The following is a 143,571-nucleotide window of genomic DNA, read 5'->3' as shown; positions in this document are numbered from 1 at the left end:
GTGACCATGTTGGCATGCTGACATTAGCATTACCTCAGAGAACCATTGTATAAATAGAGTAGGTTACATCCTCACAGCGCTGCTAGCATGGATGTCTCCTGATCCAGTTTCTATATCTGTTTTTTTCCCCCCTTTTTAAAGCTATCGGGTTGTCATTAAAACCAGAACACTGCCTGCCCAAGATTATCGTAGGAGCCATGTATTTTATTTGTGTGATATTCCTCCGAGCAGTAGGGGGGTGTATGTGTATGCTTAAGCCCGAGGCTGTCCACCGCAAAATTTAAGCCACAAGGCAGTAAACACAGGTGCTGCTGGTTGTAAAGAAGAAAACAGTTTTGACTGTTCTCTGAGAACTTCATGGCTGTTTTTTTTTTTTGTTTAACTTTGTATACAAAGCTAATAAGACATTATGGACATTGCAGAAAATAAACGCATCTTGATACAAAGCATTGGTAAGGACTGGATATCATTATTGTGACAATTAGAGTTTTAGTGAGCAGCCGGCAGCAGGTACAGTCTAGGACTTAGTCACTACTGTTATTCGTTGGTTGCAATAGCTAATCTATCCATTTTTCAGTTGTCATTTGCTTACTTGTTGCTCTTGTGTGAAATCCTCTGTGGCAGCAGAAAGAACATGCTGGCCACATTTCATTTCTCTTTGCTCTGAACTTGAAGTACTTAGATTCAATTTCACTTCTTACTCCATCATTATTCTTTTCCTTTTAATCTAACCGCCGATTCCCACCTCTTCTCCCCTCATTTGATATCTTCTGGTTTCTCTTTCTTTTACTATCTCTTCCTTGCCCGCCTCTCTCTCCAGTGGCAGCTCCAGATCTTCCCCACAGGTTAGTTTGGAACTCTTCTCTGTCTTCATAGACATAAGAACAAGTTGGCTATATAATAAGGTGCAGCCATGCTCATCAGTTTCGCTAGGTAGTGTGTGTTACAATCTCATTACTTTTCCAATCATTAAGTTATTGGGGTGTCGAGATTTATTACTTTTCGGGCATGTGAGCTACAAAAGATCCAGACAGCGAGTTGAGTTCAGCAAATTGCCGTCTCCCCTTCGGCACATAAGGAAGGGCGGCAGTTCATGACTGCTGATGAGCTGTATAGCATGGAAATAACCTCCCAGCTTATCCTGTAGATAAGCAAGCAAGAGGGGGGCAGTCATTTGCCAGTTAGTTAAGCTTTATAGCTGCACACAGTCAGCATCGGGGAGGCAAAGGAGGGAGAGGGGGAGGAGAAGAGGGGTGAAAAGAGGAGGAAGTAAGAATAAAGGCAAAGGAAGGAGGGAGGAGAAGAGAGCATAGATGTATTTTCAGCCTGAGAGTGCTGCATCCTTAAGTAAGGATATTATTATAGCATGAGAGCCACAGACATACTCCAGCTTATGCTCTCTGGAGTACAGCAGCAGCTTACGGCATGAAGGCACGTTTCATCTTCACTCGATGGTTGCCGTCTGAGCGAGTGGGGTTTTCAATTAAATAACAATTTTTCTTGGTTTCGCTCTCAGCAATGGTAGAAATGCAACGGTGTCACTGTGCCACTAATTGTGTATTTTTACGTGTGCGTGGTCATGTCGATCAGCATCAGCCACTGAGTAATCCTTTCGGTTCCATCAGCAGTTTGCAATTTCACTTTCACTCTGAAGTTCCAGTGTTAACTGACCCCTTCATGACCTCACTTGCTTTGTGGGTACAGTTTCCGGTCGTGTGGCATTGCGGGTCTTTCTTAAAATGCTGCACTGAGGCAAATTCCCCTAACGGTATCAAACTTTAAAGTTATGCAGAGGCAAAGTGAAGGAAGTGGCTGCAAAACTGAATGGCGTGCGAAACGTCAGCAAAACTGAAGGAAGTGAAGGTCTACCTAAGTTCATGGCTGTGATGTGTCAACAAGGCAAATTCCTTGTATGTGAAAAACCCACTCGCCAATAAATCTGAGTCTGATTCCGACTTTAAGCATTTTCCTTTGAGCATTTTGTAATTAAAACCACTGCAAGAGTTACTTCACGTGTGTAATACGAACGGACACTTACATGCGTGTCCAGTCACGAGCTATATATTACCTCAGTTGGAGAAAATGCAGCATCTCCCTCCGTATCTAAACCAAAACTGAAAAGTCGTTTAAACTGAAGGGCGATAGCATTTGTGCCAGGGTGGGTCGTTTGGCCTGTGTCCTCCACTCGTTTCTCCTGTCAGTAGCTGTTTCTCTGCATAATGATATGTCTGTAAGGCTATCTGTAGCACTCATTAAAAAGAAATGGGAGGCTATTGTCCTTATAATCCCTGTGGGGCCGGGGTGTGAGTCAGCGAATGGCAGTGCCAACCCCTTTTGGCATGTTGAACACAAACCCCAATGTCATTCTGGCCAACTGCCCATCCTCTCTGCCTATCCCTCTCTTTCTCCATCTCTCTCGCGGAATCATTGCTGCTGATAATCCATCTTTTTTCCAATGACTCTCTGAAAAAACATCACTGTATATAACTCATGCAGACACTTATTGGGGTGCACTGTGAGGGTGTTGCTCCGTCCTGGGTTTATAAAGACTATATTTTTCTTTATGGGACAAAATCTCCCAAGAGTCTAATATATTACTTTTTAGAGGATTTCAGTTTTGATGTAACAGCATCTTGAAATGTAGCGCCGTTATAAACTTGCTTTAAAGGTGTCACTCTTTTTTTTTATAGACATATTAAGCCTTGAGACTTTTCTGCTTGCCACTGCCTTTTATAATATCTAATTTGGGATTATTTATTTACACCTCGCATTTCATTTTTTAAAATTCTACTGTTTAATCAGTTTTAATCGACTCCATGTTATTTTTATCTCCTATTTTGTTTTACTCTTTTAAATCCTATTTAAATCAGTCTTTTTGTATTCCCTTGTGTTTTTTGTCTTTATGCCTTGTATGTCTTATGTAAAGCACTTTGAATTTGCATTTCTGGATTGGTTTCCTAACCCCCGGGCAACCAGTGGTTTATATCCATTTCACTACAATATGAAAATTTACTTACTTACTTAAAACGTACTTGACACAGATTCATAATCTATGAATATTTTGTCTCTTTTTTTATTGTTAATGTTGTTGTGTGTCATTGCAGTTAACAGTGTCTGTGTCCAAGTGCTAAACCAAAATTAAGTGCAAAATCAGCTCAAAGCAAGATGCTGCTCAGAAGGTGGATTCAATCGAAAAACTTTGGAAAGGGTTCAGTAATGTGAAAGATATGCAGTTTTTTTTGTAATGGGCTAAAACATACAAACATTAGTATGGAGCTATAAGTAATGACTGGCATTGACCTGACATTATCCTGAAATTGAGAGTGTTCCACATCCACTCATAAACACTTCTCTTCTCTCAAAAATCATAAATCTACCACTTGTACGAACAAATTCATGTGAAGTAGCTGTAGACATTTATAAGAGCAAAATCTCTTCAACGTGTGGTTTGCTATTGTATCGTCCAAAATGAGAGGGAGAGTGATTGTAATTGTTAATGTGGTGAATGTTCACTTATATACAGCCTTGTTTAGTATGAAGAGATGCCATTTTGCTATTGTGAACGAATGAATGCATTCAAGAGAGAAAACTCTCTTGAATGCATTCATTCCATAACCTTGATCCTAAACCTGTAAAGCAGCGAGGACCAAACCAAGAGGGTTGAATTTTTCTCACAACAAGAGAAAAACAGCAATATGTGTATTTGTAGGCACGTAAAACTCTCTCATAGCATTCACCAAAACTATGACAAACAGCCATATGTTCAGGCACACACACACACACACACACACACCGTCAGACACCGACAGTCTGTGAACAGACAACACTTGGTGCAGCAGATCCGCCTCTGGAGCTAAATATAGCTGTCACATTTGTTAGGCAAATTGTTTTGACTGTGGCTCTGCGACTGAATCTGGTTTTTTGTCCCATTTGTGTCAAAAATCTGCAAGAACTTTACGTGCATTAGTAAAAACTATATCTCCCTCTGAAGTGGAGCGGAACAACACAAAATGGAAACAAATGGAACAAAGCACAAATGCTCCAAACTGTACTGAAGTGAAATGGGTTAAAAAATAAATAAATACTGTACTTTCCACTTGTCTGTGAACACTGGCATTTTGTGTGACTTTATTCCTCCAGCACCACCATGAATTACCATTGAAATTACCATGAAACTGAGACTGTATACTTGAAACCAGCAAGTCAAAGGTGTCCAGTACTACATTCATTTACGACCAAATAAACAAAAAAACTAAACAAATAACATTCCCGTAAATTGAATTTTTACTTTGTGTTCAGTGCCAGTTAGCAAATGGTGAAAATGATGAGCACACCAGCATGTTAGTATGCTCACATTAGCATTTAGTTCAAAGCACCATTGCGCCTGAGCCTCACAGAGCTGCTAGCATGGATGTAGACTCTTATTCTTGCTAAGTCTCAGTGTGAGTGTTTTGTTGTAAACAAGGCTAAACCCAAGGCACAGTTTCTCTTGTCACAGTAACCCAAATTGAGGGAGGGAAAAAAGAAAAAATCTACATTATGATACAGTCTAGTGTAACTCCCACTGCAAAGCTGACGTAAAAGCAAAACAACAAACCCTCCACCCAAAGAAACACTTTCTTGATGAATTTTTAACATATATAGTGTGTGTGAATTATAAACACTCCACCACATATAAAGGAAGTGCATTTTAATTCCAGGGTTATTATACAGTAGCCATGTGTCCGCTTGGTTAACTACTGTGTGTTTATCTGTCTTGGACTGCCCTCTGAGCATGTAATGATGTTATGCAGTGCGTGAGGCAGCATGAATTATTTCCATATAATCAAGTTGAGGTCAGACAATTTGATTTCTTGGTGTTATTGAGTTAAAATCGTTTTATTTTGTTCTAATCAGGTTAAAGTCTGGGCTCGTTTGCTCCACCTGTCTCTGTGTCTCACTCTTTACTTCATCATAACACAATTGGCATTAAGGCTCAATCTTTGATTTATCTGATCTGAGTTTTGTTGTTTATTTTTTTTTACAGTTAATTCCTCAAGACAAAAATCTCTATCTTTCTTTTTCTACTCCCTTGGTTCTGTCTCCATGCTTTTTATTTTTCTGACACCCTGAATGCCTCGCTCGCGCAGTTCTTTCTGTGATAGCTCGCACCTTTATAAATTTCATAATTCACAGCTAACCTGTTGGAAAGGTTCTAACATCAGCTGTACAATGGGGACTCGGTTTTCACGTTGTCATTGGATTCTGACAAACTGCAAATTTTTTTTCTTTCTTGTCATGAGAAAAAGAGAAACACACATGAACATCTGAATAATAATGATAATAAAAAAAGAACATAGATCCACCTCACACACACACACACACACACACACACACACACACAACAAATCCATGCAGACAAAAAGTGGGCCATGTATTCCACACGGAGTGGGCTTATGGTGAAAAACTCTTCAAAGTGATAAATAAAAAACAAGGCTGTTTCGCACATGAGCAAACGTTTGCTTGTTACATCATGAAAGAGATTTGTCTCCTATCAGGAATTAGTAGGTTAACGTTTGACCCAGATACAGCAGGGATCTGTGGATGTTCATTACATCAAAGAGTTTAAATTAAGCTTTCTCATTTAAATAGAAAAGGATCTTTAGAATAACATGCTTTTTTCACCTAGTGGGCTTACAGCTTCAAGTCAGGCAGAGTGACTTCAAGCTTTTTTTTTTCCCTCATGAGACAACAAAAATATGTAGCTCGTCTTCTATTTTCTCGTCCCTGGGTATTCAGATTTTTACTAATCTTTAAACACGTGTTGCACCTGGCAACTTACCACAATGTCAGCGTTGTTATTTCCATCACTTAACAGAGGAACGTTACACCAGCATGTCAGCTTTTCCTTTTTATGGACTTTGAGTCAAGTCAAATTTATTTATAGAGCACAAACAGTTTTAAAATAGTGTTGACCAAACTGCTTCACAGAGACGGGTTAGAACACAAGTTAATATTTTTGGGGACTCAAAAGCAACTAGGGTTAGTTGGGTTTTGATTATGGCAGCAGATGGAGAAGATCTGATACTGAGTGGCAATGGAAAAGGCTCTATCACCTCTAGATTTGGACCGTGAATGTGGAACAGAGAGGAGCAACTGATCAGAGGATCTGAGGTGTAGAAAGCAGGATGAGGGATTTAAAAACAAATAAAAGAATATTAAAATGAATTCTATATTTAACTGGTAATCAGTGAGGAGAGGTCTGTACAGTCTCTCTTCCTGCAGTGAGGAGTCTCACTGCTGCATTTTGAACTAGCTGCAGGTGAGCTAGGGATGACTGCCTGACTGATTACTGACAACTGACTCCAAATTTAATGGCATGCGTACAGACATTTGAAGACAGTGGGCCAAGGGAGTTGGCTAAACCATCAGGGAATTTCTCAGGACCAATTATAAGGACCTCTGTCTTACTCTCATTTAGCTGAAAATGAAAAACAGTGTTTTTCACTGTGGTTCATCCTGAAACTTGATTGGTAAATGTATTTTTTCTGAGAAAGGGACAAGCTGTGAGATGACAACTTGTTCCATGACCTTGTATAGGAATGATCATTTTGAGATAAGCCCAAAGCTGTTGATTACAGTCAGATCTAAGTTGGTTTTTTTGTTGAATTTCAGCTCGTAAACACGTTTATGATGGATAAAATACTGGCTCAAATTGGATCAAATGTCTTGCAGTGTAGCTAACATGCTCAAATCTGTAGTGTATTATATGCAAGATCTAATATTGACAACTTTTTTACTACTACATGCTCCAGACACCAGACATTTAATGATATGACATAATCATGTTTTGTTCACATTTCTACCATAAACCAGCTAAATCTACAGGATTGTGTACAGATTTGTCTGGATTCAAGTCACAAAGTTCAAATCCTGACAGCTCTGACTGCTCCGAGGCTCAATTTTGGAGGCAGGAGATTTGCATCTTAAACCCTTCTGCACACAACAAGATAAACTGCGGCGACTGTCCTCCGGGACCTGCCTGATTTCATACAAACTAATGCACACTCTCCAAGATCATGAAAGTCAGATGTCATGGCCAACTCAGGATTATAATCACAATTCGAGTTATGCAGTTTGTTTTGGACTTGAGTACTGAAAGTGTCTGACACACGGACAACAGTCCTCTTCCTTTTTCAAAATCTTGTGCCTACAGTAGCCAAAGTGCAACTTGTCTGCCGACAGTTTGGACAGAGATTCAGTTGTGCTATGCTAGTAGCAGCTAATGTAGGCTCGAGCTGCTACACTAAGCAGAGATGAGGATCAACACATTTGAGGAGCCTCTGGAGCCTGTATTGTACATATTGTACTGTACTGTATTTTTTCATATACAGTATGAGCAGTAGTACTTTTCCAAGACCTCTAAAGAGACTTTTTATGTGTAAAATTGATGGAATTCTCCTTTAACTACACACCCAACTACTTTCTAGACATTCACAGAAAACTACAAAAACTCATCTGTTTGGGCAAGTCAGTCATTTTTCCACCACGTGTTAAACAAGGATACAATCTATGTAAGGTCAACATTTTACCCTTATAACCTCATTCTATTCAGAATGCATTTGTTTGAATGTTTAATTGATTGTTTTATATTGCATTTATATTAGATTTCTATGTTTAGTAAGACCCATGGAAGCACCTAAATACCAAGATTGTGGGTGCATTAAATGAGGATGATCGTCTAATTTAATTTGTTACAATCATCCATGGTTTGTTGCTTGTGTTCTGAATTGTATTATTTTCGTGGCTTGTATTTTTCCTTTTGTCTGTGTCCTGTTTTAATGTGCACTCCACACAATAATTTTCTGTGAGCCAAGCCGCCACCATTTAAGTAGTAGCCTCCTGCTGGTAAAAATGACTTAATAGCCTATATTAAGTTTATGAAGTGCCATTCCTTCTTCACTTTATTTCAAATTTACCACTACATCACATTTATGTCTTTTTTTTACCATTAAGATATTTTCCTTTTGAGGCCGATAGCATATGTGAATTGCCAAGGTCAGCTGCTGACTGATGCATTTATGACAACTTGATGTTACCCGAGTGAATTCTGTGGTTTAATTTTGTTTCATAAAATCTGTTGGACCCACGCAGGGAAGATCCCTGAGCCTTGGGTGGGATGTGCATATACGAACTTTACTTTCCTGCACTTTCTTTTAAAGTTGAGGACAAGATGATGGAGAGATAATATTTGCATTGGCAAGGTCACACCCTGGTATTGTATCATAATTATGGCCTTTCAGTGAAGTGAGAAAAAAAAACCCCAGAAACCTTAACGTTCTGTTTTAAAAGATACTCTTTTATAATTATGATAATATTGAGACATATCTGTACATGCATCATATACAAGATAATGGCAGATAGATTGACCTTTTGCAATCAAGCATCATTTTATATGCAGTTACAAAATTGATCTCACTTCCTTAGACAGCCGCTGTAACCAATTCTTCCACTGTTATCACTTTTGAGAAGGATCCGTATTGTACTGTAACCAAACAGCACCACATGGGAACCTGTCGGACTCCAGATGAACCACAACACAAGCAGAACCAAACTAAAGCATCCCAAAGTAAAAACAAAACTCTCTGGCCACCCTGCGCTGAGAAAAAGCTGACGTCAGCTGCCTCACTGGACTGCATGCTGCGTCGTGGCTCCTTTTCCACTGGAATTAGATGGGAAACAAAGTTGGCATAGAGGACAGGCGATAACGAGCAAACAAGAGGGACAGTGCAGAGTGATGGATTTAGAAATGAGAGAGGAGAAGAAGGGAGGATAGATAGAGGGGAGGCACAGAGAGAATAGGGTTATGCTAATTTGAGCGGATGGGAAGATTAAATAGAGTCATATCAGGTCATGTGCCTTCCAGAGATGGGACCCTAATCCTCTGCTCTTGCGCCTGGCAGCTCCACTTTACACGCACACAGTACAAACACACACACACTCACACAAATGCAGGTTCCTATAATTTAGATGGTGTGCAATGACTGGTGCAATGTATATTTTAGGTGACAGATGTGCAAATGCAGTAAGACACGAGCTGCAGGGCAAAAACTAAGACTGGAGGTGTAAGATAGGTAAAGTAAAGATTTCGATTTTTGAAAACACACGATCCACTCTTTTGTGGCCAAAGTGACAATGTTTGTCTCTTGAAAAATGTTTATTTCCTCCATAATTACTGATCCTATAAGTACGTCTAACACAATTAGATGTCAAAGGTACACTGTGTCTGTGTTTGAGTATGTTTGCGTAAAAGAGGCAGAGAAAGAGAAAGAGAGGGGAGTGAGTGGATGGAGGGTGGTGTATTGTAAGTAGAGCGAAAAAAGTTCCCCCGAGCAGTTAATAAAAGATGATGCTGCAAAATGGATACCAGCTAGTGCTCCAACATGACATTAGAGAAAAGGATATCACAGTTTTTTTTCCCTTTTTTTGTCTTCCATGTGCTTTGTTGTGAAAGATTGATAACGTTTTGTGATGTTTGTCAATGGCTAATAGTTATGAAATTTATACAATACAGAAATGGCCATGAGGACATTCGGTTCAATAAAAACATACAATTCAAAATGCTTATGTGGTTTTTACAATGACGAATGCAAAATGAACACAAATCAGATCTGTTACATGGAAACTAAAACTGTACCACTTTAGAGCATAAGAAAATAACTGTGCAATGAGAGCTGTGTGGATTTAGAGATTATATAGGCAGAAAGATACCTGGAGTAAGATCACACACTCACTTCACTTAGGTAAATTTTAAAGCAGATAGTAGCTCTGTCTCTGCTTCACGCACACAGTTACACTGAGAAGCCCTCTAGAAGTCCTTACCAGCTTTTTCATGCATTTATGATAAAAAATAATATGGTCTTTAATTTGCATAATTACCTGCTGCACCACAAAACAATATTGTTTCAGTGATGAAGAGTGGCAGGGGCTCTCAGTAAACTGTCAAGCTGCTCAAGGCCAAAACACTGGGAACACAGTGTAAAGACCTACTCTGTGTCTGAGAGAATGTCTCTCTCGACAGTTAAAGAAGGATGTACTCTTAGTTTACTTGTGACATCTCCAGAATGTTTTTTTAAAGAGTGTAGAGATAGAATCGTCCTGTTAACTTCACATATCTGCTTGGGTGAGAAGCAGCAATCATTAGTAGTCAGTGTCATTCCTTTGTTCTATACTTAGCTCAGTGTGGTGGAAGACACTTCACACAGGCTGTTAATGCAACAAGCAAAAATAAGCTACTTGATAAGAGGAATTCTATCATTAAAAATAAACATCATTTGGTGTGTGTAAAAATGTGCAATTTTACATGCAGGGAAGGCTGATAATTAGTGACACACACACACACACACACAAAGGCAGGCAGACAGAGAGGAGCTGTCCTTGGTGCTGAATCAGCCACCCCTGCTTTGCTGTTGGTGCTCTTTGTGGACTGTTGCATCTTTATAATCACCTATGGCCCTCAGATATTGTGCAGTGTACTTTTAATCTTTAAATTATTGAACTAATTTCATCAGCATCGGTATGTACACTAAAAGGAGGGCTATTCATTATTTGTTTTGGGCATTTGATTTATTCTAGATATGTGCATTATGTTTACAAGCTTAGGTAGGACTATTACCTCAGGTTAGTATAGATATAGGACCTGTTTTTTTTTCTACCAGACCAAAAGAGGGAAACATGATTTCTTTGTTTTATTGTTTGCTTGATTTCCAAGGACAAATAAACCAGTAGAAAACTAGAAAAAGACTTAATTTTTGATATGTGAAGTTTGATTTGAATTATCGACGAATAGCCACCATACTAGATCAGATTCGGCTTTATTGTCATTTCATATAGTAAATACAAACTGCAGCTCAGCATCTAACCAAAGTACATATATGTATGTATAAAAAGATCATTACGGATAGGAGGCCTTATTTCTCTTCCCACCCCTCTACTCGACTCCTTCAATTATTGAAATCTTGCTCATAGGGAGTACAGACGTTTCTCAATGAGTAAAGCAAGGGTTCAAGAGCTATAGATGGTGCACAAAATCAGGAAAAACCTGAATAAATAATGGGAGAAACAAAATGACTGCAGATGTTTCCAGTTGTGGGAAAAGTCTTGTTTTATTTATCATATAAAAGTAGCAATATAACAGTGTAAAAATACCCCATACAAGTAAAAGTCCTGTTTTTTTAATTACAAAATGTTAAACGTATAGCCTACTGCTGAATAAGATAAAATCTTACTCCCGTAACAAGTAACAAGTAATTATATCTATAAAATAAGTGTAGTGGAGTATGAAGTCAATATTTTCCTCTAAAATGGAGTAAAATAGAAACATAAGACATGCTACCCTAAAAAGGAAGGACTCAATTAAAGTAAATGGAGTAAATGTACTAAATGTGCTGAGTTACATTCTAAGAAACCAAACGAGAGTTCATAGTAGAGTGAGTTGCTAAGATGAAATACAAAAGCCTATTTGCTTATTATGGTGTGTCCTATTTATTACAGGTGTAAACAACAACGTTTTCACAGCTGCATTGCTGAAGTTTATAGACCTCATCTGCTCTTCTTTGATACACCTGCAACTTGTGCCAACCCGTGCGTACCTGCGTCATCGTGTCTCAGCCAATCCCGACGCGCTCCACCGCATCCTGTTTGGCGTAGTTTAAGACGTGCGGACCAATCAGGACGAGCCGTGCACTTTGTCACGGCGAAATCAAAGTTGTTGTAGAAGCGCGCGTGTGTGTGCGCGAGGGGAGGCAAAAGCTGGTGGCCGGTGCATGAGAGAGGAACGAGACAGCGGAGGGAAGTGGGCAAGCCGACTGACTGCTGCTACTGGATATTTACCTCCGCGAAATACACGTTTAATTAGCCTGTTCTGTGTCAATTTAGAGTCTGAAACCCAAAAACAATAAGCACCATTTCGACGGAATATCTTATTATACTTAGAAACGAATCCCCAGATGGATGCCTCCGACGAAAGATGACTTGACAGTCGAAACTAGCTCTATTCCGTTGGATTAGAGACTGTAGCGATGTCTAAACATCTGTGAGCTTAGTTTCCTCATTCCTCTGTTGAAGTGGACTCATCAAAGTTTTGCAGCTGAAGGAGCATTTTCTCTTAATCCAAGATGACGGAAATCAGTGAGAAGGAGAATGAACCACAAAACAGGGACCTTCACCGACCCCAGGCGACCGTGCCCAGCCAACCTGAATCAAAGGTAACAACACACCTGTGCAAATAGAGGAGTATCTCACGGTAAAACATAGAAAAAAGAGGCTGTGAAGCATTTGTGGAGAATTTTGACCAAGTTTAATATTTATTTATGTCTCGGACTCGTTTTACCCCCTGCTCTGTGTGTAAATGAAAGTATCTCTTAATGGGAACGTCGACTTGCCCACACAACTAAGTTGTTTTCTCTCTTAAGAGGCTAATTCTGTAGTGTATGCATGTCTTGCATAACAAGTCTAAGCCGCTTTACTTCTTGTAACTACGCTGACCTTAGAGTTAGAGGGCAAAGATTACATGAAGGTGCATGTGTGTTCTCTGTGGCATGTGTAGAGAATAAACAATATGTTTGAGAAGCCAATTCAAGAGTGGGTTTTGGAGTTTTCATTAACTACAATGATGAATTTAACATCACTAACTACTATTATCCCTTACTGACTTTCTCCTTGAATCAGTCACCTAGTCTATAGAGAAAGATCTTCAGACAGAGGTGCACAATGGAGATAGTGTGAAAGAGGCTGCAGTATAATTTAGTTTTTATATATAGGCTACTGCACAGTACATGTCACAGCATCCCATAGCAAAGGAGTTATGAGCCTGGTGGACTTGCATATCCTCTCTGAGAAAACCACTGGGACCATTACAGAGCACAGGATGCCAAACATGGTAGAGGCATGACCGGATTAACCTGCTGTGGGACCCCTGGGCAAAAAATTAGCAGCTGGTTCCCTCTAATCTCCCCCCATGCTCTGTTAAATACAGTTTGTTTGTTTGTTTTTTACAGTTTTTTTCTGATTGAATACTACTTAGCATCAGAGTTGTTGCAGGAGTAATTTGATCAACCATATTATTTTTGGAAATATGCAACATATAATCATCATCCCAGATCACAAGACGTACACTACACATCTACTGTCCCATGATGATTAAAGAAAGCATTTACGTTTTCTGCTCCAGCCACTTGGAATAGTCTGCAAAAGGAATTTAAATTGTTGAATCTGATATCTCAGATCACAGAATACAGGACTAGATTCTAGCTAACTTAATTTTCGCCTTAGTTTGGTGTTGTTACCCGTTTTTAGTGTAGTTTCATCCATTGTCGGATTTTGCATTGTTTTGTTTGCAAGTGTTTCTGCAGCTATCTTGGCCAGGTCCCCTTCGGGTTTCCAACCTCAGTGGGACTTGACTTGTTTAGGCTAAATAAAATGTATAGAAATTAGACACAAAATGAAAATAATAATAATGGTTTTAAAACTACATTTTGACTTGCTTCAATATGGCACCTCAAGATTAGAAAGTAAAGCAGGACCCACATTACAGCCTTTAGTGGTGCATATTCACAGACAAATTTTCAATGAACTTAGCGCAAAACACTGTATTCTTGAAGCTCCCTGTAGTTCTTGTGTCCCAGGGCGGTTGCCTGCTTTGCTGGCAAACCACAGGTAATAACCTCAGTTCAATTATGAACTATTTAAAAAAAAAAAAAAAAAAAAAAATAGATGGGCTTTTTGTTGCTGAGTGATCTTTCTTGATTAAAAAAAATCGAGCTGAACTTCAAACTGAGGCTGCTCTTTCTAAATTCTCATTTACTGACTTGACCTAAATCTCCTGCATCACAATTTTTTTTTTTTTTTTACATTTTCAAATGAGCTTCAAGAACAGCCTTAATTGCAGCAGCAATCACAGCAAGAAATCACATTATGGCAATCCTTTTCCAGTCATCACCACAGGGACCTGGAACAAGCCCGACAGAGCAGGCCTCTTGTTTCTATTTGACAACAGACAACACAATGGATGGTGGGCGTTAGGGGGCTGCGTGAATTTATGAGCCAATCAGCTAGCAGATGTTTGCTGTGTCTAGCTAGGGGCTGGGTCATAATTCACACAAATGGCTGTCCAGACAATACAGAACTGGGAGGAAACAATCTTCCGAGCTGCGTCACCCATGTTGCTCTGTGTTTGCCAAGCCCCTGCTGGCAGCCATGACGGATTCACATCCCACAGAAGAAAAAAAAGGGGAGGGAAAGATCAAATGTGTGTTATAACTGGGGTCTCTTTTATAGTAGTCTGCTTGGGGTGTCTCTAGAGTTTCACTGGTTTCTCTCTGTCACTTTCAGTCTTCTCACTGCATATCGCTCTATTTATTTCATAACAATTTCTACCTCTTCTTCCCTCTTCTACCTCCATGTCTTTCTCTTCCTGAGTTCCACTTACTGCCTCTTTCTCATCTCTTCATCAACTCTCCTTCATCGCTCACTTTCCTCTCCCTCCTTGTCTCTCCGCCGTCCCTCGGCTCTCAGAGTATTTATTACAGTGCTAAGTGAGCCCACCAGCTTTCTAGAGTGCTTCTAATAGAGACTGTGACAGAGAACGGATAGTTATTCCACCTCCTCCACCTACAGGCAAGGTGATAGCTCCAAAAATATTATCATTCCTCTCTAATCACTTGGAGCACATGCCGTTCAGGTGTCTTGCATTTAGTGAGGTGCAGAAAATCTGATGATGACGAGGAATATTTGTGTGTAAAGTGGAAGTGTGGAAAGACAAAGTAATGGTTAGAGGAATAGTTATCATTTTGGGAAATGTGCTTATTCACTTTCTTGTTGAAAGTTTGGATTAGGAGATTGACACCACTCTCATATCTGTATGCTTAACATGAAGCTGCAGCCAGTTAGCTTAGCTTATTTGTAAATTTGGTGTGCAGTAAAGAGTTATCAATCTTACATATACACCTTTAACAGCACAGACAACACCAGGTGCACAAGGTAAATAAAAATAAATAAATAAATTATATGAGTGATGGCTGCTGGACTATGCAGTTTTGGACTATGAACCTTTGTCCAGAAGGAAGAAGCTGAACTTCACTGTTCAAAGGGTGGGGGGAGTCATTTAAAATTGAGCCAGCTATCTGCTGTAAATGCCTGGTGTATAGGGACGCTAGATTTAAACTGTGACTCACCAGTCACCTTACCGGACCATTTAACAATTTGATTCAGAGAGTTCCTGCTCTTTAAAGATAGGTTTCCAAACCAGACAGCAGAGAAAAAGATAAAATCAACTCAACAAAAGCACAGTACAATAAGGTCATCATGCTCTTGTCAATGTGGAAATGGAACAGTTTCCCCAGACACAACCATCACTGTTCCCTCTTCTTGCACAAAGCTTCATAATTTGTCTCAAAGTTTTGTGTCAATAATTGTCGCAAGGTATTTGTAAGATTGAACACAATCCACTGTCATCTTTAATGTGACTTCATATATGTTGGCAAGTCTTCCAAAATGATATCAACTATAAATTATCATATCTTTTGTCTTAGATATGTGTAGTTGAAGGTAGGACTCGTCACACCACTTGACAAAGTCATCTCGGGCCGTGGTTGGTCTCATTGTCCCGGAGCCGGCTAACAATAACAGAGTCATCTGCATACTTTAGGATGGTCCTGTTTTCATACCTTCTCTGACACATTTATTTGTAGAGGATAAATAAATGCGGTGTAAGCTCACATCCTTGTGGGGAACTCCATTTACCCTCACTCAGGAGATAGTAGGTGGCTTTTGATCCTTGGACAGAGCCAGGCTTGCTGTCTCTCCCTCTTTTCAGTCTTTATGCTAAGCTAGGTTAAGCAGCTGCTGGCTATAAATTTCATATTTACCTTCTACACATAAGAGTGATATCTCAGCAAAAAGTGATTAAGCATATTTCCCGAAATGTCAAACAGTCCCTTTAAGCTACACGATGCCAGAATCTGCTGCTACATAAAGTTTAATATTCACAAAAGACAGTGAGTTTAAATGCTGATAATGCAAGGTGGTGCTGTGGCCCGGTCCGCAGGGTCTTCACACGGCCCATCACGTTCTCGGCCAACACAAAGACATTTTTATGAGGTGAAATGATGGTAACGGTTTCTCTCCGACTTTGCCCTTCACACTAACTTCCCAGAGCTCTCTTTTCTCACTAACCTTCCTATCAGCATCCTTTCTCCCCTTCCTATCTAATTAATTTCTTGCTCCACTCTTAGAGTATGTATTCCCTATCTCTTTTTCATTAAATGAAAACCAAAACCTTTTTCCACCTGCACTTCCCCCTCTCCTCATCTTTCTGTCTTCATGTCGTCCCCCCCCCCCCCCCCCCCCCCCCCCCCCCCCCACCACGCAGCGCTGAATGACTGGCTGAGTGTTTGAAAGTGTAAAGATGATTTAAGAATAGGATGAGAATTGTGCAAGACCAGGGTTGCCAGATCAGTCGGTTTAACCAAACAACAGTTTGCATTCTTTATTAATTAAGACTCAATTTCAAATTCCAATTTGTTATTTTTACAGTTCACTAAACAAATCATTTTACTCAAATGTTTAGCTGTAAAACCGGAAAATGATGCTGTTATATTCTGTTATATAAGTTCTCGATTCCTGTGTCAGTAAGTAACTAAACTTTTTTAATACAACTGCTGATGTGTACCAGCATGTGTGTGTACCACTGATGATGATGATGATACTGTGTGTAGATGACATTTCTGAACAAAGTGTGTTCATCCTCCTTGTGCTTGTTTCTTCCATATCACTGTTAGCAGGGTGGATACATCAGTCACTCAACTGACTTCTGACAGACCATGATATGTTTGTATCTCGCATGCCAGAATGATTGACTTGTACTGCTGACCTTTGAAACAAACTTTAGTCTGACTCTGAGAACAGATGAATGATTAGAGGGAGACAGGCAAAATGAGAACGATGGAGAGAGATGGAAATTTACAGTGACAAATGAAGTGAAAATACACAAAGAACAGGACATGAACGCTGCATCATCCGTGAAAGAACGCAAACTGATAAACCAACTTAATGTTCTATACAGCGTCACCATCCTGCTCATGAGTCCAGTGTTGGCCCAGCAGTGTATGATTAATAGTGAAGTCATTGAATTACTGTCCTTGATTGAGATCTAAAATGCTGCTGATCCAGCAGAGTCCCTTGTGCAGTGTCAGGGTAAGAGTGGAGTCTGTTTGGAATAAGTATGCACTTTGTTTAGTCCTCTGTTTACTACTGACCTTTGGTTGCTGCTTTAGTGACAGTTATATTATTTTCTCTCTAAAAGGCAAAGCTGTTGATTTAGTGCAGTTGAGGAAATAAAGTATTATAATGGATAGTTCTGATCTTCAGTCTGAATGACAGATTCACCTTGAAAAAACCTGAACAACTTTGACTACATTAACAAATAATGTTCATTCATAAAGACCTTCTGTTGCCTAGCAACTATGATGTAACTTTATTGTCAACTCTTCAAGAGGGTACTGCTAGCAAGTCACTGGCATTGAAATAACATTTCATTATTAATATTTTTTCTTAAATGACTTTCTCTCCAAGTGTAAGACTGTTTTATCAACTGAATAATTCAACCTGCGTAGAAAATGTTCTCCTTTTACATTTCTCCCTCATTTATGTGAGAGAGAGATTCCTGAACAAACCCAAGGATCCAATTTATACTTTGAATACAGATATAATAATCTTGCCCTGCACCTTGCACCTCTCGATGTTTCTCTGTACTCTTGTACTTTAATTGATTCCCAAGGACTTTGAGTTTGGTGTGGGACTGTTAAACAAAAACCTACAGTGAATTAAACAAGTTAACTGACTGACAATAGTGACTCATTTAGATGTACCACAGAAAACAGGAAAATATACAAGTCACTTATCTCACTGTATAACAGTCGGTATAGGGCTGCGTTTCAAATTAAAAACGGGACAGAGAATCACTATTTTATGTCTCTGTGTTTGTTGAATGTAAGACAGTACAGCTTTAGTGGGTGTAAATGATCATCCATTAATCAAATGTAAACAACTTGTGAGTCCCCCAATGAGTGTTGTTCTGTCACCATTGTGTGAACATCAAAGAGATGTTGTGACAGTCACCTAATGCTAACTGCAAAAGCTCCTTGTGCAGTTAAGCCCTTTAAAGGGCTGGATTTGGAAATGCAAGCTCCTTTTGCTGCACACTCAGGCAGACAGCCTGTGAGCTGGTGGAGTCTTTGCTACCAAGAGGCTCATGCATCACTAAGAAACAGCCCTTCAAACAATAGTCTGATATTTGGTAGCCACACACAGAGCTGTGAAAGTGACAAGACAGAAGCACTGGAGAACATTTTACCTTGATTCACGCCTTGTCTTTCACCTAATGTATTAATATGCAGTGTAAAGAGGTTAGAGGGACACCTCAGCTTCTCTTCCTCATCTGCAAAGTCTTATTTTAGCTTCTCCGCCAATCTGAGTTTGTAAATTTCTTAATCTATTGTTGATAGAGTCTATAATATGCTTAGTCATGACATTGATTTGGTAAATAATAGGCTACAGGAGAAGTCAAGTACGTCTGTAAAAGAGCACACGAACCTCTGAAGTAACTTAAATCTATTACACATCAAAGTGTCATTACATCTGAATGTAATTATTAATACTATTTTTTCAATAACCATACTAAAAATTCACTTCACATACACAGTGCTTTTTGGGTAGTTTGAGAAGACTGTAAATGTCTCAGCTACTTAAAATCCCCCCAAATCCCTCTAATAGGTCTACATAGAAATGGAGAGAGAAAATGTTATATTTACTGTACAGAAAAACTGTAGTTAAACTGTCGTTTTCACTCTGTTCAAGTGAGTTGTCAATTTGCTTCAAGCCCTATCGCCAGCAGTGCAGCTTGTGCAGTGAGGCCTTACTGCTCTCTGTTGGCACAAAAGGTCGTTTCAGTGGGTGAACTTTTACCCAACAATGTCCTGCTGGAGCCGCGCCTAATAGGGTCACCTTTAATTCAAGGCTCAGGTCACTGCGAGAAGAATACCAAACTTAATCAGGTTCCAGTGTGTTCAGTAATACTTTGAATATCGTCAGAAGCTAGAGATGTCCTGAGAAAAACTCTGCAGTGGGCATGTCGTGTGCAATAGCTGGCAGACACTGGGGAGTGTGGGGAGTCGCTCAACTGTGTCCCAACTGCAGATAAAGCTTCTGCAGAGAGGCAAGAGACCATCCTGGTCCATCCTTGACCAGATGTAGGAATAATAGGTAAACACTGAAAGATTATATATGCCACCTTTCCCACAGAAACTGATGTTCATTTATTATTTCATGAGTGAATTCTAACTAAATAAATAATCTTTGACACCGTTTTTAGGGGAGGTTCCAGAGAAGAAACAAATTGTGTTCTCTTTTAGAAAGTTAAATTGTCTTTACTGAGTATGAACAAGGCTAAACTGAAGTTGACTATTAAACTTAAAGATGTGTTGAAATCTATAACTGTTACTGGAGAGATTTGATTTTCTTTCATGATGCTGTTCCTCAAAAGACACTGTAGAAAAACAAGGGGAGTTGCCTTTGCATCGTAGTGGCAGCAGGATGACTTTTCGCCTTTCACAGGCATCTTGTGTGAACACGCACCCACCCCACTTCTTAATCATTAATTTATCCAGGCACTCCTCACAACAGCCTATTTATAGAAGCCTTCACCAAACATCTCTCCGCTCTGTGCTCGTTTTCAAACAGCTGAAGAACAAGGCCGAGACATCGGCTCTGTCTCTCCACTGTACCGCTCGTACCGTGTCTGTCAGAGCGGCGATCAAGAATGGCCCCGGTGCATTATTGGGCTTTCAAAGACAAGGGTGTTGATAGTGGCGGTGTGGTATTTTCAGTCTAACTCATCTTTTATTATATTTTTCTTTCCATTTCTTCTTTCTGTTTTACCTATCTTCTTCCTTTAACTGCCCCCATACTTTCCTTGTCTTTTATTCTTTGCTTCATCGTCTTCCTCGAACCACAGTCTGTTCTAGTGCACTACACTACTTGCACTGTGATGAGCTAATTGCTGTCAGTAGTTCAGCGTGTGATGGGTCTCCAGTTCTATGATCCATAAATAGACTTTTCTGAACCTTTCGTAGAGACACAAGAGAACGGAGAAATATAGAGATTTGCATTCATTAAAGCTTTGCTTTTGACTTATGTTCTGCTTTCAGGGAAGGACGTTGTGGGATATAAGAGAAAAGCTATACTAACACACACTATAACACAAAGCCATGCATATATAATAAGAGTAATCACAAAGGCTAGGAGATAATTAAAATAGTGGTTGTGTGCAGCTCTAAAATTTCAGAGGCTTGGGCAGCTTTAATTATATTTTTTGTTATATTTGTAATTCTACTTTGCACTTACATTGAATTAAATATGAATGACTGGATAAATTTAGTTTTTCTCTCAAGAAACTTGCCTAAATGTGTTAAAGACCACAGGTTAAACCCTGTTTTTATGATCACATCCCCTTAACAGGCTTAATAGGCTCTGTAGGCTTCACCACAGTGGAATCAGAAGCCCTCTGGTAGTTATTATAGAGGATACTATATTACTATATGGCTTGGATGTACTAAATTCAAATTACAGTGTACAGTTACAGAGCTTGTTAGAGGGCAGAACATTTGTGAAACTGTCAGTCAAATACACTAATGTTAGGGCATTCGTTATAACACCATGGGATTTTATCTGCCTCCACTCTTCTGGGAAAGCTTTCCACAAGATTTCTCAACCTGGCTGCAGAGATTTCTTTCAATCAGCCCCATGAGTGTCCCTGAGGTCGGGCTCTGTTGTTGGCTGAGAAGGCCTGGATTGTATCCGGCGTTCCAGTTCATTCCAAAGGTGTTGAATGGAGTTGAGGTCAGGGCTCTGTCCATGGAACAACGGTCAAGTTTTTCTACACCAAACTGGTAAAACTCTTTATTTATGGACCTCATGTCCAAGTTGGGTAAACGCCATTTTCTAGCAACAAGTTTATGTTATTTGGAATTTTGAGGTAGGGAAAGTAGTTTCTTTCCTGTAAAATATAAGGTTAAATTGCTTTGAGTTTCTGTTGTAATCTTGAGCAGCTGCTTCGCACACCTGTAAAAAAGACAGAGAAGAAGAGTGTTGTTGTGCTGAGGTAAAGTGATGGAGCAAGTTGTTTGTAAGGCAGTCTCCTGTTCATTCTTCAGATGAACACAGAACAGTATGAAGTACAGATGGCAACGACAGAATGTGAGGGGCCAAACTAAAACCTTTTTATTAAAAAAAAAAAAAAAAAAAAGTCCCATAAAAAGTGACACAATTTGACGAGCATTCACATTCTCTCAGCCGTATTCTGCATTTTATCTTGGGCTAATGCTGAACTATGAAAGTGTCCAGAACAGTTGCCAAGCTGCAAAAATTATACTGCATCTTTGTACATGTGGAGAGCAACACTTTTGCTGGTCTATTTCTTTGACAGCACTTAAGCATAAACTTTATAGGATCGGTTAAATGGGATCATGTAGATACAGAAGCTGTTGAATAATAGGCCCACTGATGAACTGTATAAATACACCCACTTACATCTTATTCATGTAACTTTTATATATTACTTTCATTCTTGCAGACCATATAGATTATGATGGAAATATTGTGCACTGCCTCCTGTCAATATAATGTAGTAGTGCCCAATTATATCTAAAGCTACAAATTACAAAATACATTAAGCATTAAACTATTATATTTTAATTTTCACATCTGCCTAGGTTAAATCCCCATTTATGTCTTTGTTCCTTTAATCTTTGTAAAAGCTCAGGGAGGTATATTAGCCTATTGATTATCAGTCATGTGTGGCCTAGATTGTAGCTGAGGAAATTGTTCCTTTTTCCCTTGGAACTGAAGCAAAGCTAGGCCTTCAGTATAGGAAGATTAACAAAGCCAGACAAGTTTAAAAAAAAATCTAATAGAGAAGAACATCCATTACTGAATGGGCCACCAGTCGAGCCAAGAAGAGGCCATTAAGGAAAGCATGGACTCAGCTCCCTGTAGAAAACATTTATGAGAAGCACTCACTAATGGGTCAACAGAGAGGACTCTTTTCATCACTCAAACTAATTGGCATCTGTGAATCTGTAGCTTAAAGAAGAAAAAGAGGAAGCTGCTCAATGCTATTGATCAAATTTTGTGCGAGGGAGTGCAGATGGGCGATGTGGTGGCTTTCAAGGCTCAGAGGTGCAATAGACATGATGAGGATGCTACCTTCATCCATATAACACACATAAAACTGACAGAAGGATATACAGTTAGCTTTTCTTGCAGAGGAAACATCAGTTTTTTCCTACATTGCTACAAACAGAAACATATTAATGCCAGAAAAGTAAAAGAAGGTATGAGGCAGGACTCTGATTATCATAACAATGTCCTTAACCCAGTCACAAACATAGGCAGTTAATGAGCTCTGTGTAAATCGAGGTGGTACTCTACCGTCTGAGGGACCTATTACATCCATGCCCTCATTCTCCAGGCCATTCTTAAGAGTAGGAGCAGTTATTATTTCCATATATTGGGTCCCATCGCTCCTAAGTCTCTGTAATTGTTTGTCATTATCAGTTTCCCTTTATTGGTGCCAAGAGCACTGGATGGCAAGCATGTGGGAAATGGAGGCACGCACAGTCAAAGATAAACACGATGTTTGCCATGCATCACTGACAGCATCAAATGCGAGGGTGCAGGCCGCTCAATAAAACTAATCAAATGTGAATTTTAAGGGGTATTGACTCCGGTGGATCTAAAGAACAAGGGGTGGGAAGAAGAAGATGGAAGATCAGAAGCCAGCCTGGCAGGGCAAGGGCAGTCAGAGGGTAGAGCAAACAGACTGATTTTTAACAGACTGATTTCTCAAACACTGCACAGCCCCTTGAGTCAGGCACTTTTTTTAAACTTTTTTACAGCCACTTCTATAGTGCAGAATGTCATAAATAAAAGAAAGGGTTGGACTGTCTCATGTTGTAATGAATCAAGTCACTTTTGTCACCCCAAAAAAAATTGAAGGCTGATGCTGTTGCTGCATGTGGATGTGGAAATAGGCAGCTGCTTGCTAACACGTTTGCAGTATCAAGTTAGAAGGTGATAATTTGTCAATGTTGTGTTCATGGCTTGTTTCTGCTGCACCTCACTGGCCTAAAACAGCACAAAACAACATCCTTAATTAGTATTTAGCACTCAAAAACTTCACCACCTGTGTGTGTGTGTGTGTGTCCGTGTTTTGTTTAGTGTGTGTGTGTGTGTGTGTGTGTGTGTGTGTGTGTGTGCACATGTCTGTTCATCAGATTAAATTGACAGTGTCAGCAAGCAACCTCAAAATCTTCGGAGTAGAAATCTGACTGAGAAAATGGTTTGTAAGGCCTTTGTGTGTATTGTCATTAAATATGACATTGCCCAATTATTATCTTCCTGTTTTCTTTCAGTTGCAGCGGCTGAAGCGTTCCCTGTCCTTCAAGTCAGTCATGCGCAGCAAGAGTGTGGACAACTTTTTCCAGCGCAGCAATGGCGAAACCCGCCCACCCTCAGGCCTCATCACTACACCGCCACCTCCACCATCTCCTCCCCCCTTCTCTGAGTCCCCCCTGGCCTATGAGCGCTCTCCCTCCCTGTCCCCGACAGTCAGTCCCAACCCTTCATTGTCCTCACATTCACCATCTATCAGTCCCTCACTGTCCGTCACCTCCAAAACCCAGCCAAAGACTCAGGCCCTGCCGGTGCAGCCGGTCAAGACCCACTGTTTCCAGGAGCATGTCTTCCGTAGGCCTGCCAGCTGCCAGCGATGCAAACACATGATCCAAGGTAGGTTAATTAATCCAGTTTACGACTGGCCCAGATTCTTTGAAAAATTAATATTTCATTCATGGAAAGGATGCAGATGTTGGCAAGGTGTGTTGAATCACTCACACGATGAAAGTGAATGTGTTCCAGGAGGAATTTCCTGCAAAATGCGGAACTAAGCCAATCATCAGATACTGTTTAATGTTAGTAGTTATGTTGGTGAGGTAAACATAGTGAATATCAAAGTGCTTCTCTGGCTTGGATTAACATTTGCTTTAAAGTATCATTTTAAAACCAGAAAACACAATACAGTATATGCAGACATTTCTGCTCCTGGAACTTCTGCCACTTTACCCAAAACAATGACACAAATTTTATTTGTGGTTCTCAAAGGACTGTGGACATTCTGTTTCTTCAGCACAAAATCATCTCAATGAAAATTCTTGACAGCAAGCTCTGTGGTCCAGTCTTTACACGCCTACACTGGGAGTTGTATTGTCTTTTCCAACAACTGATATATGGACATTTCTCAGCTGTGCTGTTCGTAAAACAAAATCAATTGGACAGTTCATTTGTCTTACTAGCATCCATTAAAATGGGATGGCTAGTTGCCTCTCAAAGAAAAGAATTTGTTATTCTTTATGTCTTGGCAGGACATGTTCCTTGAATCTAAGAGTTTATTACTCAGTTTTAACCCAAAAACAAACTTGGAAAGACATGTCAACTCACATTTTAATGTGTCTCAAGTCCATGCTGTGCTTTTATAATCCTCTTTTGCTTTGGCAAATTGACACCAGAGAAACTGCTCCTGATTTATAATCCACTGTAGAAAGAAGCAAGCGTGTGGCTGGGTATAGAGTAATCAGCTGGTTTCAGTCGTCAGATCAGTTCAGGATTGTTATTATGTACGAGGGACACACTTCTGAACTGTAAAGCTTGAGAAAAAGTTTTCGGCTTCCTGACCAGTCTTTAAGGCACATTGATCCGTCACAATTCAAGGCCAAGTCTTTGTGTGCTTTCAGTATTGTGGCTCTTATGCTCTAGATGAGACTTTATTTAAACAGTTTCAGTTTATACAGACAGATCATTTCTTAATTTGTTTATTGTGTGTGAAATACGTATCAGTTGCTTTATTAATTAGTAAAACATTTTGTGATATTTGCTCTAGGAAGGAACATTTAACATACTGTACCTTGTGACATACAGTCAGTCCACAGAAAACATATTACACACAGACCGTGAAGCATGCAAGTGTCAGAACCGATATTTAGACAGTTTACTTGCAGTGCAGGTTCCACATGTGAAACACACATCTGGTGCATTTACAGAAACATTGACAGCCATCAGTCTTCAGTGGACAAATAGGGCTGCGTGTTAAAGTGAATGTTGGTGTCTTTGCAGGGAACTCAAAGCAGGGGCTGCGCTGTAAAGCCTGCAAGATGGCGGCCCATCTCTGGTGCTCATCAGAGCTCTCCCAGCAGCCCTGTATTGGCAAGGTAAGAACTCTTCAGACTGACTTACAGTATCGTCAGGTTTCACTGCCTGGAACTTTCCATCTTTATGAATCTAACAGCTTCACCCTTCTGCCCACATATAATAAATGGTATCACAGACTTCTGACACCTAGCTTTCTGGAGATGTTCAGTCATGTAGTGTTAACATGGGTGTGAAACTGTCTTGGATTCTCCTCAAAGTCTCACGAAAGTAGCTGGTTTTGCAGCCGTACCAGTGACATACATTTAATTTATTAATATTGTTTTATTATCATCTTTTACATCTGTATTTTCTCATTCCATGAAATCAGTCACTGTCTTGGGGAAGGGAACAATGTCACCTTTGAGAAGACAACTGTCATTAGGATAAAATGCTTAATCACCGGTCAGCTTGGCTTTTTTATTAATTAATAATATTAAATTCAATGCACTTCACTCTGAGCTTATCGGCTTACTATGGTCAAAAATGTGTCTTACAAAGTTTTTTTTCATATTTTGTGCATTTGTTTTTAAAATGCACTGGAAACGCACAAGTTCTGTAGCGCAGAGACTAAGCCAGAATGCATTGTGTCAGCAGAATTAAATAGCAACTGGATGCTGTAATTGTCTCTCTCAGTCAGTTGGCATAGCTTTTAGTCCTGGTAATATGCTTAGCCTCAAAGCCCCCATCTTGTTAAAGGAGGATAAATCCCTTTTCAAACCAGCAGACACACAAAGGTAGGGGTTATAAATGGAATGTGGATTGACCAGAGCTTTGAAAAGTCGACCAAGACACAGAAAATGTGTGAAAGGGTAGCAATGGGATAAAATGATCTACCAACTATAAATGCCACAAGAGGAACAAAAAGCTGAAGAGGATGACACTGATAAAGTTTCAGTGGCCAGGTCCCAACATTTTTTCACTCAGCCTTTTTGTCCTTCCTGCCGCATGTGCTGCTCTTCTCAAATAACACCGTCCTCTCTTCCTCTGTCTTGTCTGGGCGCTACATTTCCTCCCCCGGCCCCCCCTCAACTCTGTTGGAAAATCAATATCTCCCTGTACCAGCTGGTCTGGCTAATTCAGTGTGAAATTCAGTGTGTTTGAGGCGCTCACAATCCCTCGAGGATATGACACGGCAGGCTCTCGCCAAGCCTTCAGCAGTGTCCTTTTCGATCACTGCACACTCATCAAAGCAAGGATTAGGCATTTTACAGAAACCGGATGGAGTTCGAGGCTACTTCTTGTAAATCTACCTAACTTAATGTCTGGGGTTCACTGACACCAAAGTGCGTCATCCAATGTGTTTGGTTTGTGTGCAAATAGTTTACTTGTGAAATTTTACTTAGATTGCATTTTAAGTGCCACTATTATTCAGGTGCAATTTTGAGATTGTGGAATACTGATCATACAGATTTGAAAATCAAGAAGAAATGTAGAAAAAATGGACTGTAGAGCTGTCTTAAGGCATCAAATGTCCCTGTAGTTGCAGAAATACTTGGGCATCATGATGATATTATACTTTAATCCATGTGATTGGTGGGGAAAACTAGCAGAGTCGAAATGCCAGTCACACTCTTGGGATGACTGGAGGCAAGACAGAGCAGCGATGTAGTTGCTGCAGGGAGGAGAGAGGAGAGTGTCAACCAGCAGCAGAGTCCAGTGAAGACCAGGAGGAGCAGTTCATCTTAGTGTGACTAACTATGAATATATCAGTGCACATATGATGTAAGTCATTCACAGTGCTGTACCTCAGTACACTTTTCAGATACCTGTACTTTACTCAAGTATTTTTATGTTATGCTACTTTACACATCTATGTAGGGAGGCAAATATTGAACTTTGTCCTCCACTACGTTTATATGAGAGCTATAGTTACTGGTTAGTTTGTAGAGTGTAACATTTTACTTACTGTACAAACTGCAAAAATCTCCTTATTCTGTTGTCTTTCAAGATTCCCACACTTATTTCTAGAAAATTCTTGATACAGGTTGATTTCTATAGGAAACAGGTAGAAATGGCCTAATGTTTTGACAGAAAAAAGATTCACAACTCAGTAACTAAAAACTAATCATCGTATAAAGTAGTTCAAATGAGCTCCAGTTTGGCCAGCTACAACACTGAAATGCTGCCTAAAGGTGAATGCATAGATGATTATAAGCCTATAAAATGTCATAGAACAGTTAAAAAAAAGAAAGAGACAGTTCTTCATAATGAGGACTTCTACTTAAGTAACATTTTAATAGATGACTTTTCCATGTAACAGGTATTGGCACAGCGTGGTAAAAGATCTGAGTACTTCCTCCACCTCTGGTCATTCATAACAAACAATAAAAAGACAAATTTGAGCAGGCTCAACTTCCACAAGCCTGTGTTTATGTAAAGTAGAGAAATTAAAAATGAAAGGGGAATATGGATGACGACAGGTCATCTGGCTTGCACTCAGCTTGTTTGCTTTGTTCGCTCATATATGACCAATTGTTTTAAAATGTCCTTAGAATCGAGCGGCTTTAAATGACTTTGGAATCATGACAACCTTTTGCTAATCGATGTTAATCAAACTTAAAGATGTATTACAGTTTGATTGAAGAAATAAGCCTGCTGAGCTCCGCACAAAATAATTACTCCTGCAGAAAAGCAACACACACACAAGCAAAGTGTGAAATTGTCTCTTGCCTCATGTCTTAAAGACTTACACTCACCATTACTAATATGCTGAGATACAAACGTAAGGGTAGCGTTTGGCTATTTGGTGTGAAAGGGAAGGTTTCTGATGAGGAGGAAATGATTTATCTACCGGTTCTGAGCACATTAGTTTGTTTCAGTTTGGAGATGAGGCCAATCGTCACTCATTAAATTAGCATAATTGGAAGTGAGTGAAGCATCTGCCCAGTTTGTTTACACAGAGCTCTTTTATTTTGTTTGTGTCCTGTGTTTCCTGTGAAGCACTTTGTGACAAATAGATTAAAACAATGATAATGAACAATATTCATATAAAAAGCATCACAAACTTGGCCAGAGCTCTATGTCTCTGCTGAGCTGCAACAATTAATCGATAGGGCCATCGACAGTAAATTTTGTTCTATTTTATCCATCCATCCATCCATATCTTTCATTTGTCCGAGACAAGCATCAGATAAGCAACTATTTTAATGGTTTATTAATTGTTGTCAAATGCTGGATATCATTACAAATGTTGCTAATTTTGAGTTTGTCATAGTTTCATGTCGTCATTCAAGTGTAGAGGTTAAGTTTCTGCTCTGTGATCGAGATGAAGACAAGATTCTAGGCAAATGCTTTTCTGTCAGTCTGACAGCAGCCACCGCACTCCCTCAGTACCTCAAAGCAATGTTTCACTTTTGAATGACTTCTGTACTTAAAGTCTACACTCACAATATCTGTCATATCATCATGGCGGTCATTTTGATTCATGTCCTTGACATTAATATATTCCTTTACTCTGATTATCAGACACTGCTGATGTCATTGACAGTCTATAGATAAATTATTTATAAATGATTTCTCACTTGTTACATTATGTAGCCTGTGCAGAATATGTATTTTACTTTTATTTGCAGGGAAAAAAGCAACAGGTTTTACATGAGGGATGTTGTCAGCAAAATAATACATGTCCCCGTAAATGCTGTTTTATTTTGATTTTATTTTGATTTTATTTTGAAACTAGTTCAACCACTGAACGTGTCACAGGATGGCAGGAAGATAATTCAAAGATTGAATACGTTTGTCTTATGTCATTTTCAACATGTATCACTTCCTGTAAAACAGATGAAAAGAGATAAATAAAGCTGAGATACTATCTTTATAAACGGTTTCTATTTGCAGAACACAAAATAGATTTATCACAGCCCCTCTGTCAAAAACAGGACTTTGTAATGTTATCTCTTAGTCTGATGAGTCATGTACTGTAGCTAAACATATTTCTCCTGCTAAATAAAGAAACACGATCAGATATCAAAGCTTGTACAGTACCAGATCTGCTCTCCTCTACAGTGTGACAGAGACACACCTTTGTGGTGCTTCAGTACGCACAACCATGCGGATAAATTTGCTTGAAGGCAGACAAGAAAAAAAGTTGTCATACTCCATTAGGCATACAGCAGTGTTGGGGGACATTTCTTCAGGAATTCAGTGTTAAAACTAATGGTCAATGTATTATTGCCACCATCAGTGGGCAATGATAGAGCCAGTGCAATAATGCAGTGATAAATCATATCATGTGATCTAACCTACATGTGTCAAGATGGAAAAGTGTGTCAAAGGGATTCATTTTGATTCTCTTTAGCACTGAAACAGTTTGCATCAGTATATCAGGTGATTAGAGGTTGAGTCGTCACTGTCTGGTTATGGTCTCTGTGAAATTATGACTTCTTTTCTTTCTCCTACAGTCCATAAACTGAGGGGTTCGGATGAGAAACGACCACAACACAGCTTGATGTAAAAATGAGCAAAATGTTCTTAGAAGTAACCCACAAGAGAGGCGGTGCAGCAGCCCTGCTGCCTCCTACAAACTACTTTCATATGCAGCTTTTCTGCATTAGTGATTTCCTTTCAGTGCCAGAAAGAAGTGTGAAATTCAGTCATGTAAAAGTAAAAAGTAAAGGGTATGGAGGTCAAGATGGAGAAGGGGCATTAGTGTTTTCCTTTGACAGTTGTCTTAGTTTCACACCCTGTTCCATACTAATAAACAGCATTGCCTTTTTCATTATTTAACCATGACCTCAGTGTTCCCCTTACTGTAAAAAAGTGGATTTACAAGCCTAAACTTCCCTTTACTGAAAGCATACATTTACATACATGCACAGATATTGTAGGAATAATCGAAGATGTTTGGAGGATGTGTACCAAGAGATGACAATAAGCAAAATATCTGCATCAGAATGATTTGTTGGACATTTCAGTTGAGCTGAAATACTGAAAGAACACCCAGCCTGCTACTCAGCTTTCATCGCACATACTGTAGGCTCACTTCTCCCAGATAAAACCACAGGTATTGTCTTACATCTACCCATTTGTCTTTTTTTTCTGCCTCAAGTCAAATTTCTCCTTCCCCTGTCCTCCCATTTCTGTCCCTTGTCTCCCCGCCTCACTGCTGGCGTTCAGTCAGGAGCTTTCAAGAGAAACTTCAGCTCTCCTCTGCTAACCATTGATCCGTTGGGTGTGGTCAGAGAGGCTCCTGCTGCTCAGGGTGAGTGATGGAAACGCTGGGCTGATTCAACACAGCACCAAACAACTGAAATCTCAGGATGACTAATGACCACGTCTGTGGCCTTCAGTCCTTGATGCCTGACAGGTCACTGTGTATGTGTGCAGGGGCATGTGTGTGTGTGTGTCAGTATAGTGTCAGCTATAAAATTGCACATATGTTGCTCTGTTCCACCTTGTCTGGCTGTGTGTAGAAGCAGATAATGGCATTGTCGACCCTGTGTATGAAGCACTGCGCTATGGGACGTCGCTGGCTCAGATGAGTCGCTCCAGCTTCGGCAGTATCTCAGAGTCGCCCTGTCATGAGGTATGAAAACACACATACACATAAAATACAGGGACAATACCAGTCATTCATTTCAATTCATGCTGACATCAATTATACGTAGAATGTTTTTGACTTTGCTGGCTGCAACCTTTTCTTTTTTCTAGCTAGAAAAACCTCAAGACAAACTAGAAAATCAGCCTATAGCTGAAGAGGAGCACATCCCAGGAAGTAAGTCAAATCATTTTCCTTTGACTTTCTAACTGATAAATGGTCGTGCTGTAAGATGAATGTTGACATGCCATTAGATACTCTTCTCACTGTTGGACATCTTTCATTTGTGATGGTCAGTTAGATTATATTTTTGCTTACCCACCTGTGTCATCTAATTCCTGTTTCTGTAGTAATGTCTTACATTTTCCCAGACTTTTGTCAACCTGAAAAATTTCAACACTACTTTTATCTATGTGGAAAGATTGCATTCTGGTCTAGCAAGGCAGCTATTCGGAGACATCACTGCCTTTCCTGCAGTACATTTCTCCTCCTATGAGGCTTTCCTCCTGTATCCAGTCTTTGTGCTAAGCTAAGCTAACAACCAGCTGGTCACGGCTTCACATTTACCCTACAGACATCAGAATGGTGTCAATCTTCTAAACTAAATAAAAGCAAATAAGTATTCCTTTAAATGTCATTGTCATCCATCATTGAAAGAGAAACAGAAATTTAGACTAACAATGCATTGAACTCAGAGACGGATGATTCATCGTCAATGTATTGTTCAGATTATTTGTTTCCTCTGCAACATGTTTCTGACAAAGGAGCCATGCAAACCAAATGTCCAAGAGTTAAAGAACCGTATTACCATAAGACACAGTACACTGTAGAGGTGGTGTGCTTGTGTGTGAGTCTACCCAGTACTTTTCCCTCTCTGTCTATAGTCCCAGGAGAGCGGATCATCTCTGTTTGTAGTGCTGCCACTTTACAGTTAATGACCTTGACTTCGGCCTTCCTTCTGTTTGCAGCACAGTGACAAGGCCTCTCTCTCTCTCTCTCTCTCTCTCTCTCTCTCCTTTCTCTTGCACCCCCTCTCTTCCCCCCCTGTTTCCGTTATCTTGCACGTGACCTTTCTTTCTCTCTCACATATTGTGTTTCCCTCTCTCTCTCCCTTTCTCTTTGTGGTTATACGTCTGTCTCTCCAGTGCTCACTCCTCCTGAAAGCGAGAAGGCTGATTCAGAAGACAGGGTCAGCCTGAAGGTGTGTAGTCAGCATTCCTCTCATCTTTCAGCCTTATTTTTCTTGGTGAAACTGCACTCTGTCAACCCCCTTCAAACTCTCCATCCCTTTCACTCAGTTTCAGACACACAAGGAACATATCGATAACAATCTTTAAATTTCTCTCTGTGTATTTGTGTTTTTGTCAGACTCCCAAACGAGTAGAGGTCCACTCCATCCACACCTATGTGGCTCTTTACAAGTTCCTGCCTCAGGAGAAGAATGACTTGGAGCTACAGTCAGTCCAGTTTCTTTGTATACTGTATTTCAGTGTATGAGAGTAATCAGTTGAGATAGGAGGAAATGTTCACCTGGCCAAATTTTTACTGACACTCACACACCATCTGCCTCCTCAGCGGGATGATTGTAGGGGGTTGAAGGGTTCGGGGTGGGAGGAGGAGGAGCGGTGCTGGGAGGCCGGGAAGGACAAACAGCTGCGAGTGTGTGACAGAAGAGGAAGAGTCTGTATGTTAGTAGGTGCAGGAAACCGCTCAGTGTGGTATGACACCCACGGCTAGTTTGGAGGATGCTGTGCTAGAAGACAGCACACGAGGCGTCTCTTCACATGGACAGAGCAGTCCAGTTTCCTCAAAGAATAACTAATTTCACGGTGACATTTACAATAGTGTATGTGAAACAACATGGGACAAGAACTCTAAGAGTGACATACAGTGATGAGTGCTTCCTGATTAAAGCCTAGTCTTTTAACCTAATTGTGAAATCTCTGTTTTCTAGAGGAGAAATGGTGAGAAATATCTTGTTCATGTATTGTCACTTCTCACTTCTGCAAACAAGACTCAAATCAGAATTATAGCTTGATATGAAAGCAGTAGAAATGCTATTTAAAGGTTGCCCACTATAGAATTAATTGCTTTGTGTGTCTGTCTGTTTTTCCTCCAGGCCTGGTGACAGAGTTCAAGTCACAGATGACTCCAACGAGGACTGGTGGAAGGTGGGGAAAAATCTTTTCTGTTCAGATGCACTAATTTGTGTCTGTACATTTTCTCTCCATCCATCTTTCGTTCTTTCTTTGTTCTAAGCCAGTGTGTAGGTGAGTAAAATACTCTCACCATGACTCTCAGGATTACCTTTGAATAGATACACACAGTCCCACACATATAACCTTTACTTCCACAGTCATAGCCTCAGTTGAAGTCGTTCCATTCAGCTTATCAGAGACACTAAGACAGAAGAGTCGGTGGATGTGCTTGAAGGACATCGGTTGTGGATGTTAGCAGAGCTAGTTAGAGGAAAAGAAGACAGATTGCAGTCTGTGTTTAATGAGGCAGCTGAAGATCTTAACCTTCACCTGCCACAGGACAGACAGGTCTTTACATAAACGAAGCACCAGGGAAAAGTAGAGGGATATACACTTCAGTAAATGGCAGGAGACATATTTTCTCTTTTCTAAAGAGTCTCAGTATGAATTTAAGAGAAAGAACTTTTAAGTGATTTGAATAAAATGTGCAGATACTAAACACTTTGTTACATTTAATGTTTTTGCTGCTGGAGCCATAGTTCAAACCAAAAAAAACAAAAGCCACCTCGTTGTTCTTGCCCATCTCTAAGGCCATTTTAGTGTTAGACAGTTCATACTTAAATGCTTATGGTGAAGGGACAAAATATACTTTATTTGATTTAAATCTAGTACAATATTGAATTCAAATAAATGTAAATTTATGTAAAATGACACAAACAATACAACTGTTAATGTACTGAGATTAGCTGTAATTTTAAACCTTGCAAACCCCAATTAGAAAAGTCACATTTAAACGCCACAGAAATCTGCTATTTCACTGCAAACATGTCTTAATGGCCAATATCTTGATATAAGCAAAACATGTGACTCTGAAACTCATGGGCTTTGTACGCTTGCTTGCCAGAGTCTCTGAAGAGAATAGAGGGGGATTAGGGATCTGCAAATACAGATGCTTTTTGTTCTTGTACTGATGTTGCTAATTAGGGAACAAAACCATTTTCCTGCTAATTGTACTGGTTCATTCCAATTTCATTTTGTTACTGTGATAGAAATGTGATGCATATTTAGGCAACTGGTCAAGTAAACAAAAATGAAAATGCAAAGTATCTCATTGTGTATGCGCAGGCAAGGACTGTCAAGGACTGTGGTGGAAGCTGCCTGTGTTGGTTTTGCTATTTGTGTTGAAACATGAGCAGCAGATGATTGAAGTGTAGTGGTTTCTTTTTGTCAAGAGGGCAGCAAATTGTGGCGTGGGATTGTGTAGAGGGTGAGTTTTACTCAGACTGAGGGAGATCATCATTAAAGGTTTTTGTACTGTGGTTCAAACAAAGCAATTAGGAACATTATTTACTATTTAAGCCTCAGTACAGAACAGAAAATATCTATTTATACTTTATCTTCAAAGACTAACTGTGTGTGTGTGTGTGTGTGTGTGTGTGTGTGTGTGTGTGTGTGTTTGTGTGTGTTAACCAGGGAAAAAGCAAAGACAAGGTAGGATTTTTCCCAGCCAACTTTGTGCAGCGGGTCCGCCCTGGCGAGCGGGTGTGGAAGGTCACCACTGGTTTCCACGGTAACCGAGACAAAGGCCAGATGACTGTAAAAGAGGCACAGGTGAACACGCATTAAAATTCACACTATTTCTCTCTCTCTCTCTCTCTCTCTCTCTCTCTCTATCTCTCTCTATCTCTCTCTCTCTCTCTCATTTTAAAATGTATGCAAATTCATGCAGAAAACTGCTGAGATTACAGAGGACAACATGTTATGGCTTCCAATTCAGCTCACTTTTAGCCTCAGTCCACAAACTGTATCACATCACTGAATGTCACTTGCACCTCCTCCTGCTCAATATTCTTCACTCCTCCTCCCCCCACCCCACCCCACCTTTCCCTCACCCACTGTTGACTCCCCCTCTGCAGATCTGTGTGGGGAAGAACGAGGAGATTGACGGTTTCCTCCGGCTGACTAGCGGGAAGAAGAGAGGCTTGGTCCCTGTGAAGTGTCTGCTAGAAATATGATGGCGGCTCACTTCCCCTTGACCCTCAGTTTGATAGAGAAGTTCACTATGACGGAGGAATACTCAGGAGTGTTTACCCAACACCTCACTGACCGCCAACCACCCACCCCAACCCCTCCAAAATCTGGCAGTGAAGTAGCAGCTTGAGTGGACGATGATCCACAACTTTGCTTTTTACTGGAGAGGATTTTAAAGGTTAAGACTTAAAGGAGGGGGCGGCTTCTTTAGAGTTCTTTAGAGCTACTTTTCTTGTAGCACAACTTTACTTTGTGTGGTTTTATACACATTCACAACAGAAATGTAGCATCATATAGCAGAGGATGAGCGCGCAGGAAGTCTGGCTACCTCACTAGCCATCTCCATTAGCCTTCCATCTGCAAAAAAGGGGAGAGGACTACTTTATTATGATGTCAATGCGTGTCCAAGCCTAAAGGACTTTGTGAGCAAACTGTCTTCATTTCATTGTTTGCGTAGAGACATAAGAGATTGTGAAAGATTGTAGCTGTTTATCGTAGTTGCTTGTGCCAACATGTTTTGGTCGATTGTTTCAAACCCTTACACAGATTTTCTTTAGTAGATTCAGCTGAGGATATAAACTATGACTATCCAGTTTTGGATGTGCAGGCTGCAGCTCACGATGTGCACACATCTGCTGTTGTGATATGGATTCATGATGTGCATATGGTTCACTCATGCTCTGACTAGAAAATGATTCAGGTATTACATTATGTAAAAACCCAAAAGTCTTCTCTGCTACATTTTGGTCAAATGAAAGTCATAACACACACACACACACACACACACACACACACACACACACACACACACTGGGGTTTCTGTTTATCAGACTGCTCTCCAGTGATTAGATTACAGTACATTTTTGCTCTTCACAGCTCTGATGTGACAAATGCTTTCCGTGCACCTCGGGGAGCCTCTTTCACAGTATGCCCTTCAATCACACCCTTTCTACACACACTAACACACACAGATTTTATAGTTCACTCCGCCCCATGTAACTCTAAAATCAATCACTAGAATCTGCTTCCTGTCATTGTACTCTCAGCGTTGTTTATCCGTATGTAATGTCCAGTAATACTCGCTGTCATATCTGGTTGTGTGCTACAACGTGAGGACGGTGTGCTGTCTCGACTGTCTGATCTACATGCTTTTTCTTCCAGGGAAGAGCAGAGCAAAGAAATACTGCAATTCAGGATGATGAATTCAAAACCAAACTCAGTGTTTTTCTGTCAAAAAAGTGAGAAAGGCTGTCAAACAAAGCTGTCAAAGACGTGTTGAATTTTTGATGAATGGCTACTTTTTCTCCCAGCACATGTGGTTACTTTTAAGTAACACTTAGGGACTGTTAATTGTTGCTGTAATTAAAGGTGATAAAAGGCAAAATCACCTCACACCATCTGATATATTGCTGTCAGTATAAACCATAAAGCAGTGACAAACTGCCTTTGTTACAGCAATAACTGTAAATAAAAATATGACAGTATTTGTAAATAGCCTTATGAAGATACTATATATATTGGCTCTGAATAGCACTCTGAGCAAGAGGTTTGCAGCTATCCAGGAGCCAACTAAGGGCATTAACTTCACAGTTATAAATTACAGGAGATTATTGTTTATGGTCCCACTTACCAATGTATGCACCTCTATGCTCAATTAACATCAAGCCCTGTCAGCACAAATCTTTTCAAATACTATGCACAACAGTTCTAGTCACTCACTTTATTTTGTACTCTGCTTATTTCCAGCGGCGCCTCACACGGATTAGTGTAAACTTTTGCAGTGTGGCTAAAGATTTGAATTTGAACTCCAACTTCCAGGAGTCTTGCAGCTTTTACAACGTGTCCATCTTGGATCAGTCTGCACCATGCTAATCCTAAACATTACCATCACTGACTAGAACCAAGATTGGCTCAGGATCAGTATTACCCAGGTGAATTCCCTTTCTCACTTTAATGCACACGACCAGGCTAGTTCTCTGCATGGCCAACTGCCCTGTGAGCCTCACATCTCTCAATAAAGTCAGATGAACTCTCAAGCTGTGTGCTTTGTAATTCAGAAATAATTCATACTTTGTTCCTCGGTTGTGTGCCTTGGTTTTTCTCTGTCAAGAAGGCTGAGAAGGATGAAATGAAGATTTGATTTGCAAAGAGCTTATGGCATTATCAGTAAAGGCAGTACATTGCAGCTTTAAATCTGTGCTTCTATTATAAGTCTGCACTCATGATTATTTCCTCAATGCGAGACAAAAAATAATGTTTCTCCTTCTCAGTCCAATGTTTAGTTCTGAAGACCATGACAATTAGGAAAAGAGCATTTCATTTGTCAAATCTTGCTGCAGTGTTCAAATATCAAAAGGCAATTGAAACCTTAAACTGTTTTTTACCTCATAAATGCTGGAACTTCTGTAAAAACATCACATTTTTACTTAAGTTAAGGTACAAAAGTATTAGCAACAAAACAAACTTGTTTGACAATTATTAAGGAATTGACATGTCCAGTAAGTAGAAATATGTTGTAGCTGGAGCTAATTTGAACTTACTTATAACAGTGTATCATTAGTAAAATATACAGAGTACTTGAGTAAATGTACTTGGTTACCTCCCACCACTGTATGGGACACACATGGACTGGTGTGGAAGACTGAAGGCTCACGGTAGACTAGTAACTGGAGTTGCTTCTTCTTCTGTGTCCTTCACCACTTCCAGGGTCTTTTTTTTGTTTGTTTTTTTTTACCCCATAATCAGACAGTGGCCCTGGCTAAAGATTCATTAGTAATGTTGTCAACCACACTTCTTCATGAGTTGACGTGTTTTATCAGTGTGTTGAAGACATGAACCTGGACAGTGACCTCACAGTGATGGCAGCTTTTTTCCTCTACCGTTTAATAAAGGATATTTCCCTGTTACAGAGCAACTACAACAGCCAAACAATGTTGACTATTGTAGTTTAGCACATTAGCATGCTAACATTTGATATTTACCACAACCACAAAGCTGATGCTGATGGGAACCTTGAATTGACCCAAATTGTCGGCCAATGGAGACTGAGATCGGCAGACTGTAGAACTGTAGAGCTGCTAGCATGGCTATAAACACTATAACTGAAACATGAAATGCCCCTTTTTCATCCACTAACTTTTGCCTCACTAATTAATAAAAAGCATTCATTTTAAGGCCAAAAGTCGGCACTTGAGCCTCGTATTCAATGTCTAATTTCACACCTAAATTCATAAGCTAGAGAATCCAAATAGGAAATGTCTCCCTTCATGGCCACGAGATTCAAGTACACTGATATCTTTTATTTGAGTTGACAGTGCAGAGCCTGAAAAGACTGCTCCTTCCTAATGACCATAAATAATATGATTAACTCCCAATAAAATTAATTGGCAACGGAGGAGCTGGCTGGCAGGCCGTAGACTAAGCTGGCAAAGAGAGTGTTGTGTGTCTCTCTGTGTGTGTTATGTGCATCCCTGCTGTGGTGAGAGGAACATTTCTCAAATCATGACCCAGTTCTGTTATCAAATTGAATCAAATGTGATTTTTGTCTCTGCAGAGAGAGAGACAGAAATGTGTGCAACTGGCAGTACATCAAGCTACCCGTACATTTTATAAAATTGCTGACTTTGGTGCTCAAGATGGCGTGGCACTCTCCACTTCCTGTGCCACTGAGCTCTCGCTCTCTCTCGCTCTCTCTCTCTCTCTCTCTTTCATGACAATGAGCAGAGGAATTTGAAATCCTCTGAAATTCTCTTTTTGTGGCTCAAACAGCAGCTGGGTTATAGCCTGTTCCTTAGCAAATCATTTTCACCCTTCTTTCACGCTACATCCATCAACATCATGACAAGACACTGAAGCGTTTAGTTTGAGGCAACAAATCTTAACCAAGAGTATCAAAGAGACTGGTCCTGAGCATATCATACCCATGCCAGAAAATGAAATAAAATGGCTCATTAAATGTGTGAATTGGTACACATTCATTTCCTGTCCTATAATGTTAGCACTCGTTTGGAATTGAGCAGCAGCTGCTGGACGGACCCACAGTAGGGGTGATGATCGCAGCACAAAGGGCGTTAACAGGCAGCAGAAATATAGCAACAATGCAAATTCTGGAAGAAAATCCATGCTCAAAATAGCACTTGATTATAGGCAGGGAGAAGAAGAGGAAAGCACTGTCAGAGGAAAATAAAGCTTTCTGGTGCTTGGCAGACGAAAAGAAAAAGACACCTCACAGACCCCTGAATCAAAAACATGCAAATAAAAATAATCTCCTGTCCCTCACTTCCTCTTACTCTCTGTTTTTCCTGTGAGAGGATATTACTCACAAATCTACACATGGCTTGTAATATGAAAATCTCACTTTATGGGATACACATTATATGGATGCAGTTCATTTAATCGGCTCACAAGGCACAGTTTTATTATGTAAACATGGGTTTGTACAGAACTGATGTGTGCTGGTTAGGCTGTGACCTCGTCACTCCCGGCAGGTATGCAGCAAGCTCAGAAAAACAGAGATTGGGGAGTGACGATGATAAACTTCACTCGGGGGGGATGTAGAGCCAGCGGGTGGATTCTTTAGTTGGTTTTATGAAATGCTATATGAGCAGCAAATCATTAGTGTAGCAGCAATATATCAAAGAGACAGTGGGGAGAGCACTGACACCTTCAAATTACCCTTCTGCAATCTTGTTATCACACAGTGGCTTACATATACATCCAGCAGAAAGTGAGCAACATTAGCATTCATTTCGGTCCTTTATCTGACCATCGGGTGGATGTAAGTCCAATGTATACTGTCATTTTACCTCTAGTCTGGTCTCCAGCAACCCACTGGGTGAAATAACTGTTTCTTTAGCCACTAAATGCTCCACTGTGTTCACCAACTACTCTGATGGGAGCAGTGAGACTGAACCTAAACCGGCCATGAAATTAAGACAATAAGTGCTCCCTCGAGCTGAAGGGAACTGCTGGTTGGTCACTTCAAGCAACGTCTTTCCCATAAACATAGTCATTTATTTGATTCATCACTAATAATAAAATTAGTTTACTTCAGCTTAGTCTCCACATGTATAATAGTCTTTCAAATGAAAGGGAAAGAACTGTGAAGCATTGTTCAGCTTTAGTTCTGAATAGCTGTTGTCACCTTGTGTGTTTTTAATCACTCTTACACTTACAAGGTTTGTGAGTATTGTTGTTGTAATGATGAGTGTGGAATGACTTTAATGAGTTTTTGAATGGATTCAAGCCAATCACAGCTGCGAGCTAATTGCCAACCCAGAGGAATTATTAGTATTTATTTGGTTGACTCATTAAAATGCAGACACCATCAACACGTCACGCTCCAGCTGTAGCCTTTGATGGCCACACCTGAGTTCTGGACTTTTGAAAAGTGTGAGGTGTTACGTGTCACTTCCTCCACCTCTTCTTATGTCATCACCATCCTCAAGTTCCTGTTATGTTTACATTCTTCCAGAGCCCTGGCCAACTGGACCATTAAAAATGAAGAAGGTACACGGAGACGGCATGTTTAATGCATGGTCTCATCTCCTGCCGCTGAGGCTGCCTCCGCTTTTTCAGGATGCTGTTTGCACAAACACACTCTCTGTGACAGGAATGAGCACTACATGGCACAGGCCAGAGGTAAAAGATGGCACTCTGAGTTCCAGGGCTTTGAGTCTGAATCGCAGAAAGCTAGCAGGTATCCTCTGGGTTGATATTAGAGGTTGAACAGGACAGAGAAACTAGGCCCCGGGGTTGACACATGAAAGATGTCTTTGAAGCATGCTACACTGGGAATGGTAGATTTGAGGAATCACATATGCTTCTTTGCTTCTATAGAATAAGTATTTTAGGGGTGGCCCTGGGTGATTTACTATTTATTCTTACACACAATGAAAAGAGATCAAGAGAGTTTTATTTATGAGGATGGATTAGCTTCACACCATCTGAACAGTTTCCAGGCTCATCCTTCTATCATAAAAAGTCATATAATAAAACATTTGTGGAAATGGTGACACTGAGTAAAGTGCTGCAGAATTAGACAACCTGCAAGAATATTCTTCATTCTTCTCAGTTTTCAATCAGAAGTAAAGCTCAAATTAATAATGTGGTAAAATACTGTATATATTCATGAGTAAACTGGAAACATAAATTTGATACTTTCAGAATGTTTTGATGGTTGGATCTGAATAACTTTTCAAAACCAGTATTTAAAGTAACACATTGAAACAAAGTGATATTAGAAAAATCCTATTGGGCAAGCTCAATTCATTTTGCACTTCAGGTATAATATGATGTCATGTGACACTGGAAATTTGTGTGTATGTTGCTGCCAAATTAGCTCTTTAGTGGACAGAATTGGCTGCGTTCTGAACTATATTCAGCATTACTGTAATTATTAGAGAAATATAGAGGATATATAGGACATTAGTTTTTACAGCCTGGATCCAGTCCCAAAAATCACATTTTTGTTGCAAGAGATAATCCACTAATTTACTAAATGACCCTTTAAATTATTTGATTGGTGGAGTGGCTATTTTGTCATCCTACAATGACATCTTTAAAGCTGCTTTCCACCATTGTTTAGGTGAATGTTATTTTCATTCGATTGTTCAAAGCAGATCACTGCCAGTCGTTTGAATGGCAAAATTGAAAATTTAGGAAATTATGGGAATGGAAGTGTTTCCTGTTTTCCATTTCCTAATGTAAGTTCACCTTTGTTAAATGTATATTTTAGAATCAAAGTACCTCAATATTTGTTGTAATGAAACCATCACTGTACCCTAATCTAATAATTTGAGGTGACACAGGAAGTTGGCCTGGGTGCCAGATGGCTGTTTCACTGGTAATTACAGATGTTTCTTTGAATTAAGCCCATGACACCTCACGAAAACACAACACTAAATTCCAGTCTCGCAGATCCACTCCACCTCCTCACCTGCTCTCAGTGCTTTCACTCCACACAGCCACACCACAACTCCAAACTGCAATCGGACTAAACTCTACAGCACTTCACCCAGTGGACCCTTTCATCAGTGATGACCACTTACATGCTTTTCCCCTCTCCTTACTCTTCCATCTTTAACCTTTCAACCATCACTTCGCCTAGCTTGGATGTTATTGTTGGCCACTTTACTCAAAAGGAAAATCAAGTGAGGTCAAGCAGAACAATTAAGGGACAAGGTCATGAGGATGTGACTCTGCTGAAGAAGAGCTCTCGAGCTGCTTTACTGTTGCTTTCATCAAGATGGTTTAAAATGTTAATTTGCTTTAGAGCTGTTTCTTGTTAATTAATGACTGCGGGGCCTCCGGTGATTTATCTCCACACCAGGCTGTTACTTTGCATTAGTTACACAGTCAAAGTAGAGTTTACATGTCCCTAATCGTTGTGTAAACACACTTTTTGTCACTTAAGTGAGCTGGTTTCCTAGTTACTACTGCTTTCTAGTTAGATATTCACACCACCAAATACAGGCTACCCTCTGTGCACAGTGATGTAAAGCCAACATGAGCATTGTTGTGTCCCAGTTCAGGGGTGCATCCTTCAGTAGCTGCATTTTGAAGACTGGTTGCGTCACAGCAGAGCGACTAGCTGTCCCATTTCAAAGGCTCCTTCAAATGCAGCAGAGAAATACGGCCTTCTTTGGACTCCGATGGACAGGTTCAAACCATAGGTTTAAACTAATGAACTAGTAAATTAATTTTTAATTCAAATATGTGATTAAAAGTTTATTATTACATGAATTCCCCAAGGGTGAAAACCTGACATGGTTGCTTCTCTGCAATACTAGGCTAGTTAGCTTTTAGTGGCACAAACTGAAGTAATAACATGTTGGATCATCAAAATAGAATATTTAACATTTAAGTAGGTGAATTTATCTTTACCATATATATATATATATATATATATATATATATATATGTGTGTGTGTGTGTGTGTGTGTATATATATATATGTATATATATATATATTTGCCAGAAGATAAATAGCTGTGGCTGTATTTCACCAGATTACTGTCATTTAGCGTTCTTGCTTTATAGGTGGTAGCGGCAGGAACTGCATTTGACTTGACTTGTACATTTAAGACAGAATAACTGTAGACCAGATCCTCTCTGCAGCATCCTTGTCTCAGCTGGACAGTTGCGTGTTTCCTCTCAGGCATACATGATTGGAAAGTGTGTTGCCACAGGTTCTCTTTATGCCTTACCTCCCCAACCTCAGCAGTCTATGACCTCAAATGGTTTCCAAATCCAACATGCTTTAAAATCTTGAAAGCGTACTTCAAAATCCATTAAGTCACTAAGAAAAGGATTTGAAATCCAAGGGAGAGGTTTTCTTTACGCTCTCTCTCCCCACGGCTCATATCACGGTGCATTTGTGGATCTGAAGATATTAATTTTTCAACTACTCCGCCTCAGCTCTTTTCTCTGCCTATATATAAATATATATAGATATACTGTATATGCAGACACACCTCACATTCCACCAGTCTATTGTTTTCCTCAAGTCTGTCCTATTCCCACAAAGGACCCACTAAAATGTCCTGTCCTGGTATGAAGAGCATAGGCAAAACTAATCTACTGAATTTAAAGCGTGTCACAGACTTTGGGGTTTCTGCCTTCAAGGCGCAGGGATTAGAGGATAATTGGAGCTGCTCTGTTTTGCTAAAGATGCTTTGCTGGCTATCAGCTGAAGCTACTTTTTTCTCTTGCCGCTCAAGTCAACAACTCTGTTATGACAAACAGGAAGATGAAGACGGCAGAATATTCAGCATAGTGAGGAATCAGCAAGGCAGGGGAGGCGTTGGTAATAAGTCTGTCCTTCCCTGGGATGTTCTTACAAAGGAAAGTGCAAGCTTTTGAGAAAGAGGGCAGAGGAGGACAGGAAGGAGAGAGGAAGAGACATTAAGAAGACAGAGCATAAACAGGAAGACAGATTGAAATACCAAAAAAAAAAAAAAAAAAAAAAGTTCTCTTCCTTGTTATCTTGATGTGGGACACCGTGAAGACGCTGTCTGCACTGCGTGAAGAGGAAGAATAAAACAACTAAAAGTATGTAACTAGATTTAAAACTTAAAAGATTTTTCATCTTAAAGACCATATATTCCCAACTTCCCATACTCAACAGACTTCTCTGAGTTGCAGCCATATTATTTAAATTTTCCCCTTGACCCCACCTGACCTTCAAGATAATATATCATATTTAAAATCTGATAAATTTCTACCATGACTGCACTTTTTCAAATGATCAAAATAGTTTTTTCTTCCAATGATTAAGCACAAGAAATGTATTTTACTAATGTCATCCAGAGTACCGTCTCTGGATCAGGTTGTGTTGCTTCCTTGATTTTGTTTTGTTTTTGTTAAATCCCTCTTGAGTGTTGCACATTGCTGTAAACAAAAACACTGTTCGATTTTTTTTTTTTTTACCAATTACTGAATTCATTAATTTCATGCAATTCTTGTGCACGAAAGTGAGAAAAATAAATCATTATCTGCGCTCCCTGTACTGTAGCTGTATTGATTCAATTTGCTCGGTTTTTCTGTCTGCACTTACTGTAAGCTATGGCAGTCCTTTCCTGAACTTGTGTGTTTGTACCGCTCTTACAATCCATTTGGAGTGAAATCCAAATGTTACATGAGACCCCGAAGCAGAGACGGAGGGTGTATAAAAATTTACCTTGCAAACCAGCAGAGTACTTTGAAGTACCACATTTTATATTATCTCAAATTACCTACGTTTATTGTGAAAGTCAAATGAAAACACCTGTAGCCCAAAGAGTAATTTACTGTAGCGCATTTGTTAATGTTGATCTACTGCACAATTAAGGAGCTTGAAGCATCTTTATGTCACTGTTTGAATATAAGCTGCTGTTTCAGCTACATTATAAGCCTATAAAATGAATTGTATCTTGAGTGTAAAATTGTTCAGTTAATTAGAGGTTGCCAAGTTCATTATGTGAAAGGCAGTGTAAAAGTGTAAAAGTATAAAAATGCAAGACCAGGCTTCAAGACAGCGCTGAGGCGTCTATCTGGGCATACGATCTGACAGCACTGTCAGTCAGATTGATCTGTGATCTCTATCACTGAGCACTATCAATCCCTCTTTCATTCAGCACTTAAAAGAAACAACCATGAGAATTACACCTCCCCAATCCTCCCTATGCTTTCTGATGGTGTTATATATCCCCTGATCTATAAACCAAAGCAAAGACGTAACGGAAGTGAATGAAATGACACTGAGGAAAGAGGAAATGAAAGAAAACAATAATGATAATAGATGGAAAAGAAAGACAGAGAAGAGGATGATGTTAATGATGTCACTTTTTGTTGTCAGGTTAACAATTATAACTGGATATCATTCACATTTCACTTGACATTTATCAACCCATCCTCTAAATCCCATGTGAATCCAAAAGGTCTTGTCATACCTGATAACATTTAGATTAAAAATCACGTTGCAAGTGATAGGACGAACAACAGTTTATCATAGCCCAAACAGAGGTAGCCTAATACGGTAAAATGAGGTCATCAAAGTGGCATGAGCAGGGGTAATTCTTTCGGATGTTAGATAACAGTTTTTATATTTAAAAATAATCTTCCTGTAATTACTTTCATCTCCTCTTTCTCAATTGTTATTAAAGATCTCCTGAACTCTGGAGTTTTTGCCTGGGTTGAAGGCCAAGTGTAATAAAGAGCGCTGCTTCATTTCAGATCATATTCCTTTCCTTATCTAATCCCATTAAGGCTCACGCTTCAGGAAATAGGAGTGCCTCCTGGTAATGAAGAAATACATTAACTGAGCAACAAAATGGCCTCACTGCACAAAGCCTGTTTTCTCCTTCAGTAATCCCGACGACATCTTTCTGTAGATCTCACAGTGATTTACATGGCTGGTTTTGTCTTTATATATATATATATATATATATATATATATATATATACGCACACACACTGCAGATACACGGCAGTGATGATTGCATTTAGTAAAACTGCATTTTTCAGTAAGGTAACAGTATGTGAAGCTACTGTCCAACAAAAATGAAATCAGGATGACAAGGTAAGCAGATGCATTATGCTGCGTAAGCCTTCATCGCGGCTCCTCAAGGCCTTTGAAACCCAGATTTTAAATATGAAGGCTCTTCACTGTCAGCTTCTAAAGCTCGAATGTCCTATTGTTTATGTATGATGGTAAGCGATCCACAAACAGGCGTTAATACTACCCAGAGTTAAAAGAGGTAGAGAAAACTAAGGAGGATCAACCCCTGAGATCTTAGTCTTAAAGTTTAAATATAAGTGTAGTTTGTATTTCTAGACTATAATATGTCATCAGTATATCTGCCTCTATTCCATCAGATATCAAGAAATTCAAGTCACTAAAACAAAGGTGCCATTCTCATATGATCTGAATTGCTGAATATAATCTGCTTTGCATAGACCTGTGGAGAACCCCCCCACACCCCCACCCCCAACTTTCTCTCATATCCAGACACACACACATACACACAGCAGCCTGTCTGCACCAGTTAGCGATGAATGTGTCTGCAAACACTTCTGTCACACCTTCTCCAGGGACCATGAAAGAAAGACTCCTTCAAAGCCTGAGCAGGAAGTGAAAACGACTGGATGACTGGAGCGTCAGCAGCACGGTGTTTAATGTGGCTGGTGTGATCCAGCTGTTTCGGTTGCTCTGGCTTTGTTACCTGCCGTCAGGTATGTGAAGTGGAGAGAATAATTTATGATCAAAATCATTTATTAATAGAGATATTAACTTAGTTGTTTGGGTTCATCTGTGTGTCAGAATGGGAAAATTTGCAACAGACGAGAAGTCATTTGTCCACACTGAAACATGAGGTGCATCAAACGCTTTACTGACAATTTTTGTTCAGTTTTGTTATTGAATTACTCCCCATAAAAGTACATTTAATAAATATTGACAGATAATCTTTTCTTTAATGAAGCATAGGGGGTAGTTCGTGCAGACACATTGTTGTAACTCTGTTTACAGCCATGTACAGCCCCCCCCCGTTACCTACTGGTAGAGTGGGTACCAAACCTTGGACATTCATAGGGCCCTAATTTAGCTTGTCCCCATCTTAGAAGGGTGGATGTTGAATTACAATAGTGGTTGATGGGTAGAAAGTGAAGGTCCAACATAAATGAACCCTGATCTGCAAACGTCCACACTACTTGCCTCAGGAGTCACATTTACATATATGGAAGTTTTGAAAGTGCTTTATAAATGATGCATGTCGACAGAGTGGCAAAACTGTTGCTATTACTTACTAGTTATACACACAAAACAAGATAAATTCAGATAGTAAGGATTAAGGTTTTCTTGAAGCTGGATAATTGCCAATAGAATACTTTAATTACTGCATAATATAAATCACTAATTATTACTTTCATTTTGTCTTGTAGTATTCATCATTACTTTTGTATTGCCCAGAAAGTGTATCTTTGAGTCTGACAGCTGTCTGCTGGTGTGGTTATACAACTGTGATTGAATGCTGTTCATGAAACTGATGAAGCCCCCGCGATGAGTGACAAAACAAATCATTAGATCGTTTATGAAATCAGTAGAAACCTTTTGTTTTAAATGTCTGGAAGACTGAAGTGTAGACATCTGATGTAATGACCAGATTATGGTACTTGTGCTCTACTGCCACCTGTTGGACTATTGAGAACACTAGTTCAGTAAAGTACAGTATGGACAGCGTTTTCTTAGCCATATGAACCAATTTTCTGTACTAAACGCATACAGAAAAAAAAAAGCTCAGGGCTGTGTTTATATATATATATATAAAAAAATTTAAAAAAAAAAGTTGAAGGCTGTCAGCAAAAGAAATTACTGTTTTGAAGTGAAACTGCTTCACTACACTACAGGATTGGCAACCACAACAGTGCTCCTCTACTCTACCTTGCATCCCCTTATGTCACGTCACTTAATACCAGGACCACAGCTGACACCAAACAGACAATAATAATCACAAGGCACTTAGTCACTTTTATCCAAATTTATTAACAACAAAAAGAGGAATCTGACAAAGAGAAATTTCAGTTTAGATTTACTTCTTTGCAGTTTCTTCCTCCTTTGACAAGTTCTTGATGATCTCTTCTTTCTTAGCCAGGAGGCGCTCCTCTCTGCGTTTGCGGGCCTCCTTTGTCTTTGAGCGCCGAGCCTCAGCTTGGTCACTGAATGGGTAAAGGAAGGTGAGGACAGAAGAAAATTAGTTCACCGTAAAATTAACAAAAATGTCATTATACATGGACTCTTCCAGAGAGGTCAAACGAATAAAATCTTAAAATAAAAATATAAAAAATGAAAGAGCAACTTACGCTAGAAGCTTCTTGCGAGCCTTATCTGCCTTCAGTTTGTGGATGTGCTCCATCAGGATGCGTTTGTTTTTGAAGACATTACCCTTGGCCCTCAGGTACAGACTATGGTACCTGGTGGAAACAAAAAAAAAACCCTCAGTCCCTCAAAGAAGAAGACCTCTTCCTGAAATTGTAATTTAAACGACTTACTTACAAGAAACGAGCGCTAAAATTCATACTCACATGTGCCTGTCAATTTTCTTGGACTCCCTGTAACGACGGAGAAGACGACGCAGGATTCTCATGCGCCGCATCCATGACAGCTTTTCTGGCATACGGGCATTGGCTGTACCCTTTCTCTTACCTGGGGCAGAAAGAAAAGGGTAAATTAAATAAGTTATGAAATGAATAAAAAGTTTTCTAAAACTCCAAAATGATAGCATGGGATTCAATGTGTGTTTAGATGATACATTTTGAATAATTGTGGAAATGGAAAGGAACATTACTTGCGAGTCTATTACGTACCATAACCAGTGTGACGTCCCTTGCGGCGTGCCAGTGTGTTCTTGCGGCAGCGAGCACGGGAGTGGACCGTCACAGGTTTCCTGATGATCAAGCCATCCTTTACCAGTTTTCGGATCTGCTGGCCTGCAGCACAAACACAATACAGTATAGACAGAGGATGAGCTAGTTTAAGGGGCACAGATTACAAATTTACAGAGAAAGCACTCTCAAAGGCCAAGTAAAGAACTCACGAGAGTTTGCATTGGCAATCTCATTGGTCTCATTGGGGTCCAGCCAAACCTTCTTCTTGCCACAGCGCAAGACGCTGGAGGCCAAGCGCTTCTGGAGCCTGAGCATGCTGGATAGACAAAGAGAAAATATTAGCTTTGCAGGATGTGAGATGCATGTAATTGTCTAACAACATATTCCAGAAAGTAGTGGTGTAGCATTTCATTTCATTTGACATTTTCAACTCCTTGCTTAAACCACAGACCTCTCAGCAATGACATCTATAGAGTCTTGTATTGACTGAAAATATAATGCTAAAGAATACTTTAAATATGATCCAGGTTTCTAAATGAACTATAGTATGTTCATTTTATGGCTAGACACTTCATTCACTATAGTACTGCAAAAAAAGTTAATAGCAAGTGAGCTTATTCGATTGCACTTTTCAAAACCTGATACAAATAAACAAAACACATACATAAAAGATCAGAAAGAAACGTGCAAAACACATATCTCATAAATCCCAATTCGATGTATAGTCTTCTATCATCAGTGTTTGTTGTTGGATTACCATAAACTGTACCCATGTGACAGCACAGGTGCAAGCTCATCTGGCATTTAATTGAACGATCGCACCCGGATGTCCAAATATGTCCAAGTACCGCTAGGTACCAATGTCATTCTTAAGAGAACGAGTCCTTTTTCAATTTCAACTGCTGCAACGATCTATTTTCCTCTTTTCTCACTCAGGTGGATCGGCAGCCACAGCCAGTTTGTCGTTCATCGGGTTTGATAGGAGGTGGCAGATTGGTGACTGTGATGTTGATGTGTGTACATTACTGTTAAAGGATAGCCTTTGACAACTGGACGTAAAATTAAAAAAAAAACCCACATACTTATAACAATGTATTCACATTGATTCTTTTATTATAGCTTGTTTATTTAATTTAACGTACTTTACTGATCAGCTTGTTCGGCTAACACCGACAAACACGCTAAAAGATGCCAGCTGATTCGACGCTAAGGACTTGTGGCGTTTCAGTAGCATGTTGTGACATGCCTTAACTTAGCTAGGTTAGCACTAGGTTAGCTCACCAAAATAGGCCCTACATACTTTCTGGGATAAAAGGACGAATTTACTCCAAGTCGATCACAGCCAGAGTCTTCCCCCTTGTTTTAAATTGCAAACCCAACAACAGTTTAAACTGTTTGTTTAGAATAAAAACATATTTAACCATCAAACGTGTATCTCACCTCATGGCTGCCGATAGCTTGATAGAAACGGAGGAAATAGAACGTTTGAGTCCCTACCATTATAGCTATCGTCATGGGTGACTCAACTATAGCAGTATCATTAAATTGTAAATATAGCATCAAGAGTAGTCTTAGCAAGTAATGAAATATCGTTTAGTTGTGACATATTTTATTTTGTACTTATAGCTTAATATGCCTTCAAAGTAATCCTTAGTGTATTGATTGACACCCCCCCCCCCCAAAACAGTGGTACAGTCCAATAAAATGTATGTTAAATATCTGACCACGGGAGGACGCACTAGATCAATGTTTCCAATGACTGTAATTTTTTAAAACATTCGCTCTTTGGGTTAATGCCTGGATTTATATATATATTTATTGTCCCTTTGTTTCAGTTTTTGTCAAGAGATTGTTGAAACTGGGTTTGAAACCTTCTTGTCGCAAAACCAAAATATAACAGCCCTTTCAAATAAAAGCGCATTTTTAAAAGGCACTACAACATAACATTGAAACACATATGTATGTTTTATGTCACCAAAGAATAAAAATGTTTAATCCAACAGCTCCAGACAGAAACATTATTCCCAGCCAGTTGCAGCTGATGTGAATGAGGCAAAAACAAGTTGCAGAACGCTGCCCTCCTCTGGCTGCTGGCTGAACTACGTCGTTGGCACTTGGCTGCTGTCCAAAAACAACAACGCTCCTTCCTCTTGTCACACATCGCTGTCTGTCAGAGCTGTGCCGTGAGGTCTTCGGAGGAGAGAAGAGATAGTGTGTGAAGACTCAAGGGCGTTGAAGCCCTTCACAGCCGATTGCAATTTAGTCGACAAGTTTATTTTTGAGATATGAGTCAGCGTAACACAATATTCAAGGTAAGTGAGATTTCGCTCTCGAGAGCCCGGCTAGCGAGCTAGTGCTAGCTACCTCGCCAATGTACAAGTAACTGTTCCTAACGCCATGCGTTTATTGTCATGGAAACAATAACTGTATTGTAACATTAGCTACACGACGTCGTGGTCACATTTATGACTGGTAATAGACAAATCACATTAGGCTTATTTTAATGCTCTAATATGACGTTAGCCGGTTAACTTTACATTGACATTGAGTTCAAGAGGACCCTTGATTGAGTGGGACCTTACATCTAACCTTGATTTAGCCATCCCTGCTCCAGTGATACAAATTAAATTAACGGTAACCACTTACTCATTAATGTATCTAACGTCAGGTTAAATGGACTCCATCGTGATTCGTGCTCGGCAGCATTCCATGCAATGTGCAGAGAGAAGCATTGATAAAAACTGTACAAAGCATGGTTTACTAACTTATCACGAAAGCCATCTAACCAGATTTTATGTGGAGATGGTAGCTTCATCCGTACACGACGTCGCTGTGTACTGTGTTACAAAGCCAGACATCATTCTGCCTGGACTGTGCCATTGTTGTCTGCACTGCTAGTTATTTGCACACCCCATCTGTCACACAGAGACTTCTCCTGTTTGACCTGCTTATTGCAGACAGCTTGCAGCCTATGCTTACAGCGTGTGAGACGGATTAACGTGGTCGTGTACAGTGTGCATGAATAGGGGTGTTTTCTCTGGTCTAAAGGGAAAATAAAATCGGATTGTTTTGGAGATGGACTGTCTCCCTTGATAATAGCTTTAAAAACTGAAAACGTGTATGTGTCCACTTTAATTTGATAATTAGCAGATTGTGCCATATTTGTGATATTTTCTTGGTAGGCGTCTCTTGATTGTAAAGTTAGTAAGAATAAAAAAAAAAATCTAAAACATAAGGAAAGCCATTGTTTCCTTAATATGTGCCTGTCTGCAAAGAAGATTCAAGCCTGCATCAGCTGATGTAGGTGGATAAATACTGGATATTGGTATGTGCTTCAAAAGCATTATTGCTGCCCTCCTAAAAAGCTCTAAACTTGATCATGCTGACACAATGTTCTGATTGGATATGATTTGGATGCTAAGATGGATATCACATAAGACATTTTTGTCACACGAAGACTAGAAAAATTACATTATAGTCATAATAGTATTACTCTACAATAGCCAGTATATTTACTTGCATGGAAAAGTTATGTTTTATTAAGGTTACCATCACCTGTTACCTAATCCTCACAGTTCTTCATTCTTCAACTTCTTTGTTTTGCTTCCAACAAAGTCACCCCATCAAGTGGAGTACTCTCGGTCATTCACCCTTTTGAAAACCCAATTTCCCTCATCAGTGTGCATATCACCTACTACCATCACAACACAACATGAAGACAACAGTGCAAAGTGCATTCATTCACCGCTGGACACCAGTTCGGCAGGAACATTTTTGCCAAGAGCAGTGTAGGTCAGCTACCTCCTTTGGGCTTATTATTCATAGAAAGATGGGTTGCATTGTCCCTTAACTGATGCACATGCTGTACAATGTTGGTGTGAGAGCCTTCATTCATAGAATGACTCACTAACCTGTTTCCAAACTAATGAAGGCCACTGGCTGCATTGTTTTCTGTTAATTACCTTTGCACTCTCTTTGCACTTTTTACATGTCTCTATAGGCCACTTGACTCTACGTGCAATTTGCAATTTATTGTTAATGTGCAAATAGTTTGGTATAGCAGTAGCTTCAATTCCTTATTACAACAAAATGTTCATCATGAAACTTGTGAATTATTGTTTCCTGTAGTTTCTTTAAACCCGTATTAAGCACTTCGGAATCTGAATATGTGATATTCACTTTCACTTCAAACATGTTCTCTTTGCAGTTTGAGTGTTTTTGCTTTCAAACTTGAATTATTGCTTCAGTTAACAATTCAGACAAGTCTGCACAAAACAGCATAACAGCCTCTTGATTAGGTGTCTGTGCATGTAAGCTTCTTGACCTGCGTAGGAACCTCCAGATATGGCCTTACCCGGATTTTTGGAAAACCTTAATACGCTATCTGACTTATTCATATATTATTGTGATCTATTATTTGTGCAATCTGTGCAGGATATATGTTTGACTTGAGTGATATAGTCATGTGTCAGGAAAACAGTTAACTGGTGCATAGTAGAGTTAACATGTTGGTAGAAGGGAAAGCCTAACATTATCCAAAGATGGATTTGTTGGTTATGGTCTGTTGCCATTCCTGCACAGGGCTTCAGATAAGTATCTTCACAAAAGCACTGAAATGTTTAGAATGGGGGACCAAACAAACCAAGTGCAGTGTGTCAGACCACATCAGTAACCTGTTTATAGTTTGACAGAAAACAACAGGGAAACCACAGGCAGACCGCGGCAATGAGTTTTTTTTGTCTTTGTAGGTATTTGGGGCCCAGGTGCTACACACCTCAAGTGTAACAAAGGGTTTGCAAGACAATAACCTACATACTGTATGACAGTGTGTGATGTTAATGTGGTCATCTCAGGTCACATAATGACCTGAAATTGTATTTTTCATCCTCAGAAAATCATCACAAAACATCAGTCAAATAAATCAATTATGCAACATAAACTAAAACAAAAATAAATACATCAATATAGTCTAAAGTCTAAAGTTAATGTCAAAATACCTCAGCCCTGATCTGGGTAAATACTCCTGTCATCAACTTTCTGAAGCCATTTAAAGATTGTAGACTAGCTGTGCACCACATAGCACAAAGGTGTGATAGCATATTTATGTTTAGCGTACACAGTTTAAATGCAGATAAATTTTGGTTTTGAATAATGGAATCCATGTAATAGTTAACTAACCTTACAGTGCTATAGTAACTCATCCCTGTGTAGTGGTCCAGGTTCCCTTATCTGATGTATAACAGAGCTGCACCACTTGATGGGGTGTGTTTTTGACATTTTGAATTTAGAGTATCAGCTGAAGTTAAAGTCATCCAGTACTGTTTACTCACAGGAAAACTGTCTAAAAGTAACCTGTAAGTGGAATGGAACTACAGCTTCTTTTTATTTTTGCTTTTGTTGCAAAATTATTGAACACTACTTTATTAATATTTATCTTTAATAAGAAACAATTTAGTTTGACAAAGTTTGTTTGAGTGTGAGAGTAAAGTTGACATGTAGGAAAGTCAGGTGTTTGAAGATGTTTTGGTGTTTGTTAAAATGAGGAAGTCTTTGCCCCGCTTGTGAAGTGTAGCATCCTCTTATTTAAAATAGCTCACAAGCAGAAGTGCTACCAAAACAAGACAAAGACTTAAACAAATGAAATGTGCTTAGGGTGAGGCAAAAGGTAAAAACCAATTTACATAAATCCCGCCATTTCAGTTACATAATAGTTTCATCTTTTAAGTAAGATTGTCACCTGTCACCTGGTTTATCACAAAGGCTGTTCCACGTCAGATGTTTGGGTGTGTTATGGATTGTTGTCAGTTATTGGAACCACAGTAGACCAGCCAATAAATTGTACCCAGAGGGTACATGAGCAAAACAAAGTAACCCTGACAGTACATGGAAAATCTGGCCTAACAGGAGCAAACAGGTAACAGTTAACTACTTCATACTAGCAGGGTGATGCATCATGTGGGTGGGGCCCACATTTCTATATTTGGTTTATGGCAAAAATGAGGCAGGTGACATTTGGTAGCTGATGTTGCAGCTTTTGGAGAGCTTCATCCACTACTCTGCAGTGTTGATTATTCTTTTACCTTTCAAGTGCATGAGGTTTTGACAGCACACATGGGTAAGACTGACAGGAGGTGTAGTTCATTTATAAATATAAAAAAAATCATTAAACCTTTGAGTTTAAAATCATGAGGTTCTCTAATATTGCCAGTAAGTACACTAGGAGTTGGACATCCTTCTTTCACTTTCAGCCTGCTGTAATCTACCCATGGTTTGTCTGTAGTTTCTCATTAAGATGCTCATGTGGTCTATGTGAAGTATGATCTGACTGACATGTGGTGCCACACAATAAGTGAATTAAGACGTTATCTGATGACAGTACTCACACTTAGAATACGAAAACTTGCAGATTGCCTGGAATGGTGGCTGTATTGAAATAATTTCAAATTAAAGCTGATAATATCCCTGTGTCTTGACAGCTTACCAGCTAGTGGTGTGTGATCTGGAGGGAGAGCAAAGGACAGCAGAGAATATGGAGCTGTCAGATGGCTTGTTGCTGCAGGTCAACAATGGAGAACAGTGGTGTAACCGCTGGAAGCATCCCAATGATGACTCGGTAAGCTACAGACCCAGATCAACTATTCATCTCCTTAATGCCATTATAGGATCAGCGTTGCACGTCTTGTCAGATCATAGCCATTTAATCTTGTCTTAGCATTGCATATGCATATATAGAACAGGCCCTTTGATGTGTGGTGTGTTATTCCTTTACCTTCAATGATTGTTGTGTGTGGCTTTGTTTCAAGGACCGCAGCACCAGCCCCTCCGTCCTGCGCTGTGTTACCAGCACGTGGAAGGAGGGCCTGCTGAACAGAAAGAGGCCCTTTGTGGGCCGCTGCTGTCACTCCTGCACACCACAGAGCTGGGTAATGTTACACCACAGCTAATTAACTCCATGAGTTCATTTGCTGGACTGTAGTCAGGTCCAGTTTATTGTTCTTTTTCCAGTGTGAATGTTTATCGTTAAGAAAAAGGAGATCAATACGCAGTAGACTGCATCTGCCATTAACAATTTATTGTTATTCAATGGCTGAAGTCCACTGAACATTTAAATGTATTTTGGAGAAACGACTTTCACATCTTCTATATATTCAAGTGTAATTCTAAAGTGCATTCTTATTCCAAGCTCCAGCAAGCTTCGTATCACAGTTTGCAAGATTTGCAACAGTTTGCTAGTTTTCACAATATTTACATGATCAGACTGAAAATCCTGCTTGGTATTTGTCTAAAAGATGCTATAAACACTTTCCTGGGGCATTCAAATTTGTAGCAACAGCCCACAGAAAACAGGTATTTTTAAACCTATTTAACATATTTAACATATTTCTTTAAAAAACTTGCAAAGCACTACTTAAAGTTACAGAGTAGAGAGTTTTCCTGCTGCAATGGTAAAAACAAAATGGTTAATACATTTGAATGTGACAAGCCAATGAAATTGAAATGCATGCTCTAACTTCTGGCATGAGCACAAGAATTACTGTATAACAATATAACAAGCTGTAAAGCAAAGCAAAATCAGAGCAGACTGACTTTGTGGAACTTCCCAAGATGTCACATTGGTGGCCTAGGGTCGTTAAGCTCTGTAATGAGCCAAGTACTTGTCAAAGACAAATAAATTAAATTACCCTAACCCTAGTATTCAGTATGTTAATCGCTTAAATTAGTAAACCTGTCAGTGTGTCTTAGGCTCTGGGTTCAAGTTATGTTGTTGATTCTAGTCTCTTTCTTCTTGTTAGTAATCATTTTTGGTTTTGTTGCAGGAGAGGCTGTTCAACCCCAGTATTCCATCTCTGGGATTACGAAACGTCATCTACATCAATGAGACCCACACCAGGTAACCAAAGCAAAATCTGCTGCTACAGTATCACTTCCTTCCAATGGTATTTTACCCAGAGCAGTCCAGCTTTCGCATGTTGCTTTGGCATCTGATGACCTTTTAATTCCCCTTTGTGCCTTGCAACACGAGCAAGAGCTGAAACCCCTCCTGTATAGTATAGTCAATACATTACAGACAGGTGCTGGCCTTCCTAACAACCTGTGTATAATATGTCAAGAAGACTGATCTGTGAAACATTGGAAAGACAGATGAATTATTTAAAGTGTTTCAGTGGACACTGGACACATGCATCCAGTGACTGACCTTAGCAGGCAAAACTCGAAAACACATCTCGATGCCTCAGCGCCAAACAATATAAACATGAGCTTGATGTTAATCCAGACATCTTGCTCTTTCTCAGTCCATGACAAGTACCTTAATGAAGGTGCAGTTGTCATCATACACCAAATTGCAGCTGAAATAAATTAACATCTAGTTTTTACTCTGCACTGATAAGTGTGTAAATGGCGACATCCCGGAGCCAACATGGGCTCTAGTCAATATGGATAAGTTAGTATTGTTAGTTTTGTCTAATACAATCAGTTTTGTGATACCTGACCTTAACATAGCCATTGTCATTGTTGTGAAAGCTCGAGGTAATGGATATGTCAGCCGGGGCTGCTCTCTGGTTCCTGCTAAATTACCAGGAAATCTGTGAAACCAAATATAGCTGACAGTCATTTCTTTAACTGAGTTAAATTATACCTGTTGTTTTAAGTGTATTTGAGTGAAACAGACAGTGAGGTGTGTTCACAGCTTCTAAATGATATTCTATACAAATCATTTAACTGCATGTATTAATATATGTTCACACACAGTATGTGTCATATTTTTCTTCATATTCATTGGTATATGTGTCTGTGTGTGCGCATGCAGACAGCGGGGCTGGCTGGCACGCAGGCTGAGTTATGTGCTGTTTGTAATGGAGAGAGACGTCAACAAGGACATGTTCGCTCGGAACGTGGTGGACAATGTGCTCAACAATGGCAGGTAGGAGTCGATGTAACAAGAGATATTTACTGGAATTGTAGCAAAGTTCCATCAAGAGCATGTTATACTACAACAAGACAATGTGATAGCCCTTTTAGGAATAAATCCCCTGTCTTTGGCAATGTCAGTGTTATTAAAAAAATTCAAAATGATTCAGTAATTACAGTTGGGGATGAAGTGTACAAAAGTAAGCCTGATTGAGTCAAATTCTGATAAGAGATATCGGCATTCATGTGTTCTGAATGATGGGGTTTGTTGGCTAAAAGATGCAGCCTCATGTTTGCAAATTGCATTTGTTGATTGCAGAGTGGAGACGGCTATTGTGAACGTAGCCACGGATTTGGATGCTGCAGCCAGCCAGTCTGGCCAGGAGCACAAAGCTGTCAGTAAAGTGAAGCAGAAAGCCAGGGCCTTCCTCCAGGAGATGGTGGCCAACATTTCACCAGCCTTTATCAGGTATATGAACAACAGAAATCTTATCTCAGTTGCTTTATAGTTATTGATTGATAATACCAGACTTATAGGAATATTGCAACACCTTTACCCAACCCTCTAGAGGAAACCACAGAAAACACTCTTTCATTGTACTGTTGTCACATGTACTGTACTGCAGAATGTTACCTTACACTAAATTGGACCACGGCAACAATTGCAGATTTTTTTTTTTCCTCTGTATCTTTACTTTTCTTTTTGTTCAGGATGACAGGATGGATCCTCCTCAGGCTCTTTAATGGTTTCTTCTGGAGCATCCAGATCCATAAAGGTCAGCTGGAAATGGTCAAGAAAGCTGCTACAGAGGTTAGTAACAAGCACACACACAGAAATTGGATTGAGCTGCCACATCATGATCTGCTCCACAAAATGTACAAGAAAGTGTTTTTTCATGTACATAGTTGTATAGTTTTGACAGCTAAACACAATGTCTGACAGGCACACCACAAATATATTTTATACATACATATATAACAGGGCTTTTTTGTTATATGTATGCAGTCTTACTTAATATTATCATTCGTGCAGTCTGAAAAAAAAAAAAAAAAAACGAATTAGAAGACAAAGTTTTGTTCTGACATATCCACTGTCTGGATAGGTTTTGTCTGCATTGAGTAATTGCCTGTGTTTATTTAAAAAATCATCTTTATCTTGTCCTTACAGCAAAATGTGCCCATGGTCTTCCTCCCTGTTCACAAATCCCACATTGACTACCTGCTCATCACCTTGATCCTGTTCTGTCACAACATCAAAGCCCCACACATCGCTGCTGGAAACAACCTAAGCATCCCTATCCTCAGGTAAAAGCCTCATGAAGCCGCATGTCAAGTTTGATCTAGAAATAAAGCGTCCTTCTGTTCTCTGTTGGTGAAGAGACAACAATGAGTTTGATATCAGAAGAAAGGGAATTCCCTGGAAATAGACCAGTGAGGAATGTCAGCTTAACTAAAGCAGTGATTTTACATTGAGGGAATTTAAATAACCAGGCAGCTGTCCTGACAACAGGTTGTAAACCAGTTTTATTCTAACCTGCCTCCAATCATAGTGATCTTTTATAGTGCATGGGTACTTGCGATAAAGGCCCCAAAAGTATTAACCTGATCCATCTTTATTTAAACCAACAGAATTACAAAATTACAAACCTCATGCTTCTGGATTAAGAAAGGATGAAATTCCTGCTAAGGGCAGTGAAGGTATCAAACGGTAACAGGATACGGGAAAGGAAAAATTAGGGAAATGAAGAAAATTTTTTTAAAAACTAATTGAAAAAGAATGTTATAAAGATACAAACCTGACAAATTCTGCACTAAAAATTGTAGAAATCTATGAGTAACAGCAGAAAATGTTTAGATACAAACTTCTTTTTTTCCCCCACCCCAGCACTCTGATCCGTAAATTGGGAGGATTCTTCATACGACGGAAAATGGAGGAGACAGGAGATGGGAAGAAAGATGTTTTGTACAGATCACTCTTACATGCAGTAAGTCCCATGAGTCTATTTATCTTCTACAGTAAAGGCTGGTTTACATAATACTGATGATTTCAGTTAATGCCTGTGGGTTTGGGTTTGTTTTTGTTTTTTTTATAATGTGTCATTATGTAATTGCAGGTTGTCTTCATGCTTTTCTCCTCATTGCTCTTTTCATTCCTGAGTGATGGACAGGCAGAGTTAAAAGCTCTTGTTATACAATGTTAGCTGGGCAATTTTTTTCTCTTTCTGGTGTTCCTTTATAGGCTTTCCACATTCGCGTCCTTGCTATGGCTCGCATTCGCACATTACAGCAAAAGTTATGCATCACCAAATCACCACAATCCTGTAATGTTTGCTGTAAAACTAAAATGGTATTTGGCTGAAATATGCTGCTCTTCTTCACTGTACCGATGCTGTCAATTTTACTTTCTTCTTCAAACTAAACCTAACCCGCTTGGGTGCATTGTCAGTAACTGAATTATTGGTATACATTATCACATGAAGAGCAGTAGATGCTGATATTTATGTCCATTTTAGTAAACATTTGTTTTATCTTGAATTGTCCAAAAGAGTTTTGTTTCATTTTTTAAAGCAGTGTCAATACAACCACCTAACATGCAGTGAGCATAGTTTTTGCCCAACCATTGAAGCCTTTCCAACTGTGACCCTGGTTTAAATGTATTTCCATCCTGATGTGTGCATTTTGCAACTCGAGAAAGGCACTGGTGCAAAAGCTTTTTGAGTAGGCTGCATGAGAAAGAAGTGGCTGATTAAAACTGGAATTTGTACCTTTTGTTCAGCTCTTGTATTTGGATAATGTGGCTTAACAAGTTTCTGCTAATGAGAAAACCTGAAGTAGAACTAATGAGAATTACTATTAATGTTAATATTAATGCTTGCTCATCGTAAGCTGCTTGTAGCATGAAGACTCTAAGCATGCTTTGTACAAATAACTAGGCAACTTAATGGATCTACTTAATTATACAAGTCTATCAGAATTAAGAATGGATGGAGTTTGTGGGAGAGTTGAGAATAATGAACGCAACACAGACTGTGTATTGTCCCTCTAAGATAAGTTTGTTCTTTTTCCTGTAAGATAGGTGTTATCAGCTGAAGACATGAGCAGCTGAAATGATGACCTACATACATGCATACATGCATATTTATCCCCTTGTACTTGTACTCACTGTACTAGTTTATCACACATCCCACCAAACAGAGTATACAAATTTGCTGCTGTTGTGAAAAGTGGACCAAGCAGTACTTTCCTTTTGATAGAAGATAAGATTTCAATCCGGCATTCCTCTGTCGCTCACAGAAATGTAATTAGCCAAACTCTTCCACAGGCAGAAGTACAAGCAGTAAAAAAAACGGACTGTGCAGTTCTAACTCTGGTTGCACTCGTGAAAGCCGAACCTAAATGTCTGGATGTCTATCCTCTTCATGGCTTACTCTAAATGCCGCAGCCTAGAAGCTATTTCAGGACAAAGCGCCTCTTCTCAAAAGTGTCTACATAGCAAGAGACAGCTGTGTACACACTGTTCTCAGGAGGACACCATTGCACACCACGTCTTCTTTGGCATGTGCCCAGTTCCTTGCAAAGTGATGGGGTCAAACTGTTGGTGACCACCAATTGTTTTTAACTTGTATTCAGGCTGCATATACAGCAGCTGCACAGCCTTTACTTTGCTTGACTTCCACCTTGTAATAGAGTTGATGTTGTTTTTTAATGTCAAAAATATACTGAAAATTGGATTTTTGCCAAAAGTGTTATGACCTTTACACACAGTGATTGCACATTTGTCTCACTTCTAAGATGTAGTGTGGCCTTGTTTCTTTCACCTTTATGCCACCTTTCTCACTCGGACATTTCACTCTGTCCTTCAGTACACAGAGGAGTTGTTGCGTCAGCAGCAATTTTTGGAGGTCTACCTGGAGGGTACACGCTCCCGCAGCGGTAAGCCATCGACAGCACGTGCAGGCATGTTGTCCATCGTGGTAGACACACTGTGTACTGGGTCCATCGCAGATGTCCTGGTGGTGCCAGTTGGCATCTCCTACGACCGCATTATTGAGGGCAACTACAACAGTGAGCAGTTGGTAAGTGCTTGGATGGTGTCTGTTGTTTGTGTGCACTTTTGCTTCGTCATTAAAAAAAAAAATCACACATGCACACAATGGAATTTAATTTTGTTTGGCTTTGGAATTTGTGGCATATTTTGATAATGTTAAATCATTAATGAAAGTAATTCATATAGAAAGTAATGAAACTTCTCGATCCTTACAGGGCAAGCCCAAGAAGAATGAGAGTTTGTGGGGAATAGCATGTGGAGTGTTCAGGATGCTGAGGAAGAACTATGGCTGTGTCCGAGTTGACTTCAACCAGCCCTTCTCCCTGAAGGTGATTGATCTCAGATCCATGTCAGCGTTCATATCAATAGAAGTGCGACTACTACTTATAGCTGGGTTTATCACTCTTAGTTTGTATTTGTAATGAACCATTTGTATATTTAATACAGGAATACCTGGGCACTCAGAGAAGCCGCCATATTCCACCACCAGAGTCCCTCGAACACACCTTGATGCCCACCATTATTTCTGCACAGTAAGTGCAAACACACACACTCCCCACCCTAAAAATCACTGAGATCTTCGTCCTCCCAGTGCACATGCACCTGTAACATTATGAACCCTCGTGTCCACACTTGACTTCTCCCTCCTGCTAATTCACAGCATGGTCAGGGTTATCTGACATCTGAGCACACCACTTGAGTTCATTGGCAGGGGTCATTTCAGTTCAGCGCCGTCCCCTTATAATAAAACTGATACTGTTGATTAGTACATCCACAAAGACAGCAGCTTTCCATCCTGGCGGCTCAAACACTATTTCATTAAAAGTTCTCTACAGCACTTACAGTAACACTCTGTCCTGTCATGAAAATATATGACATATGTCCAGAAATAAAAGAGACTGAAAGTGAGCAGAAACAGCCCCACAGAGGGTAATGGTAAATTATTAATTAATAATTAATAATTAACATTTTACCAAATGTCGATTATTAATTAATAGGTATAAGCTTAATTCAGTTCAGACTAGTGTTTATTTAAAACACAAGGGTTTGCAGTTTTTTGCAGCCATGGTGCAGGAAAGTAGTGTACAGGACAGGGTAATGCAGTGTTAACTATTATGTAAGTAATGTAACAACATGTATACTTGTGGTTTTTAATTGTCATAGAGGTTATGATGGTTTTCAATTTCAAACCCTTCAGCATCTTATGTTACTTATTATAAGCCTCTGTTAAACAAGAGCGAGAAAAGGAAACCGATGAGTGAAATGAGCTGGTGTTTGTTGTGACATCATAACCACTTTTTTAAGTCTTCATACTATATCAAGCCAACATAATGAAACAATTGTCCAACTGTGTGTTTACATGCTTAGTTGTTACTGTTATTCTCTCAGGCCTGATGCTCAGCTGTTTGAGGGGCAGGAGGAGCAGATGAACAGAGAGCTGCCCGATGACATCTTCAGGCGACAACTCATTAACAACCTGGCCAAGCACGTCCTCTTCAGTAAGAAATTCACAATCACACAGCTAGTGATTTTACTACTTGTTTACAGGAAACGTATTGTCTGTAATGTTTATGTGTGATCAGAGGTCATGAGCTACCCACCAGGATGCCACATTCATTTAAAAGTAAAAAAATCACATCTCACTCAAGAAAATGTCAGAGCACATGGTTTCTGCTCTATGAGGCACTCCTTTTATCTTTCGTAAGCACAGGGCTCTCCTTTCATCTTGTGTTAAAGGTGCACCTGCTTAGTGGAGAAAAGGCAGCTCTCACGAAATGCCATCCATCACACTGCCTCTTTAATTGAAATCCAACGCAGCACTGCATCAGTCCATCCGCCTCACATCACTCAAGGTGTTTTGCCCCAGGGTGGCACTACACAAACCGGTTCTCCCCAGCTCATTCAGCTGCTTTTTTTTTTTTTTCTTTAAATGCTCCACCAATCACAGAGTCTCCAGCTGGATGGCATGTTGTTTTTAGCCAATAGGAAGAAGGGGAGGATAGAGAAGCAGAAGAGGGAGGAATGCAGTACCAGTGCTCACAAATGTTTTACTCCCTTGAACCTGAACTACGCTTAAGATGACCGATTTCAACCGATGTCCACGGACACATGCATAGCATTATATTCTTTTCACTGCCCCACGAATATTGTATCAATGTAATCAACCCTTTTGGATCTTTTTAACCCTGTGTTTCTTGAAAGAAACTCCTCAGTTGTACCTAAGACACTGGTTTATTGTACACTTTTATATCATTTAGTTTTTAAGTCAGTAAGATGCCAAGTGAATAAAATTTGAGAACTTGTCAATCATTGTTGATGTCTGGCACAGTTATCATATTATTGTCTTGGAAATAAAAATTAAATAGGTACGGATACTGCCATTTTTAAAAGGTGAAGAGTTACATGTATTCATCTCTGTCTGAGGTTTGAGCTCTACTATCTGCCTTCCAGCTGCGTGGCATTACTTTCCAACATAGTTAAGACTAATCAGCTGCAAACTTGCTTTGATATTATTATCGTTGCTCATTATGCCATCTTTGTATCTACCTCACAGCGGCTAATAAGTCATCAGCGATCATGTCTACCCACATTGTGGCCTGTCTGCTGCTGTACAGACACAGACAGGTAAGTCTGGCCGTCTTTCATTTCCCCTCTATCTCCTCCTTTACTGCTGTTCTTGAACTGCATGACAGTCCCACCACCACTTCCACCACATCCTCTACATTCCCTTTTTCTTTTGTGTTTTCCCACATCTGTTCCCCAGATTTCTTCTCCTGTTTGTGTTTCTCTTTTTTTCCCCCCATTACCTCATGCTTTCCTCCCTTACACCAAGGTGATCCAAATGTCACATACACCTGCATGGTAGTGATGAGTGTCTCTCTCCATTAGAGAGCTTGCTCTTCCTGCATCCACTCTCATCATCTCTGTACATTAGTGGTGGGCCTCTGCCCTCTGCAGGCACACTGATGTAAGTGGGTGACAGTGGAAAACAATTAGCTGAAATTGTCTTTTCTGTCCTTAGGAATTGGCAAGTGCCACATATAACAAACTTGAGCCAAGAATTTTGTTGTCCTGAATCTTGGCTTTGATTAGTTTATGGAGTCGCCAGTTTCTGGACATGATCCACATTTCTTTTCTTTTTTTCAAATTTTTTGAGCTTGTGTTTTCCTCCTCTTTGCTCCAGGGGGTGGTGCTGTCAAAGCTGGTGGAAGACTTCTTCAACATGAAGGAGGAGATCCTCTCACGGGACTTTGACCTGGGCTTTTCGGGGAACTCGGAGGATGTGGTCATGCGTGCCCTCCACCTCCTGGGAAACTGTGTCAACGTGACCAGCAGTGCAAATCGCAATGGCGAGTTCACTATCGCCCCCAGCCAAACTGTGCCAGCGCTATTCGAGCTCAACTTCTACAGCAATGGCCTTTTCCATGTCTTCATTTCTGATGCAATCATTGGTATGTTGAGCCAGCAAGTTGTTAGTTCATGTTCTGTGTTCACCCTCATGTATCACTGATCTTTGTCATCAAGTGTCACAACACCTGCTCTTCTATAGAAAAATCCTCTACCCCTACCTAGAAAGAAAGGCTTTAATGTTTTTGAAAGAAATATGTAGGTGTAGAGCTGATGGTCAGATAACTGGTTGTGATTAGACTAGTGATTAGAAAGTTCATTGATACCATCAAGCTCCCCTATTCTGAGATGTCACAGTTTTTCCTGCACTAAATTGCTGCCATCATTTGTCTCCAGCCTGCAGCATCCTGTCACTGCAGCGAGAGCTGGTCGTGGAATCAGAGACCAATCACCAGTCTGATGTTCCCAGTAGCCTCCTTCTCAGTCAGGAAAGACTCATCCGCAAAGCTGCCGGGCTCTCCCACTTCCTTACCAATGAGGTGGCGGTGGCGCCTGTAAGTCCCGCCTTTTGTTCCCACTTTTGTAGACTATGTTAATTGTACATAATGAGTCAATCATGTAATGAAAAAATTTAGAGGAAAAACAATAACTACTCTAAAACTCTACTCTTAAAAAGCCTTTACTCTTAATGATCTTTACGTTAAAATTGATTAATAATCCAATGCCAGGGCACCACTTATGCCAGATCTTTTTTTTTTCAAATAGGAGGACACTGAATCCTTGTATTTATTTCTTCTCTGAAAATGGTCTGAATTAAAGTTATTGATAACCTATCGGCAGGTTCAGTCCAGCGGTATTACTGTTGATATTTGCTTTGAGACTCTTAGATTTGACTAAATGTTGGTTGTTGCTGTTGTTGCTGACGGAGATTTTAACACACAAATCCAAATGTTTCCTTCCATGTTTCCCTGTCTCACTTCCTCTCCATCCCCACAGCCTTGCCAGACTATTTACCAGGTTTTCCATGATGCAGTGACCCGGCTGATCCAGTATGGAGTTCTCTACGTAGCAGAGGTCAGTTTACACACCAACCTCACTGCTGGTGGATAAAACTGGCAGTAACCACTGTGACAAATGTTGGAAGCTGACTCACGGTGAACATCTTGGGAAGTGCTCTTAACTATAATTGCTTATGGGACTTTTCCATTGCCCAGATGGTCTAATTTGTTTGTTTGTGTGTGTGTCAGGAGGACCAAGAGGAACTGAGTCCCAGCCCCACAGACGAACCTTGGCCCAAAAAGTTCCCTGAACCCCTGTCCTGGAGAAGTGATGAGGAGGATGAGGACAGTGACTTTGGAGAGGAGCAGAGAGATCGCTACCTGAAGGTCTAATTTAAATGATTATTTTAAACAGTTTTATTAAAAGTAACAGAATTGCCACCGTGGCACATTAAAACGTGCACTGTCCAACCTCCAGAACTCTTTTCAAGTTGTGTTTGACGAGGCAGCATCTAGTCACTGACTTTCTCTCACTGTTTTTTTTTTTTTTTTTTTTGATTTCTGTCAATCAGGTGAGCGTTTCTGCAGAGCACCAGGAGTTCTTTGTCTTCCTTCAGCGGCTGCTCAGCCCAGTGCTGGAGGCCTACAGTGGGGCAGCGATCTTCGTCCACAGTCTCAGTCAGCCCATGGCTGAGTCCGACTACACCCAGAGGCTCTTCAGATACCTGCTCACGCGCACAGAGAGAGGAGTTGCTGCTTATGGTAACACTGAAATTTTTGCCCACATACAGCACTATACACTGCATGAAAAAGTGCAGCACATTATTCCCTGAAATCCATCATCCAAGTCTAAGTTCTTAAAAAATAAACACACTGACCAATTCAACTCCAGCTGCGCTGTTTGTTGTGTGTAGGTCCCTGCTGGTACTGAAACAGAGCAGAGGAGATCATAGACATACAGAATAAAGGTTTCTTAACCTGCTTGCTTTCCGTGGTTGTAAATAAACCTTTCAGGGTCAGTCAAAAGAAAGAGAGAGAGCCTGGCTTTTAAAGGGAATGGGAAATAGCACTCTGATTTATTCATTTTTACGCAAAAAAACACTCCCATGATTAATTAAGAGAACCATGTGCGTGGCGCTGCGACCGTTAAATGCACTTCCTCCATGCACTTTAGACCATGCGCTTGGATCATTAAAATAGAATTTGTATTAAACCACATTAAGTACTGCAGCTAATGTACTAACCCTAGACTGTAATATGGACAGAGCCAGGTCCAATGGCAAAAATGACTCAGATCCAAAACTGTAAATTAACTGCAGATTACATAAAGCAATACATTGTGACATTTTTCAGAAATATAAATTCATTAATGAGCTCTAGAATATCTATATTAGAATGTCTGAATCCTTTGTAATCCTACTTTCTTTATTTTCAGGTGAAAGTGCAACTCATTACCTGGTTAAGAACACAGTGAGGACATTCAAAGAGCTCGGGGTAAGATTGTGTTGAATTATTGAAATGCGCTGTAGTGTTAATAAATCAGTTTCCTCCAGCTGGAGTTAAGTTGTTCCTCTTGTGTTGTCATTTTTCTGTAGGTCCTAAAGGAAAGGAGAGAGAACAAGGTGACCACTCTGGAGCTGAGCAGCACCTTTCTACCTCAGGCCAATCGGAACAAACTCCTGCAGTACATCTTAGGTTTCACACTTCTGTGACCAAGACACCTTTCAGACCAGCTCAGACTCCAGGCTCCTTCCAATAAAGGGCTTCTACTGGTTACTTCTAAACAATCCCAGGTGCTACTCTGTGGAAAGCTTTACCAGGAAGTGCCTTCATGTAAAAGCCGCTAACTGTTAGCTGTTAGCTGGAAGAGACTTGAAGCCAGTCTTCCCTTTTTTGTTCCAGTCTATGACTCCCTGTCTTAGAACTGTGCAGCTGATAAAACACATGTATCGTTGCTTTGAAGAGGTACTTCTAGGAATCATCTTCTCTTTGTGAACTTTACCAGTGACGTCAAGAGGTTTTAATATGATCAAGATTTTAAACGATCAGAAAATATACCGAAGCAGGTTAGTAAATAAGAATCACTTTTACAGCAATCCGAACAAAAGAAGCTGCCGTTCGTCTATACAAGTTAACAAGCAAAATATGCATAGAAAATAATGGTAAACATAACCAACGACAAAGATATTTTTATGTTAACTCTTTCTGCTTGTTTGTAAAACTGCAGTATTCTCTCCAGTGCACACTGTTATCGTACAGTAGAAAACAAAATGTAGTTTGTGAACTTTTGAAAACAAATTCCTGTACATAGGCCGCAAATGCAAAGTCTCTCATTTGCAGTGCATTTAGATACATGCACTCTGGTGTCATCAAATTTAATAACATAGAAAAATTAAATCAAAGATTTGCTGACTGCTGGGAGATACAGTGTCCCTGCTAAATGCGTACATATCCAAATTTTCATTTACAAAATAATATCTGTAAAAATCTAATCCTCCGTGCAAACAAGTTAAGGCCAGTTACTCTGCACAGTTACTGGTTTAAGATATCAAAACAATAAGCAGCAAAGCAGTTCAGCTATTCAAAAATATTTACTTCGCAAACACAAAACGTACCTGTTCAAAGTTTCGTTGAAGCCTAAACACGAGCATCTACAGTTAAGTGCATTCAAACCACTAACATCTAAGTGCATTCAGTTACACATTTCATCATGCGTTTTGATGAAGAGTGACTTTGATCTTTGTGTTTGCGCAACACCATTTTCACTTTTCAATGAATGTTACATAGCACAGCACTTAAAAATACTTAATACCAGCCATCACATCCACTTACGTTCAAATGCAACGAGCTCAGAAACTCTTTGGTCATGCTTTTCAGGGACAGCAGAGGTTTGGGATTACCACCATTTTTTCCTGTATAATTTAGACAATGTATAAAGCCTTTTATAGCACCAGTGCTGAGAGAGCAGTTTTGTTCTAATGGTTGGGCATTCGTCAGACAGAGGAACTGCATAGTCCACTATGTAATCCATTTGAACAATAGGTCAGGTGTGTGAAAGTTAGCTATTAGTGAGAACAAGATCATCTGTCTGTTGTACTGTCAAGAAACTTTTTTTAAAAAAAGGAGGAGGACATTTCACTCCTTTTGAGTTGTTTACTTTTAAATACAGACTGCTGTGAGCAGCAGGAAAGGTTCAGAAAACAAAAAATACTGTCATCCTTAACTGTCAGGTTAACCTATACTTTTTGTTCACAGTTAAAATAATGTTTCACTTCAGTTTTCCAGCACGTTTGTCTTACTTTTTCAAAATCATATTCTAAAAATGTAGTTTAAACACACTTTAAACTACCTGCAAGTAGACCCCGATCATTTAAGGTTTTTGCTCTAAAATGCATGTCAAAATAAATAGTGTCAGGCAGGCGGGGAATACAAACTCTGTGGTAGCAGAACGTGTTGAGGAAAATTAAAAACTTATCCAAACTACCAAAGTAAAACATGAGTGGTGTTAAAAGCCGATAGCGGAGCCTCACTGCACAGAAAGCCGTGCATTTTGCTGCAGATGTTTTCAGTTCCATTGTAAAATAACTTAGTAACACAACAGGACTCTGGTCTTGTCTTATGTGTTTAATTCTAAATCATAAACAGAAAGGTTTAACGTCCTATTTAATGTAGGTGTATGATACACAGCTGATGAAAAAAGAGGAAGGCGTGTGTTTGGAAAGGTCAGAGAAAGTCTGATGAAACGATTGGAGGGCCGCTAACCCAGTATCTCAGATTGATGATGTGAAGACAGTGTGAATGTTAGAGCTTCACATTCATCATCTGTCACGGCAATAAAATGATAACGGGTATCGGGTGTCTGACGGTATAAATGAAAAATAATATTTATACTGAATGAGTTGGTGACAATGGTCTACAACGCTGCTTGTTGAAATTAATTTAAATACTTTTTCTTACCATACATCTTTATTTAATATCGAAACTTCGCATATTTTCATGCAATTTGTCAAATCTATATGTGAAATAACCCATGAATGGGAAAGGTAACTTGTTTGAGGATTGGTAAATGGCACCTATAGCATGTTGAGGAACAGAAAAGTATGTTATTGAAATGTGAACGTGAGTCCAGAAAACATGTGTTCATGCTGAAACTCAGCCGGAGCATTTTGACATTTAAAGCATTTCTGAGCCCATGAGATCTGTTTTAAGTCCCCACACTGAGGGAGCCCTCCGCCGGGACAAAACCACTATACGTACTGTACTGCATGTTTTCTCTGATCGCCTTTAATCATCGACTCTTCAATGTGAACTCTGCTTAACCTGGGAATTGTATTTTACAGTCTAGTGTGTGAATTAATGTGGAAGAGCAAAATAGTTGTTTGTGTAGGAGATAAAATTGTTACCTCTTGAATGTATCTCATCTGTCCCATAAAAAGGTCAGTGTGATATTGTAGAATACTCGATAGAGTCGGTACGATATGATGTAGTTTTCATGAACTGCTCGTGGGGGGAGGGTTGTTGAGACTCATTGCTACTGAAGCTGCATTAACAACATCCCACTACAACTATGTACAACTTCGTAGAATAAAAAAAAATACATGCCTGTGTCTGGGGAGCAGGTGCCTTTTGAATGCACTGTAGTGTTCTTTGCTTGTGTTTTTTTGTTGTGTTTTTGTGCATGTTAACAAAGATTATTTCATGTAGGAATCCATAAGAACGCTGTAGATTGTAACTTCAAGAAAAATACACCCACAAGTGGAGAGAACTCGTGGCTAATATAAGAAGAATCACCAGCTACTAAAAACAAATGTCACTTTTTTGTTCTTGCTTTCTCAAAGCAAAGCACAATTGGCATTATTAGATTTTGTTTTTAAATAAATTAATGATAGATTAACAAAGATCTCTTGTCTGTCGTTTTATTTTTTGTGGATGGGACAGTAACTGTGGATATCAAATGTCAATATCTTTCACTTATGTCTATTTTGAAGCATGGTACCAGCACACAACACTGAAGCAGAGCTACATACAATAATTATTATCAATTATTCTACAGATTACTTTCTCAATCATTTTGTATTCAAAATTTGAAGAAGTGGGGAAAATTGCTAAATTATGGGGCCTAAGACTTAATGATCTTAAAACGTAACCACAGTGTGCGCAGTTTGATCCAGTGTTTCCAGTCCACACACTGTTGACTCTCAAATATGCGAAGAATGTCCCCAAAAAAGGCAGAGGTGGTCCTTGTTTCAACCCAATGTGTACACAGTACTGTGTAAAAGTGTATGGCACTAAAAGGGAGGAGGCTTTCAGAAATAATAGTTTGTATTTATCAGCTAAATTTATATAAAATGCAAGAAACACAAAAAAATAAATGAAATCAGTATTTGGCGTGACCACCCTTTGTCTTTAAAAAACTTGTTTACAGTTTTCTTACATACCCGGCTGGTTGGTTGTTTCAAGCATCTTGGAGAACTTGCCACAGTAAAAGCAAGAATTTATTTTGGGACCAATCAGACGCCTCCCTGATGGATAAGAATCTAAACATCTACAGTGCCAAAATGTTTTCCACAGTACTGTGTGTGTGATCATATATGACAGAGAAGAGCAGCAAATACTGAAACCAGAAAATGCTAAATGTGGTATTTTTGTTTGCTTGAAATTGAATTGATTTTCAGTTTAATTGTCAAGTAATTTTGTGTCAATCAACTAATTGATTGATGGACTGATTGTTTCAGTTCTACAGTTAACTTCACAGCTTAACTTGATGCCTGTTTGACAAAATACACCATATCATAAGTCAGTGGGTGTCAGGTCAAGGAGGGAGGGCTGACTTGCTTGTGAAGCCCGTGGGAGGACAGGAGGAGGATATATGGAGGACAGAGACGCAAGGAAGCTTACTGTGATAATGAGGTCCAAACAGAGGCGACAAGTGTGCATCCTTCTACCCAACAAGCAGCACCTGGACTGTACTGTCAGGGTGAGTGGCTGTCAAAGTCCTTTTATTGATTTGTTTTACTTTAATCCCGATGCATCATATACCCCAGATTTACTTTCCCACTTAAAGGCCTTTCTTCTATGCCAGAGGCAGGACATGGACCACCCTGCTTTGGGTTTGGGAAATTTTGGTACTGTTTATCTTACTTGGTCGTATTGTTCAGGACTGTGCTTGAACTTAATTATTCTAATGCAAAAACTGAAATATTGAGTATCTGTTTCAGTATCTGTTCAAATTCTGCACTGAGCAGACTGGATCTGCCGTTCAAAAGTATTTTGATCATGCGAATGGAAACATTCGTAAAATCCCTGAACTCTCTCAATAGGGGCTGACATCTTTTTAAGGGAGGATGGTTGAGCTAATGGTAAGATCACATAAATGCTTCAAATCAGAGCGTTCAGCTCAATTCAATACGCAAAACTAAATAATGAAATGATTAAATATTCAAATAATAATAATTAGATAATAATAATAATTGAATATCTGATTTTACAGTTTCTGTAATCAAGGAGTCATCTCCATCATGTCAGCATTGGACCAAACTACTGTCTGATACCTAATAATGAGAAAAATACTGTATCAGTGTGAACCCAAAGCTCACAGGTTAGACTCGGAGCCACGTAGCTCTTGTGTGTGTCCCATTCTTATTGTGTTTTTCAGGTAAAAGCCAGAAGCCATGAGGTGTTGACCAGTGTACTGAAGCAGCTTGGCGTCAGTGATCTCCAGGTCCTCAGCCTGGCTGTTCTCAGAGGTCAGTCACTGTCTGTGTGGGCGTCAAGTGAAAATGTTTACACTTCATCCACTGAGGAATGCTGAGACTTAGGGAGGCTGCTCGTAATGAATCAACTTGTTCTCTTATCAGCCCGTGAAGTTAAAAATGACATTAATTATTGCTAATTGCTTGAATACTAATAAAACTGTTCACAATATTACCATTGGACTTGATGTTGATCTATGTTCCTTGAATGTGTGTGTTTTTCCCTCAGATAATGAATATCTCTTTCTGGATTTGGACCAAAAGCTGAGCAAGTATTTTGGCAAAAGATGGAGCAGAGGCTCCACAACAGTGGGTTTTTTTATTTTTATTTTTTATTATCTCACAACTTAATGAGCATCAGGTCTTTGTTGCATGAATTTTGTTTGTGTCTTCAAATATTAACTAGACTGCTTAGAAAACTCTTAAAATGAGTAATATAGCTCTTTGACTCTGTTAAAGTATTTATTCTAACTTTTCAGGTCCCATTCATCGTATTTCTGAGGGTGCAGTATTATGTGGAGAATGGGCTGCTAATATTGTGAGTTGGTCTCCCAAATACAAATCATAAATGTCTGCACAGGCCACTGTATAATCATACAATCAACATAACATTATGTTTTCTTATTTATTATTTCATGAGCTGCTGATCAGTGAAATGAAATGACGGCTCTCAAACCCCCATGAAACAAAGATGACCTTTGTCACCCGATCTCCGCTTTGTTTCAGGAGCAGCAAAGTACAGCAGCTCTACTACACTGAGCTGAGGCAGAAGGCGCTGCGCTCACAGAGCCGCCATCAGGAAGCTTTGTTTTTCCAGCTGGCAGCGTCTGCGCTTCAGGCTGAAGTCGGAGATCTGGAGCAGAGAGAGGAGGAGAAAAGACAGGAGAGAAAACACAGATGTTACTTTCTTCCTGAAGATTACTTCCCCTCCTGGGTAAAAATACAAAAAAAATAAATAAATAAGTGTGACACTTTCAACCTAACCTTAGAAATCATATTAATTTTATGTGCATGTTTGCATGCTCAGCTGATAAAGCGTCGTGGACGAGACTACCTGCTCCAGCACTGCCCTGTGTTGCACGGTGAGCTGAGAGGCGTGTCACGTAGCCAAGCTATCCTGCAGTTTATAAAAGAGGCCAGCAGCCTGCAGGATGGACCGGTCACCTTCTACAGGATGAGACAGGTCAGACTGCACCGACTCACGCTCAGCATTTAAATTAACTGAGGAAAACCACCAGAAATGGGCCCTAATAACCATAAAACCACTGGTCCTATTATAATGAAACTCAGTCATGCTGCATTATTTGTCTATCTGACTTATCTTGTTCATTTATACGAATTTGTTCTGATGCCTGGCATGAGAAAAGAGCTGAGTATCACTTGTTTGGCCTCATAATGGCTCATCCTGCATTTCTGCACATATTGAAGTGAGGAAACACACTCTCTGCTGCAGCATCTGTTTTATGAGCTCATGTTTTATAATTTAAACTCTGCTTCTTTTATGTGCAGGAGAAAAAGGAGCTGAGAAGTTCAATCCTTCTTGGTGTGGCAGTGAAAGGAGTCCGTATTTATCAGGTGGTTCCACCCCCCCAGTGACTGATAGCATTACATAAAGTTAGGGAATTCATTTTGGCACATGCACATTAATCCATGAAGGGTTTGACTCGTAGATGTAAATTAAATTCTCTGGAAAAGTGAGTTGAGATGGCTTGTATTATAAATGTGAACTGATTTTGATTTTTCTCAAGGGGGTGGAGGGGAAACTGTGTCTGTTGTATGATTTTTCCTGGACCGATATTGACCGCTTCACTTTCCAGGTTGGTCCTAAGAACACAATACGCCCCTAAGCATAGTTATATCCACAGAAACTTGCATATTGACACCTATACGAGCTTTGGTCTTGACCTTTCTGTTGCTTTCCAGGGCAGCAGGTTTGAAATCGCTGCAGTCGGCTCTCTGTGCCTCCCGAAGCTGGTGTATTACACTCACTCAGCCTTCCACTCCAAACACGTCCTGAAACACCTCAGTGATAGTCACCGGCTCCGCATCAACACCAGAGATGCAGTCAACTCCATCCAACAGCTGGAAGACATGCAGGGTCAGCAGGCTCATCCTACTCTGCTCCAACACCTCAGGGTTTTCTTTTTGTCATACATGTACGTGAGGTAACAGCCTCCGTATTCTAGGCCAAGTGTTTGCAATATAAATCAGTGATAAATCCTTTCATTTCAGACTCATCACAGACTCCTTTATGCCTCCTCTCAATAGGTTTTGTCATTCCAGTGAGAGCATCCTATCATATTGTCCTTGGGAAAACCCTGCAAAGAATATTAATCTGACCCCAAGCTACAGCAGTATTGAAAACAAGCAATGAAAATAGAACAATATGGGACCTTTAAACTGTTTCTTACATAATCACAAGCCAAAGGTGTCTCTTTCTTTTATTTCTTTTTCTTTTTTTTTTGCTGTGTATCTGCAGCCAGTCAGTTCTACAAAGAGGCGTACATCTGTGACATGGCACGCTTAAGGCAGACACTTCAAAGCGGCAGCCTCACATCCTCAATGTCTGACTGCAGCGTTGCAGTGATAACAAGCACAGCCTGGTCCAAAGAGGAGGAGGAGGAGGAGGAGGAAGATGAAGGCTCTGTCACAGGTTAGCTGAGAAGAAAATGTCCATGATCAAATATGTTTGGCAGCTACTTCCCATCTTGTATATTCTATACCACAAAATGTTTCTTAGAATACAATGACAATGATGATAATGATAATGGAGATAAATGAAAATCAAGAGTGCACATTGAGCATCTCTGTGTTTATGTTTATTGTGGCAGAGTTTGAGTGGTGCATCGATGAACCAGAAGAGGTTTTTGTTGACAACCCAGCTGAAGTGTCCTGGCTAGCTGAGCTGGTCCATGGTGCGTCTGTTGATGGACCCTTGGTGTTACCCTCTACTTGGGCAGGTTGGTCTAAAAAAAAAAAAAAAAGCAAAGACATCTAAACATCATCTAAAATCATCACATCCATGTGTTTATGAATTCATGCACACAACATAATTTATGTTCTCTTTCATGATCAGCTGTCACCGTGGAAATGAAACAGGTGAGCGAACTGCAGATCTCTCTGACTGATCATTTCCAGCACAGACCTGCATCAAAGGTTTCAGTGTTGTCTCTGATCTTTTGCAGGTTCTGAGGAGGAGAGCTGATGAAGGGGTTTCAGTGGACTAATGTACCGCCAGCGGCAAGAAGGACTTATTACATGTTCTGCAGCTCAGGACAGTACCGCTGATATTAATGCCCTGATGCTAACGTTGCTTTTCAAATCAGTAATCAGAGACCAATCCTGTGCCTAATGCATAAATTATAATCATAATTACTGTATAGTTTCAGTGCGGCATTAGCTCAGTTCCTTTATCATCAAATTATACAAAATGTATAAATGAAAATGAAACTAATATCAATAACAGTAAAAATATTTATATAATGTACATATAATATGATAATATGTACTGATTTTAACTTCTAGTCTTTGCTGTTTTTTTCTCATCTGTCAACTTTAGGTACCACGGATTTACCTAAATTTATAAAAAGAACATGACATTAATCTCGATTGTTGTCGTTGTTATTGATGATTTTTCTAAAATAGATTACTACTTTTAGTGTGACATCATGACCAATTCGGATTGAAATTATTGTCTTTTGAGTTATGTTTGCTTGTTTGTTTTTGTCTTTTTATTTCAATGGTTCTGTAGAGCCATAGACTGTATATAAAGATCTTATCATATATCTTCTATATAATATAATATATGATAATATAATTCATAAAATAACAAAATAATACTGATATATGATGGAAAGTAACATATATCTCCATATATATATCTTATAAATATCTTTATTAACAGCACATGTGGAGAACAGATTAGCAAACGTCATCGTATAGTCAACCAATCAGTGACAGCTTGTGACCAAAACACGGAAGAAGCTCAAACAGTGGCGAAAGCAAAAGTTAAGACTCTTCCTTTGACACATAAATGCGGCCTAAACGTTATTATATTCAGTTAAAACAGCAGGAACACTAGGTCACAACGTTGTGTCTAGATGGCTGTGTCATGGTTTCGTGTTGCTGTGCCCCTGTGTTTTGCGGTTTTATCGTTGGCAGTCGCCATCGTTGGACAGAAGCAGGGTAAGTGGATTCAGTATGATGAAGCTGAATGTGTGAAATGGTGCAAAATGTCGCTGTAACAGTGTCCTGGAGCAGCAGCAGTGTATAGTTCTCAGTCTTGTCTGTAGGTAAAACAGGTAACGCATGTAATATAGACTAACAGCGCCCCCACCTGGCGCCTTTTCCGTTTGTGTTCCTTGTGTAACACCAGGGCTGTTCACAGGGATGCCGCCTCCTCTGCCTGTAGCCCTCGGTGTTTGTTCCCTGGCCGGGATGGCACTTGTTTGGAGGGACATTAGCTCGAAGATGAAGGGTGACAACCGGACGTTAAGCGGTCTTCTGAGTCAGTATCTGGGGGTGAAGGCTTTGGGCTGGCTGGGCAGACGACAGAGAAAGAAACTTGAATCCGACACGCTCAATGTGAAGCGAGTCCAGGAGGAGACGCTGCTGAAGCGCCTGAGTAAAAACGCAAACACATGTTATGGAAAACAGTTTGACTTCTGCTCAATCAAAGGTAAGAAACGAAATAAGATTGTGGAAATGAACGGTTCCAGGCGTGTGGGCATTTGGTTGTAAAACCAGCTCTCACACGGATTTGTCCTCTGACTTACTGTGATGTAAGGTTGCTTATATATGGTCAGAGTCTATAGGCTGCACGGCAGTCAATGACAGCAGGGCAGGAAACAGGATTTTACTGAGGTCAAGGCACCAGATTACCAAAGAGCCACCCCACTCCCCCGAGGAATTTTTGAGTAGACTTCATATCGTTCTTCACATTAATCTAATGGTTGATTTCATTATCAATCAGTCAAATAAGCAGTCTTGAACTTGAAGTCTTTAAAAAGTGAAAAATGCCTGTCAATTCCTCTCAGCTCAAGGCAATGTTTACATATTTCATATTTGATTAGACAGTCGTTTAAAAATACGTTTATTTACTTTGACCTGACAAGAAATGTGTCAAATTCTCACATTTCAGAAGCTGGAACCACCATTTTAGTTAAAAATTGGCTAAAAAGATTAACAGACTATCAGATTATAAATGCATTTATTTATTTCAATTTATATTTATTCAGCTGTTAAATTAATTACTATCTTCTTTAAATTGAATCTACCCAAAACCATATTCCCCCTTTCTTTCTTTTTTAGTTTTTTAAAATTAATTATTAAGTGTACACATTTAAGAAAATGGTGAAAAATGTCCATGACAGTTTCCCATCATCGAAGTTGATGTCTTCAAATTGCATGTTTTATCCAAAAATGAACAAACAGAGCCGGAATCCCAAACATACTCAATTTACTCTCATATAAGATGCTAATTCTTCAAATGTTTCAAATTCATAAAAGTCCTGCCTGTAAAAATATGCATGAAGATCATTCTGACTATAATGCTGTCAAACCCATGAGGAATTAAATGATCTAAGATAAAGCTGTGGGTCACTTGAAGAAGCTTTATGAAGACATGAACATTGTAGTTAATTCTTGACCTTGGTTAACAGTATTTATGGCTGTATAATTTCAACTCAAAGGTCCAATTATTTGCTCTTTTTGAGCTTTTAACCTCATTTCATGGTCTTCATCAGCGAAGTGAAGATTACAAAATGATTAAATGCGGAAATCAAAATATTCTCTAAACAAACTTTACTTGAGTTTAAACTGGTTGTTCACAGTTACGATGACGTTGTTTCAGACAGTGCAACCTTCCGGGCACGTCACCCCATCACCACATACGAGCACTACCGAGAGCTCATCAGACACATCGCTGCAGGAGAGGAGAAGGTGATCATTGCTGAGAAGCCGCTGATCCTGGCCATGACCTCTGGGACGTCAGGAGCCAGCGCCATGCTGCTCAGCACCAAAGACACCAACACTGAGTTCTTCCTGCAGGTGAAGCCACTGCTTGGTCTTGATGATGTGTTGGCCCTGTTGCAGCCTGTGTTGTGCTACTGTCCATATAAAACTATGATAATAACAATTTTTATTTGTGTGTTTCCACCAGGGAGTGAGTGTGTGTTTGAATGCCATGCGTCAGGCATTCCCTGCGACTGACAGCCTCCAGCGCACAACCAAGTTCTTCTACACACCTACTTTTCGCCAGTCTGAGGCCGGCATTCCCATTGGACCAAACTCATCTACACCAGCGTCCTCCCGCCACATGCTGAACCTCTACACCACCCCAGCGCCTGCCTTTGAGGTACAATAAACATATTGATTAGTCTGGGCGTTACGTCTTCGCCCCGTGATGAAAGATTTACGGTGTGTGATTAACACTTCAAGGTTTTAGCCGCTTCTGAACATTGTTTTTATGGTTTGCTTTTGGTTTGCATGCAGAACTTAATTCAATTTCCTAATGACTTCCAACTAAACTGTAATGTACCTGTCTCTGAAGGTTCCCAGTGAGAAGGACACACTCTACCTGCACCTCCTTTTTGCTCTGAAAGATCCCAGTGTGGGAACACTGGAGTCCAACTTTGCCTCCACGGTTTTCTATGCTTTCAGTGCCCTGCAGGTACTGCATCGTTCACGTCACGATTTATTAACGGTTGCATGTCATGTATAAACATTTTATGTGTTTTTTTGCATCATGCTATTCTCTACTGGATTATATTCATGTAGGAAACTGTGGAAAATGTTACAGAAAATAATAAGAAGCAAAAAAAAAATAAAAAATCCCACAAATTTAGTTCATAATTGTAAAATCAATGACATCATTTCAAAATGTAATTTCTATCTGATCTCTCTCCCTCTCTGTCCTGTAGGATCGTTGGCAGGAGCTTGTGGAGGACATTGAGCGAGGAAAGGTCAGCAGTGCTCTGGCTCTGGAGCCCAAAGTGAGGGCCGGGCTTGAAGCTCTGATGAAGCCAGACCCAGAAAGAGCCACTCAGCTCCGGGCCCACTTCCAGGACGGTTTCAGGGGGATCGCCAAGCGGCTGTGGCCTCACCTCCACCTGGTGCTGGCGGTGGACTCAGGCTCCAATCAGATCTATGGGGAAATGTTGAGGGAGAATTACTGCCAGGGAATTCCTTTCTACTCCCCCTTTTATGCTGCTACTGAAGGTAACAACCATTATGCAACCCTGGACACTACTGTGGGAACAGCTGGTGTAAATGACAAAGTCAAGTCAGTTTTGATGGTAGGGTGGCCAGGAAGTTTCCGTCTGACATAGCATGTGGAAGGTGTGTGTCCTACTGTACTGCCCACATGAGTTCGCATAATCCATGGTCAAGCAAATTGCGCATTAAATATATATTAAACAGAATGACAGTAAGTAAATTGCTTTACACACAGCAGGACTCTTCAGTTAAGTTGTTTAAAGTTCAAATTCAGTGATTTCCAGTTGTGTTATTTTTAGTCATTTACCATATAAAGTACTTTTTCTGGCTACAGATTCACAGATGCAAATGAGTTGTGTGTGTTTCTTCATTGTCGGTAAATAAAGAGATTAACGATGCCACTTTTGGCTGTTATAACTTCTGATGACAGTTTATAATTTAACTGATTAATCGTTTAATCAAAAATAAAACATCAACATCATTAGTTTTGGTCTCAACAGAAGAGAGAGAGATCTCTGAGGTTAAATCGAGGTCTGAGCATGAATGACTGATGGCACCAATTAAAAGATTTTTTGGATTATTATTTCAATATTTACAAGTTAGAAAGTCATCCATCAGCTTTAATTGAATGTATGGGCCCCTCCAGGTCTAATAGGGGTGAACCTGTGGCCTCAGGAGCCAAGCAGACGCTATCTGCTGTGTCCTCGCTCCATGTTCTGCGAGTTCCTGCCCGAGAGCAGCCTGGAGGAGGAGACGCCTCACACTCTGCTGATGGAGGAGGTGAAGGAGGGACAAAACTACGAACTTGTCATCACAAACGCTTCAGGACTCTTCAGGTACGAAATTTTTTTTTTTTACCTCGTGTTGTGAAACATCTATCTATCTGCCTGAATTATACAGAGGCTTGTTTGCTCTGATTTTAAAGGGTTAATTGTCAATCAAGTGCCCTTCGGTCGAATGTTAGCCTCCAAAAAGTTTTGTGAATGAAATTATGTCCCACGATTGCTTTGTGTTATTGGTTTAGTGATGTGTTATCACTTGACTGCAATCTATCATGACAGATTCAGAATGATAAAGCTGATGTCAAGATTTGTGATCTGGCTCCATCAGACAGATCTGATATACAATTAGACTTTAACATTATAACTAACTGTTACAGCTACATAAGTGACACTGGTATTTTGCTGTTTTCACAGATATCGCGTTGGAGACATTGTGAAAGTAGTTGGGTTCCATAATCAGTGCCCCATCGTTGAGTTTCAGTACAGGTACAGTATGGCAGTACAAATAAATGCAAGTGTATCATCTCGTGCTCATGCATGTGTGCTTAGGTAAATGTTAAATGTTTTCTCCCTGCCTCTGTCTCCTGCCAGACGTGGCCAGATGTTGAACGTTCGAGGGGAGAAGGTGACTGAAGTGTTGTTCCTTGATGCTCTGAAGAAAGCTGTTGCTCAGTGGCCAGGAGCTCAGCTGGTCGACTACTGCTGCGCTGAGAGTGGCATCCTGGGTAAGACGTCTCGATTATGCCGCTCGGTCATATCAGAATTTGTATTCTGTGAGTGTTGATTCAGTTTGCGCTGTAATGAATCTCACTTCACTGTGGTGTTGTAGGAGATTCAATAGGCGGCTCAGATCCTCATTACCAGGTGTTTGTAGAGCTGAAAGGTGTGAGGAACCTCACAGAGGAGCAACGATACAAGGTAAGACAATCCGAGAAAGCAGCAAAAATACACAGCATGCCCGCACTTTATTATAAAATCACTCTTTATTGTTTTTCTCTGAATGCTGTCTTCTCTCCTTCCCCCCAGCTGGACATCTCTCTCCAGCAGGACTCGGCTGTCTACAAGTCTTTCCGTATCAAAGGCAGCATCGGACCAATGAGGGTGCAGCTGGTGGCGGATGGTGCGTTCAAGGAACTTCGTAAGCAGATGATGGCCTTCTCAAACACATCACCCAACACTTTCAAAATGCACCGGGTGCTGCGCAGGAAAGAATACGCTGATTTCTTATTGGGAAAAACGGTTTCCTGAAGCCTCCTGTTGTGGGGAAAGAGATAAAGCTTGTGACTCTGACTGTGGTGAACACTGACTGACTCACATGTCTCTGGTTTTTTATTAACTGTTCATCAAGGAGTTGGTGAATTGTGCCTTTGGCAACCGTTAAAGACAAAAACACATCATTCATTTTTGCCAATTAAAAATGTTAATTTGACTGATGTATTTTCTCCACCATATTTATAATTTTATTAAAGGGTGTTGTTAAACTGTTACTATAGCTTTGTTTAATGAACCTCATCTCTCCCCCATGACAGTCAGAGTTAAACCATATGCAGTGTATATACTGTACCAAAGATTTATGAGTGAAGTTATGAGTGAAAAACTGCTACATAAATGAATCTAACCAGGTTTCATTTTGTTGCCTTATAACAGGTGGCTGATATTCTTTAACATTTACATTGCTACATAATTTTTAAAATATTACCCTTTCAATAGATCCCAACTGGTGCAACATCTGAGAAGATTTTCATGTAAAAATAAACCTTATTTGCATAAATCTTGGAGTGGGGCTGCAATGCAGCAGAGAAAAGCATCTTAAGCCTTTTAACTCCGAAACTTTGTATTTCCACAAGTAAAATCCTGGTGTAAGTTATGGCCTCTTATACTGTAAATGATAAAGAAAAATCTGAAAGTGAAATACTGTACGGGATGTTACCTCATCAGGAACAAGCCTATGAAATCTGGACTCACTAGCATTACATGTTTTGTCCCTTTTTGTATCCTGCCGTATGCTGGGAAAAGTAAGCATGCAATTTGCAGTTTATTGTAATGACTTTATATCATGTCTTGGAGCTGAAAATTATTATTGCATTTGTCTCCAGAACTGTTACTTCATCTTAATAAGCTCTCCCTTTGGAAACACAATATCCAGATAATTTAAATTTGCCAGCTTTCTTTCAGAGCCTCCTGCAGCTAGCTGCTAATTTCTGCCCATTTTGAGCCCAGAGGATCATTCAGATTAGAAGTTCTGTTGCTTCTTGTTGGCTGGCAGAAAACACGCTAGCTGGTGTGGGTTTTATTTACCTTTCACCATCTGACCAACTACCGTACCCATATTTACAAATGATACCTTATCATCAGCCACTAGAGGGGGCTAGTCTCATGTGTAAGACGTAAGACATTTGTGCTGTCAGGCTTCAGGCAGCCAGATTCACTACTTATTTGTGTTATCATCCCCTTTCTCTAAGCTGGATTCTTGATCATATCTCTGTTAGTGCCTTTAGGGTGAAGCCCGTCACTGTAAGTCAACCAAACATAAAACCAGAGGCAAGCAAGAGTCTGAACAGCAGTTTACTCAAGTGCAAATGCAGAATAATGGAGATTTTTATAAGTTTTTTATATTTAGATGACATATAGTTTGGACTTTGCTAACTTCAACATTATTGTATTTAATAGAATTTTATCCCAACTGCACTGCTAGTCAAACATTTATTATGTTGTCAAAGAAAAATTGCAGCTAAACACTGAACAAGCCCCTTTCTGAAAGTCTGTAAGTCTCATGTGTTGTTGCATGGCTCACTCCTCTCCTGCAGGTCTCTCCGCTCACAAAGTGGGCTAATATTTTTAGTAATGTCCCATTTCAGCAGAGATTTGACACTGCTCTGGCTTTATTCTGGCTTCATAGTGTGATCAGACCGAAGCATTAAAAGCTAAATTTACCTCATCGAAGCTCAGGCCGAATGGGCCTTTTCATGAGATGGTGACGCCAAGGAAGAGAGGCTGAGGGGCTGTTTTCCCTCTCTGGAGGTTTTAAAGGGTTTAACCTGTAGTTACCGGAGGAAGTGAGAGTCTCTTATCTTCCTCACGTTCACCAGCACTTTCAAGGTCACAGGTTTATTGCCTATTGACTTATGAAGCTTGAACACAGACATTTATTAGCTTTAAAGAGCTGGAAGCACGAAAACGAAGACACTGAACTTTCGCTTTTCTTTGCCGTTGTAATAGGTGAAAATTGTGTTGATTTTCAGACTTTAATGTCAGATGAAGAATCATTTTCATCCATAAGTCAAAAGATTTCCTAAACTAATGAATGTAAAAATGCAGGAGTAAGTTACAAAATGTGCCTTATTGTCTCAGTCTGGCAAGATCGCACTTTGAAAATGTTGAACATATTTGAACAAAATAGGGACATTAAATAATTTTTATGTGTTCGTGTACTTTTGTGAATTAGTTTATTACAATTCAGTATGATAATTTCTCAAAAATGTGAGTGACTGTGATAAATTGAATGAGGAGAAACTGTTTGTTGATGATGACACTGTTTTATTGTGAGAATATGATACAGAAATCAAGCGTGTTCCCAGTCATTTGATCCATGCTTTGACTTTGTTTTTTAAATTTTATTATCATTACTTATTCTGGTCGTTTTCTAGTTGCTGTTGAGTGTCATGGTAGTGTGTGTCCTCCCTCTGTCTGTCATCCACACAGGCCTGGAAGATTTGTGCACACACACACAAACACATAGAGCCTCTGTGCACATCTGCTCAGTCACAAGTTAATTCAGTGTAAACAGCAGAGATTTGACAATGATGGGCTTGATTTCTCAATGGGTTTGCTGAGGGAAGGAGGTTGTGTTTAATTGAGAGAAAGGATGTTGCATGTTGAGTGAATGATGCCGGATATAAAAGCTTATCTATCTTACAGTTTAAATCAGGATTAAGGCTGTGTTTTTTTTCATTCAGGTTTAAAATGGTAAGAGTTTGTTTTGTAAATATCAATAAACAGCTGATTCAGTTTGTATTTCAAATTTGAATTTACCCATTTTAAATCAAGTAATACCCCTCAGGTTTCATCTCCAGCAGACATTTAGACAAGCTAGGAACTATGGGAAATGTAGTTGGGATTGTATTTCACCTGGCTGCCTGTGCGTCACTCTGTCGTATTAGACTGTGGAGTAGATAGTGAGCATGTTTAATGGATTAGCCTCTTTATTAGAGACAAGCAGAGATGGATGAACTACAAGAAGACGGGACAATGAGAAGCCATTAAAAATAAATAGCAGTGAATGGCTGCCAGGGCTTGAATAGGATCCGAGAGGGGGAACAATACCCTGTTACAGTCTGCGAAACAGTCTTTTACTTTCACTGGTTGTCTTTTTTTAACCCCCTTTTCCTCCAAATGGAGCTCACCTGTGCAGCCTGATGGATGGATTAATTACTCTCTGCATTTTAATCACCTTTTCTCCACAGAATTTTCTGACTGACAGGATGTTAATGATGAGTTTACAAAGTGTCTTCTTCCCCACACAGAGTCAGGATTTACTGAATTTCATCCAATTAGCATTTTAATTCATTTAAATTTCACATTAAAGGTGTCCAGTGTGATCATCATTCACCACTTCTTTGACCTGGTTATTCTTAGAGATCTGCAGTTTGCTTCCAGGACTGTCAATCTAGATCCAATCCATACATACATTTTCACCCTAAAGATTACAAACTTCATTGTCGGCTTGAGGAAACGCCCACACAGCTGCCGAATCTGTTCAACTTTAGATAGATTACCAATGCCCCCGCAAGAAACTTGTTCATTTATATTCCTTTTCTCATCAGTTTTTGTTTACTTGTCTCCCAATTTGCATGACGTTACACTTGATGTATGGTCTAGGAAATGTATTGTAAAGATTTTTTTCTTTTTCTATGAGGGGCATAGAAAGACTAAAATATTCCCGTTTCAAACCCGATATGTCTCATGCAGCCTATTTCACATGCTCCTAAGTTTTGAAATGATATATTGTTGTAGAATCTCCTCTGCGTTTTCCTGCTCTGCTTTTTCCTCTAGCGGCTGGGTAAATCGATACAACCTCGACATCCTCAAGCTCCACATAAATCACAGTGATAATTCTGCTTCACAATTCAGTAAAACTCAGACCTTTACTTCTGCTGAAACCTCTCGTCACCGACTCTAAAATGAACAGAATTGTCTCAGTCTTCTGCCCATTTTCTAACCCTCTCCTGTCAAAAGCTGTAACGTTTTAACATGGACAAATTATGTTAAAATATTGCATTTAAAACCTGTGCTGGACTCCCATCATTTAACATCTCAAAAAAAAGATCCATCTAATTATCAGGTTACCTCATCCAGTTTGCAATCATTAACATTTAATGAGAGTCACATTAATTACATTAATGGTGGGCTCATCTTTCCCTGATTCCTGTAAAATCTAATGAGATTACTGTTGACAAAGTTCTTTTAAAATGGAAAAGATATGTTTTAGGATAGACATCCCTATCTAGAGGTATTTCCCTCATCAGCTAAGCGGTGCTGTTTGTTTGGGTCAAAGTGAGCTAAGACACGACGTTTCTTTGGTGTGTTCAGCATCAAGTCCTCATGACAAACATCTCCAGGCTTATCCTTTTAATCCCCTCTTAGCGGCTTTCATCCCAGAGCTTTAATTCTCTCATGAGGATACTGTGGAGGCTGGGAGGGCAACAGAGACCAGCTCCATCCAGAAGAGACAAGTTTGAAACAGTCATATTCTAGGAATGGGATTTGAGGGCTACAGTCATTACAGCTCATGCAACTCCTTCACTCAGCAAAGTAGATGTAAAAGAAAAAAAATAAGTAAATGGGAATACCCCCCCACCCCCACCCCCCCTCGATTTCACGTTTTCCCTTGAGTCAGACTCCCATGAGAGAACAGCACAATAGGACACAGTCCAACTGAATACAATAGGCTGCACTGACCGACATGCAGGTAATCCATCTTTCCTTGATTTGCAGACATCCACACAAAAGCCATGTGCTGATAGTAGCACTATGGGGTGTAATGGTGCTGTCACCTGCTCCAAAAGCATCCTCCCTCCCTCCTCCCTCCACTGCTCGCTTCTCGCTCCCACACCCTCTCTCTCTCTTTCTTTCTCTCTATCTCTCTATACCCCCGCCACAGATGAAAACAGGTCCCCACAGAGGATGCCAGCATCTCATTGGCTGGGATATCACAGGAGTGGATGGAAGCAGGAGCAAGACAGACAGACAGAGGGAGGAGAGAGAGAGAGAAAGAGAGAGAGTAGCGAGTAGGGGAGAAAGCTCAAGAAGATGCAACTACTCTGCCACAGCATCCTGACAGAGCACTGAGCTGAGGGATGAGAGAGGTGTAGACACATGTTTTTTGTCTTGCAGATTCTTGGTCCCCTTTTAGATGGAAAACGCAGTGGACTTAAAGGATAACTTCCTCCACGTTGCTGCTGGAATGAGCTCTCGGGCTGAAAGGTGCAGACGAGCAACAGCTGGGCTGACAGATCTGAAGCTCTTTGGATGTCAGCGTCACCTGGACATGATCCCTCTTTGTTGACTGAGCAGCTGCTGGTGATTGCTACTGTTAATTTGTACTTATCTGAGCTGCCCACACCCGAACCCCTGCATTGTTGAAGTGAGCTATTTTAGTCTTCCCAGGCTGCACTATTGTCTTTGGGAGAGAGACGTCGCTTGGAGAAGGTTGGCTGCTTTTCCTGTAAATGTGTGTCTCCGCGGCTGCCACTGGACTGTCTCCCGCGAAGTCTCCTGCACCTGCTGAGAGCCCCTGGAAGCCACCTGCTCTGATTCTGGGATGGTGTGACCTCGAGCCAGCTGTTGGCCGTCCCACTTCTGGGTCAAGATGCCGGTGATGAAGGGCCTCCTGGCCCCCCAGAACACCTTTCTGGACACCATCGCGACACGCTTCGATGGCACCCGTAAGTACAATGGAAACACTGAGGATAATTACTTGTAGGTTTTCCACACTCCTTACTCTTAATCGTTAAAAATGGCGGTGTCCTGTGGACCAGTGGTTAAAGTGGCTGACTATGTAATTGCTGTGTCCCCGGTTTGAATCTGGTTGGGGTTGCATGACATCTCACCTTTCTCTCTCCCTTCATTTCCTGTCACCTCTCTAGTGCATCCTATCTAATGAAGGCCAAAGATACTTTAAAAATAAGTCACAACAAAATCTTTTGGCAGCTAAAGGATAGTTTTAATCACAGGAAAAATGAAATGACTTGCTGGTTGCAAAATACTTGACGTCTTCTCTTAGAGAGAGACACTGCCAGAAACAAATTCATTTCTTTTCATCACCTGCTTGAAGTTGAATATGAGCAAGATACATCTGTTCTCAGATCAGTCTCTGATGTTCTGTATCTGAACCAGAACCCACATTGACTGACTAATGCAACATTTGCTGCTGGCCGCACTAGTTTATAGAAAAAAAAGTTTGTTTGCACTTTTCCAGTAAAGACACGAGCAGAAAATTGACCATCAGAAATCATGCTGTCTTTTCACGTTTGTTTGACAGAGTTAGCTCAAACCTAGCCGCTGCAGCCATTAAGCAGCACTGCCATTTCTGCTTGGCTTGTGTCTGCTTGTTTTTTACCTTGTGCCACCTCAGGGGAGGTTGTGGCTCGTTGTAAACAAATACCGTGGGGACGTCTGTGTTTGTTCGCTTGTCGATTCAACCTGTCCTCCCTCAGTCAGGTGCAGTGGCCTGAATGAACGGCTGTTTCACAGTTATTCTCTGAGCTGGTTCTCAGTTTGACTTGGGGAAATAAACACTGTGAAACGGGTGACATTACTGTGTAATTGATGTGTAGGGTATGCAATTATAGCTTTAACTTGTGAGTCAGGCATCCTAATGAGGTGTTAGAGGATCTCTCTAGAGCTTAAAGCACTGTGATATGTTGCTCGTCAGGAATTGTTCTCATATCTGAACACTGACTGTAGTTTAAGATAAAATTTAGGAGATTTGTGGGATGCGAATATAAACACGCTTGAATCGAGAGATGACGTGGGTAGCGCAGAGTTCAGCTGGAGGACCGAGGGTCATGCCCTCATGTTGCATCTACCCGGCTGAAGAGTCCTTGAGCTAAACTAGCCCTGTGCAAACTCCAGAGGGCTGCTCTCTGGTTGAACCTGCTCTCTGACCTCCCTGTGTAAGAGAGCAAGAGGCAGAGAAACACTTCCCTTTCGAGCTCAGTGTCTTTTCTAATGTGTAATATAATTTCTCGTAGAGACTAATAGCAATGTTTATTTAATGAGAAACCTTCTTGATCTGCCATTTTCTCTTCTTTTGTTTCGTTTATTCATTATTGATAGTAATGTCCACAAACGTGTAGTGCTTTATAGTGTTGAACTCTGCCTCTTTTACTTGTTGTGGTAATTCAGTCCTGCAGCACCATTGCAGCTCTGGACAGGACAGCTGAGCCCACATCCACCACTGTAGCAGGCTGCGTATCCTTCTTCCTGCCTGCCAAATAATGGCAATTTACAACAACAGACAGACAGCAGGGTACAGGTCTTTGCAACCACATGCCAGTTTTTGCCACTTTCAAGCCATTCTCAAAGCCACCATAAGGCTGTGGCTCCTAGAGGAGTGGCAGCGTGCCCGCCGCTCAAAATAACTTCCTTCCTGTTTCCGGGGCAACAGGGTCCTGCCACTTGACATGTATGATGCTTGAACACTTTGGTCTTTGAGGAAAACAAATGGTCCGCCAAAGAGAAAACACTTGAACTTGCTTTTCCAATCAAGGACTTTTAGAGGGCAGATGCTTCTCTTGTTTTAGAAAGAAGCATTTTAGAAACTCTCTCTCTCTCTCTCTCTCTCTCTCTATATATATATATATATATATATATATATATATATATATAGTAAGGTACAGTATTTGTTGATAATCCCCTTGACCCCCCTTGACTAGAAGGCAGTTTTTAGGAAACAGTCTCTGTGCTTCTGGTGCTGTATCACACAAATCTTATTATGTCTTAAGATAAGATATATATCTGCCTTGTAGCTGATAGTTTGCCAAAGTATATTTTCCTTCCAGGTATGATTTTACACATTTTAAAAGATAAACTCCTCACAAAACAGACATCATGTAAAATCAAGCATTTTTCATAGCAAATTTCCTAACACAAAATAACAAAATGTACATATACTTACATACCAAAACAAACTTTAGGAAGCCTTAAAACTGTTTTAAAAAATATGCCTGTAACATGTTTTTTTTTTTTTGTAATTACATAATATGGAATATAGACTCAGCAAAAATGCCTTCAAATCAGCAAAACAAAAGACATCACCTCTGCTGACTGAGCTGCCACGCAGCCAAGCAGTGTCCAAGATTTTATCTAATGTGTCACAGCCCCCTTCTAGACTTCTACTTACAATATAATTATAATTTATAGCAACCAATCATTTATGTATTCTATTATTTTAATGGTCATGTATAAAATATACCATGACTCATTTTGAGAAGCTGATAAAAACAGCTTTCTGTAATGTTCAATAAAGTAAGGTCTAATCAAGTATTAATAGTTTCACTGTAATAAAAATCCTTATATATTAAAATCACAACTTGTTCATGGAAAATAATTGTTTTTTTTTAATACCAAATCCCATAATGTATGAAAATAAAACTTACAGATAATACCATCCATTTGCACAAAAATATTAAACTCAATAACAAATCCTACAGCAGCCTGAAAAGATTTAAAACATGATGCAGGTCACATATTTTCAGTTCTTGTACAACATAGATGCTTCAGTCCATCCGCCTGAGTAAAAAAATGCTTTTAGATCAGCAAAACAAAAGAAAGCACAACTGCTGACAGTCACGCAGTCAAACACAGTCCAAAATATTCATCTAATGCTTCACTCCAACACAGTCCTCACCTATAGCTATATTAGAATAAATGCAGTATATATCAGATAGTTATTTATGTAAACATCATTGTCTTATTACATTTTTTTTTTTCCCAGCATGCTCGTATAATTACTCAGATTGCTTCCACTATGCAAAAAAACAACACCACACTCTGCCTTTGTGTGAGCGTAACCACAGGTATACTCTGCTTGGACAGATAATGGAGCATTTTGGCTTTAAAAGCGTGACATCTGTGTCCCAGTCAGTGTCTATTGTGCAGCTTCATTTTCCACACTTTCATGCCATCAGGGGGTTTTTGGTGTAATTTCTCCAGTCTGTGGCTCTGAGTGAGAGTTTTATTCACAAATATTGATTGGAATACGCTTGACCTTAGCAATAACATTTACGAACACTGAAAGCAATTTTAAGTTGATTTTAATTTAACAGCTCCTGGACTGAGGAAATTACCCGTCTGTAGCATAAAGACTCAAGCACAACAAGCAAAATGTCAGAACAGGTTAAGTCAGTAACCTTTGGCACTGCACAGCACAGTATTTGGCTCGTAGCAATGTCAGTCTCCCTGTTCCCCAAAGGAAATGTGAATGTGTGCGTTTGTGTGTGTGTGTGCATTTTGCGTGCCCTGGGCTCAGGGCTTTGTGTTGGTCATGTGTTTGTATGTAGAGTTTGCTGATTTGACATATGTGTCTGTATGTTTGTGACAATCATCTATTGGTCCCTGAAGGGAAATTCTCAGAAGTCAAAGGTCAGGGTCACGTTAAAGAACAGCACCTCTGGAGCTGTGTTTTTGCTCCAGGGCACGTCAGCAGGGCAGATGTTTGTTGTCACACAGGCTAAAACCCTGTGACAACCCTGTGCTGTGCATGTAGTGTGTGTGCGTGTGTGTGTTACAGCATACACGCCTGTCCTTTACACCCATCCCCACCTCCCGCAGCTCCTTTACACGACCTCCCTAGCGGCGTTTTCACATTGACAGCAGCGCTCGCCTTGTGGGGCTGCATAACCACAGGGCAGCTGCAGGCAGAGATAAGAACCGGGTTTATATCACCCCTAAACACTTTTCTGTTAAAAGGCAACCAAGGAGCCAAAGGGGAGACAGCGAGGACTGTCAGATTGAACCTTGTGGAGCTCATTGTTACCCAGCTGATGAACAGGTCTTAATAGGCAGCTGCAAAGGCCAGAGCACTGCAGACAGTGGATAGCTGAAGCTATTGTGTGGCTTCATCCTCTGCTGCATCTTTTGAAAAGCTCCCTGTATTTAGTTTTACAGATGCTTAGTTTGATCCCGGCACTGATTTGTCATCGTCAGAGTCTTTCATTGATACTGACATCATTCAGTAATCACAGGATTGGTGGTTTGATCCCCGGCTCCTCCTAAATATATGTTTTCGGAGTAAGACACTAAAATCTCAATCTTCTCCTGCAGGTCTGTACCTTGCACAGCAGCTCCACCTCCATCTGTGCGTGAATGTAGGTGTGAGTGGGTGTGAGGCTTTGTAAAGCACTTTTCACAGTTCCCGGGATAAAGGCGCTACATAACTGGAGTCCTTTTTACCATTCACAGGATTCAGATCACAACAGCACAGATACTTTTGTCAAACAGGCTCCAGATGTTGTCATTTAAAAGTCTAGAAAATGACCTAGTTAATTACTGATATCAGAAAAAACAAGTGTTTGATTATTTGCACTAACTCTTTACCAGACCAGTGACCTTTCCCCCTACAAGTCCACTTCTTGCGCTGTCACCCATCTGCCCCAGTAAGTAATTACATGCCTGTAGATGGTAATTAGCTGCTGATGCAGAGGGCAAGGCTCATGGGCTTCATCAGTCTTTTATACACTGAGGAACTTGTGCACAATAGACATGGTGCAGGCTGCTTGTTGCTAGCAGTACCATGCAGTGTTATCATGTCAGATTACAGTTGTAGCGAGTCAGCACAGATGTGTAATTAAGGAAGCTGCCGCAGTGGAGCGGCCACTCGAAGCAATATCCCTGAGAGGATTATGGCCTAAGAATTGAGGCATTGTCACAATCACACATACACACACACAAACAGTTTATCAAATGTGGTTTCGTGTGGGCCCTGGATTGCTTGTTTATAAAGTTATCAGGGAAGAAAATAATTATAAAATTGTAGAAGCTGAAGTGAAAGCCCTGAGAGATGTTTTTTCATCCCCAGTAAAGACTGGTTTCCAGGATATATAGTTATCCGCTCTGTAAGAAAAAATGCATTTTAAATTAATTGTTTGACATTTTGGGAAATGCACTTATTTGCTTTTTTGAGATGAGAAGTAGCTCTAATGTCTGTAAAGAAGCTGGAGCGTGGCTTAGCAAAAAGACTGGAGGTAGGGGGCTCTGTCCAAATTAAACAAAATCCACCTACCAGCAGCTATAATGTTCACTTATTAACATGCTATTTCTTGTTTGTTTAATCCATACAGAAACCAACGTGTAAAAATCGTCAGTTTTCTGTTTTATAGGACCTCTGGACAGATCCAGGCCCTATTTCCAGTCTTTATGCTAAGCTAAGATAAGCACCTGCCGGCTCCAGCTTGATATTTAACGTACAGACATGGCAGAGATATCAATCTTCTAATCTAACTCTCAGCAAGAAAGCTGGTAAAAGTATTTCCCAAAATGTTACTTTAAATGCACCAAAAACAGCATAACATTGCAGCTTGAATGAAACTTTTCTGAATCATTCAGATAACTTCAATGACTAATGTAATCCACAGTGTAGAGCAGCACAGTTTGCAGATCAACAACCGCAGCATAAAAGCTTTTTTATTTTTTTTCCATCATGGCTCATTGGTTTAAATACATCCTTATGAAGTGATTTATGACTACACCTGCTCTTGACCTATTTGAAGGACCGATTTAGGGATGCTGAGTAGAGATGTACCTATTCTTAGGTAAACATTACATAAACCAGAGATGAATGCAGTTCCTCTCCAACACTTGCTGGCTCACTGAGATGGGCTGTCAGGAATTTATAGAACATGAAAAAGAGGGCATGTTTTTTTTTTTTTTTTTTTCAACACGATCACATCTTATTCATCCATTGTTTCTAGGGCTATTTATTTAGATGTGAAAAGATGGAGTCAGATTTCCGGAGCACTTTGTCTTTAAAGCTGTGACTTAATGTGGAAAAAAAAGCAACAGTTATCGTTCTCTCTTCATTCATAAAGATCTGTAGGAGACTATAGAACAGAAACACTTCAGTTTCCATGTAATGATATATGGGGAACAGAAATAGTAGCAAGACATAGCATAGGCAAAAAAAAAAAAGCTTCCCTGCTCATTGATGGATCTGACTAATGCCTGTCTCTTTCTATAATTCCATAGTGACAATTTAGTTGCTGCTCACTGCACACCCAAGAAAGGTTGTCACTACTCAGAAAATACATCCCCTACAGACTGCTTTCCGCTCAGTCTGGCCAATTAAAGTGCTAGATTGTGGAAAGTGCGGTAGCAGCTGCTTAATACTCCTCCTTTTTAGACCTGCTCTCTGTGGAATCTGTAGATTTCAGACCGGTCTGTCTGTCTACGTTCTCTGCTTGGCATTCAGAAAATCTGGAGTGTGGCATTTTCAGTCAAGCTGCAGAAACATGTCAGTTACTGTGCAGTGAAGCTTGATGCCTCGGTACTGACTTTGGAAAATAATTAGCAAAGATATACATGCATGGATATTTCATTAAGTGTGTAATTACACCTCATCCAATATATACATAAGTGTGGAGGGCTTTAACCCAGTGATTCCCAACCAAGGAACCCCAAGAGGTACTTCAGCAGTAAATAGAGGGTACATGGAAAGATTGTGGAGTGGCTCGGCTAATTTGAAAAAAAGATAAATTATGATTTGATTATATAGTACAGTCACATGTTTTTTATTTAAGAGGAAAATTAACACACAAATATACATTTGTGTGATGATCTTTATCACATTTATTGTCACAATAACCAGTAACCTTCAAGCTACAATAGGCCTACTGCACTACAGTATGTATTGTGATTGAGTGTGCATGAAAACTACGAAGCGATGGATAAATATCTGAAATGTCCTGCTTCTATCACTGCAAGTGCTAAGATAGATAAAGTCTGAACATCTGCAATTCCAAGACCACGGACTTGTATGAATTCACTTGTGCAGCCACAGATCCATCCCACACACTGTGGTGAAATATGGTTTCCACAACCATAAAGTGAAAGGGGTAATGATGAAGGGGTATTTTTGAGCCCATTTGATAGGGTTGTGGGAGTATGTCAGACAAAAAAAAAGAGTTGGGAACCATTGTTTTCTGGGATCCATAAATAACAGGTTAGTATGATGCAATCCAAAGTTGGATTTGTTGAGAAGGGATTGGTTCAGCTGTCTGTACATTTTTTTCTTCAGGCTGTTGTTTTGTCTGTATTTGTCAGTGTCTTATAGGATGTGTTTCATTCATCAAAAACTGCAAAAAATAATGAAGTGGAAGTCAGTTGAAGTCTCTCAGCTTTGTATTCGGCGCTGCTTTTAATGTAGTGTATTTCAAAGTTCCTTCCACTGGTAGTTCTGGCAGACATAGCCAAAGAAACCACACTGCAGCAAGAACCTGGTTTAGCTCATCAAGGCCCCACGCTTCTAGCAACAAAGGGAAAATATGACGTCAAACTACAGCACACCTATCACCAAGATTAATATGTGGAGGTGTGCAGAACAAATGTACAGTCTGTGAGGGCTGCAGCCTGAAGTCACGTGGATGAAGTCCCAGAAGAGAGATCTGGCACTGTGTGTTTTTTTGTCTTGCAGATATAAATTAACAAGATACAGCAATAAAAAAAATAAATAAAAAGCACAAGCTACAGGCCCGCTGCTGGAGAACTGTCCATGGTGCTGAGAGTATGGTAAGAAACAATGAAGAATCAAAGCAAAGATGTTGTGGTGGTGGAGGAGCAGCACGGGCGTAAAGCAAATATCCGCCTCGTGACGTATGATCCACACGATGTAAATACCTCAACAACAGACTTAATTCCACCACTTTAGTTTGACATTTAGACGTATGGATCTTATGGATCTTCCTCAGGTCATGGAGGTGTATTGCATTTTTCTATCCAGGGCTTTATAAGCACAGCATAATATCAGTACCTTGAGATAAACATGCAGTGTACAGGTGAAGGAACATAAGAGGAGGGAACGCTGACAATATTCCAGTGTTTTATTGGATTTTGAAATAATCCATCATGGAGCTTGAATAAAGATTTGAGGTAAAGCCATTTTCTTTTTTCAAGCAGGGGCACGTGATGTGACAGGTTTATATGTTTCCTGTATTTATATAGAGATAATTCATGGAAGAAATTGTGAACTGTAGTAAAAGAAGAGTAAAGTAGTAGTAGAATATTAGCATGTAATGTAAAGAAATGTACCTAATATTATGCAATGTATGAATTCTTTCTTACATCCATGCAAAGGTAATTTAATTGTCATTTGCTTCTGGTCATCTGTATTTTATATGAAAATACTGTTTATACTGCAGTGTAATCAATCAACTTAATGTTAATCTTTTCCTTTTTTCCACATCAGTTAGATTGGTTGGACAAGGGATAATTTCTGTACTAAAGGATTCAAATGTTCTCACAAGAAGGTGGTGGAACATTAGGTCTGGAATTTCTTTTCTGTGTCTGGTTACATCGATCTAATATTTTTCTGAAGATAAAGTGGAGTGTGGCTTAAGTCAAGTCATTCTTAAGTCTGTCGCATCTTCTCCTTCCTTCAAATTCCCATTTATATGTGTATTCTTCTGGCTCATTTCCACTTTCCTGCACTCCTCTATTTTCCAATCAGCTTTTAAATTCAAGGGTCAAGTCTTTTAAGGGTTCACATCATCCAATCTAGTAAGCCTGGAGTTACGTGTGAATCAATTTCTAACCTCTGTGCTCTTTTTATACCCCAGTCAGCTGTTTTGATATCTTACCATCTGCAGCCCGATACGCCAATTCCCTTAACCGCCCACAACAGTGGTTCTGATAACCACAGCAATATAACTCAGTTCAGAAATCTGATGAGGACGACCTGGGGAAATGAATTTAGTCCACAACAAAGTCTGATTCATGTTTACTTTGAACTTGTAAACTAGTGTTGAATAAAGCTGCAAAGCTTTGACACAAGTTCAAAGAGCTAAACAGACTTTGATTTTAGTGCAGAGGACAAACTATGTACCAGAGTTTAGACTTTAACATGATGCACCCGGCTCTTCCTTTCATGTTCGCCTCGCAGACAGTAATTTCCTGCTGGGTAACGCTCAGGGCCACCGCGGCTACCCCATCGTCTACTGCTCAGACGGCTTCTGTGAACTGACGGGCTTCACAAGGACCGAGGTGATGCAAAAGAACTGCAGCTGTCGCTTCCTGTACGGGGCCGACACCAGCGAGCACGTGGCCCAGCAGATGGAGAAGGCTCTGGAGGGCCGAGAGGAGTATCAGGCCGAGGTCCACTTCTACAAGAAGAACGGTGGGTACATGGCAAAGAGCAAAGGGAAAGCCAAAGTGTTTATTCATAAGATCTCAGTATGTAGTTTTATTCATTCAAAACTCAAGGTTACGGAGAAATTAACATTCCTCTCATCTTTTGTTCAGTTGATCAAACTCATTTATCAACTGAGGAAATGACAAGACTTTTTATTTTTCCAAGATTCTCTTCTGGTTTGATCATGCTGTGATCATCTGTTCAGTTTTTGCAGCGACATCTACGTTGTGGGATTCTTTTTTTGTTCTCAACCTCATGAAGTGCACATTTATTTTTAGATGAGAGCTGAATATTTTGGCTGAATTATGAATCTCCTCAGCGATGCAGAATTTTAAATAGGCTACAGCAGTTCAGTTATTGCAATACATGCTCTTTTGTAGAGTTAGAGCCCTTCAGTGCTCATTATTATTAGTACAAAACCATCAGATTGAGTTGAAAAAAATCAGCAGTCGGTTCATGTTAATTCAGCATAAGTTCAAAAAGTGCAGTGTGGTGGAATAACAAGCTTCAGCTCATTTTCTTACACACATTTCCAAGGCTAATCATAACTTCTTACTGCAGGACAAAGTACTGTACATACTGTCTGAGTGTGTGCTTAAATCCTGAGTTTAACTCATTCCCTCTGACTTCTAGCTAATCCTTCTGACAAAGTCTTGGGCTCAAAATGGGAGGTCATGCATGAAAAGAGAACACACAACAGTGTTTAAGTCTTCTCTGATTGGCACACAGGATTATATTTCCTCAACAGAGACACAAACCTGCAGCAGCCTCGGAGTGTGTGAACCACTAATTACTCTGATGGATCAACAAATCTGCACTGCAGTTGAAAAAAAGCTTTTTCTTCCAGTCTTCTTCTTTAGTTTTTTTTTTTACAGTACAGTTAGCAACAGCAAGGCAATGCCACAACAACTAATGAGAGGAAAGACACAATCGTTTGTAATATACCCGAAGATAATATTATGTAGCTGCAGACACAAGCCATGGAAGAGAAAAAGAAAACACAGCAGTGAAAGAGAAATAGAAGCAATAGATGTTTAAAGATATAATTTAGATGGCAGATGTATTTCATGATAAAGTTTGACAGTAAAGGAATTCAGTAGACACACACACCGTCCTCATGAGTGTGTGTGTCTGCTGCGTGAAAGCACAAAACACACACAAATAGTTTCTCTTGTGTTGTATTCACACAAACTGCCTTGTGCTAAACCAGCAGTATCTACACTCTTTTCTCACACTCACAAACACAAATACATGCATGCGCATACACACACACACACACATACACAATCACACACACGCACGCACGCACACACACACACACACACACACACACACACACACACACACACACACACACACACACACACACACACACACACACACACACACACACACACAAGCACACTGGGGACACTATAGGAGATGTGAAACATCTGTTTGGTGGCAGAGCAGACAGTTTCTGCAGAGTTGCTAATGAGCGTTCTGGGTTATGGCAAGGTCTTGGATCTATGGTGCTCCTTCCTCTGCCTGACTTGTTATAACCAATCCCCTGACTTGCTCTTTGTCTTTGTGCACAATCCTCCAGAACATGATCCATATCTAATTTGAGCTATATTTTTGGAAAGGTTATGCCACACTTGACAAGTGTCCACAGTTCAGACTTGGCAAGAGCTGACATGACATGGGAAATCAAAGTCCTTGGCACGAAAGAGTGATGTCATTATGGAAATACATTTACAAGGGCGGGGCTAGAGGGGTGTCACAGGCTCCCCCTGAAATCTGATTGGTAACAGGTAGTGGCCTTGTTAGTATCATGGATGGATAATAGAATGGGCATACAAGGTACAGGCCCCTGAACCAGAGCCTCTGTGTGAAGACATGACAGTTAATATTTCTTATTGGAATGTCAACCAAATGACTACAAAGAAGACGCAAGACGAGCATAAAGAGATACAAAATTACTATAAAGAGACACAAAATGTGCAAAAGAGACGAACCACACAGAGGTACAACACGACCACAAAGAGACGCCACAAATACCACAAAGAGACATAAAATATCCAAAGAGAGATTCACAACAACTACAAAGAGACACAGAATGACTACCTAGAGATGGAAGATGACTACAGGCAAAATGCTGGGTCAGTTGTAGTCATTTTCCGTCTCTTTCAGTTTGTGTGTCTTGCTCCTGTGTAAGAAAGGTTGAGGGCCTTTTTACACGTCTGTGTCCAAGGGCCCATTGTTTTTATAATCTGTCCATGAATGTATATATATATCTTTTATATAGTTTCATATTAGGCTATTTAAATTTTTATTTTTTATTAGAGTGAATAAACAATGTAACAAAGTTAATTATTGTCAAGAATGAGGGCTTGAGTTTTAACTAATTGAGTCTTAACTAATTTCTTTAAAAGTGTGCCCCCGTCTGGCCTGCCTGTTCAAAAGTTTCTAAACCTGCTCCTGTATATTTACACTGTGATGTGTCTGTTGAGGATTTTTCCTTCATTCAAGAAATGAGGAGGAAAAAAAACCCCTCCACTAAATTAGCATTTCTGGTTTTGCTCCAGGTACGGCCTTCTGGTGTCTGCTGGACATTGTGCCCATCAAGAACGAGAGGGGTGAAATGGTTCTCTTCCTCTTCTCATTCAAGGACATCACCGACACCTACGGGAAAGGCCACTACAACAGCAAAAAGGAGGGTAGGATACAATCCCTGTTTACAAAAAAACTCCTGTTACTTGCTTACTTTGAGCATGATTTACGAGTGTGCCATCCTCTGGCCCCCAGCTTTCTTTTTCTCTGTGCGCTCTTGTTCATCACTGTCACATTCTACCAGGCAGTTTTGTTTGGGCTGGCATTCGTTCACCGAACTCAGACGATGTTTACCAATGGGGACTTTGATTTGGGCAGCGGTGTGTCTTCAAGTGGAACCTGGACACAGTCTGCCTCAAATACCAAGCACTATGCCAGGAGAAATAGACTGTCATTTTGTAATTGAATGGAAGTCAACTACATATCAGTGGTTGTGTTATAACAGGAACAATTATTCAGCATTAACGCCTGTCAGGTGTTCTTCGTCTCCAGCTCCCACAGAAATTCCTTGTGACACAACCTTGTGATCTGATTTACGTGCACTGATCTGAGTGACTGTGTGACAGTTTCAGATGACAAGAGGTGCAGGAGGAAGAGCAGCTCTCACTTCAGCCAGGCCAGGAAGCGTGGACGCACCATGTTGTACCAGCTCACCAGCCAATTCTCCAGGGGAGGCAAAGGAGATGTCAACCTGGGCAGCGTGAGTACTTTTAACCACTCTCACATGCTTCCTGATTGGCTGGTTGCTTGTGATGGTATTTTAAATGTCTGTCCTGACATACCCTTCTAAGAAAATCTACAGTCAGGAGTTGCTCAGACATGCAGCGCCCTCATTCTTGAGCTTGAATTATTAATGCTGAGATCTAAAAGATGAGTTTTTAGGAAGACAATGTGAGGGAAGTCTTGACATAGATTCACAGAGTGTGGCTTATCTCAGTGGAAAATATATCAGATGGCTTCACTATTTTAAGTCTCCTGAATGATTTTAATCTTGCTTCTGTTGCATTTCCTTGCATGCAAACTGTAGTTAGGAGGCTTTAAATGGACAAATAGCAAGGTCACTGTGGCAGCAGTGGTTGGCTGGGAGGTGGTTGTCACTGCGGGTGAGGTGTTATTGGTCATAGGGGAAGCTGGGAGCATCATCATCATCACTTTTTGGGATTGTCTGGACATGCCAACACCTCACCAGTAGGAGCTCGGGGATATAGGTCACTATGTCATCAGCATGTTCCCTTAAATTTCCTTTACCCTGAGGTCGAGATGAGGCTGCTATATGTCTAACACCTCTACACAGTATGGATAAAATAGGCTTATTCCACATGGATTTCAAATGTTTTTCTGATTCAGATAAGTGTGTCATTTTCCCCGTGCAGTTTGTTTGCCCTCATCTCTCTTTCAAGTGTGTTTGTGTTTCAAGTACCTTAAAGAGGCTTTTTGTTGTGGTGAAATAGACCTAGCTATGGTCTGTTTCATTGTCGCTTGTCTTATTTCTACACAACAAAGGCCTTTGTAGGCTTTGAATAATAAAGTCGTGCTATACTCCAAGCAATGTTATTCATGAGAACAAGCCCTCGTTTCGCTCTCAGATACAAACGGGAGCAGTAGTTCTAGCGGAGGACCATTTTTGAGATAATCCCGCTCCCTCCCTGCAGAGGCTCAGTTACCAACTGGGTCTGTACTCAAACCTGTCCCTCACAATGTGGCGCTTCATCCCAGGGAGCTGAGAGCAATTCAGAACCTTTCAGGGGTAAATCCAAATAAAAATGTAAAAAGTTGAGAGACGAGTGTGACTGATTGAGGTGGCATTTGAAAACAAAAAAAACGTACTTGATTGGAGGGATTCAGTTACCTGAAATATACCATTGCATGTAACTAAAGCAGTTTTATCATCAGTGCTGACAATCCCAGTAAAATTTTACCATCAAGTAGTAACTCTTCTCAAAGTACCTCTACCATTTCAATGGTATACCCTTTATTTGACACCAAATGCTTCCTCTCCTCCCTTCAGTGCTAAAACCTGCAAAACACAATGAGAATCTGACATGAAAATTGCCTTTTGGACACTTCACTGTTATCATTCAAACATGCTGTACTTTTCCAGTGACTGGTCAAATGTGTTTGCCAACTCCAGATAGATTGCTAGCCATTCATAACACAAAGAAAGAGGGGTGAAAGTCAGGGTAACATTTCACATTTTTCTGGAATGAAGTAAAGAAGGCATTTCTTCTCTAATGTAAGCTCATTTCTAGTAGAAAATAAATCATATTAAGTATATGGTTATGTTACTATAGGCTCAAGGGACATGACATAAATTTTATACTGTAGATATTTAAATGACTATTACTGACATCATTAGTCGATCTATTGAAAGATTAAAACAATTGCGATAATTGATTACTTGTATGTGTGTTGTATTTATGTGTGTATACAAACATTGTGTTTGTTTTTTATCATTGCAAAATGAAGAACTTATTGAGTGCTCATAAGGCAGATCAAGCAAATTGAAATGATCATCTTGGGCTCTGAGAAATTGTGATTTCCATTTTCCATTTTGGTTTAGTGACATAATAACTAGTTGCAGCCCTATATATTATGTTTGCTCTAAGTTCAAATAAAATAAGGACCATAATTTCTGTTTAGTTTTTTCTGAAAAGGAAGAGATACATACCCACATATGAACCTGTGTGCAGTTGACCTACAGCCTGTTAAAGCCCCCAGAGACAAAAGCGGTCCTGTTGCTTTCAGAGTCGATGTGCAGATGCCTTCCTGGGGAATCAATGTGCTACACCTCCCCACTGTCTGCCAAACCTCCTGCTGCCCCGCTTCACAATCCCACCTACTTACAGATGGCAGTGTTCACTGGCACCATGCATGCTCGCAGCGTACACACACCTGTTCTAATAGGGCACACACACATATGCGCTTTCACAAAAACATTCACACACGCATCAGGACAGACAGTAAATGATGGCTTGCCCTCTGAGAAGAGCGAGGTAAACATATGGCAGAACATCAGCGCACTCAGAATTAGATGCATAGTATTTATCATTCAAATTTTATGCCAGCACTCTCAGCATGAGACTATTTTGACAAGAACACAGTTTCTCTTTCGCTCTCACACACACTGATAGGCCTATACAAAATGTAGGAATATGAAATTTAACAATCAGTGTTGATATGCAGCCTGCTCTCTGTCTCTGGTTCTCTTGCACATCTTTTTCACATGTACACACACTCCTGATGAAATTACACTTTTCCATAACCTCAACTTTTCCCACATTCTACCTCTACCACCATGAAAATTTGTTTATTAATTCCCACTGAGATTAGAAGCTCCTTTGCCAAGGTAGACCATGGCAAGAGCATCTTATTCTGGGCATATTCTACCTTCTAAAAATGTAAAAAAGAAAAAGAAAAGAACACAATGCAACACATTTGCCTTATTTATTTGTAACCGTAGGGACTGATAGTAGCATAAAAGCATGCAGTATGACGAAAAACAGCAATTTCCAGCAGCAGCATGCATTTAGAACAAGCCTGTGATGTTGTAGCATATTAAAAATTTAGGCAACCAGCGACTGGTGAGAATATAAATCAAATATATAGTATTCCTGTGAATATTGTTTTGTTTTTGTGGGTCTTTGGGAGCTCATTGGACTGTGTCTCGTGATTCTATCAGTAACTCTGGAGACCTTGCAGACCTGTCACCATTGTTAAACAGATACCGCAGTATGCATGGGAATGAGACTCAAAGCAATAATAACATGCAACACACTTGATAATTGATAATGTTAGTGTTAGCAATATCACCAGAAATTAATTTAGACAAGGGCCTGTAAACAGGGCCTCAATCACAAAATAACCTTAGGCCCTGTATTAAGACAAGAGTGGATAAAGAACTATTAAGCACCAGTGTTTTCATATTATCGTTATTTGCGTTTTTATGTTCACATGATGCATATTCCTATAAATCAGTTTCATGTGTTTACTTTGAGGTGACTCGATACAACACAACAATACACAGAGATAGTGTCACATTACTCTTGTGTTTAAAAAACAACAGAATTAGTAATATGTGTGTTATATAATAGTTCCCTTCTTGATAACTAGATCACCATCATCACAACAACATCAACAGATGTACAATCATATCCAGAATAAAAGAGTGTGGAACAAATACTCAGATTCTTTACTTAGGTAAAAGTACCAATACATTAATGTAAAAATACTCCATTACAAGTAAACGTTCTGCATTTCAAATCCTATTTAATGAAAATACAGAATTAAATACTAATACATCTATGTATAGCATTTTACTGTTGTAGCAGGTCAAAGTGGAGCTAGTTTAAACTACTTCAAAGGGTCTCTAGATAAATTGTAAATAAAAAGGGTGTATTATCCATTTTCTTTAATCACTATTTGTTTTAGCAAAATTTTGGTCCTTTGGTGCTTGACCAGTGATTTAAACAAAACCAGTTTACAGGGCCAATGAGGAAACTCCAACTCAGTCACGTGGCATTCTGAAATCAATATTGGAATTATGATCAATCAGTCAGTGAGTCAGTGCTATTTGCGACTATTGAAGAGGACAATAAATGAGAAAAACACAAGAAAAGACAGCGAAAAGGCAACTAGTGGATTACATTTTACATAATTTAAAAAAGTCTTAAAATAGCGGTTGAGATCAGTTGACAGCAGTTAGACCACATTCTAAAGCAGGGTGGTAACCAGGGCAACAGCACTTAACTGCAGTTAGCTAGCTTAACTCTTGCTTGTGGAAACAACCTTGTTTAAAAATAACGCTAAATTCACTACGAAGGGAAAAATCTCAAAACAATGGATTTCTATTTGAGAAGTTTTTCTTTGGTAAGTAAGACGATACAATTCTGTATACTCTGCAGTATCCTGACATAGGAGATAATTGACCACCACTCTACCTGTCACTGCTGAAAAATTAGTTAGCCAAGTCATTAGCATTCATCAAGTTGTTATTTATTGAAGTAAACCGAGAAACAATTTTGATAACGCTGTTTATCTCTCTTCCTCATCCTTTTTAGTGCATTCAGTTTTTTTTTATTTAGCTTTAGTCACCCCTTAGTTTTCTCTGCTGCTTTTACACGTTTTCTCTCCCTCTCCATCTGTCATTCTAACCTCATCTGCTCTTTTGGGTTCATCCCTCTGGATCCTGCTGTCTCTCCCTCTTATTGTCTGTCACTCTGTAGTCCCCATTTTCTTCCACTTTTAAATTATCTCTCTCGTTCCCTCTTTCCTCTATTGAAGCTCAAATACTGAAGCTATCCATCTACTCCAACCTCCAGTTCTTAATTTTTCATAAGTACAATCCTTGTACTTACTTGAGGACCTCAATTTTCTTAAATTTTCTACTTCACTACATTTCAGAGGTACATACTGTTCTTTTTAGTCCACTAATACTACACAACAGATATGTTTTTTACATATAAAATCTATCATCAGTTTATAAAATATGATGCATTTGCTTAAGATTAAGGGACCCAACAATATATAAAGGCTCAACTGGCTACAACATTAAAATGCTGTTAACACAATAATACTATTAATATAATTTATGATGATATAACACTGACTCCATCTTTCTTTCACTTTGTTTCTCTGTCTGTATCTTTCAATAGCAGTAAGCTAACAATGTGGTCCTCTTCCTCCACACCACAACAAGCCAGATTTGCTCTGACTACATCTCTATTTGTAGCCTATCGGCCTGCCAGGCAAGGAAGAATGGGGGGGAACTATACTGGAAAACACAGAGACATACACGTAGATCTTTAAATACTAGTAGAGCCATGAAAACAAACATAAAGAGAGCCAGAGGTGACAAGTAACTGCTTAAAATTTCAATAAATAGACATATAATCTACAAATGAAAATCTGATTGCAGAAGTTGCACATCTCCACAGCCCTTTGTGTACCTTAGTTTCAGAGTGTAGAAGGTGCATCCTTTTTAAATGATCGCAATGCATCAGCTCCTTAAAAACATGTTCAACTTTTTTTTTTCTTAGGACTCCTTACCAAAACACAAGCACGCTGCCTGAGTTGTTGTTTACGTCAGTTCTGCCAGTTTTTAGGCCATTAGTGTATCAGCTACTGTAACCAATCCAAGGCATTCTGACAAGAAGCTCAGATTTGAGCTTCAAACTGCTGCATTTCCCAGGGGAGAGCCACTAATGCCTCTTTTCAGTTTAATGCACATGTCAAAGGGCTATGAAAGAGAAAAATAGTGCAATCTAGAGGCATTTTAAGTTATGATGCAAACACTTCTCTGGCTGCCTTTGAAATACAGAGCTCCTTTTTTTTTTTTTTTTAAGAACTTTTTACACACTCACTCACAAACACACTTTAAGACAGCAAATGTTTATCTTTATTCTCCTGCTGTAACTCAGTTTTGTGCAGGAGAATACTGGGTTGTTGTAGCTGAAGTTCATAATGCAAAGCCTGTTAAGTATAGTGATCCTACCAATACCATCACACAATAAGAGCTGTGTGTCTGTTCAAGAGGATCGTGGTAACTTTGTTGTTTTGTTGTTGTATTCCTGCCACATTGCTGCTCAAGAGGAAAGACTGGGGTAAAAAGGAAAGCTAAATAATATTTTGGAATATAAATTCAAGACTGAGCATCCTCTGCAATAGTTTGCTCCAGACTGTGCTTTAGGGCAGGGGTGAATGGTTGCTGCTTGAGTCACATAGTAAGCCATGTGTGTCTCCTTCCCCATCAAGGACAGGCTTTTATCGGTGCTGAAGCCCAAAGCATGCTGGGAGATGTAGTTGGAACAAGCTCTAGGCTACAGTGTGAGTTAATGAAGTGCGAAGACCAGCTGTAGTTGTGTGACATGTAGTCCCATGTGTCCCTGCAGTGCTGGGCTTTCTTTTCTAATCATTGGGATGTGCTCAGCTGACCGCCTCAAGTGCCAAAGGTCAGATGGGCGTCCTGACCTCTGTGATGTAAGGCAAATTAAAAAAAAAAAAAGAAAACAGTCCAGCTTTTGCTGACAACGCTTTAACTGTCATTAAAGTGACCACAGCTGTTGATGGCAGTCAGCAAGGTCTTCTAGATATTCTGCTTACTAATGTTTAGATGCCATGAGAAACACTGACTGAGGGAGACTGTGACAAACATTTATCTTTTCACCAGAAATTGTCTTGTGTCAAGCAGCCTTAATAATTACAGTTTTTCTTCCCTGGGAACAATTTGAACATTTTTCTCCGCTAGTATAATGCACTGACAGATATTTCATTGCAAAATGTTTCCTTGCAATCACACTGTGCATACCGTGTGTGATTGCTCTATGGTATTTCTCTTCTTTCTGGAGTACAAAAAGTGGTTGTCATTTCTCTCTCAATTACTTTCAAAGAGAGTTGAGTGTTGATCTATTCCCTCCGAGTCAACCAATGTAGCTTCCACAGCCTATGCAAGTAAATCTCAGGACTTAGAAGACTCCTAAGACTTCATTAACCTGCCTCCTTGTTTCTGGCCTCACCTGTTCGTGAAGTGGCCACATTGTTTAGTGGATGGATTACTGCTCATTTATGTCTCCTTTCTGTTTCCCTCTCACCACTGCTACGGGTAATAGCTTCTTCTCCCGTCTCCTAAACATTGTTAAGGCTATTATGTGCCAAGTTCATGGCCCCATTTGGAGAGCTGCAGTCTCATTATGTGCCGAATGGTCTCCACCACCTCATCAGACGCAGCAATGCATATTTTGTGCAATTGGATTTTCTTAATAAAAATGAAATAAGCGGAATGAATAAGCAATAGGTTTCCAAAAATAACAGCAGTGGATGGTCAATGTTCTAATTCCCTTCATTTCCTTATAGTAGCAAAGCCACCATTGTACTGTACCACCTGAGAATTAAGACACTAATGCCATTTGGAAGGATTAATTCAAGCCTAGGTCAAATCATGTATGAAATTACACGGCATCAGTGTTAGTAATAGGTTTCCCCTTCACTGACCACAGTCATATCTCTGTCATTTTGTATTGTTATTGCACAGCCATTTAAAAGGTTTATAACTCTCTATAGGAGGCTTTCAAGAATAGATAACCGGCAGCATTACCATATCTTTTTCACTTGATTTGCCTCCCACACTGAATCATCAGCGGTGAAAACACAAGCAAGGGTGTTGACATTTATATTGTCCGTTTCTGCAAAATCTTGGCACTGCTATGTCCTTCTGATTATCATTTATTTTCACAGCACACCTTGTGAGCATCTGGTTATCAAGTTATTCATTTATGCAGCTTCTCTAGGATGCTTTGTGTCTTTTGTGTATTTATTAACTTGAGCTTGAAAATCAAGAGGCTAGAGGTTATTACTGGACTTTCACTCCTAACAGGCAAACCACCTTTCTATATGAGTGGCATATGTGTGTGTGCATGTGACTCTGTACATGCTCTTGTCTGTTTCAACAGAAATATTTAAGGGTGTTTTTGCCCTGCTAAACTTCATCTTCCTGTTCTCTTACAGAACAATATGGGCAAGTCTTCAATACCAGAGTACAAGGTGGCAGCAGTGCCGAAGTCGCGCTTCATTCTGCTCCACTACAGTGTGTTCAAAGCCCTGTGGGACTGGCTCATTCTGCTGGCCACCTTCTATGTGGCTGTCACCGTGCCCTACAACGTTAGCTTCACACCCTACGATGACACTGTCACAGCTGCACGCTCCACCATCGTAAGCGATATTGCAGTGGAAATGCTCTTTATTATAGGTGAGTATTGATAGAAGTTACTGAATAGATCGTGCAACTCATCCAATTCAATGTTATCACCAGCTGTAATATGTATTTATACAGAAAAGGCATTTGATTGATTTGAAATCAATTGTCTTTGGTGATGGTGTGGTTATGGAGATTTTTTTATTTTTTTAAGTACCCTTTCAGGCTATAAAATAAATTTGACTTTTACTCTTGAGTAATTTATCAGATGATTCAGGACTGTAAACAGAAATCCTAAAGGAGTCTTTATTACTCTATTCATAAAATTTCTCACAATAATCATAAAATGTTGCGCAATTCTATTTGCAAGGGATTAGATATGTGGTTCAACCAAAAATTGCCCCTTTGCTGTCTTTAAAGACTGGAGGGGAAAATAAGACCCCTTTGTTTTTATGTGTATGTTAAAGTGATCAATGTCCAGTATTACAGCTGTATGCAGGGGATGATGTTTTGTTGTTGTGTTTGATCTAACCTCCAGTTAGGGATAAAATAATTATAATAAAAATTTGATCACAAAAAGATGTAATAATAATATTGGTGCTTTGCAGGTATTTTTTATGTGGTAACATCTATCCATTTTCTTGACACCTATGGCAACAGGGAACAGGAGCAACCCAGGCATCCTTTTCCCTAGAAAGTTCTCCTCGTTCCAGTCAACCTAGGTTTTGTAGTCCCTTCAGCATGTCCTGAGTCTCTCCCAGGGACTCCTCCCAGTTGATAATCCTTGATAAACCTCAAAGGGACACACCCAAGGGATGAATTGAGGTGGCAGAAGCTCAATGTTCTCCTCTTAGTGTACATTAACAGCGGTTAGGAATCCCTCAACTTGGTACAAACACAAAACCACCAGCCGTGCTAGACTAGAGTTAGTTTGTTTGTTGTAACTTATTGTATTTCCTATTTCTCATTTGAAGACACGTGACTAATTAATAGACAGAAAGAGAGAAACAAAAATGCAAACAGCCTCATATAGCACTCAAATAAGGCATGCTTGCCAAAAGCATTTAGGGAATATGATATATTGGAGAGGAGGTGCCACTGATTTTAATCAGTCTTACACTAATCTGCACTTTGCTGTATGTGCTATCCAAAAATCACCATCCTCATCATCTTACCTTCCTTAAACTTCTCATTACTGAAATTCCCATTGAGTGATGAGCCATCGTCTCTGCCAACATCGACAGCATGTTTCTGAGACTAAGGTTAAATGATCTGTTTGGTAAATTCACTGATCCATATGGATGCCTTAAAACACCAATATATTCCCTCATGTATTTTCCATTTCTTTTAATTTATATTGTTATTATTTTAAGGTTACATTACCATTAATATGACTAAAATTGGTAATCCACTCTGTCTGTATTCTATATTTTGTGTGAATGACAAACATCATTATGTGGTCTAAAGTATGCTTTGCATACAAGTGAACCATTTGGACTGAGTCTGAGCTTTTGGTTCAGTAAAAAAAACTGCATGTTTGTGACAATGTTTCTCTTCCTGCTTAATGAACATGAGTATGACTGTACCATCCCTTAGTCACAGAGAAAAAAAATTATCTTTAACTTTCTTATTTCCAGACATTATCCTGAACTTTCGTACCACGTTTGTGAGCCAGTCAGGCCAGGTGGTGTATGAGCCACGCTCCATCTGCATTCACTACGCCACCACCTGGTTCTTTGTGGACCTGGTGGCCGCCCTGCCCTTTGACCTGCTGTATGCCTTCAACATCACAGTTGTGAGTACCACTGCTCTTCATGATTGCTGACATAAGGAGAAAATTGATGATTTGTCATAGTACATACCAGTTTCCCTGAAGTGTGTTGCCTTTGGAAATATAGCACCTTCCATTTTCAAGGCTGCTGCTGTTACCTGCTGCTGTCCACCTATGTGATGAGTATTTCCAAAGTAGTGATTCATAAGCAAGATCAGAGTGTGTTTCTAGATATTAATATGGCTGATTTAAAGTAGATTTTTGTTTCTAAAATAATAATAATAAAACAACCTGCTTTTCTCCCTCTCCAACTCCTCTCTCTCCCATTTCTTCCTTTCTCTCACTTTCTTCCTCACTTTGATCCCCCTTACTCTCATCTCCACCTCAGACGTCCTTGGTCCACCTGCTTAAGACAGTACGCCTGCTGCGGCTCCTTCGTTTGCTTCAGAAGCTGGACCGCTACTCCCAGTACAGCGCCATGGTACTGACCTTACTAATGTCGGTGTTTGCCCTGCTGGCACACTGGATGGCCTGCATCTGGTACATGATTGGACGCAGGGAGATAGAGACCAGTGAGACATGGGATATTGGTGAGTCTGACTTGGGGCCTTGTTGAAGTGGAAGCTGAAGTGTTGTCTTGTCTGGTGTTTGATCCAGAAAGGGTGTGAAAGTAGTATTTCCTTTCTCTGAAAAGGATAAATGAAGTGATAGTTCCAGCTGATTTTCACCATATGCCATCATTTATTTGTTGTCTGTCTGTGACGTCTTGCAGGAAATAGAACCTAAAATTGCTAATTTCATAGTAAGCACTGCTCCAGACTTTCAATCACCTGTCATAGGTTCATTCTAAGTGAGTGGTCTAGTCTAATACCACAGACTACATTTTGTCAATACAGTGAATAGACATTTGTTTTGTCCCCACTCAGCTATAAATAATCAGGGCTCACCTATTGGGATTTCTAGCTCTGCTCAGTGGTGAGATGGCAGCGAACACCATACTCTGGCACTCTAATGAGGACAGCCTGACACCAGATCAAAAGCTCATATAACAAATGACTGGTAGCGAGCAGCATACTAATGTCTTGTTTGTGTCACTGTTTTAAAATGGTTCAACATGGAGACCAATAATCAAAAATTGACAGGCTTTTCTATTCTGTAAATTATCTGAGTAGTATCTTGTTTTATTATTTACCCAATTACGAGCATCAAACCAGAGTCTAACCAGGTTTAGGCTTTCATTACCATCTAAATGACTACAAACAAGTGAAGAGTTTGATCCTGCACCTTAACAGCAACGCATGATTTTGAAACAACAGCAACACACATACTTTGACATAATGTACAGCAAAATTGAACACCTGGTACAGTCTGCTGAGTGTGTGTTTCTATTTATGTGTGTATATGTGGGATTGTGCATACTTTAGAGTCAGTATATTCTGTGTATAGGGAGGTTAGGTCATACCTGCTAATTAACGCTCCCTATTTATCCCTGGAGGAGCCCATCTAATTTTGCTCTGTCACGTACCAACATGCCAGCCTGCTGACAATCTCTTTCTGACACACACAAACACACAGAGCCACTATATACTATTGTCTTTCTTAGAACAGGTATTGAAGTACGTGCGGACCACCTTAACTGTTGCTTTTGTTCTTCTCTCGTGCTCTACCTCTACAATCTAGGGTGGCTCCATGAGCTGGGCAAACGTCTGGAGACACCGTATATCAACAGCACGGTGGGCGGCCCGACAGTGCGCAGCTCCTACATCGCTGCCCTCTACTTTACCCTCAGCAGCCTGACCAGTGTGGGCTTTGGCAATGTCTGTGCCAACACTGATGCTGAGAAGATCTTCTCCATCTGCACCATGCTCGTCGGCGGTACGTCTGACACTAGGGTACATTCTCCCTCTGGCATCCTGGCAGAACAGTGCCTCTGTTCGGCACGCCAGGTCTAAAGATTCAGCGGGAAGTGGGTTGGATGGTTTGGCTGGCCTTTAAGACTCAGCTTGTTGCCATCTTTATATACCAATAAACAGATTATTTTAGCTGAGGTGGCAATTATTGGACACATAAGACAATTGTATCTTTATTTTTTATTCAGACTACTTATCAGAGCAGTGATATAAATGGAGCTGTAAATTACTGTGGCCCCTGATTGGATCAATAAGCACATAAATGGTAACTATTGTAGATGACTGGGTAGTGATCAATATGAAGATTTATTTTTATTTTAAAGCAGGAAAAGTATTTGAAAGGAATTAAAAATAAAAGCCACCTTTTAAAGTATTTTTTTCTTTGAGAGACAACTTTCAAAATTAAATTGTATTATTTCAACCTAAGAATACTAATACTCAGTCTTTATATTGTCATTTACTGTCTTTCATGCTAGTTGTTTTCGTCTCTCATACAGCACTAATGCACGCCCTCGTCTTTGGTAACGTGACGGCCATCATCCAGCGAATGTACTCACGCCGTTCTCTCTACCACACACGTATGAAAGACCTGAAGGACTTCATCCGTGTCCACCGTCTGCCCCAGCAGCTCAAACAACGAATGCTGGAGTACTTCCAGACCACGTGGTCTGTCAACAATGGTATAGATGCCAACGAGGTAAGAGTCCCTTTCATTGTTGTTGTCATGTAATACCTTTGCACACAGTTCTGTCTGCCCCCAAGGAACTTCAAGCCAATGTTTTGATGGCATTTACCTGCTGTAAAATCCATTCACAAGCCTTTGTAGCTGTAATTGTTTATGATCTTGGACAACATATGGCTGCAGGTAAACCATTAATTGACATCCTATTGAAATTCAAAAGAGGGTAACTGGTGGCAACACAGTCCATTCCCTAATTACCAATCAGTGCCGCATCTCATTACATCTGTCACACATCCCCAGCTCCTGCATGACTTCCCTGACGAGCTGCGGGCCGACATCGCCATGCATCTGAATAAGGACATCCTCCAGCTGCCTGTCTTTAAGGGGGCCAGTCGTGGATGTCTGCGCTCTCTCTCCCTCCATATAAAAACCTCCTTCTGCGTCCCTGGGGAGTATCTGATCCGCCAGGGCGATGCGCTGCATGCCAACTACTTTGTGTGCTCTGGGTCTTTAGAGGTGCTGAAAGACAACATGGTGCTGGCCATATTAGGTTTGTATTGTAGCATCAAGTTTGAGGTGTTTATGTTGCATAAAGTCACACAAGAAAGTGAATATTTACTATTTTGGTTTTAGGGAAAGGGGACCTGATCGGGTCTGACCTGCCGGGAACAGACCAGGTCATCAAGACCAACGCTGATGTGAAGGCCTTGACCTACTGTGACCTGCAGTATATCAGTGTTCGAGGCCTGAGAGAGGTGCTGGAACTTTACCCTGAATACGCCAGCGTGTTCGCCTCTGACATCCACAACAACCTCACATATAACCTGCGTGAGGGCAGCCAGGACGAGGTACTGCTATCCTATCCTATCCTATCCTATCCTGCTATCAAAACATTAATTCAGCCTGAGCTTACCAACCTATAATCATTCTCCCAAAATATTACCCACATGTTTATTAGACTGTACATCAGTACATGAAGATAAGGAGAGCAGTGGTGATGTATGGGTTTTGAACATTTAGAAATCATTCTGGTCTGCTGAGGCAGCTGTTGGTAGAGTCATCTGTATTGTTTCCTCTTCTACTATGGATTTCAACTATCTAATAGTTAAATATTTGTGCAAAGTGGTGAGTCACAAAATACAGTTAGCACTTGTTCTTTAATTCTAGGGGCTGGCACTCAAACTTTATATTAACTTTAGACATTAATCTCAGATATAGCGAAGATTTTTCCTTTTCTTGGTTTGCAGCTTGGTTTGCAAGTGTTTTTTTGTTCAAGGTCTTTTTATTTATATTTAAAGTTTTACAGAATGCAACTCAACGCCGACAGTTGAACAAATACAGTGTACCCCTTCCCCCTTTGTTCTGCTCCAACAGAGCCCCATCCACTACAGAACCACTGCACTCCAAACTAATCACATATACATACAGATAAGTAAAATTAATGTGACAATAAATTTCGGCAAGACAAGAGAAATCGGACAAACAACAGAATCAAATTAAATAAACTCTACGGTATATAAAAAGAAAAAAAAGTGTTGTTTGATAAAAGTATTTTAAATTGGGTTTACATGTGTATAATAATTCACAGTTTGAACATCTAAGAACTGGTCATTGTTGTAGCTTTGAAGGAAATTAATGATGTGTTCTTGATTATTAGATTGTGCATTGCAGCCCAGCAGATGTTACACACGCACCGTTTCCCCCTACATTTATCTGATAGTGGAATAGAGCATACAACACACCAAACAACACATTCGTGCCCCCTGAGGTGCCTTTGTCACTCTCCTTGACACTTGTTCTGCCACAGCGACCAAAGGGCTGTTGGTGACTTGATTGTCACACCAGTTACTATGCGTGGGTGCCACTGTCAGACAGCCGTATCGCTTGCCTGTTACCACCCCAAAGCACAACAGGATGACATTACACCCAGACACTGACCTCCTCTCAGCATTGCCTGTTACCCCTAACAGTTATTTAAGAAAGCATTACGTAAGGCAGGATAATCCTCCATCTGTGGAGAAAATGCACCTGTTGATGTTACACATGTAGCCATGTTTACAGGCACTGTTATATAATCTTTGAAAAATGGATCTTGAAAACCTACAGAAACAATGTAACAAAGTTCAGTGGTTGTGTTGAATGGCATTTTGTTGAACCGTATGATCAAAACAAATTAATGCCAAGATGTCATTGATGTGTGACTGACAAAAATGACAAAGTTCCCTGAGGACTTTCCCAATCTCATCCTAATTGTCAATCACAAACATTTTGTACTTCCTTCAAGCATTCATCTTTGTTCCCACAGGCCTTTTTCATTGTTTGAAGGTTTTCTAAATTTATTCATTTTGTTTTTTTGTTTTATTTGTGGTTTGTTAAGTTTGGAACATGAAGAACAGGACATCTGTGCTGGCCGTGTTAATTACCGGATGTCTTTGTCAGACAGGCTGAGGGAAAAGAACTGAACTGAAAGAACTGAATTAATGAGGGCTTCAAAAACAGGATAATTATGTTTGCGGAGTTTCCCTCCATAGAGACACATCATAGATACAATTTGTCACCTTACAGAATCCATGCGTATATGACAGAAAAGCAAATTATTTTAGAAAAGTTGACTATCATAAGATCTCTATTTTGAGTATAGCTGCCATATATGTTCATACGTTACTAGACTTATTACAGTCTTTAATTTAGATTCAAGCAGGCTTCTCTGGGGCCAGGTTACAAGTATTAGTTCTCTACTTCTCCCACACCATCTGCTCAGAGTTTATGCTCAAGCTCAGCCGGGGCACCGCCGCTCCCCTGACAGGATGAAGGAGTGTGCAGCTACCTGGCCGTGCTGCCAGGTCCCACAGATTCCTGACACACACACACACACACACACAAACATACAGTCGTACTGGTCTCATCCACATCCTCACCGTGGGTGGTTTTAGATGGGAGTTGTTGTAGGATGGGAGGTCCTTTTGCACTAAAGAGATACTTGAGAATATGCTGACTGTACAGCAATCAGTCAACTGTAGTGAAACACTGCCAAAGAAACAGATTATAGAAATGCTTAGTTCCCAAAAGGGACAACATTATCTTTTCTTCAAGGGAAAAACCCAGTCTGATGGAAAATGAGGGTTTTTTTGTCAACTCTATAATTTAATTTCAACTTGTATTGCAGTGCTGTCAATTAAATTCTTCTCAGTTGGTGTTGATATAGAACATAAAAGTTTTACATCTTTTTTTACTCAGCATACTGCAAACATACAAACAGGGACAAGAACCCATTAGACTGCTTTCAAGTTGAATTGAATGTCTTATCTGTAGCAACTCAAAACTGCACAAGCCAAATAAGTTGAAATTTTGTTAATCACCGACTTTCTAGTTGTGAAAATAATGTAGCTCTATTCAGTTCCACTTGATTCATTTAATTTTATAATAACAATGTATCAAATGTCTTTCTTTCCTGTTTTGGTTCACTCTCGCTCTCATTGCCTCGTTTTTCTGCTCAGCACCAAGTTTGTGATTAAGCAAAGTCTGCAATGAGCTGGTGAACATAGTGGAGCATTTAGCAGCTAAAGAGACAGATATTTCAATTAGTTGAGACCAAAAATCAGAGCTAAAAGAGAGTGAATAAGAAACACCACTCTCTGTCGCTCTGTGACTTCTAGGTGTGATTGCTAGCAAGTTTGTTATATATTGTATTATATATTGTTGTATATATATTCACAGCTTGTTTCAGCTGCTCCTTAGTGGCCAAAAAATAGTTATTGGTTTAAGGTTAGGTTGAATGATTTGGTGTGAACTAGGTACCAGGAGCATGACTTATATATATAAATATATAAGGAGTGACTATACTGTCCTGGGTACAGTGGGAAAGTCACTATTCCAGTAGAAAGCCAGCGCTGAGACGAAATTTGTTGAACTTTAATGACCACGTCGCCACAGGGAGTGTACTCAGTAGTCATGGGGTGTGAAGGACAAACTGGTCGGCCAGGAGTTATAGGGATGCAGCTCTCTTTGGAGCCTCATATGACAACAACAGTTAAACAGTTGACAAAGGCAGCCAACTGGTAACCAGTGAGTGCAAAAGTACAGCATGTTTATTGGAGAGACAAGATGAGCTCAATGTTATTGACATGTTGGGTGGGATAAAAATACTAATCAGGAGTTTGCTGAAGGAGCACAGAGAGGGGATGACAGATGTCACAACAACAGTCCCAGGTGACCATACCATCAGGCAACATCAGTATGATTTCAAGTACACCCCTGATGATGAGTTTGCACTTACTTAGCTGTCAATGGTCTATGCTTCTGATTTTTAAGCTATTCTGAAAACAAAAAAATGTTTGTTTGTTTTCTGACCGACATCAGTTTCTGAATAAATTTGTAGCAACAAAGGAAGTCAAGTATTTGCTCAATTGTGCTTCAATTTCTACCTGTAACACCTGGTTTTAGATGGTTGGTATGCAGCAAAAACAAATCGCACACAATGTATACTGCCATTTTGTAAGATCTGTTCCTTCTAAATGGCATGCATGTGCAAATACACCATAGCACACTTGTGAGTGACAGGAAAAAGCCCCTCAATTAAGTCCCTGCAAACCCACTTTCCTATGTGGGACACTTTCGGCATCAGTGCCCCATTACTTGATATTGATGTTCAGTTAATGTCATTTGGCTAATATTCCTCTCTTTCTAGTTAATCATTCCAAGTCACTCTGGGGTTAACTTTCCGTATGAGGAGAATTTGTCCCTGCCTTGAATAGACTCGTCCCTCTGTCTCTCATATAGCACCACCATCTGAAGAGATGGTGGTGCTATATGAAAGATTCACACTTAGAGTTTTATTTTTGCTTTCATATCATTTCAGCTGTGCTGATTTTTAAACCCAGTATTGTGCTTCAGTGAAGGATTAAATTTAATGTGTATCCTCGGTGAATTGGCTTCCTTGCATCAAAGAGCATTACTGGCACTAGACTGGTAGAGCGACAGACTGTGGCTTGTGTTGTCACATTAAGCCATGTTGTCAGAAGCACATTTTTTCACACATGAGGGAAGGCTTCACACTACCACAGTTTCATTTTCCATCCAGCTGGTGATTATGCTAATTTACTAGCAATTTCTCCACACACCAGCAGAAAGAGAAACTTTTGCTGGAATCCCTCTGCAATCAGGTGTGGAAAAAAGAATCAGTTATGGGATTCGGGTTGTGTGGCAGAGGATGTATGACTGGCCAAGATCATTTAAGTAATGGGAAAACAAATGGAAACCCGTTGGACTGGAAAAAGAGAACAAAATAACAATTTAGAATTTTACTCAGTTTTGTAAAGGCAAAGATATCACCAAATATGTAACTGCAAGGGTTAAATATAAAATTTAAATATCTGATAGATAGGATATTAAGTAAATCAATACATTTTTCCTGCAGCTGTGTCTTTTGTAATCTCTGTTGCTTTCTTTTTGTCACTGCAGGGACTCAACAGGTTTTCAAGGTCACCCAGGCTCTCCCATGTGAGTTCAGTGCTAATTCAATCCATCTTCTCTTTGAGGTGTCATTATTTCCTTTGTCCACAAGACGTTGTAAGTCATTTATGAAAAATTCAAAAACACAAAGCCTGGTTTTGAATTATATTAAATATAGAGTAGGTGAGACCACGGCACAATTTTGGTGAGAGGTGTATTTGTATCATGTGTTTAAGTCCCTGGTTTTTTATTGGCGTGCATCTGGTTTTTCAAGGTAAAACCCCCAGTTTTTCTGGGACATACGGTAATGCTTATAAACATTGTGCGAGGGCTTGTACATGGACTCTCCCATACAGGTTGAAACTCATTTGGAACAGTGTCCCTGGAGTTGGCTCGCTAACTGGGTCAATAGCTCTCCTAATGGGAAACCTTATGAGCTACTTTTCTCACTATGTACTGTATGCATCTCCCTGTATTTCCCCGCCTTATTTTTCTGTTATTATTACTGTTTACAGTGTTCACATTGTTATTAAAAGTTGCATTTAATATAAAACCAATTGTTTTTACTCATAATTATACACGCAGCTGTGGTTAGAATTTGCAATGTGATTAAACTTTGATAAATAAAAGATAATAAAAATAACATATTATTTGCTCGTTATCAGCAGCTTTTAAAATAAATAGGTTATCATGTGCGTGATTACTCATTGAATGTTTTCAGGGAGCAAAGTATTTTGAATGGCATTTTGAATTTGTCTGGTTTTCTAATATGATTCAATACTTAATTTAATTCATGTATTTATTATTCCAGTTTCCAAGTTTTATTTTATTTCTGCTCTAATCTATTTTCATATCCTCAGGGCTTGTATTTTGACGAACACAAACACAAATCAGGCCATTTGAGGATTTGTGCACCTTTCTGTTGTGAAAATTATACATTAAAAAGTGTACAGTTATTAATGCTACATGTTATATTTCCTGTTTTGCAGGAATCCAGGCTCCCCTCTATCGTAGAAACCAAGGGTGATGACCCAGATGACTCCTTCCACCTCTCTCCGGCTACCCGCTCCCGTCGCAATCTCCTGCTGCCCAGCTTCAGCAGCCCTGTTCGCCGTACGTCCCTGGGGAACCTCCTGGGGGATGAATTGCGGCAGTTCAACGCCCTGCGACGCTGCCGCTCCCCAAATCTCAGCCGAGGCTTCCACGGGCAAAGCTCATCCCCTCAGCCACCTACCAAACGAGAGCACAGCACCCCTACATCAGCCCCGACCCTGGCCCCAGCCTCAACTTCAGCCCAGGGAGAGTCAGGAGCTGAGCAAAAGCCTTCAAAGCTGCTTATCCCAACTGTCACCTGCTTTGGACCCCCAGATCTGAGTCCAAGGTAGTGAAAGCTAACATTAAATTCATTTTCCAAAACACAAGCAGAAAAGAGAAAACTCTTAACAGTCAAAACTACATAAATTTGTTTTAACTTGGGTAGCAAGAATTGCAAAATATAATGTACACTGCTTGACCAGAAAAATAAACAACACCTATATAACATAATGCAGTGCTATAAAATCTAAAAGCAACATGCTATTAGTAAATCTTATCTAAAATGTCTAGTCTAGTGTGGAAACCTTGATTCTATGAAGGAGTAGGACACCCGGCAATCATTCAGAAACACACTATAAACAGCCATTACAGATAATAAGCTTCACAAATTGTTACCAATCTACCTACACTTTTCATTTTTGTTCTTAGTATCAGTTCTTCACACTGTGGCAGCTTCTGTGTGTTCACTCAAACTCGACCACTCATTATCTGTACCACTATTTCATTTTATAGACATGTAGTCACAATCAAATTATGGCAAAACACAGGAAGTTGTTCCCTTTACATTTCCTTAACATGTATTGTTTTAAATTCATTCCTTTTCCTATCACAGACAGTATCTCACAGAATTTTGTAGAGCACAGTATGTCTACATACTTACTCAAGTTATGCTAACCTTAGAACGTCTGACATAATCTGAAAAAGGTGTTGCAGTAAGTGACACCTAAAGTCATGCTAGAGAAACCTGCATAAACGCAGAGTATTTGCATTGCATATTTCAACAGATGTCACTGAATTTCATTACCAGAGTACCTTATCCTCCTGCCCTAACCATCTGTATTCATAATGTATCCCTAAGTCATCCAGTAAGTCCTAGATATGGGTAAGTGCTGGTTCAGAGGGCTCAGGTGTCCGCCCCTCCAGACTGGGCTCTTCTCCTCATGTTCAAACCTACATGGGCTTCTGCCAGCAGCAGCTCTCATGGCACATTCCTGGGTCGTCTGCTGGCTCCAATGATAATTGAAAAAGCTCTACTGTTACATTAACTCCAGCTTCCCTCCTCTTCACCCCCTCCCACCACAGGGTTGTAGACGGCATTGAAGACAATGGGCACACGTTCCATTTCAACGTGGAGCACAGCGGGCCTAAAGCCAGTACAGGAGGCAGCACCCAAGGTAAGCCAAACCGCCTCCAGCTGCGAGGGTCACCCGGGTGCCAGATGGCTGGAGGAGTTCAAACAGTGGACACCACAATGCTGCCCTGCCTCCTTCTGGGGAAATATGAGAGCACATGAGAGGAATGAAATGACAGCCAGGTGCCCAAAGAGTCAGAGAACATGTTAAAGGACAACTGAGGTCAAAGCAGGGTACTGATCATCTGACCTGAGCTTTTACTGATGATCACCAGCTTCCTAGGGAGAATATCAGGTTCTGTTTAGTTTAGTTAGTATTTAGTTTAAGCTCATCTAATTTACTTTAGTATAATGAGTCTACCCCTGACAGATACTGTACACATATGCAAATGTGCATTATGAATACATACTGTACTTACATATGTAAGTTGCCGTCCTCTGGAGTCACATCTGTCTTGAGTTGTGTGCTATTTAGTCAGCTACTTTATTTCCTTCACCTTATTTTTCCAGGCTCCACGCAGGCAAATGCCACTCTGTTGGTGGAGACAGAGGAGGTCAGACAGGGCATCAGTCAACTCAACCATAAGGTAAAGTAGAAGCCTTTTGACTTAAATTAAAAGTGATTGGACCAAAGATAATCTAGCCTTTGAAATCCTCCCAGACCCAAATCAACCCTGCTGAGTATCCCCACTCATCATCTCTTCTGTCTTCTCTTTGTTAAGTATTTTTGACAGGCTGAATGTGAAATACATAAAGCATGAAAAAATTTGTTATGAGAAAATACAACCTGTGGACTTATATTTCATTTTGGCTATAAAATATGAGATCCTGTTTCAGTGTTAAGCAATCGAGTCACTGACATCTTCAGTGCAGACCAAGAAAATAAGGAGAAACTCATTAGCTTTTTTCATAGATAAATTTCTGGCATCTCATTCAATATCAGCCGTGGTTGTATATTTACATGGGGAAACATACAGTGAGATCAAGTAGAGTAGAGAGTTTCTGCCTTGTTCCTGTCCCTGCAGTCTTAATCTGAATGTAAATAGAGCATAAGCAGGTGCAGCAAGAGCATCCAGATGGGCCCAGGTAGGTGCTGTCTGAAGTCGAGATTAATTCATCAGTAGGGCACTTCTGCAATGCAGAGGATAGCCGAGAGTGCTGACTCGACAATCTGAAGAAAAAAGAAATTCTGATGACAACCCAGCTCTACTTATGGCCCTTTTCTGGCCCCTTTTCCGTCATGGTTCACCAACTTATTCCCAGTTACATCTACTTTCATAGTTGTTCCCTATTTGTGTCAGTTACCTGAGTCTGTCAGAGTCCCTCTGGATTTCACTGCTGCATAAGAAACTACTTCTTAGAGTCATAGAGGGGACTATAAGGAGGGGTAATTGGAAAGATCCTGTCAACTTTACCATTTTTGCTCAGTCTGATAATAGAATATGCAAGGTAGGCGTGACTAAACTTGTGTGTACTCTCTACGCAGATGGGCACATTGAACCAGGAAGTATCTGAGCTCACCAGGGGCCTACACCATATGATGCATCTCCTCCAGGCTCACATATCCATGCATCACTGCCAGCCCTCATACCCATACGGTGTCCAAATGGGGACCAGCCCTCCCACAGGCCCCAACACTGGTATGCCATTCAACCTAACATCAACCTACCACCTCCATAACGATCCTGGGAGCCATGAAGGCCACAGCCACCAAAATGTCCCTTCCACTGACCACTGGAGCTACAGTAGAGCTGCTGAAACTCAAACAGAGAGCCACCACCGACCTAAATCCTCTAGTCCACCTTCTAACTCCTGTCCACCTCTTTCTCTAAACTCTGCACCCAGGTTAGGCTCGTGTCATAGCTCTGAGAGCATGAAAACACATCTGTGGACGAGCCCATCTCTTCTCAGCATCAGCCCAGGCTTCCATGGTGGAAGTCCAGGCCTTACAACTCATGCTTGGCATGAGGACTCTGACAACAGACCTCTCAGTGCTAGCCCAACTACCATCAGCAAGTCCCAGCCCACGTTGTGCCTGCAGCCTCCCAGTGATAGTGATGAATACTCTTGCCTTTTGTCCAGTGCCCCTACAGGTATGTCCACACACAGCCTCCTGGACCCATCACCGAGCTCTTACCCACATTTTTGCCTGCCCTCAGAATCCCATCTGAACCTATCACAGACCTCACATGAGGACATTTGTGTCCCATCATCTCATAATCTGATCCAAGACACCTCCATCTTCCAAATTGAGGACTCACAACCCTCTGTCCAACATGTCTCTGCCTCTCTGCACACATTGCCCAGCCACCCTCTTGGATCCCCCCTGGATTCAGGGTCAGAACGATCGGATGCTCTTGAGCCCCACCTACCACTGGGCGACCCGTCTGCCATAGAACACACCAGTCTGGAATGCCTACTGGGGAAGGGGGGTTCTATGGAGAGCAGAGACAGTGAAAGCGCATCATCACGAAGGTCCAGCATCGGCGTCCAGACGCAGAGCACAGAGCAGTCTTGGTGTCTAGACCTCACAGATTAAACTACATGTTTCAGGGGCAGGGTCACTGACTTCACTGCAACTGGAAACAAAATCAGCAGTTATTGAAATGCAACTTCTTACAGTGTTTAAAGAGACTCTGCTGGAGATTGTCAATGTGTGCTGTATTTCCCCCCTTTTAATTCCTGGGCTCTCATATTTGTCAAACTCCACGCAATTTACACCATTTCTATGCAAACGCATGTCATTTGTGCATTATCTTGGCTTTACTGAAGTGTGTCTTTAAAAAAAAGTTCCACAGCAGTGGGTTCTAGTATATACTGTATATTTTTTCCAATATCCTCAGAACAATTTGCAGTTGATTATACCAGTTACCTTCTTGCATGGTAAAGTTGTTTATTCTTTTTCCTAAGGAAAAGGTTTCCAATTCAATGTGTAAGCATTCTACATGAAAACCTGTTGATTGTGCACACAGATACTGTATTTATATGGCAGACAGGTCAGAGTGGTTGGATGTTTTATACAGAGGAACAAAAATGACACATGCTTCATCTTGCATATAGAGAATAGAGTATGTGCATCACACAGCATAGATTGTTTATTGTTTTAAATTAAATTCTTTTCTCAGTTCAGCATTTTTTATTTGCGAAAATTCATAGTTTCTGGACTATGAATATCTGATATTCAGACTCCACAAAGCAGCACACAGTACATTTATATGATTTCAGTTCATCTCCATTTAATGCTCTCCTAAAGATCCTTCAGGAGATTCGAATAAATTTCTTATTTTTTCCTCACCAAGGCATTAAATATAATTCTGTGAAATAGGTTCAATTGCTCTTCAAGAAAACAAATTTGAAAAGTGGCAAAGTTCTTTCTCAAAGACGACATAGCTGCTAATAAATTAAACATAAATAAATATGCACATTTAGTTGAAAAGTGTGTCCCATGAAATATATAATACTGTTATTAATTTACAAAATATTGATGCCTCCTGGGATAAAAACATGAATTCATTATACTCATAAAATATTCAGAGTATTCAGGAATTTTATTCTGATTGATTGATTGATTGATTGATTGATTGATTGATTGATTGATTCTGATATTCTGAATGATTCTCCTCAGCGACAAAATAAAGTATGCAGAAAATGTCTGACTGTGTTCTTTTACTGTGGTGTCACACTTCTCACTGTTCATGCATTTCTGAGAAAGAAACATGTCACAATAAGTAACATTATTGGAATGACTGCTTAAATTTTTATTGCCACTTGGAATAAAACTCAGCTCAAATGGTTTATAAAGAACATTTGGTAAATTTCGGCAGTTTAGTGCAACTTTGAGCCAGTTGTGATTTACAGTCAAAAACAAATGCTGATGTCTGGATATTTGTGGTGAAGCCTCAGAAAACCTTAAAGTCACTTTACTGTTAGCCCAAACTCCCAAGTGTTGTTGCGCATAGTTGTGCACTCAATTATGTTATAGGACTTAATCAAGTTTATATACCTTGATATATTCACAAGAGACAGTCAGATATGTAGTTTTTAAGTAAAAATATGCTTAATGCCAGAATAAAGAGTGGAATTCACTTTTTCAGCAAAAATAGATGCATAAAATATTACCACATAAAATATTTCAGTTTCATTTATTTTACTGTGACCTTACAGCAAAACAGAGAGGCTCATTACAAATTAATAATTAAATAGTTAAATTTACATTAAACTATTTAAACTCTTATCAAGATGCTGGAAAATGTCACGTGTTTAACAGTTTCAAAATCAAAGGTGGAAAAGTTGGCCACACATCAATACTGCGTCCTTGTTAATTTTGTGAGTAATGTATATTCTACAAAGCTGGAGTGTCAAAATGTGTTGACGCTCAATTGTCAACAATCAAACCATGTTTTTATATGGTTCTAATTGTATTTAAGGGAGGATTTAAGAAGGGCAGTGTTTAGGTGAATTACTGTAATTAAAGAGTACAATCATTGTTTCTAGCTTCTGTTAAATCTGGTTTTTAGGGTTTGTTTTCATGATTCCACGCTTCCACTAACACACGTTAAGTATATCCCAAAAAGAAGAACAAAAACAACAAACAAACAATGTTTCTTTACTGTAGAGACGAAACTGTCAGTAAGTTGATTAAAATGTCCGGAGAGCACAGAAAAAACACAGAAAGTCACCAGCCGCCTTCGGTAAAAGAAAAGAGGATTTGCTGCTGTTGTTTCTCTCATTAGTGGCTGTGAATTAAATGAGTTTTTGGTGAAAGCTGGTTTATCCTTTTTTTTTCTTTTTTTTTTAGGCTGATCTTTATTGACTCTCAATCTGATTACATAAGCAAATGTACAGTATCTTTCATTAATTTGTGGAGAATGTCCATTCTTGTCAGATACTTAAACATCTGCACAACATTGTTTCTCCCCTCATGATGCCAGCACCCTTGGGTTATCCTCACTGTCAGAAGCTCTGGCCACAGGTGGACGGCAAACACTGGCTGGTGATGGTCACATAAAAAATGAACAAATAAATTTATCCTGCATGAAATTACCATTCTCTCTCACTCTTTATAATAAAACTATATAGAACTGAATAACATTTGTAAAAACCTGTCTGTTTTGAGTTGTCCTGCTTTATGACACATTCATGATTCACATTCATTTGTTATGGGGAAATCTGGTGACAACATAGTTGTTGTTGTTGTTGTTGTTGTTGTTGTTATTATTAGTCATAGATAGCAGTAACTATTGGTTTAAGAATTTGCTGTACAGCACACTGCATTTCCCACAAGTCAGTGGTGTAAGATTGTGTTTTCCTGACACAGATGACAAGTTAATAATAAACTGGACAAGCAGCACTTATGCAACAATAACGCAACACAACTGGATAAAAAGGACGCCAGGGTATCAGTGCTCCAATACGAAAATTCATCAGGTGAGATATCTTTAAGTCTTTGAATGGGTGGATGATAAAAAAAATGCTGACATTTGTTTAGGAAAATGTGGTGTCTGATCTTCTAACACTTTTTTTTAATACAGAGTCTGGTGTACAGAGACATCACATTGTGAAAACATGAAGACTGTGATTGTTGCTCTTTTTGTAGTGCTGGTTGTGAGCCATAGTGAGTTAACCTGTAAACCTGCACAGTCTATTTTACCCAAATTTAACTGAAATTGCAGAGTTAGTTTGTTTAAGATGGAAAACAATATTCTTTTTATATCTGTTTCCAGGTGAAGCATTGAGATGTCACTGTGGAGGCATTCGAGAGTGTTCAGGCCCTGTGGAGACCTGCCAAGGGGAAGATAATGTCTGTGCCCGTGCCCTCATTTTCGCGGGATCCAGTAAGTGCTTCAGTGGCAATAAAATGCAATGGTCACACTATAGTGAGCAGCCATCCAACATCAATAATAAAGAATACAAATAAAAACAGGAAAACAAAACTTTCTCTAATGATCCATTATCTTTTTTCTATGTTTCCACAGTTACCTATCGCTTGAATGGTTGCTATAAATCAACCAACTGCCCGCTTTTGACTCGTCTTGGTCTATCAACTGGCTCTTGCTGCAACACGGATTTGTGCAACAGATATGAACGAATGAATGAATGAATGAATGCCATCTTTATGGCTTTGAAAACACCCTATGATTAATGAATGCTCTCGTGTATCGTGCATTCTGGTGTTCTCATAATAAAGATTAAGATTGTTTTATATATTTGTTTTTCACTTTTAATGCCTCTTTATTTTATTATCATTTTCTCTCGTTTCTCTTTTATGTGTCTTTATCAAAAACTCTTTATAAACGGTGGGATCAATCAAATAGTCAAATTGAGCTATTACAGGGTAAACAATGTTGTCTACAACTGACAAAAGTTTATTCTCAGACATGGCAACGTGACTTTTTTCAGACTGGGTTTAATACACATCCACTCAGCAGTTCATTCAGGCTCCATCTGGGGCCACCATACAGAAGTGCACATCACAGCCTGTAGTGGCTAATCAATCAAAGTTATTTTAACCAGGTTAGGTGGTGTAACCAACACACACACTGTCTGAGATATAATATTTTCAATATCTGAAATTATTATCATCAAATAATATACTGATTTTTCAAATCGGACGAAGGAAAATGACATGATTACATTTATTATCAGTCTGAAAACTGTTGACAGCCAACCAAATCAAAGACCTACTTATAGACTGATGTAGAGCAGAAGTTATACAGCAGGTTCAAGTCACATAATCAGCACTTACACAGGTGAGTATCAGGTACTCATATCATTCATCTGCTTAAGGCCCCTTGAATCAATATCATTACTTCATTACTCATATTAACATAGTTCAAAATCGAACTTAAAACGCTGCATCCGTCTGATTTTTTCTATTTAAAAACTCTTAATATGGCTCCAACACAAACTATATGGTTCGTCCAGGCCAAGATAAAAACAGAAGACATATTGTAAAATTCCACCAAAAAATAAAAAGCCAAATGGCATTACATATCATAAACGCAAAGCTGGTAGTATTTATTTTATTGTATTTAAAAGGGACAATACAGATACAACACTGTTACATAATGCAGCAGATGTAACTGGCTGACTAAAATTCAAGTGAGAACAACTAAACAAATTGATACAACATATTCAGAATAAAAACAGTAAGACAGATAAAATAGAGTGGGTGGATGTCTATGTGTGTTTATGTCTTTACATTCAAACATGCTGCAGTAGGAATATAAATACAGCAAGTCCATAATCCAACAACAGGACCAGAGATGGTTGAACTGTAAAACTGATATTGAAAGTGTAATAAAATAAGTTTCAGGAATGGATATGATGTAATGAGTCCAATAAAACAGTTCATGAACAAATACAATTTCACTTTATCACATTGCTTCAGGCCCTGCTGCCACGACTCTGTGCTGCACAGGGAAGGGGAGAGGAAATGGGATATTGTTGCCAAATTTTATTTTAAAAATTTCCTAAAAATAACTGCATATTTTAACTAATTGTTTAAATGGCCAACACCAGCTGAGTTTTTGATACTTTGTTGTTTATTTACTTGGAACTTGTCCACATCTAAGCTTGGAAAAATTACATTCTAAGCTTTTTGTGGTACTTTTATAGAAAGAGAAAGTGGAGACAAGAAGTAAAGTTTTACCTGCATGGATGAAAGAGCTTCAACTTCCTTTCCAATAATGTGTTGTCATATACACAGAGTACATCTTAATTCAGGCTCTTTATTGGGTAGGGACAAAGGAATGTTATATTTATTACAAAGGGTGACAGTAAGGCTTCTAGGGCTAATTTTGAAATAAACTACAGCCATTGGGATAATGTCCCACTTTGCACAACAGTTTGTTTTTTATTCAACATAATAGTAGAGTACAAAGTGTGTTTTGAACAGAGTTAATGAAATACTGGATTTGCATCAATTGCACAACAAAACCAAATAAAAAGGAAGCCTGCCAACTTGCAGCACATATTTGAAGTATCCGCATTCAAGTACGACAATTTATCAGGTATGACATCTTCAGATCTTTGAAAATGTGAATTTTGAGAGTTCCCTCAACAATCTTTTTTTTAATGTAGAGTTTGATCTTCTCACATTTTTTTTTCATACAGAGACACTGTGAAAACATGAAGACTGTGATTCTCACCCTTTTGGTTGTGTTGGTTGTTAGCAACAGTGAGTAAACCTGCAATCTCTTTTACCCTAATTTAATCCTATCCGACCACCAACGAAGTTTTGGTAAGAGTCTACAACTGTTCATATACCTGTAAATTATAATTAATTTGTATGCTATGGTTGAACATGATGTGGTTTTTTCCTTTTCCAGGTGAAGCCTTGAGGTGTTACTGTGGAGGCCTGCGTCATTGTTCAGGCTCTGTGGAGACCTGCAGTGGTTCAAACCAGGTCTGTGCCGGCGTCATCATACAAGCTGGATCCAGTAAGTATAGATCTTTCCCTCAGTGTACTGTTTTTCTGGACCAGAGTCCTTTCATTGAAAATGTACAGCAGATATCTAATGATCCATTCTGTCTTTTTCGATGTTGTCACAGTTGTCAACTACTTCAAGGGTTGCTATAAATCAGATGACTGTGAACGTCTGAATAATCCACCCACAACAACTTCCCGTTGTTGCAGGACTGATCTGTGCAACAGATAAATGAATGTCAGGCTACACATCTTCCAATGAATGAATAATCTACTGTAATGTAATGTGTACTGCATTGTCATAATAAAGTTTAATCCATTCTAAGTTTGTCCTTTTTCTTTGTATTGATACTTTGAACAAATCCATCAAACCAAAGTTGTAGAGTTACTGCTCAGATAATATAGGACAACAAAACTTTTTTATTAGATGCATCTGCATTTATTGATGTTCTGATTGTAAAGTCATTATGTAATTATCCAAGTTATGATGGGAATGTCTCCTAGTGTATATATTTTTGTGATACAATGTGAAAATGAAGAAAAATCTTTCTGATAAATGATGATGGTTGTTTTATACTTCTATTCTTAATCAGACCCACAGTAAACATGGATCCAGTCATATGAACTAAATGGTCAATCAGGGCACAAATAAAATAGATAGATATATTGTATCTCAGGGTTTTCTTCAGCACCATCAGTCATTCCTTTTCTGTCTTACTTGGATGCACTTGGGTACTTGCATGACTGTTGATGTCACACAGGCCCTGCTGAGTTTTCTCTCTCTATCTCTCTCTGTCATATTGCACCACCCTGTGGTTGATAAGATGCTGACATGAGTGAAAAAAACAAAACAAAAACCCATGATGTATTCCCTGTACTGGTCTAATAGAAATCCTTTAATCATGTAGTGTAAATGCATACTGTGGTAATTATCACTAAAGCATACATAGAATTCTTTCAATGTTTCCTTTTTTTATTTAACCAACAAACATTTAGACAGAGGTTTTGCATCTGTATAAAGCGTTCAGCAAAGAATCCAAGCAGCAGGATACAAGAAAAAATATATATGAGAAAAAAATAAACAAAAATAGATCAATTAATACAATGTGAATAGAAGAGAGAAGCAAGGAAGAAGTGTCAAATCATTTTCAGAGAAGATGAAGTTGGAATAACTGGTACAGCTGAGCTATCACATCGTTATATAACGCAAGTATTGCAATTCTTTGTTCTGCAAAAAAATGCTATTTTTATATTACAATACAGGCCACACACACACACACACACACACACACACACACACACACACACACACACACACACACACACACACGAAAAAATTACAGTGGTACTGAGGTGGCTCCTTCTGACGGCATACTCTCTGCTCATATGATTGGTTGTGACATTGCATCACATGACAGATGAAATCAGGAAGTATTTTAGTTACACAAGGCGGAAGCGTATAATTTACTGAACCTGAAAGTGTTTTGGCAAAAAAAAGGAGATAACCGTGTTAAAGAGGAACAATATTGATACAACTCGCAGTTCACAAGGCGGGGTGGAGATTATTTTTCGTTGCTGGTAAGTACGCCAGCGCGTTATTTGTTTCTTTTTAGTGTTTTTTTTTCCTTGTTAGCCGATGTTAGCATGGCTTTTAGCGTTAGCCTCGATGATAACTTGCACTTGGTTTTGTTTTTATCCGGTTACACGGTCAAATGTTAACATCTGCAGGTTGAAGCGGTTTAATAAACACTTTGTTTGGACCCAGTTGTGGCTGTGTATTTAAGTAAGATAACTAATCTAGACTTGGCTTGGTAGAATGTGATGTTGACTCCAAGAAGATGACAGTTTAAAGCTGTGTGTTAAAACTTTGAAACATTTCCAAGTGTCTGCTCTCATAAAAAAACCTTTGAACAGTCAGTGCTGTACAAGGTGCTGCACATCAAACTCTTTTCTTTTATCTTATTTTACTTTAGCTACACCTTTACCCTGTTATTATAACAGCTCGACAGAATGATTTAGTAAGGGAATATTTAAATGTGCTACAGGGAAGATATCAAACATATTTTCTCTGTGCTGTAGAGGTGCGATGATTAGACATTTGAAAATTTATCTGCACCTATTTTTATCATTAATTGATGCTTTGATTTTCAAACAAAAATGCCACATATTCTTTGGATTCAGCTTGTTTGCTTATTTTCTGTTTCATATCTTAAGGTTGAGCACTGTTGGCCAAACAAGTAAAGGACATTGAAGACATCGCATTGGGCTCTGCAAAACTGTGAATGCCAAACTCTGTCTGCCCAATCCAGTTCTTCCCACCAGAAGATTGATCCTCGACCTCACTAACCAGCAGTGCCTGTGTGTCCAGAGTCGGCTCCTGCCTTTACAACCTGTTAGCTGGTAGTGTCAGGCCCTCTCCATCCATAACAGTTTCTGTCTCTGTCAATGGCTGGGCGCGGTGGAGGAGCAACCAGGCCCAATGGTGCCACAGCAGCAAACAAAATCTGCCAGTTCAAACTGGTGCTGCTGGGGGAGTCGGCAGTGGGCAAGTCCAGCTTAGTGCTGCGCTTTGTCAAAGGCCAGTTCCACGAATTCCAGGAGAGTACCATTGGAGGTAGGCGACAGAAATGTGCTTCTAAACTTTTGAAAGAGTGCATGTTGTTTAAAAGCTTTGCGTCTCTCAGTCGGTAGATTGTGGTGTTATGTGTATGAAATGTAAGTGTACTAGTGTCAATGGAATATCTAACTTTGCGCACTGATAAAAAAAATTAGGCTTTTGTTGATAATGTTCTTTAACAAATATAAAACGTAAAGTTAAATCGAAACACAAGAACCTATACAAGAACTTTGCCTGAATAAATATTTTTAGATTTAGATCAAGAACGATTCATTTCATTAAGTGAATAAGATTACAGATTTGATCACACAGTCTGTTCCAGTTAATGATGCTTGACCAATTTTGACATATAACATTAAAGACACATTTTGGTTGGTACCAAAAACAAAATTTGGCTTTGATACTAAGCCCCAGATAATATGAAAAAGGTCTAAGCTGTACTTTTACTAAGGTCAAGAATGAACTTCCATCAAAAAAAAAGTTATGTTAATTTAATGAATCTCATTTCAGAAGATGTTTTGCACAGATTTGTTGGTGCTGTTGTGAATGGCATGGAGGTTGTGAAGCAATGCACATCCCTCAAGTGTTTATGTACCTCAAACATTAACAGGATCTTCAGGGAAGATGGAAAGGTTCATGGTCCTAATATTTTATCATTCCACTTATCCTCATTGTCCGGCTCTCCTCAGCTGCCTTCCTCACTCAGACTGTTTGTCTGGACGACACCACTGTGAAGTTTGAGATCTGGGACACAGCGGGTCAGGAGCGCTACCATAGCCTGGCTCCAATGTACTACAGAGGAGCTCAGGCGGCCATCGTGGTCTACGACATTACCAACACAGTAGGTTTCGGCTGCTGGGTAACAATGGGGAGCTGTCAGAAAAAATACAATGAACTCTGATGGGTTTTGATCAAATGAACAAAATGTGTTGATCAGAGGTAAAATATCTTAGAATATCTTAAGGAAGTGTTTTGGATACAACACACTGCAATTTTAATGTAATTACATTACCTGTGAGTTTTTTGAGGTCATGTCTTCAGGTCAGATGTTGGTCATGGTTTATGCTAAAAAGTAAAAATGTTTCGCTAAATTTGAATATGATTGTCATGTGAATACATTAGGTAAGAGTAATAATAATAAAGTTTCTTGCTTGATTGCTTCATTAGGATACTTTCGGACGGGCGAAAAACTGGGTGAAGGAGCTGCAGAGACAAGCCAGTCCTAACATAGTGATTGCTCTGGCAGGCAACAAGGCGGACATCGCAAACAAGAGAGCCGTAGAGCTTCAGGTATCAAGATGCATAGATATGAATCAATTCAACAACAAAATGATTTCAGGTATTCAGATCCTCATCCTGAATTTATTATATCATTAAATTGTACTAAACTGTACCATACAAACAATATCCTTAGGAGGCACAAACCTATGCTGATGACAACAGTCTACTCTTCATGGAGACCTCAGCCAAGACTGCCATGAATGTGAATGAAATTTTCATGGCTATTGGTAAGTGTATTATTCAGATGAGTCAAATGTCCCTCTTAACCACTCCCACAGATTTATATTTTAGGCAGCACTTCAGTTTACCACCCTCTTAGTTCATAATACCTAATTTATGCGGCCAAATATGTAGTACTTGCTCTCAAGTTAATTAATTTGTGCTCTTGAATTGTTATAAAATAACAGTAGATTGTATTGAAAAAAAGTATTGCCATGTATCTGTTCAAAATCAAAACAAAACTACATTTAAATCAAGCAGCTCATTCAGAATAGATCATCCTTGGTTCGACATCTTTCCCTGATGTAGCTCTTTTCGTCAGATTTGAAGTTTTGATGAGATTTCAGGTGGATGGACTGATTATTTTGGAGACATTATGTGTGATGTTTGTTTCAGTTTGAAACTGTTGGCCTGATGACAAAATGATATTAATATAAAGAAATTAATTTTTCAATTGTTTCCTCAGTCCAGCTCAATGTTGATAAATATTTTCAAAGATTCAAAAGGGCTTGTGTTGAGGACACGCAAAGTCATTCTGGAGTCTGGACCAGAATTATTAGCAAAACAGAGTACCTAAAAACTTAAGAAGACACGTGGAAAAGCTGAACTGTCCGACCAGTGGGATTAGCTCCAATTAATTAGTTTCAAATATTTTCCAGGCTTTAACCAGCGCTGCTGTGGCAGCTGAAGCAGCAATAAATGGTCAGGAAGCCAATGAAGAGAGAGGTGTAGGAGAGGAGGGGGAGGACAGTGTGGGAGAGCCAGCTAGGCCAGAAGCAACAGGCGAGATTGACAGCAAAACACAGCGATAGAGCTGTATATATTCTTCACTTATTTACTTGTTTATTTTTTATACACAAAGGGCTTAGCACTTAAAACATTTGCAGTGGACCATCTTCTATGCGGTGTTATTTAGTAATCAGTTTAACAAACACTCTATGAACTGTCTCCTTGGCAGAGATCTGAGAGCATTTTCTAGCTCGGCTTAAGTATCTGATTATGATTATGGATTTCCAATGTTTTTGTAGGAGTCTGCTCACACTGATATACACTCATAGAAATAACATTAATCTTGTAAGAAATTGACAATATATAATTAATTATGCCTAAATATTTTTTTTTTATTTGGTCCAAGTCCAACCCTCATGGTATCTGCTTAGACGCAAATGTAGTTGATGACCCCTGCTCTAAATACTAAAACACAGCTGCTAGCCTGCTGCTAACAACCTGTAACTTCACTTGCTACTGCTACAGTAACGTGAAGTAAAGTGCTAAAAAATAAGTAACAAATTCTTTCTGTGACACCTGCTGGGCTAGAGAACTGTTCATTTTTAAGTGGGTGACAGAAGCCTTTATGAATAGTGTAACCCTGCGGTCTCCAACCTCTTTACCTTAATGACCATTTTAAAATGGAACAGCTTGTGACCCCTCCTTATACACTGCATATATCAGTGATTTGTGAGAAGTGATTTCAAAGAATGGTTTTACTCCCTCAGATTGCTTCATTTGAATATTTTTAGAATGAGGTAGGACTATGCAGTTCTTCAAAATAATGAGGGTTAGAGGAAATTCTGTAGGAAAACTAGAACTTTGTGAAGCTGTTTCCATTGGTCTTGTCCACTTAACAATCTTGTTACCACTTGTATTTATAGCTAACTGCAATGTAACTTTGAACTTTTAAATTTTAACATTTGTGATCCATGTCTCTTTTCCCTGTAGCAAAGAAGCTACCGAAGAACGAGGCTCAGGGTGGAGCTGGACAAGGTGGACGGACCCGGACAGGAGTGGATCTACAAGAAACTGCCCCTCAGGGCCGCAGCGGCCAGTGCTGCGGCGGTGGCAATTAGCAAGTACAAAACAATGAACTTAGCGAGCGAGCCCTGAACATTGTTTTAAGGACAGAACATAGCTAAAAACCCAGAGAGGCAGGAGAGAGCAGAGCCACTCGCCACTCCTGCACCTAAACTGAGATTACAGATGAGATTATCTGGATCCTCTTTGATTAAAGGAACGTTTTTTTAAAAAGAATCATAAGCTAGAGGGAATTTCAAAGATCCCTCACTACTTCTCCTCTGTCTTTCCCCGGTGTATCTATCTACCTCCCTGTTCCCCTTCAAATCCCTGTCTCTAGTTGATTGAATTCTGTCTTAAATTATCTTTTTTGAGGGGTGATATTGAGGTTGTTTGGCATTTTCCCTAATTGTTTGTTTGTGTTTTTATGTTATGTACAGTGCGGTCCAAAAGTCTGAGACCCCTTTGCCATTCAAGTGAATAGGAAAGTGATCTCAGACTTAGATCAGACTTGGGCCCCCCTGTATATGTATGTGTATATAGTATATACTTATATGCACATATGCATATATATTGACAGTCGTTTACTTTTCTACTCCTGTCAGTTCCTTCTACATTCATCATCATTATGAAAGATAGAAATACCCAACTATTGATAATGCTGAAATTGCAAAAGGCAGAGTAATTAATCTTTTTGTCTTATTGCAGTTGAGATCACAGCATTATGTTCTTCTCTTTAGGGACCTGAACGTGACACAGTTATAAGGAAAGCTCGAGACTTTGCTTATTGAAGCAGGCTATGATTTGATAGGCTACACATCTGAAAATATTTCTGAGCTGTGCAACAAATGCAGTTGTGTGCATTCATTGTGTATTCATACCTGTAAAACCAGAGAGTTGTTAGCCTTTTTTAAATGAAATGTGAGAATAACTTGTAAATCTAAAAAGTAATAAATGACATGCGAGATTCATTTTGTTTTGCAGTGTATGGTTTGGCATCAGTGGACATTTCCAGTTATTATTTGCATGTTTTAAGTCTGTTGGCAGTGAAGGTTGTTTACAGGTTGGGAGGATACTGTATTGGCCCAAATATAAGATACTGTTGGTTTGTTTGTTTGTTTTTCCTGGAAATTACATGTGAAAAAACAGGGACGTCATTATGATGTCATAGTGAATTCAGTGTTTTTCTGAATCTGTCAACAAGAGTCATGATTCAGGTTGCAGTTAACACGTAAATTAACTTCCTGCTGATGAATGTTTTCTTTTGCATGATAAATTGGAATCAGAAATGCCACATTTGTGTCACTTACATTATTTTTAAAGATGTATTTATACTGATTTTCTCACTCAATTGATTTCCTTCTATATATATTACTTCAGATTATTTAAAAGATGTCAGCTTTGATATATCTGCCTACCGTGTTGAGTTCAAAGCTTAATCATAAAAAAAAAAGTCTATTTAAACAGGTCTCCCAAAAAGGGGGTCAGGAGATCATCTCATAATCAGGATTGTCTTATATTTGGGTCGATATGATATGTGTGCATATAGCAATAAAAATCTGATTCTGATTTTCCTGAATCCACATTTTCTGCAGTGAAAGAATGGTTAAAAAATGATTACGAGTCTAAAATGTTCATTTGTAGGCACCTGAAATGGTCAAACGGCATCAGTATAAGTTTCCAGCCACTAGAAGGCAGCATGACACTTAAATCCAGATACAAAAAGAATCACAAACTGGTCTCTTGAATGCATCTGTGGAAATCCATTAACATCTTGTCAAAATCTCCTAATAAAATAAATTAAAAAAGTGTAAGTGCAGGAAAGGACTAACTGTTAACCAGAATTAACTGACTTGAAGACATGTCAACAGTCAGTGTTTGCATTTGTATGCATAGACATCTGTGTGCATGTGTGAGGGTGGACAGTAAGTAGATTGACATGCAAAAAGCCTTTAGTGGCAAAGTGAGAGAAAAAAAGCTCTCCTGCAGAGGAATGAAACAGTAGTGGTGTGCTTCATTTGTGTTCACCTGATTATTCTACAGCTCACTTTAGAGTAAGGTTTCTCAGGGTTAATGCAGCAGTTCACTTTGTTGTGATGAACAGTGCCCTTTTAATAGAGGTGCCTGAAGCTCTTTGTGGTTTTAAGTAGATGAAGAAACTATAATGTATTAGATGGCATGCATGCAAGGGACGTGGTATATAAAGGGTTTGGAAATGTATTTGTAGCAGCAGCATTATAAGCATTTGAAAATGCAGAGTACAGTTTCCAATATTTATATGTACATATGTCTTGCCAATATATTAGGTACAACTTGCCAAAACTGATCAAGTCTAACACAAATAATAAGAATATTAACATGTTTAGTTATTGTTGGAACTGTTTTAGAGACATGTTGATTTAACTTTATGGTCATTTTGGACACTAGTCCGTTGAGTTGTAATGCATTACACAAAGAACAGGATGCCTTTATTTGTAATTGCACAACTTAACAACGAAATTTAGTACATCACCTCAATGGTGTATACAATTGAATAATATATATAAGATAAAAATAAAACTAAACACACATATTAGACATCACATTAATAAAAAATATTTTGTCCAACTCATTATATTAATACATATTTTTGTATGAATGGAATCAGTGACAGTAGGAATCCTAACCAGCTGCAGTATAGTACTGTTTGTTGGTTATTTAAAAGGAGAAATGTCATTTAGATCAAAGAGGTCTCGCTGATACTATTTTTTTTTTTGGTCTGGTATGACCGACTAATATTAGCTAATCTTAATTGAATTACTGACACTATATTTCCGTATTTACCATTATCTTTTAATTCTCACTCGATAAACTCTTCTGAACTCCCTGAGTGTGAATTATCTCTACACACATGCCCAACTAGCAAATTCAAACAAGAAATACATTTTAACAGGGCATTATCATGACAGGAAATACTAATGAAGGAAAGTTTTTGATCAAGGTTTCTTGCTGTTACATTGACAGTTACAGCAGATTGCTCAATTGGCCCAATTCTCTTTATCTGACCAGCCATGTGAATATGTAAAAAAAAAAAATATATATATATAAAACCATGTAAATATTTTTGCACTGGAAATGGTCTAAACTGGCTTTGAGGCTGACAGACCTGCTATTATGGTTTTGCTGCCTCGGACCTTACATTAAATCCGCTTTTAAAGCCATTTCAACACACACACACACACACACACACTAACACGCAAACAGGCACACTCGCTTCAGAAACAGGCAGCATCTCTGCCAAAAGCAGAAGGCCGCTCTGTTCACAGTAAATGATTTCTCATTTGTTGAGCTGTCAGTCAAGATATGTTCTGTCAAAAAAGAAACTCATTTCATACTTGGCCTCTGTGAATCCTAATAGTGTGAGAGCTGGACTGAAATTGACTGTGTTTAGAGCAGGAGATTTGCAGAATAAAAGGAAATGTGCCCTGAAAATAAGTGCAGTCACAAACCTTTCACACATTCACGTTTTGTTCCAGTGATATTTATTGTGTCTCATTTCGTGCAACAAATGAAACAGGTAACGTGGCCAAAACCTGAAAAAGGTGTGGTTGTCATAACAACGAGGATTTTCGGATTAGCTTCAGAACTATAAATTTGTGTTTGCTTGAGGAACCACTGGCCCAATTTAATAGCATAAGCCCAGTTCAAAAACACAGAAAACAGTCAAATATTTTCAAAGGCCTGCTCTGATGGATTCCTTCTATCTTCCCGGACAGAAAGAAATGTCATTAAATACCAAGGGCACAGGGACACGGTATCTGGATTGCATTCTGTGGAGCAGTTTGAGATTTCTGCTGATAGCGATAGTATGTGTGATGTGGTACAATAATTGTCTCTTATCTAAAATGAAACATCTAACTGTGTTGCCACAGGATGGGATGCTAGTGAGGAAGGAGCCAGACTAAAGCACAATGAACAGTTGCTGAAAGGATAGTGATTTTTTTTTTTTTTTTTTTTTTTTTAATATCTTGCTTTATGTTGCATTATATTTGTCCATGCTGGGTTTGCTGAACATTCACAGTCAATAATACATTTACACATTCACTGATTACTTCAAGACAAGCGGTTGAAAACCAAGTGGTTTTTCCAGTTGTATATAGAAGAGAGGGCATGCATGTTCACGCGGCTCCTGATACAGAGGAGTAAAAAATGAATGGAAGAGAATGGCACAATACATATTCATTTTCTTGCTGAAAAGAGCTAGATGAGAAGATTAATACCACTTTTATGCCTGTATGGTTGATGAAGCTATGGTGGGCTTGTTAATTTAGCTTAACATGAAGACTGGTAACAGGAGGAAACAGCTAGCCTGGGTAACTGAAGTAAACTTACCAGCATTACTAAAGCTCATTTACACTTTATATCTTGTATGTTCACTCCTAACAGAAACCAAAGTGTAAAAACAACAATTTAAGGGTGGTTATGTGCTTGAATATTTCTTGGCATTTACTTCCTGGAGTCTCTTGCCTGGCAACTGCACCCAGCCAAGAAATAGTCCTTACATAACCCACGTAAAACATTCAATCATAGTATTTACACATTGGTTTTTTATATGAATTAAACAAGTGAGATATAACATGTTCATCTGCAAGGTTTAGTGGTGCCAGTAGGAGGATTTAATTACCTTTGAACAGAGCCAGGCTATCGCTTTCTCCCTGTTTTCAGTCTTTATGCTAGGCTAAGATAACTGGCTACTGAATTTAGCTTCATATTTATATTCATATTTACGAGTATTCCCCAAGATCATAAACTATTCCTTTTAGACTAAGCAGAAATTATTTTCTTTTTACCAAGGATTAAAATGCATCAAATCTCCATGTTAGTATTGTTTTGGGTTGTTTTTTTTCTTTTTTCTGAACCCGTTCTAGAAAAAAATTACATCCACAGAATTTAACGTAGTATCACCTTTTGTAATAGTGACTCAGAAACCCACAACATTAAGAAAAGAAAAATCTCAATGATCCCTGCAGTGAATTTCAATGGCTGTTTCAAGCTCTCAATGTCTTCTCTTTGGTATTTCCTCTTCAGGGTGTCATCTCAGGTGTTGAGCACCATTACTGGCAAAACTCAAGTGAACTTCAGTAACGTTGATACAGTGACATTGATGCTCAAGGACAGAGGGACCGACAGAGCAAAGGTATACACTTGCCAAGAATACATTCAACTGTTTTTCTAAAAATCATTTCAGACTCATTTGTTCGGCCGGCCTATAGAGTAATTGTGTAATTTTTGGGATGTTCCTTCAGACTTTGCTCTTCTGTCCACATATAATGTTTGTTCACATTGCTCAGTGTCAGAGAGAAGGGAAGTAATGCATGTTAAATGAGCTCAGACACACTGCATGTCTGGCCTTGACATAAGTGTTTTTCAAAGTAAATGAATATATGAATAAGGTCAGTCAAAGTCATGTATATAAACAAGTTACTGTTAGAATAATATGAATAAAATCCTTCTGATGTCATATGATTCAAATGTACATAGTATTTGTAATAATTTCACATTGTCAAATTCGATGATAAGCAATTTTCTAAAATTACTGAAGGGACCTTTGACAATAAACATTCAACAACCTAGGAAAACAGACCAATCAATCACTCAAATTAGCACCATGAAACGAAATGACACAAAAGGACATAATGTGATATCTCACATTCGTCAAACATCGTACACAAGATGTGTAGACTAAAGGTCCTTAAAAGTCTTCGGTTACTGAATACCTCTTTGTTGTCATTCTAAAATTAAAGGTCACACTTTGTTGGGTAATTTTCCACAAAATTACAACCATAATATATGCTGCACATTTTGAATCGTAACAATATAATTCAATTTCAAATCATTTCTAAAAAAGAATGTATGTTTACTTGATACCTTTTGGTATAGTAGAAAGTATAATTTACAACATGTCAAATTTCAGAAACAAACTTCTCTTAAATTGCCATTTTATTATTTTTCATTGTTTAAGTAGTGAAATAGCAAAACAAACCATGAATACCTTATTTGAAAAAACAAATAAAAAACAAGTCAACAGCTCTAGTGATATGGATTTTTTTATACTGCAAAGTAAAAATATATGAATGCAAAATGCAAAATTATACATTTACAACAACAGACATCAAAGATTAAAACACCATACAATCTACACACACATGTCACAGATCAGCCGTTGAGGGAACGAGAGTTCTGAGAATTAACTCACGTTTAATCATATATCTATCTGACAGAAATAATGTTATTGAAATCTTTGAAGCCATGATTGATTCTGTTATACTATCACTTCAAAAGATTTCCTCAAAAGTCTGATCATAAGAATTTTAACTTTGGACAAAGTTTTAGAAATGTCCTTTTCATTTGCTGACATTTGTAACAAAAAGCAGAGAGGGTTAATTTTTCTATCTGACAGCTTAAGAATTGATAATGGATCTAAATTGTTGTTTTATCTCCCTAAAAATATGTCACATCTTGTGAGTCACATGTCATTCATGCCAAAAATAAGAAATCACTTTTGTTATCTGAGAAATAAACGGTCAAAACGCTGTAGTGGACTAATAACTATGACTCCACTGTAAGTCATCGTGAGTCAGAAGTTGGATATTTGAGTCACGCTTAAATCTTCATTTCTACTGTTCCAGGCTGTGGACTGCAGTTATTATCTGTCTATCTTTTTAAACGAGACACTCGCATCCTTCAGGTGCCATCTCAATCAAACGTTTAAGTCAAAAGACAGAATGAATACAGTTAAAAGAAAAAATGTTGCCATAGTAACCACGTTAAACCGAGATGGGACTCGAAGGGAGCAGCCGCGTTCTTGATAATTCTGGGACCAGAGGAATAAAAATGTCCTTTAATGAAAGCACTCAAGATGATGATGGAGCCGAGTTCTGGTATTAACTTTGATGCTGGGAACATGCTGATTGGACTCGAGCTTCATGGAAATGGAACAACCAAATATACTGTCCCCTATAAATCCTAATCCAACCTTAATAACAGGAGGCTGATTCTACTATTGTGGGAGTATCCAGTTTGAACTAGCTTTGTGTGCGTCCATGTGTGTGTAGCTGTTTAGCTGTGTGCTGTTTTCTTTTGTATCCACACGCACGAGCAGAAACATCAAGAGCACTTGATGAGCTGTGATATCTTACACCCTTGTCTCTGCTTGTATGTGCATACTAGCGCATGTGCACCTTTATTTTTAGGGTGGGTGCGTTGTGGCAGGGTCAAGCAGGGTGCCAAAGGACTTCTACGCGAAGGACATAGCTCAAACTCCAAGTATGTTTCCACCGTGCATCCATCACTGTCTGGCTGACAGCTGAGCCAAACGCACACCACCACGTTGGCCACAGCACACGCAGGCATGTGCCCATGTCACTGTACTCCCAAATTCATCTGCAGGCATCTGCTTTTGAACGTGGCCCAACAATGTTAACGAGGGGGTCTAGAGGGGGTGGGATTGAGGAATGATGGCTGGCGATAGGCCCCATAGCAAACAAACAGGGCCTTAAGGTGGAGAGGACTTGACATGTCAAAGTGACAGAACATTTTCCTTTGACCCCTCGACCAGTTTATCTTACTCCAAGTGGCCGTAATGTGCAAGTAAGTTTTTAATAGAACTGCTTACATTAGCATTGTTTCAAGGCTGTAAAAATGCCAGTAGGTGTTCTACAAAGACTTTCACTGGCCAAAATAATAGAACAGCTATCTTTTCCTTATACTATAGGCTCTAGTCTACAGCCCCTTTACCTCTGGAGTCGGCCTTCTAAAGCCTAGAAATTAACCTTATTGAGCCATCAGGGTTGTGTAACCTTTGCCTTGGCGTTTATACATTTAAAACACAAAGCCTGGATTACAAAAGTGTGAAAAGATGTGGTCCTTAGCGAGGAAGGGAAAAGTAGTACCTTTGGGACAGTTTTTTTGATGAGGATATTCGCACATCTACATGTCTCAGGTGCTGTAGCATTGGAAAATGTCACTGTAGGACTTGCAGAGAAGAATATCCCGCAAACTGCGCTAGCTCAGCATCACAATTTATTAACGCCGCCTTCGTTGAGAGAGACCGATTAATAAATTGTGATGCCGAGCAAGAGCAGTGTGTGGGATATTCTTCTTTGCCATACAATAATTTGGACAAAAATTCAGGATGTCTGTGTCTAATTTTCTTCAATTTTGACCATTGCAATACAACCATCTTTGTAGAAGTTAAATAATAACTGAAACTGCAGTAGAGAAATTCCTAATAGATG

General features: G+C 39.6%; 8 protein-coding genes across 11 annotated transcripts; 7 read left to right on the top strand and 1 right to left on the bottom strand.

Annotated features, from left to right (window-relative positions):
• The first annotated feature begins 12,116 nt into the window (after positions 1-12,116).
• LOC130161975 (SH3 and cysteine-rich domain-containing protein 2-like) lies at positions 12,117-37,139 on the top strand. Its single transcript, XM_056365381.1, has 11 exons — positions 12,117-12,245; positions 23,508-23,883; positions 25,264-25,358; positions 30,454-30,538; positions 30,750-30,862; positions 30,988-31,051; positions 32,020-32,075; positions 32,243-32,331; positions 32,994-33,045; positions 34,546-34,683; positions 34,989-37,139. The coding sequence occupies exons 1-11, from the start codon at positions 12,156-12,158 to the stop codon at positions 35,085-35,087; spliced, it is 1,257 nt and encodes a 418-aa protein (XP_056221356.1). The 5' UTR covers positions 12,117-12,155; the 3' UTR covers positions 35,088-37,139.
• Positions 37,140-48,104: 10,965 nt separating this feature from the next.
• On the bottom strand, positions 48,105-50,489 carry LOC130162418 (60S ribosomal protein L19-like). Its single transcript, XM_056366151.1, has 6 exons — positions 50,407-50,489; positions 49,176-49,282; positions 48,946-49,068; positions 48,664-48,784; positions 48,442-48,552; positions 48,105-48,297 (listed from the first exon to the last, which is right to left on the bottom strand). The coding sequence occupies exons 1-6, from the start codon at positions 50,409-50,411 to the stop codon at positions 48,171-48,173; spliced, it is 594 nt and encodes a 197-aa protein (XP_056222126.1). The 5' UTR covers positions 50,412-50,489; the 3' UTR covers positions 48,105-48,170.
• Positions 50,490-51,102: 613 nt separating this feature from the next.
• On the top strand, positions 51,103-71,170 carry gpam (glycerol-3-phosphate acyltransferase, mitochondrial). The gene is made up of 21 exons (XM_056366273.1): positions 51,103-51,278; positions 55,443-55,579; positions 55,770-55,889; positions 56,784-56,857; positions 57,776-57,889; positions 58,196-58,345; positions 58,588-58,687; positions 59,045-59,181; positions 59,762-59,861; positions 61,740-61,952; positions 62,140-62,253; positions 62,372-62,457; positions 63,314-63,423; positions 64,479-64,549; positions 65,109-65,376; positions 65,669-65,826; positions 66,269-66,346; positions 66,520-66,657; positions 66,843-67,032; positions 67,706-67,764; positions 67,866-71,170. The coding sequence occupies exons 2-21, from the start codon at positions 55,496-55,498 to the stop codon at positions 67,980-67,982; spliced, it is 2,481 nt and encodes an 826-aa protein (XP_056222248.1). The 5' UTR covers positions 51,103-51,278; positions 55,443-55,495; the 3' UTR covers positions 67,983-71,170.
• A 1,005-nt stretch (positions 71,171-72,175) lies between these two features.
• Positions 72,176-76,619, top strand: LOC130162820 (FERM domain-containing protein 6-like). Its single transcript, XM_056366657.1, has 13 exons — positions 72,176-72,247; positions 72,926-73,016; positions 73,252-73,331; positions 73,502-73,560; positions 73,749-73,956; positions 74,050-74,205; positions 74,532-74,597; positions 74,771-74,839; positions 74,946-75,120; positions 75,502-75,675; positions 75,854-75,982; positions 76,099-76,121; positions 76,208-76,619. The coding sequence occupies exons 1-13, from the start codon at positions 72,176-72,178 to the stop codon at positions 76,247-76,249; spliced, it is 1,344 nt and encodes a 447-aa protein (XP_056222632.1). The 3' UTR covers positions 76,250-76,619.
• Positions 76,620-76,987: 368 nt separating this feature from the next.
• Positions 76,988-82,642, top strand: ghdc (GH3 domain containing). Of its 2 annotated transcripts, none has more exons than XM_056366728.1 (11): positions 76,988-77,207; positions 77,410-77,700; positions 78,874-79,070; positions 79,183-79,377; positions 79,573-79,692; positions 79,943-80,240; positions 80,884-81,073; positions 81,434-81,505; positions 81,611-81,744; positions 81,849-81,937; positions 82,046-82,642. In XM_056366728.1, exons 1-11 carry the CDS (start codon positions 77,123-77,125, stop codon positions 82,265-82,267), a joined length of 1,893 nt encoding a protein of 630 aa, XP_056222703.1. In that variant the 5' UTR covers positions 76,988-77,122; the 3' UTR covers positions 82,268-82,642. The 2 variants fall into 2 exon arrangements, with proteins under 2 accessions (XP_056222703.1, XP_056222702.1); XM_056366727.1 differs by having other exon boundaries at positions 77,398-77,700.
• Positions 82,643-87,224: 4,582 nt separating this feature from the next.
• On the top strand, positions 87,225-124,612 carry LOC130162997 (potassium voltage-gated channel subfamily H member 4-like). 3 transcript variants are annotated; one of them, XM_056366949.1, is made up of 17 exons: positions 87,225-87,963; positions 97,173-97,406; positions 99,989-100,120; positions 100,580-100,713; positions 108,513-108,753; positions 110,337-110,494; positions 110,859-111,060; positions 112,151-112,345; positions 112,878-113,077; positions 113,363-113,612; positions 113,696-113,910; positions 118,523-118,561; positions 119,503-119,894; positions 120,911-121,002; positions 121,470-121,546; positions 122,446-122,599; positions 122,805-122,937. In XM_056366949.1, the coding sequence occupies exons 1-17, from the start codon at positions 87,888-87,890 to the stop codon at positions 122,807-122,809; spliced, it is 2,796 nt and encodes a 931-aa protein (XP_056222924.1). In that variant the 5' UTR covers positions 87,225-87,887; the 3' UTR covers positions 122,810-122,937. The 3 variants fall into 3 exon arrangements, with proteins under 3 accessions (XP_056222924.1, XP_056222922.1, XP_056222923.1); XM_056366947.1 differs by having other exon boundaries at positions 122,446-124,612; XM_056366948.1 differs by lacking the exon at positions 118,523-118,561 and having other exon boundaries at positions 122,446-124,612.
• Positions 124,613-128,882: 4,270 nt separating this feature from the next.
• On the top strand, positions 128,883-129,712 carry LOC130162699 (phospholipase A2 inhibitor and Ly6/PLAUR domain-containing protein-like). The gene is made up of 4 exons (XM_056366485.1): positions 128,883-128,971; positions 129,075-129,138; positions 129,290-129,400; positions 129,513-129,712. Exons 2-4 carry the CDS (start codon positions 129,090-129,092, stop codon positions 129,617-129,619), a joined length of 267 nt encoding a protein of 88 aa, XP_056222460.1. The 5' UTR covers positions 128,883-128,971; positions 129,075-129,089; the 3' UTR covers positions 129,620-129,712.
• Positions 129,713-130,809: 1,097 nt separating this feature from the next.
• On the top strand, positions 130,810-136,864 carry LOC130162853 (ras-related protein Rab-5C-like). The gene is made up of 6 exons (XM_056366692.1): positions 130,810-130,965; positions 131,602-132,001; positions 132,694-132,845; positions 133,172-133,294; positions 133,419-133,512; positions 135,224-136,864. The coding sequence occupies exons 2-6, from the start codon at positions 131,833-131,835 to the stop codon at positions 135,349-135,351; spliced, it is 666 nt and encodes a 221-aa protein (XP_056222667.1). The 5' UTR covers positions 130,810-130,965; positions 131,602-131,832; the 3' UTR covers positions 135,352-136,864.
• The last annotated feature ends 6,707 nt before the right edge of the window (positions 136,865-143,571 follow it).

Source organism: Seriola aureovittata, chromosome 21 (genome assembly GCF_021018895.1).
Source record: "Seriola aureovittata isolate HTS-2021-v1 ecotype China chromosome 21, ASM2101889v1, whole genome shotgun sequence".
NCBI lineage: Eukaryota > Metazoa > Chordata > Actinopteri > Carangiformes > Carangidae > Seriola > Seriola aureovittata.
This window is presented reverse-complemented; position numbering and strand designations above follow the sequence as displayed.

Bases quoted from the DNA above. Each gene is read 5' to 3' on its own strand.
- LOC130162418 (XM_056366151.1), bottom strand. The intron at 48,785-48,945 runs GTACGTAATAGA...TTTCTGCCCCAG, and splicing joins GGGACGTCACACTGGTTATG to GTAAGAGAAAGGGTACAGCC. The intron at 48,553-48,663 runs GTGAGTATGAAT...TGTTTCCACCAG, and splicing joins AAGAAAATTGACAGGCACAT to GTACCATAGTCTGTACCTGA.
- LOC130162699 (XM_056366485.1), top strand. From the start codon at position 129,090: ATGAAGACTGTGATTCTCACCCTTTTGGTTGTGTTGGTTGTTAGCAAC. The intron at 129,139-129,289 runs GTGAGTAAACCT...TTCCTTTTCCAG, and splicing joins TGTGTTGGTTGTTAGCAACA to GTGAAGCCTTGAGGTGTTAC. The intron at 129,401-129,512 runs GTAAGTATAGAT...ATGTTGTCACAG, and splicing joins CATCATACAAGCTGGATCCA to TTGTCAACTACTTCAAGGGT.
- LOC130162853 (XM_056366692.1), top strand. From the start codon at position 131,833: ATGGCTGGGCGCGGTGGAGGAGCAACCAGGCCCAATGGTGCCACAGCA. The intron at 132,002-132,693 runs GTAGGCGACAGA...GGCTCTCCTCAG, and splicing joins CCAGGAGAGTACCATTGGAG to CTGCCTTCCTCACTCAGACT. The intron at 133,513-135,223 runs GTAAGTGTATTA...TTTTCCCTGTAG, and splicing joins TGAAATTTTCATGGCTATTG to CAAAGAAGCTACCGAAGAAC.
- ghdc (XM_056366727.1), top strand. From the start codon at position 77,123: ATGGCTGTGTCATGGTTTCGTGTTGCTGTGCCCCTGTGTTTTGCGGTT. The intron at 80,241-80,883 runs GTAACAACCATT...GGGCCCCTCCAG, and splicing joins CTTTTATGCTGCTACTGAAG to GTCTAATAGGGGTGAACCTG. The intron at 81,745-81,848 runs GTAAGACGTCTC...GTGGTGTTGTAG, and splicing joins CGCTGAGAGTGGCATCCTGG to GAGATTCAATAGGCGGCTCA.
- LOC130161975 (XM_056365381.1), top strand. From the start codon at position 12,156: ATGACGGAAATCAGTGAGAAGGAGAATGAACCACAAAACAGGGACCTT. The intron at 23,884-25,263 runs GTAGGTTAATTA...GTGTCTTTGCAG, and splicing joins ATGCAAACACATGATCCAAG to GGAACTCAAAGCAGGGGCTG. The intron at 32,332-32,993 runs GTCAGTCCAGTT...TTTTTCCTCCAG, and splicing joins AAGAATGACTTGGAGCTACA to GCCTGGTGACAGAGTTCAAG.
- LOC130162997 (XM_056366947.1), top strand. From the start codon at position 87,888: ATGCCGGTGATGAAGGGCCTCCTGGCCCCCCAGAACACCTTTCTGGAC. The intron at 108,754-110,336 runs GTGAGTATTGAT...TCTTATTTCCAG, and splicing joins GGAAATGCTCTTTATTATAG to ACATTATCCTGAACTTTCGT. The intron at 121,547-122,445 runs GTAAAGTAGAAG...CTCTCTACGCAG, and splicing joins TCAGTCAACTCAACCATAAG to ATGGGCACATTGAACCAGGA.
- LOC130162820 (XM_056366657.1), top strand. From the start codon at position 72,176: ATGAGGTCCAAACAGAGGCGACAAGTGTGCATCCTTCTACCCAACAAG. The intron at 73,332-73,501 runs GTGGGTTTTTTT...CTAACTTTTCAG, and splicing joins GGAGCAGAGGCTCCACAACA to GTCCCATTCATCGTATTTCT. The intron at 73,561-73,748 runs GTGAGTTGGTCT...GCTTTGTTTCAG, and splicing joins GAGAATGGGCTGCTAATATT to GAGCAGCAAAGTACAGCAGC.
- gpam (XM_056366273.1), top strand. From the start codon at position 55,496: ATGGAGCTGTCAGATGGCTTGTTGCTGCAGGTCAACAATGGAGAACAG. The intron at 61,953-62,139 runs GTAAGTGCTTGG...CGATCCTTACAG, and splicing joins ACTACAACAGTGAGCAGTTG to GGCAAGCCCAAGAAGAATGA. The intron at 65,377-65,668 runs GTATGTTGAGCC...ATTTGTCTCCAG, and splicing joins CATTTCTGATGCAATCATTG to CCTGCAGCATCCTGTCACTG.